Raw genomic sequence first — 144,179 nt, 5'->3', positions numbered from 1 at the left:
AACACATTTAAAAGGGTTTGGTATTGGCTTGACATAAAGTAAGCATTTAATAGCATTCAGTTATCCAACAAATAATTCCTTAATGTGTCATAAGCAAGTATTGCTAAACACTGGAGAATTGGCAACGGAAGCAGACTGGCTTCCTAGCCTTAAGGAACACCAGCAGGAGCGACTAAATATGCAGAGTAAATAACTATAATAGAAATGAATATATGTTAAGATATCCAGATAAATGATTTATTGCAATATATTAAAAATAGTTGGAAATTCTTTGCTATTCCTGCTATTGAGTTTAATTATTCTCACATTCAATCTGGAGCACGTCTTAGTAACCTGCTTCACTAATAGAAAGTGACAGAAGTGATGTTCTAGGACTATCACGTAAGAAGTCAAGTGTCTTGGACCACTATGCTGTAGGGAAGCCCAAGACATCCATCTGGTGAATCTGCATAGACATAGCACTGTTCCAGCCATCCCAACCCAGGCACTAAACATAGGAGAAGAAGCCCAACTGGTAGGATCTTGGGAGCCCCAGCAAATACAAAGAAGAGAAAAACTGAAGAACCCACCTGATAGCCAGAATTGAGTGCCCAGCACTGTGGTCCCAAGTGAACTTGTTCAACCAACTAACTAAATATGATTTTAGACAAACTAGTCACCCCATCCGGTGCTGTAGATTAATCATCTCAAATTAGGTTATAATAGTTGTCATTCTTAAGTCTCTGTGCATGCTGGAATGAAGAAAATAGTGGGTGCAGAAAAGTGTTAAGATAGCAGATCTTTGAAAGTCCTGCTTACAAGATCAGCCCTCGGCTGATATACGGCTCTTGGTTGTAGAAAATTCCCTACACAGATATAAAACTTCTCCTAGATAACAAGAGTGGCTTTCCATGGCTACACTGTTTGTGCAAACAATATGGTTTATGTGGAATACATGCTTTCCTTCTGGGAGCCTGTAATTTTGGTAGGTGGTAGGCAAAGAGTTCCTATTTGACCAGTCTTTTTTTTTTTTTTTCAACGTAGTTTCACTTTGTTGCCCTTGGTAGAGTGCCGTGACATCACAGCTCACAGCAACCTCAAACTCTTAGGCTCAAGTGATTCTCTTGCTTCAGTCTCCCAACTAGCTGGGAGTATAGGCACCAGCCACAATGCCTGGCTATTTTTAGAGATGAGGTCTCACTCTGGCTCAGGCTGGTCTCGAACCTGTGAGGTCAGGCATTTGACCAGCCTTTAATACAAAAAAGGAACCTTGAGCACAAAGTCCCTCATGAGTCCCTAGTAGGTAATACATTGCACGTGTTGTTACAACTCAGCACTGAAGGAATTAAGCCACCACAATATGAGAGGACTCTTGAAAGCTTTGCCTGGTTTTCTCCTGACTTGTCCCAGGCACCTTTTCCCTTGTTTGATTTGCTTTTAAAAAAATCTTTCTATGGTTATAATATTATCCATGAGTACAAATATATGGTAAATTCTATAAATCCTTCTATCAAATCACTGAGGGATGGCTTTGGGAACCTCTGACACAGAGCATTTCAAAATTTCGAGAGAAAAATTTCTAGAAATGAAATTGCTCTTTAACTTTTTTAATATAGAGGTACCTTCATAACTTTCTTATGTTCTTCCTCTTTTCTTCCTCCTTCCCAGACTATGAAGACTGACCTTTCTTATTCATTCCCCAACAAACCCAAAGGGGCACTTGGACATAAATGTACTTGCCAGAGATGACGCTTTGAGCTACTCAGTCCTAGAGAAGTCGTAGAACTGCTACCTTGCATTCAGATGCAGCAGAGTCTAAGCCTGAATTTTACCTTTTATCCCATTGTGTTTGCCTTGTGTGGATATAGTACGAAGGCTTTTGTCATACTGAAGGAAAGGTATCATTGAAATTCCTTTCAAAGTTATTTATCCAAGGACTGAACCGGTGATTATAAAAAAGTATTTTCTTTGAATTAAATAGCAGATTTATTAAATTTATGGCTAGTCTCTAAAAGAACTGACATTACTACATCAGCAGGAATTTATATTCGCCACATAAAATCTCTGTAGTGTATCCTGCATCCTTCTCATAATTATGTAAAGCACATGACATATCTTAGGTGATTTTGATGATAAGCTTTGTGATTATATTTTGACAGATCTGAGTATCATTTCCTTTTTTTTTTTATTAAATCATAGCTGTGTACATTAATGCGATCATGGGGCACCATACACTGGTTTTATAGACCGTTTGACACATTTTCATCACATTGGTTAACATGGCCTTCCTGGCATTTTCTTAGTTACTGTGTTAAGACATTTACATTCTACATTTACTAAGTTTCACATATACCCTTGTAAGATGCACCACAGGTGTAATCCCAGCAATCGTCCTCCCTCCCCCCTCCCTCCCTTTCCCTCTTCCCCATATTCTTCTTAGTAAAGTATCTCAAGAATGGAAGAAAAATCATCCAATGCACTCAGCCCTACTATGAAACTAATTTATGGCTTTCACATGAAAGCTATAACCCAGTTATGAGTATCATTTCCTTAATCTTGGAGTATGATAAGAGTTTAGGCATTATGACAAGCAAAGCTCTTAGATTTGGCTCTAGAACTAAGCATAGCATATTTTAAGAATTAACGTAATGAGCCAGTAAACTACCAAATATTATGTGCAGGGACTCTACTAAGTACTTGAAATCATGTTGTAGACACAGGACTCAGAGTTAAGAAACCAGTCTATGGTCTATGTTTTAAAGATACGGTCTTGGGAAAATCATTTATCCTTACTGGACCTCTATTACACCCCAGCTATAAAATAAAGAGTTTGAGTGAAGCATTCTTTCTATCTCAAACATTCTACAGTTCAAGGGTAACAGGCAGTGTGGCTAAATGAAAAGGTACAAATAACGGGGAGAATTCCCTAGAGGCTGAAATGGGAAACTTTAGTTTGCCATTTAGGTTCTCTTCTTGGGGAAAGGAGTTTGGGTGAAGATACAGAGGCAGAATTCATTCTGAGGGAACTTAAGGAAGTGTCAATATGAAATACTGGGGTCATAGGTATGAAACGTCAATTTCTTTAAGTACTAAGCTCAGAGTTGATATCTCTGACATTTCACTTTGACACTTCTTGTTTTATTTTTCTTGTGAAGGTACATCCTCATTCTTTCCAATGCATGTTTTGGCTTGTGATTATCTTTCAAACTTTTGTAAAGAATTTTTTTTGAAACTATGGATGAGTCAAAATTTCATGTTATTTTCAAATACAATTTCCATTGTGGAACCAATGCAGTGCAGACAGCTGGAAGTATCATTGAAGCACTGGGAAGGATGTGGCTGATGAATGCACAGTACATGGTTGGTTTAAGAAATTCAACTCTAGTGATTTTAATCTTGAAAATAAGCCATGTGGGTGACCTCAGACCAAGGTGGATAATGAGCTAAAAGCTTTAGCAGAAGCAAATCCATTTCAACCTACACATGAATTAGCAGCAAGCTTTGATGTTACTATTCCAACCATATAGGACCTTTTGAAACAAAAATAAAGAACCTGGATTCCTCATTAATTAAATGAGCATCAGAAGGGATATGATCTCGAAGCTTTCCTTTCTTTTTTGTGACAACATGAAGATGAACCATTTCTATACCATATAGATATGTGTAGTGAAAAATAGATTATTTTTGACCAGTGCAAGCATTTGGTACAATGGCTGGATAATGAAAAAATGTGAAAACTCAGTACAAAACTGAATATTTATCAAAAAGAGCTAATGATATCTATTTGGTGCTTCAGTGCTGGTATTACCCACTGAAGCTTCGTGAAAGTTAGCCAATCAATTACAGCGGATGTCTACTTCAGCCAACTGGATATGATGAGGATGCTTGTGATTAAGCAGCCAAAATTGGTCAATAGAGGTAGGCCAATCATCTTGCAAGATACCACTTGACCACCTGTTGCACAAACAATGCCGCTCAAACTACAAATGCAGGACTTGGAAACTCTGACTACCAACTGACTACCATGGTTTCCAGGCTTTGGACAACTTCTTGCAAAGAAAACTATTTAATCCTCAATAAGCAATGGAAAATGACTTTCATGATTTCTTCACCACTCTCCAGGTTTGCTAGCACAAACAAGCTACCATTAAGATGGCAAAACTGTGCTGATAGTTTAGGCATATACTTTGATTAATGGTACTGCTTCTTGTTTCAGACATAATAAACTAAACTTTTGCTTCAAAATCAGACATTTCATATTTGATGACCTAATAATGATCTTTTTTCCCTAATAATTATCTAATAAGAGCTTAAACTTTATTGAACATTAACTATAATAATATGCGTTATCTCATTTAATTACCACAAGCATCCTGGGTGCATGTATTACTGTTATTCCCATTTTACAGAAGAGAAAACCAAGCCACAGAAAGAGTCAGAATCTTTATGAGGTCACACACAAGTGGTAGAACCCAAATGTGAATCTAAACAGTCTGATATTCCAGAGAAAAACTTGTAATTACTCCATGGCAATCACACGTGAAAGTCAGCAATAACGTTCTCCACAGAAGCACAATCGTCTCAATGAATTTAAGTGGAAAACTAGCATAAACAGAAAATTAGTCCTCACCAAGTAGAATAATAGTTACTGTTTATGGATGGGTGTCAATTGTGTGCTTTTCATGCATTAGTTCTAACCTTTGCAGTTGTTTTTGTTTTAAATGACCATTTTATAGTTAAGAAATCTGGGCTTAGCACATTCAACTTGCACAAAGCCAAAGTATATAGGTAGTAAAGCTAGGATTCAGTTCTGAGTTTGTCTGATTTCAAATACACTCAAAGACACACCATGCCATGCTAGATTCTTGGCTAGAGAAAAAAAAAAAAAACTATTTTCAAATATTAAAAACCTGTGTATCTCACATGCCTTTGTTTTCCATAAAATCCTAGAACAAGGAAAACTAGTCTATAGTGTCAGAAATCAGATCAGTGGTTTCTTGGGTTGGGGGGGTGGGGGGTTGCCTACAAAGGGAAACAAAGGAAATGTTGGAAAGATTTTATATCTTGATTATGGTGGTGATTACATTTACATTATATCTATCAAAATTCATTCAACTATATGCTTAAAATAGGTACATTTTATTGTAGCAAATTATACCTCAATAAAGTTGCTATTTGAAAAGCCCAGCTGAATCCAGTATTTGGTCCTTTAGACAGAGACTGGGCCACTGATATTAATGTATGTGTATTTCAAATGCATGAGATCTGAGATCGTCATGGTGGACATGAAACCCCAACTTTTAGCATCCACTCCAAACTACTATCTACAATACTGTCTGTATTGCAGAAGCTGAAAGCTCAAAATTATATTTCTCTGACTCCTTCATAGCTAACTTTCTGATTATGAATTAAGTACCTTCCATTAAATAGCATTGAAAGGCAGGAATGAGACCAGGGCTACTGCCTGCAGTGATATTTGTTGCTATTGGTAAGTAGGGCAATGCAGACATTGAGTTTTTCTGCAACAACATTTCCATGTTCAATTCCCAGCTTCATGAGTGTTACGAGTTAATGGCTACAAAGATGATAATGGCTTCCTGATCCTCAAACTCCAAATATACATTCAAGTATCCAAAAGTTTCTGTGGTAGACTCCTGACTCACACTTTTGTGACTGTGGCAGGGGCTATATAGCTCCCCTGGCAAGTCAGTGTGATGATTATCACCTGTGTGTTATTTCTAGAAGCTAAGTTAGAGTCTGCTCCTTGGCTCTCCAATGATTTTTGCAAGCACCTAATTACCCATTAAATCCTTTCCTACATAAAACTGCTGGAGTGATTTCTGTTTCCCTGAAACTATACACTGACATTGCCATGAAAGTTGGTATAGATTTCATCAGTCAAAATAGTAACTACAATAATTCTTCATCAGCACCAACAGATTAATAGTAACTTTTAAGGAGTACTTATTTCTGCCAGGATGAATGCAAGTAGAGAGCAGCTCTGTTCTTTCTCCCATCCTACTTAAACTCTATGGGTAGATTTGACCCCTACTCCATGAATTAAATGAGGCAGGTCTTATCCCTTTTTCAGTCACTTTCAGATCATAAAAAGTCCTCCAATTCATTATGAGCCCCCTAATGATCTCATTTCAGTCATTAAAATGTGCATTCTATGGTGGTCATAATATAACTCAAAGCTCTCATCCAGTTAAAAGCTTATGTGCATCCCTGCTTGAGATTCCTTTCAAGTGGAAAGCCTGTCATTGGGGAGAACATGGTTGGCTTCTGTTCCCTTTCTCTGTAAGACACTTCTCTGCTTTCCTTGTCTTTTTCATGTCTCCCTCTACTGCTTCTGAGATTGGAACACAACTGGGAAGGTATAGAACTGGAGATGGAGGAGTCTCTAAACTGGCCTGGATATAATTGCCATCAGAACCCTCTGGATATGGCAGATTCCCAAGGCTGAAGCTGTCTCTGCCGGGGTGCTGCCATGGTTTCCTCAGGGAAACCCCCATTGTGCACCATCAGTGACAAATTCCCTTCAGCTTCTGTATCCAGTGATATAGATGGTATACTATATATAAGGTCCAGTTTGGCAGGAACCTCCTGTGGGCAAAGCCTTGTGGAACGATTCCAGGCCAGCTTCATTCCTCCAGTCCATTGGACACATGGGCAATTCTCCACTTCATTATACTGCTGTCAGTGGGAGAGCCCCGGGCCCCTGCAGCCACCAGGCAGGCAATTCCAGCTATAGTCTTCCACATGTAATCCTCCCAGGCACGAGTCCAGCAGCAGGTCTTGCTTCTCCCCAAACTCTCTGAAGGGTCCCTGTCACCTGACTTTAAGTCAGGAAAAAGCTTTGAGAGCAAGAAGAACAATTCTCTCTTAAAAAGCAAACTCCTTCTTCTGGCCTTATTAGCCTTGATTCTTTTATCAGTGGATAAAGTAGATTGTACAACCCAGGCCAAAAGCTTTATACTCTAAGAAAGACACACATATAGACACACAGTCGTCTAGGTACTCTAGCAACTTACTTTGGAATGTGAAGGTACAATGTAATTACTTATTTTGGTTTTCGTCTTTGAGGCCATGGACAAAATTGAGACAGAAGGAGCCCCACTCTATTTTTGTTACATATGTGCTATTTGATTACACAACCTAACCTTATAAGGCAGTAATTTTCAACCCGTATGCTACGGCATACTGATGTGCCATGAGAAGATCTCAGGTGTGCTGCGAAAAATTTTCAAGATAATTAATTAAATTTTATTTTTGAGACAAAGTCTTACTCAGCCTGGGATTGAGTACTATGGCAGCATAGCTCACAGCAACCTCGAACTCTTGGGCTCAAGCAATCTTCTTGTAGTAGCTAAGCCCAAGAGTGAGCTGTAAACTATAAGGAACTACAAGACCTGCCACAATGCCTGGCTAGTTTTTATTACTTTTTTCTTTTTTCTATTTTGTAGAAATGGGGTTTTTCTTTGCTCAGGCTGATCTTGAACTCCTGAGTCCAGGCAACTGACCCACCTCAACCTTCCAGAGTGCTAGAATTATAGGCGTGAGTAATTAAATTATTTTTGAAAGAAGTTCAAAGCACAGTAAATATATTATTTTTTTACTCTTTTTATGAACAACATAATTTAAGTGTGCCACAGAAGTTTAACTATAGGTTCAAGTGTGCCATGAGATAAAAAAAGGTTGAAAAACACTTCTAAAAGGTAATGAGCAATGGCCCTCATTTTAGAAACAAAGAAACTGAAGTTCAAATGGCAGAAATACAATTCTAACACAAATGAGTCTGACTCTAAGGCCTTTGCTGTTAACCCTTGTGTTTATGTGACTGACTCCACAAATATTGATGACAGTTATTGGTTGAATTATGTCCTCCCAAATTCATATATTGAAGTCCTAACCCCTAGTGCCTCAAAACCCGACCTTACTTGGAAATAGGGTTGTTATGGAGTCACATTGAAGTAGGGTAGGCCCCCAATCCATTATGATCAATGTCCTTATGCAAAGAAAAAATCTAAACATAGACACACACAGAGAAAGCCACGTCAAGATGGAGTTATGCTGCCACAAACCAAGAAACTACCAGAAGCCAGCAGAGAAGCCAGGAATAGGTCTTTCCCTAGCACCTTCTGAGGGATAATGGCCCTCACAGATCTTGATCTCAGACTTCAAGCCCACAACTTGTGAGATAACAAATCCCTGCTATATAAGCCACCTAGTTTGTGGTGTTCTGTTAAAGCAGTGCTAGAAAATGAATGAAACTTCCCCATGACAGCCATGGTACTAGGAGGAAATTTCAATAGAAATCTGCACTATGTGAGTCAGTGCCTGAGAGAAGGAAAGGTCTTGGGGAGCCAGTGCGGGGCCTGCCGGGTGACCGAAAATGGGGTTGCTGATTCAGAATTTTGGACATGCTGTTCAGTAGAAAGCTTATAAAATAATCTGAGTACTATGGCAGCTCCCTTACAACAACAACAACAACAAAATTACGAAGTTTACCTTGAAAAACTTTAAGAAAACAAATAGACCAAGATTCTACATAATTGTTTCTGGAAAGTTCTAAAGAAATTTAAAAGTGGGGGGGGGGAGAGACAAGATGGTGGACTGAAGCCAGCTTTCAACAAAGGCTCCCATCCAGAAGGAGAGTTAAGGGACAGGAATTTAGTAAGTATCCTGGTGGATTTGAGCCGCACCAAGAGAGAAGGTTGAAGAACGCACATCAACACCGCTGAGGCAAGCTGTGATCACAAGGACGCAAACAAAAGCAAAACAGCTCACTTCTGGATATTCTGAAGCCACACCCCCTGTCTCCCTGGGCAACCAGAGGAGGCCACGAGTGAGCAAAGGATTTGCCTGACACTGCTTACAAACCCAGGAAGCTTCCAGGGCAGGGCCAACTCAGAGAGGTAATCGGACACAAACCTCCAGCAGCAAAGACGTTTGAACTGAGAACAGCCCGTCTTCTGTAGGCGATTTTAGCAGAAACAGAGACAGAAACCTGCACAGTTGTCTGTTCTGTTCTGTTCTGTTAGCAACATCAATCAGGGACGGGGCTAAGCCTGAGTGAACACCTCCTTCCCATCACTTGCATCAAGCACTCAAAGATGCCAGGCCCCATCTCCTCCTGCTAGATAGCAGCAGACTGCAGGGGCCTGGCAGACTTCCTTGCAATTCAGGCAGGTGCAAACCCCTGGAGTATCTGTTCACTACAGGCAACTGGGTTAGCCATCTGCAGAGATACCAGTGACTGGGTCTGACAGAGGGGCAAAGTGGGGAAGGAGACATCAACCTTCCCAGACTGATCTATTTGCTAGGTGGCTCCTCCTGACTCCACACAGCACTGGAGTAAGCCATATCAGAGGAGTCACCAGACTCCTGTGATCCAGTTCCCAGAGACCTCTTGAACTCTCCCACCCAAGACAGGTGCCGATTGAGACAATCGATTTGGACCTTTTGAACTGAACTAATAGACTGAGGACTTTTCAGGTGGTGCCTTGGGTAAGCGGTTGTAGGAAGGTTTGATTTTCCTTTTCCAACTGGTGCCAGAGGTGGGCGGGCAGGGTGACTTAATTGCTGGTTTTTCCACACAGCTGAGACTTCAAGCCAGAGTAAATGTTACAATAGGATCGAACTGAAAACAAGACAGAACCACTTAGCCCCACCACACAAGACAGGGCCCCAGTTTCTCAGGCCACAACACTGTATGGGCCCTCGATAAAGCCCCAGGGGAAAAATCAAAGGAGTAAAATAACCATGGGGCGGAATCAGCGGAAAAACTCTGGTAACATGAATAACCAGAATAGAACAACCCCCCCCCCAAGAAAAGATATGGCAGATGTGATTGAAGATCCCATTCATAAACAACTGGCTGAGATGTCAGAAATCGAATTCAGAATTTGGATTGCAGACAAGATTAATAAAATGAAATTAGGAATTCGAGGATAAATTCAAAAGTTGTCTCAAGAATTTAACGAATTTAAAGACAAAACCACCAAAGACTTAGACACACTGAAGCAAGAATTTACAGCCCTCAAAGATATGAAAAATACAGTAGACTCCCTCAGCAACAGAATGGAGCAAGCAGAAGAAAGGATTTCTGACATTGAAGATAAAGTCTTCGAACACTCCCAATCTCTCAAAGAGGAAGAGAAATGGAGAGCAAAAACGCATCACTCACTCAGAGAACTCTCAGATAATTCAAAGAAAAGCAATATACAAATAATTGGGATTTCGGAGAATGATGAAGTGGCCTCGAAGGGCACAGAGGCCCTTCTGCAGGAAATTATGAAAGAAAATTTTCCAGACATGCCTAGAGAATCTGAAATTCAGATAGCAGACAGCTTCAGAACCCCAGCATGATTCAACCCCAATAAGTCATCCCCCAGGCATATCATAATTAGCTTCACTAAAGTTAACATGAAAGAGAAGGTTCTCAAAGCAGCCCGGTGAAAGAAATCCATTACGTACAAAGGAAAGAATATTAGAATAACTGCAGATCTCTCTGCTGAAACTTTTCAAGCCAGAAGAGGGTGGTCATTGACTTTTAATCTCCTAAAGCAAAATAACTTTCAACCTAGGATCTTGTATCCAGCTAAACTGAGTTTCATTTATGATGGAGAAATTAAATACTTCAATGAAATGAAGTATTGAATACTTCAAAGTTGAAAAAATTTGCCATAAGTAAACCAGCTCTTCAGGATATTCTCAGACCTATCCTCCACAATGACCAACCCAATCCTATACCACAAAAGTAAACTCACTCAGAAACTTCAGATCAAACTCCAACTTCCACACTGGCAAAAGGATTAAAAATGTTCACTGGACCTTTGAAAAACTCAATACCCAAAACTTCACCACACTTATCAATATTCTCCATTAATGTGAACGGCTTAAACTGTCCTCTAAAGAGGCATAGGTTAGCTGACTGGATACAAAAACTCAAGCCAGATATTTGTTGCATAGAAGAGTCACATCTTAACTTAAAAGACAAATACAGACTCAGGATGAAAGGATGGTCATCCATATTTCAGGCAAATGGTAAAAAAGCAGGTGTTGCAATTTTATTTGCAGATACAGTAGGCTTTAAACCATCAAAAGTAAGGAAGGACAAGAATGGTCACTTCATATTTGTTAAGGGTAATACTCAATATGATGAGATCTCAATTATTAATATCTATGCACCCAACCAGAATGCTCCTCAATTTATAAGAGAAACTCTAACAGACATGAGTAACTTGATTTCCTCCAGCTCCATAATCATCAGAGATTTCAACACTCCTTTGGCAGTGTTGGATCGATCCTCCAGCAAGAAGCTGAGCAAAGAAATCTTAGATTTAAACCTAACCATCCAATATTTAGATTTAGCAGACATCTACAGAACATTTCATCCCAACAAAACTGAATACACATACTTCTCATCAGCCCACGGAACTTACTCCAAAATTGACCACATTTTAGGTCACAAGTCTAACCTCAGTAAATTTAAAGGAATAGAAATTATTCCTTGCATCTTCTCAGACCATCATGGAACAAAACTTGAATTGAGTAACAACAGGAATCTGCATACTCATACAAAAACATGGAAGTTAAATAACCTTATGCTGAATGATAGCTGGGTCAGAGATGAGATTAAGAAAGAAATCACCAATTTTTTGGAACAAAACAACAATGAAGACACGAACTATCAGAACCTCTGGGACACTGCAAAGGCAGTTCTAAGAGGGAAATTTATAGCACTGCAAGCCTTCCTCAAGAGAACGGAAAGAGAGGAAGTTAACAACTTAATGGGACATCTCAAGCAACTGGAAAAGGAAGAACATTCCAACCCCAAATGCAGTAGAAGAAAAGAAATAACCAAAATTAGAGCAGAATTAAATGAAATTGAAAACAAAAGAATAATACAACAGATCAATAAATCAAAAAGCTGGTTTTTCGAAAAGGTCAATAAAATAGATAAACCTCTGGCTAACCTAATCAGAAAAAAAAAGAGTAAAATCTCTAATATCATCAATCAGAAACAACAAAGTCGAAATAACAACAGACTCATCAGAAATCCAAAAAATCCTTAATGAATATTACAAGAAACTTTATTCTCAGAAATATGAAAATCTGAAGGAAATTGACCAATACTTTGAAGCATGCCACCTTCCAAGACTTAGCCAGAATCAAGTGGAAATGCTGAACAGACCCATATCAAGTTCAGAAATAACATCAACTATACAAAACCTCCCTAAAAAGAAAAGCCCGGGACCCGATGGTTTCACGTCTGAATTCTACCAATCCTTTAAAGAGGAATTAGTACCTATATTACTCAACCTGTTCCAAAAGGTAGAAAAAGAAGGAAGACTACCCAAAACGTTCTATGAAGCAAACATCACCCTGATCCCCAAACCAGGGAAAGACCCAACAAGAAAAGAAAATTATAGACCAATATCACTAATGAATATAGATGCAAAAATATTCAACAAGATCCTAACAAACAGAATTCAGCAACACATCAAACAAATTATACATCATGACCAAGTGGGTTTTATCCCAGGGTCTCAAGGCTAGTTCAATATACGTAAATCTATAAATGTAATTCAGCACATAAACAAATTAAAAAACAAAGACCATATGATTCTCTCAATCGATGCAGAAAAAGCTTTTGATAATATCCAGCATCACTTCATGATCAGAACACTCAAGAAAATTGGTCTAGAAGGGACTTTTCTTAAACTGATAGAGGCCATCTACAGCAAACCCACAACCAATATCATATTGAATGGAGTTAAATTGGAATCATTTCCGCTCAGATCAGGAACCAGACAAGGCTGCCCATTGTCTCCATTGCTTTTCAACATTGTAATGGAAGTTTTAGCCACTGCAATTAGGGAAGAAAAGGCGATCAAGGGTATCCATATAGGGTCAGAAGAGATCAAACTTTCGCTCTTCGCAGATGATATGATTGTGTATTTGGAAAACACTAGGGATTCTACTACAAAACTCCTAGAAGTGATCAAGGAATACAGCAGCGTCTCAGGTTACAAAATCAACATCCATAAATTGGTAGCCTTTATATACACCAACAACAGTCAAGTTGAAAAAGCAGTTAAGGACTCTATCCCATTCACAGTAGTGCCAAAGAAGATGAAATATTTGGGAATTTACCTAACAAAAGACGTGAAAGATCTCTATAAAGAGAACTATGAAACTCTAAGAAAAGAAATAGCTGAAAATGTTAACAAATGGAAAAACATACCGTGCTTATGGCTGGGAAGAATCAACATTATTAAAATGTCCATACTACCCAAAGCAATATATAATTTAAATGCACTCCCTATTAAAGCTCCACTGTCATATTTCAAAGATTTTGAAAAAACAATACTTCTTTTTATATGGAATCAGAAAAAAATCTCAAATAGCCAAGACATTACTCAGAAATAAAAACAAAACAGGAGGAATCACACTATCAGACCTCAGGCTATACTACAAATCAATAGTGATCAAAACAGCATGGTATTGGCACAAAAACAGAGAAGTAGATGTCTGGAACAGAATAGAGAACCAAGAGATGAATCCAGCTACTTACCATTATTTAATCTTTGATAAGCCAATTAAAAACATTCCGTGGGGAAAAGATTCCCTATTTAACAAATGGTGCTGGGTGAACTGGCTGGCAACCTGTAGAAGACTGAAAGCGGACCCACACCTTTCACCATTAACTAAGATAGACTCTCACTGGATCAAAGTTTTGAACTTAAGACATGAAACTATAAAAATGCTAGAAGAGAGTGCAGGGAAAACCCTTGAAGAAATTGGTCTGGGTGAGTATTTCATGAGGAGAACCCCCCGGGCAATTGAAGCAGCTTCAAAAATACACTACTGGGACTTGATCAAACTAAAAAGCTTCTGCACAGCTAAGAACACAGTAAGCAAAGCAAGCAAACAGCCCTCAGAATGGGAGAAGATATTTGTAGGGTATATCTCTGACAAAGGTTTAATAACCAGAATCCACAGAGAACTCAAACGCATCAGCAAGAAAAAAACAAGGGATCCCATTCCAGGCTGGGCAAGGGATTTGAAGAGAAACTTCTCTGAAGAAGACAGGCGCACGGCCTTCAGACATATGAAAAAATGCTCATCATCTTTAATCATCAGAGAAATGCAAATCAAAACTACTTTGAGATATCATCTAACTCCAGTGAGCCTAGCCTATATCACAAAATCTCAAGACCAGAGATGTTGGCGTGGATGTGGAGAAAAGGGAACACTTCTGCACTGCTGGTGGGAATGCAAATTAATACATTCCTTTTGGAAAGATATATGGAGAACACTCAGAGATCTAAAAATAGATCTGCCATTCAATCCTGTAATTCCTCTGTTGGGCATATACCCAGAAGACCAAAAATCACAACATAACAAAGATATTTGTACGAGAATGTTTATTGTAGCCCAATTCATAATTGCTAAGTCATGGAAAAAGCCCAGGTGCCCATTGATCCACGAATGGATTAATAAATTGTGGTATATGTACACCATGGAATATTATGCAGCCTTAAAGAAAGATGGAGACTTTACCTCTTTCATGTTTATATGGATGGAGCTGGAACATATTCTTCTTAGTAAAGTATCTCAAGAATGGAAGAAAAAGTATCCAATATACTCAGCCCTACTTTGAAACTAATTTGGGGCTTTCACATGAAAGCTATAACCCAGTTACAACCTAACAATAGGGGGAAGTGGGAGAGGGAGGGGAGGGAGGGGGGTGGTGGGTAGAGGGAGGGGGATCGGTGGGATCATACCTGTGGTGCATCTTACAGGGGTATTTGTGAAACTTGGTAAATGTAGAATGTAAATGTTTTGGCACAGTAACTGAGATAATGCCAGGAAGGCTATGTTAACCATTGTGATGAAAATGTGTCAAATGGTCTATGAAGCGAGTGTATGATGCCCCATGATCATATCAATGTATACAGTTATGACTTAATAAAAAAAAAAGTAATTGTGATAACAACAGCAAAAAAAAAAAAAAAGAAAGAAAGAAATTTAAAAGTGGGTCCAACAGGACACTGTACCAGCATCTGAACACAAAACTAGGAATAAGTGAAAAGACAATACAGTGTGAGCTTATATTTAGTAACTGAAGTTCTTTCTGGCTTTGAGAACAGAAGCGTTAGGATACTCAGATACTTGAAATGGAATTCATTTATACATGCATGGGACCTCCAAACGTGTAAACAATTATAAAGATGTTCAAATTGTAATTCATACAGAATGTGGAGACACATTTGCATGTCTTAAGCTATACACACATATGTTATTGTTTTAGAGATTTTATGCTTAATCAATTTCCAAAAATGTTGGCTTAAGTAGCACAGACATACAATCATGTGTCAATGCAAGAATCTAAAACATCTCAAAAAATAAAAAATAGGACATCTCCATTTCTTATCACAATCAACTATTTTTTTTCTTTTTTTGATCACATCCTGGTGTGATGTGGGTCTGACAGCATTCCTGTAGCTTCTAACTATGCCATCTGGAAAACTTGGCCTCCATTACAAGGGAAGAAAAGGATAGAAGAAGGCACAGTGGCTCTTACTGCTTCAGTGAAGAAGAGACACAACACCACCTCTATTCATAGTTCATTGGCCAGAACAAGTTCCATAGCCCCCAACCTTACTGCAAATGAGGCTTGGTAATGGAGAGAAACAGCTGGACTATTTGGGAAACACTAATTGTCTTTGCCATAGAAACAACATAGGGAATAAGAGTATAAAATACATTAACCCAAAAGGTGAGATGTTTGTTAGATGATAAGTCCAATGAGAATCTGATCTCATTAATCTTAAATAGGGGCATTCTCCCATCTATATGAAAAATATTATAGCATGACTTGACTACTGAAATTAAATGCTGCTCAAGAAACGCCTGTTTCTTCTGGAAATTCCCAAAGGAATGACTCCCACCTACCAAGCTAAATTGTTCCATATATAAAACAAAAAGGAAATAGGAATTTTCGGGGCAGCCTGAGAAGAGGGAGGTAGCAATAAGAGTGTGCCAGCATTTGGAATAGAAACAAAAAGATAAAGGAGGGCTGGGCGCAGTGGCTCACACCTGTAATCCTAGCACTCTGGGAGGCCGAGGTGGGTGAATTGTCTGAGCTCACAGGTTCGAGACTAGCCTGAGCCAGAGTGAGACCTCGTCTCTAAAAATAGCTGGCATTGCGGTGGGAGCCTGTAGTCCCAGCTATTTAGGAGGCTGAGGCAAGAGAATTGCTTGAGCCCAAGACTTGGAGGTTGCAGTGAACTATGACACCAGAGCACTCTACAAAGGGTAACAAAGTAAAACTCTGTCTCTTTAAAAAAAAAAAAAGGATAAAGGAGGAGGTCTCAACAGCGGGCAGGAGGCCCAAGCAGATGGCAGCAGGCAGAAGCCCCTGGAGAAGGGTGGCCAATGACACATTTCCCCTGTCAAGACAGGGAAGTCTAATTTTCAAGTTTAAGTCACTCCCAGTTCTTTCCTGATCTGTAGTCCTGTCTGCCAGTGCAAACAACACACAATAAGTTTGCTACCCCAGAGTAAAGGTCAGGCCTTCAGGGTTAAGGAAGGTTGCAATAGCTGCAGAGATCTTGGTTGCACATTTTCCAGGGCAAGCGCACTATCTGGTTTCATATTTTATAAAACTCATGTTTCAGATCTTGTGTCCCAATTTTTTCTTCAAAAAATATTGTCATGGTGAAATCATCCCTGTGGGAAAATGGAAAAGAAAGGATCTTTCCGGGCAGTTGGGAAGGCCCCATAGAAAGCAGATGACAGCACAGATTTGAAAGTGGGTCCAGGCAGCATATTTTCATAGCTTTTGCCAACAGTGTTCAACAAAAAGAAAAAAAAATCTGTATTTTTATTGCATTACATTTGCAGAAGTAAACCTTAGGGAGGGATATGAAAGAAGTTAATCAAGTGCTTACTTAGGGCGGGAAAAAGAGGCAAATAAGGCAGATGAGGGCAAAGGTGGGAGTGAGAATTTTTACTACATACCCTTTTATATGATTTGATTTTTTAATTATGTGAATATATTCTCTATCTAAAACTTTCAAAGTAATTGAGAAAAAAGTCTTCTAACCCTTGCAGCTGTGTGTTCAAGCTGTTTGGGGAGAACAAAGAATAGGACAGAATCTATCAAGAGGGAAGTAGTGTAGAAACAGGACGGTTGTCACAGGAAGAATAATTCTAGGATAAGAGGGAAATGGGCACAAGAGGACATCAAGGGAAGTGGATCCTGTAACTCAACTCCCCAGTCCTTGAAATTCTAGAGATACTTAGGGGTAGAGGTCAGGGAAGGGAAAGGTGATGTTGGGTGTTCCTGAGAATGTGGAATGGGAGCTGGAGAACTTGAAAAAAATTGGATATTAGAGAACAGGGCAGCCTTGAGGACAGGGAGGTTGGGGGGACTTTAGGACATCCATGTGGCAAACACATGGATTAAAACCACCTGGCATCCACAGGCCTTGAAAATTTGATCTGACCCTCACCGAGTTTCACTTCATTCCTGCAGCATTTCTTTCATTAAGGACCAGCCCAGGCTAAGTGTTGGCTGGATCCTAAGAGTCAGAAAAGAAAATCCTCAAGCTCTCTTAAGGTCTCAGCCTGCAAGACACACCGCACCATTTTCACCACATTCTATTAGCCAACGCACATCACAGGCTAGTCCAGGTTCAAGGCACAGGAAAAAGACACCATCTTTTGATAGATTAGAAAAGTCACATTGAAAATGAGAAATTGGGATAACGGTAAGGCTTATGGAGTCTGCCTGGGGAAATTAACTACCCAAGAGGGAAAGAACTAGTTTGAGAGTTCTACAACTTGTTGTCTCACCACTTGTCAGAGATTTTCTTCCTAATGTAGTGAAGTGAGATTGACCACACCCTACCTGGCCTGCCTTTCCAAGTGTGGGTACACCTCTCATGAACACTATCTCTATGATCCACAATCAGACTTGAATGCCCCAAGGGAAAGACTCTGTCTTAATCATCCTCTACATTCAGGATTTAGTGTGGTGCCTGGCACTTAGTAACAGAATGAATCACTCCCTAACAATGTGTGTTGAACTAATAAATAATAATATTAGCTATGTATAGGGCACTTCCATAAATCAGAGGCTGTTCTAAACACTTTAGATGGTTTGATTTATTTAACTATTACAACTCTGTGAGGTAGGTACTATTATTTCCCACTTTCAGATTAGGAATCTGGCACAAAAGGCTAAATAGTTTGCCCAAGATTACATACCTCATCTATGGCAGCTCTGAACCTGGATCCTTTTTATCTGGCTGCAGAGCCTGTGCCCTGAACTACCAGGCCTTGCTGCCTTAGAAAAAGTATAAACAACTGTAGTGAAGACAGGATAGAAAATTGAAGAAATTAATGGACTTGGAAAGGGATATTGTCCAAGCCACGAATAATATAGAAACATTATAGTACACTGGTTAAGCATGTTCTTAAGTCAAAGAAATAACAGTTAGAATTTTAGCTCTGCCAAACACTACTCCATTACCTTAGGCGGGATGCTCTCATCTGAAAAATAAGTCTAAGAATAAATGCTTACCTCATGGGCCCATGGTGAGGCTCAAATGAGACAGAGCAAGTAAGTGCTTATCTGAGTACTTCATACATAATGAATGCTCAGTGATATTCACCTTTGATCACACAGACAAGGAAATTAAATGGCAAAGCAATGCGTAAAAGAAACAACTGGAATCAGATGTAAGTAGTTTACACATACATGATAAAATTTACCCCCAAAATGTTTACTTTTAAACTTTTTTCTTTAATAATACAAAGGAACCTAAATTAGAACAGAAAAATAATTAAAACTCTTCATTAGAAAGTCAAGGGAAGTTTAAGGTCTAAAAATGTTGCTTTAGCAACTTCCTCTTTAACCAAGAATGCTGTGTTAACATTTTAAAAAGGTAGATTACATCAAAAAATTTTTAAAGGGCTATGACAAGAAGAAAATAACGACTAGGTAAAATAACACATTATAAATCTCCAGAGTCAAGAAGACTACCCAGCGTGTAAAACACAGACAACTACTGACCGCCAGAAGAAAGAAGAAAGAAAACTTCAGCACGTGAAGAGCTAAGGCCAGTATTCAAATGAAGGCTCAAGAACACTATAAAGAAATCAATCTTGGGGTACAATATGCTGGTTTTATATACAATTTGAAATATTTTCATCAAACTGATTGCACTAATGTACACAGCTATGATTTAATAAAAATAAAAAATAACAAATAAAATGAATAAATATAATTTTTAAAAAAGGAAAAGAAATCAATCTGGCGGGGCCTGTGGCTCAACAGAGTAGGGTGCCGGCCCCATATGCCGGAGGTGGCGGGTTCAAACCCAGTCCCGGCCAAAACTGCCAAAAAAAAAAAAGAAAGAAAGAAAGAAATCAATCTGTAAACACCAAATGATGAAAGGTTTGAAACCTATGGACACGAGCTTTATTAAAAGCGGATCATGCTGGATAAGTTGAATAAGCCTGTCATTGATAGCTGAAGAAAGAAAAGTCACAGACATGGTCACTAGGGTTGTCTAAAGAATTAGCATTTTATTGGCACATCTATGAAGTCTTTATTAGAAATAAAGAAAGGATGCATCTTAAATTAAATTTCAGTAATCTCGACTCAACCTACTGTGGCTCACTCTTCTCCTCGGTCCCTCCCATCCTCCCTCTGTCAGGAGAGGGAGACAAGTTGGAAGAAGTGGCAGCCGGGGGGGTGCTGAGTCTACAGCTTCCCTGTGCCTGTCACACACAATCACCACCAAAAGAGTCTGTTTTCCATATAGAAACTGGACACTGTCTTTGGTTTGCAAGTTATAAATACAAATTGAAGTAGAAGGTTATAAAACTACATAAATCTTTCAAAAGAGGACTTTCATAAAATAACTGGCTCTTTAGCTCTACAAGGCTGTATGAGACTGGAGACTTTACAAGGTTTGCAGAGCTCCTTTTTCACTTCACGTGTTCCTTATGCAGCTCTGTAGACTGTAAATGATCAGCACTAAAACTACTTTATGAAAAAGAGACAGAAAAGGCAATATTTATTTTAGGTATGAGAAGCAAAAGAGCATTTTTAAAGGACAGATGAGATAAAATACAAGGCTACTTGACTTTCATTGAATGAAGTGATAGGATTCATTTAATCATTCACTCAGAAAATATTCGTGAAATACATAATATATTCCAGGACTCTACTACACACTGGGGAGACAGCAATGAACAAGACGAGGGTCCCACTCCCTAGGGACTTGAATTCTAGTGGAGGGAATTAGACAATAAACAAAAAGACTTATAAAAAGAGATTGAGTCCTATGAAGAAACGTAATTCTGGGTAAAGAAAAGAGGGGACAAGTTATGAATCTCTATAGGTAAGACGTTCAAGGAAGGCCTCCTGAAGAACAGAGACTTGAACAAAATGAGGGAGACTTGTAGATCTCTGAAGAGAGAGAGTCCAGTTAGAAGACATGCAAAGTACAGACCCCATGTGACAGGGTATACGATCTGTGCAGTCACATGGGCCCCACTCTTAGAAATGCTGGCTTGGCTCCTGTAGCACAGTGGTTACAGCGCCAGCCACATACACTGAAGTTGGCGGGTTCAAACCCAGCCTGGTCCTGCTAAACAACAATGACAACTGCAACAAAAAAATATCCAGATGTTGTGACAGGTGCCTATAGTCCCAGCTACTTGGGAGGCTGAGGCAAAAGACTTGCTTAAGCCCAAGAGTTTGAGGTTGCTGTGAGCTGTGATACCATAGCACTCTACAGAGGGTGACACAGTGAGACTCTGTCTCAAAAAAAAAAAGAAAATCTCTGTGCTTTCTTTAATTTTCTGCAGTTACCATCTTAAAGTTCTTAGGAATTTTAGAGCAAAAGGCCATATATTTTCATTTTGCACTAAGCTCCAAAAATTATGTAACCAATGCTACCATGAGGCAAGAGTGGGCATAGCACCCTTGGAGAATAGCCAAGAGGCAGCAGGGATGGAGATGAACGATTATGTAAGGAGGGGGCACAGGACATGCAATGATTGAGGTAGAGGGGGAGGGGAAGACATGCCCCTGCAGTAATACTGATAACTAATGACTATATCACAATTTCAGATGGTCATTTTGGTGTGATAAGATACTCAAACTCATGATGTGTGTTTCCAGATAGATCATTTATTTCAGATCCATAAATTCCTTGGCTTCCATCACAAATTGCAGTGCTATTGGTACAACATTATACAGAAAGGCATAGCATAATGATGTTTCCCTCACCAACAAACTGCACATATGATGGTGGTCCCATAGATTGTAATGGACCCAAAAAATTCCTACCACCTAGTGATGTCATTAATGTCATAATCTGTAGTAAATGTAGTGCGATGTGTTACCTTTTCTAAGTTTAGTACACAAATATTTACCATTGTGTTACAGTTGCCTACAGTATCCAGCAGGTTTATAGCCTGGGAGAAATAGGCTATACCATATAGCCTCGGTGTGTAGGAGACTAAACATCTAGGGTGACTTATATAAGTACTCACTGTGATGAAATTACCCAAGCTCCAGTGGATATAGGATTTGTTGGGAAAAAAAGAAAGAAATTACCTAAGTATGCATTTTTCAGAATGTATCCTCATCAATAAGCTATACGTGACCATTTTGGATCACCTACTTGAAGCCCAAGCTCACAATACTCTTTCATATCTAGGAACACAACTAATTTGGTAGCTATGACTATAGAACCTGCTCAGTCAGCTTACGGTCAGCAGTAAGCAAAGGATGTCCAAGGTGCTGACCCAGTGCCTAGTGTCTCTTTTAATATTCACCACAGATGTTAAATAAAGATTATATGAAGTCATTGTTTTGGTATAAGCTCCTACACTAGGGCCCAACGAACCAGAGTAAAAATCAAACTGGAGTCACCCATAGTAAAGTTCCACATCACCAAAATGAAACTAAGTTGTTAGGTGACTTTTGTAGAAGTCAGCAGAGAGAGGTAACAGCCAATTTTCCAACCACCACTTCCCCTCTTCTTTGACCTAGACATTGGTTATGGCAGTGGGTGTTTTGAGAACTACTCCTCATGGGTCCCATGTCCTGGACAATGGCTATTCTAGGCAGCAGTTTATACCCTCATACTGGTTCACATGGGGTTCACAGAAACTTCTAGATTCTCTACCACCTCTGCCCAGGGATTCCACACAAGCTGCTAAGTTATAATTGGAGAGAGTTTCTCTCCTGTCCTCTGATCATACTAAGTATTGTGCTTGTTTAGCTCTTCTGGACATTTGGATCATCCCTGATGAAAACTGAGATTCTAATATGTGGTATTATTATCACTGAGAATTTATTTTAGAAAGTATTTGAATTTCATTTTAGTGTACGGATTAAAGGTAGCATTGATGCCATATGAGTGGTGCCCTTACCCTCCTATCCTTGTTCTGATATGTGCCGACCTGCTCTACTCTGGCCCAAAGTCCCACTAGAACATCAGGACCACAAGAGAAAGAACTTTGTCCATTCGTGTGACTATAAATGCCCTCTATTCATTGATGACTCCCTAATTGGTGTTTCTAACACAAGCTTCTCCCTTGAAACCCATACTTAAAAATTCCACTACCTACTTGAGATCTTCAATTACATATCTAGCACACACCTCAACTTAACATGCCCTAAAACAAACTGGTAATGTTCCCCCAAATACATTACTTCATCAGTTCCCCAACTCAGCAAAAAAATATTAATGAAATTTCATCTTTCCAGTTGTTCAGGTCACAAGCCTTGGAATCATCTTTGATGCCTCCTGCTCTCATATACATATCCCACATACAATCTATCAGCAAAGGATGATGGCTCTGCCTTCAAAACATATCCAGAACCCAATGACTTACCACCTCCTTTTGAGGCAACCTGGTGCAAGTGATGTTACCTTTTGCAATAGCCCTATCTACCCCCAGCCTACTGATATCACTGCTTCTATTCTTACTTTGCTATAAACAGAACCAGATCATGTTGCTCCTTAGCCCAAAACCCTCCCATGGCTCCTCATCTTACTCAGTGCAAAGTGAAAGTCCTTTCGTAGGCCCACAAAACTCTACACGATCTTCAGGTACCTCATCTATTTCTAGCAATCAGCTTCAGCCTCACTTTTCTTGCTGTCCCTCAAAATAAAGAATATGCACATGTCTCAGGCCCTTTACACTTGTTACTCCCTGCGCCATGAATCCCCTTCCCTAAAATAGTCACAGGTTTTTCTCTGTAACTTCTTGTAAGTCTTTCCTCAAATGTTCATTTCTCAGTGATAACCCTATTGAATGGTATAGCTCCCACTCCCAGCACTCCCTGTCCCCGTCTGTGCCTTATTTTCTGTACACTTATCACTATCTCACATCCTGAAAATTGTATTTGTTTGCTTAGGATATTACTCTCTCCATCAACTAAAATTTAAGCTTTATAAAGGAAGGGATTTTGGTCCTTCCCTCTTCAAAAGTCTAAATCTAGATCATAAGCCTGACAAATATAGCCAGCCATCTGTAGCCATGGGCTCCAAATTCAACCAAATGCAGATTGAAAATATTTGGAAAAAATAAAAATAATAACACAACAATAAAAATTAATACAAATTAAAAAACACAGTATCATAATGATTTACACTGTCTTAGATACTATAAACAATCTAGATGTAATTTAAACAGGGGTGTCTACATGCTGACTCTGTGGGGACATTTTTTCCCTATCTGTGGTGTCAGACATAATGAAAAGGATGCACGGACCTTGTTTTAGCCAATCAGCTATTGTGTATTTAATGTGCGGCCCAAGACAACTCTTATCCTTCCAACATGCATAAGAGAAAAAAAGGGTGGATTTTAAAAGTATAGAAGAGGATGTGCATAGAATGTGCATAGATTATACAAACACTACATCACTTTATATAAGGGTCTTGGTCATCTATAAATTGTGGTATTCTATTCAGGGGGTGGTCCTGGAACCAACCCCCCTGGATACTGAGGGAAGACTATAGTAAGTATCTGTGTTGCACGTTACCAACGCTGCCAGTGGTCCCGGGTTTTACGGTGAGGAGGTTAGGGTGTGACAGACCCTGGGGACAGTGGAATCAAAGAAGAACCTGGAGAAGAAACAGATGACTTCTCAGGGATTTCCTCACGTGGTGCCTGAGGGATGGGGGATGTCAAAATGGTAGACATCCCTTTGATGGAGACATCCCTTCACTCCCCCAAAGAGCCTCAGGAACACAGGCCAGCTAGCCCTCCTCCTCTGGCTACACGTGGGGTAAGGAGGGATATTCACTCACAGGAGGCTTTTTAATTGCACATCTGAAAATGCTGACACTTCCTGGGCCTCATGCTAATCCCCGGACCCAGTTCCTCATCTTTAGACCCTTGGGCACAAAAGTTCTCCTGTTTCTCCAAAAGCAGAATTCCACTACCTTTGAGAAAGGTCCCAGAACTTTAAAAAGCCAGTTTTTCCTGTTTGGAAAGTAAAAGGGCTCAGAATTTAGAAATTCTGAAGGATAAAGAATTTATCCTTATCCTAAAAGAAGATAAAAATTCTTTTATCTTCTCTCAATCCCTATACTGAGTGCATGGGTGTGTGTGGGGTGTGTGTGTGTGTGTGTGTGCAGATACCTACCATTCCTCTCCTCGGGCCGCCTGCCCCTCCCTTCTCCAGTAGGCCACCACTTTGCTACACTTTTAAACATTGCGGAAAATTAAAATGAGGCTGGAAGTCAAGGTGATATAATTGAATCCAGTTTTTCCATACAAACTATAATGAAAGAAGTTTGGGTTTTTTTGACAAAAGCCTAAGGGATGATAAGGAAGCCTATGTGTAATCAATCATACATCACATAGCTTTGTCATAGGAATGTCTACACTTAAGTGAAGGCTTACAGTGACACGTGCAGAATGTTTCTTTCTCAAGCACAAAAGTTAGTTGAAAGCAACAAGATAAATGATGTTTTTACTAACTAAAGAATCAGTGGATGTTTCTTCTGCTGGGTTTAGGCTTAGATTGCTCTTCTTTTTCCAATTCCATCAGATGGCTTGTGAGTTTGTTGATGTGCTTTCTTTCTGTTTTTCAAAACATTAAATATTAATGTTTAAATAATGTACTTTGGTCAAAATTAAATCCAATTTCTGTGAGAAATATCCAAATTTAAATCAAATTTATGTTAGAAATATCCAAAATTAAATCAGAGATTAATGAAATTTAAAACAAAAGAATCATTTAGAAAATTAATGAAACAAGGAGTTGGTTTTTTGAAAAAAATAGATAAACTTTGGCTAGACTAACTAGAAATAAAAAAGTAAAATCTCTAGTAACTTCAATCAGAAATGACTGAGGGATTGATCCCTGTGAATTGAATAGTGACTAATTCTCACATAAATTGGATTTAATTTTGACCAAAGTACATTATTTAAACATTAATTTTTAATTCAACTTGTTAAAATGTTGTTTAGGATATTGCATCCTCATTTATAAGTGACATATGTTTGTAATTTCCCCTTATAATAATATATTTTCTTCAATTTTAATATCAAGTGTACCCAGATCAGCAAAATGATTTTGAAGCATTTCTTCTTTTTCTATTGTCTATAAGACTTGGCATAGAACACAGCCACTGGGGGCGGAGATAAGATGGCTGACTGAAGCCAGTTTTCCACAGAGGCTCCTGTCCAGAAGGAGAGTTAAAGGACAGAAATTTAGCAAGTAACCTGGTGGATTAGAACTGCAACAAGAGAGAAAGGTGAAGAACGTATATCAACCCCGCTGAGGTGAGCTACGACCCCAAGGATACAAAAAAAAAGGTACAAAATCCATCACCAAGCGAATGGGAGTCCCCTGCCCCATGAGAATTGCTTGGAGTGCCCCACAAACAAATGGGCAGAGTTCAAAGGTCCTCCCACTACACTCCACTGGAGAGACCCTCTAAAAACTGGACCTACCTCCCTTACTAGGGAGCCACAGAGTTCTCCTGCCAGGGATAAAACTGTATAAAACTGTTATATATTCTCTACCTGCAACTCTGGGCTCCCAGCACTCCCCTCCACTCTCACTCTGAGGTCTAGAGGCCTGTCCCCCAGGAGTCCAGATTCTTGGGTGATTTCTCAAGGGGTGTGGACAGGGCCTAAACTGCAGCTGGTCAGTGCTGACTCTGCAGCATAGGAGTGAGGAGAGGACAATTGGCTGAGAGGGAACCACACCGGAACGGCGGTACCCAGAGGCATAGAGCAGCAGCCGTATTTTGGCAACAATAGGGCTCACTCCTGGATATTCTGAAGCCACACTCCCTGTCTCCTGGGCAACCAGAGGAGGCCAGGCATATATTCGGGTGGCAACCACCATGGAACAGATCTGGGACAGAAATGCAGGACCCGTGGAGTAAAGGATTTGCCTGAGGCGGTACCGGCCTGGGTGGAGTGCAGGGACTAGAAATGCACGCGCAGAGCCAGGAAGTTCCCTGGGCAGGGCTGACCCAGAGGACCACTTTACTGAGCCTAAGATGCACCCGGCCCTCAGGGGAACATCAGCCTATAGACAAAGAAAGACAGGTGGCTAGAACTGACAGGTAACTGAATACAAACCTGCAGGAGCAAAGACAGGGCCTAAGGTGAAGGCTCTGGGAACTCAAAACATCTTCTCTTCTGCAGGGAAATTTAGCAGGGACAGAAACATATTCCCACAAAGTTGTTCTGTTCTGTTCTGTCAGTAACATCAATTAGGGGTGGGGCTGGAACTGAATGAACACCCCCAAGCCTCCATCAAGTGCCCGAGGTTGTCAGGCCTCACCTTCCCTGCTAGATAGAGGCAGAGTGCAGTGGCCTGGCTAAGCAGAAATAGATTTCCTTATGATTCAGGCAGGTGCAAACCCCTGGAGTATCTGTTCACTACAGGCAACTGGGTCACAGCCCTGCAGGGCTATCAGTGACTGGGTGTGACAGAGGTGCAAGGTGGGGAAGGAGGCATCAAACTTCCCAGACTGATCTATTTGCTGGGTGGGTCCTCCTGACACCATGGAGCACCAGAGCTAGCCATATCTGAGTACTCACCAGACCCCTGCGATCCAGTTGCCATAGACCTTTTAAACTCTCCCGCCTGAGACAGGTACTCACTGAGACAATTGATTTGGACTTTTTGAACACAGCCAATTGCCCGAGGACTATTCAGGTGGTGCCCTGGGTGTGTGGTTGTAGGAAGGTTTGATTATTCCTTTTCCAATTGTTGCCTGTGGGGGGTGGGGTGACTTAAGTGCTGGTATTTCTCCAAAGCTGAGACTTCAACCCAGAGTAACTGTTTCACTAGGGTCAGACAGAGACCAGCTGAAAACAAGACAGAACCACTTAGCCCCATCACACCAAACAGTTCCCCAGTTTCTCAGGCCATAGCACTATATGGGTCCTCGACAAAGCTCCAGGGGCAAAATCAAATGGTGTAAAACTATCATGGGGCAGAATCAGCGGAAAAACTCTGGTAACATGAATAACCAGAATAGATCAACCCCTCCAAGGAAAGATATAACAGATGTAACTGAAGATCCCATTCATAAACAGCTGGCTGAGATGTCAGAAATTGAATTCAGAATTTGGATTGCAAACAAGATTAACAGAATGGAGGAAAATTTGGAATTAGAAATTCGAGGAGCAATTCAAAAGTCGAAATTAGAAATTCGAGGAGAAATTCAAAAGTTATCTCAAGAATTTAACACATTTAAAAACAAAACCACCAAAGATTTTGATGCACTGAAGCAAGAATTTGCAGCCCTCAAAGATTTGAAAAATACAGTAGAAGCCCTCAGTAACAGAGTGGAGCAAGCAGAAAAAAGGATTTGTGACATTGAAAACAAAGCCTTTGAACGCTCCCAAACTCCCAAAGAGGAAGAGAAATGGAGAGCAAAAGTGGATCATTCTCTCAGAGAGCTCTAGAATAATTCAAAGAAGGCTAATATCCACCTCATTGGAATCCCTGAAAGTGATGAAGTGGCCTCGCAAGGCACAGAGGCCCTTCTCCATGAAATTATAAAAGAGAATTTTCCAGACATGCCAAGAGATTCTGAAATTCAGATAGCAGACAGTTTCAGAACCCCAGCATGACTCAATCCCAATAAGACACCCCCCAGGCATATCCTAATTAACTTCACTAAAGTTAATATGAAGGAGAAAATTCTGCAAGCAGTCAGACATAGAAATCCATTACCTACAAAGGGAAGAATATTAGAATGACTGCAGATCTCTCTGCTGAAATTTTTCAAGCCAGAAGAGGGTGGTCATCGACTTTTAATCTCCTAAAGCAAAATAACTTTCAACCCCAGATCATGTATCCATCTAAACTGAGTTTCCTTTATGATGGAGAAATTAAATACTTTAATGACATTCATATGTTGCAGAAATTTGCCACAACCAAACCAGCTCTTCAGGATATTCTCAGACCTATCCCCCATAATGACCAGCCCAATCCTCTAACACAAACGTAAACTCACTCAGAAACTTTTGATCAAACTCCAACTTCCATAGTTGCGAAAGGATTAAAAATGTCCACTGGACTTTTGAAAAACTCAATACCCAAAATTTTACCAGACTTATCAATATTCTCCATTAATGTGAACAGTTTAAACTGTCCTCTAAAGAGGCATAGGTTAGCTGACTGGATACAAAAACTCAGGCCAGATTTGCTGTATACAAGAGTCACATCTTACCTTAAATGATAAATATAGACTCAGGGTGGAAGGATGGTCGTCCATATTTCAGGCAAATGGTAATCAGAATAAAGCAGGTGTTGCAATTCTATTGGCAGATACAATAGGCTTTAAACCAACAAAAGTAAGGAAGGATAAGAACGGTCACTTCATATTTGTTAAGGGTAATGCTCAATATGATGAGATTTCAATTATTAATATCCATGCACCCAACAAGAATGCATCTCAATTTATAAGAGAAACTCTAACAGACATGAGCAACTTGATTTCCTCCAGCTCCATAATAGTTGGAGATTTCAACACTCCTTTGGCAGTGTTGGATTGATCCTCCAATAAGAAGCTGAGCAAAGAAATTTTAGATGTAAACCTAAAAATCCAATATTGGGATTTAGCAGACATCTATAGAACATTTCATCCCAACAAAACTGAATACACGTACTTCTCATCAGCCCACGGGACATACTCCAAAATGAATTACATCTTAGGTCACAAGTCTAACCTCAGTAAATTTAAAGGAATAGAAATTATTCCTTGCATCTTCTCGGACCCCCAGGGAATAAAAGTTAAATTCAGTAACAACAGGAATCTGCATACTCATACAAAAACATGGAAGTTAAATAACCTTATGCTGATACATAATGCTGAATGATAGCTGGGACAGAGATGAGATTAAGAAGGAAATTGCTAAATTTTTGGAACAAAACGACAATGAAGACACAAATTATCAGAACCTCTGGGATACCGCAAAGGCAGTCCTAAAAGGGAAATTTGTAGCACTGCAAGCCTTCCTCAAGAGAACGTAAAGAGAGGAAGTTAACAACTTAATGGGACATCTCAAGTAACTGAAAAAGGAAGAACATTCCAACACCAAACGCAGTAGAAGAAAAGAAATAACCAAAATTAGAGCAGAATTAAATGAAATTGAAAACAAAAGAATTATACAACAGTTCAATAAATCAAAAACTTGGTTTTTTGAAAAAGTCAATAAAATAGATAAACCTTTCACTAACCTAACCAGGAAAAAAATAATAAAATCTCTAATCTCATCAATCAGAAATGACAAAGACAAAATAACAACAGACTGCTCAGCAATTCAAAAAATCCTTAATGAATATTACAAGAAACTTTATTCTCAGAAATACGAAAATCTGAAGGAAATTGACCAATACTTGAAGCATGTCACCTTCCAAGACTTAGCCAGAATCAAGTGGAAATGTTGAACAGGCCAATATCAAGGTCTGAAATAGCATCAACCATACAAAATCTCCCAAAAAAGAAAAGCCCGGGACCAGATGGCTTCACGTCAGAATTCTACCAAACCTTTAAAGAGGAATTAATACCTATATTAGTGAACCTGTTTCAAAATGTAGAAAAAGAAGGAAAACTACCCAACACATTCTATGAAGCAAACATCACCCTGATCCCCAAACCAGGAAAAGACCCAACAAGAAAAGAAAAGTATAGACCAATATCACTAATGAATATAGATGCAAAAATATTCAACAAGATCTTAACAAACCAGAATCCAGCAACACATCAAACAAATTATACATCATGACCAAGTCAGTTTTATCCCAGGGTCTCAAGGCTGGTCCAATATACATAAATGTATAATTCAGCACATAAACAAATTAAAAAACAAAGACCATACGATTCTCTCAATTGATGCAGAAAAAGCTTTTGATAATATCCAGCATAACTTCATGATCAGAACACTTAAGAAAATTGGTATAGAAGGGAAATTCCCTAAACTGATAGAGGCCATCTACAGCAAACCCACAGCCAATATCGTATTGAGTGAAGTTAAATTGAAATCATTTCCACTTAGATCAGGAACCAGACAAGGCTGCCAATTGTCTCCACTTCTCTTTAACATTGTAATGGAAGTTTCAGCCACTGCAATTAGGGAAGAAAAGGTGATCAAGGGTATCCATATATGGTCAGAAGAGGGATCAAACTTTTGCTCTTCACAGATGATATGATTGTATATCCGGAAAACACTAGGGATTCTACTACAAAACTCTTAGAAGTGATCAAGGAATACTGCAGCATCTCAGGTTACAAAATCAACATTCTTAAATTGGTAGCCTTTATATATACCAACAATAGTCAAGCTGGAAAAAAAGTTAAGGACTCTATTCTATTCACAGTAGTGCCAAAGAAGATGAAATATTTGGGAGTTTATCTAACAAAGGACGTGAAAGATCTCTATAAAGAGAATGATGAAACTCTAAGAAAAGAAATAGCTGAAAATGTTACAAATGGAAAAACATACCATGCACATGGCTTAGAGAATCAACATTGTTAAAATGTCCATACTACCCAAAGCAATATACAATTTTAATGCAATCCCTATTAAAGCTCCACTGTCATACTTTAAAGATCTTGAAAAAATAATACTTCGTTTTATATGGAATCAGAAAAAACCTCGAATAGCCAAGACATTACTCAGAAATAAAAACAAAGCAGGAGGAATCACACTACCAGACCTCAGACTATACTATAAATTGATAGTGATCAAAACAGCATGGTACTGGCACAAAAACAGAGAAGTAGATGTCTGGAACAGAATAGAGAACCAAGAGATGAATCCAGCTACGTACCATTATGTGATCTTTGACAAGCCAATTAAAAACATTCAGTGGGGAAAAGATTCCCTATTTAACAAATGGTGCTGGATGAACTGGCTGGCAACCTGTAGAAGACTGAAACTGTACCCACACCTTTCACCATTAACTAAGATAGACTCTCACTGGATTAAAGATTTAAACTTAAGACATGAAACCATAAAAATACTGGAAGAGAGTGCAGGGAAAACCCTTGAAGAAATCAGTCTGGGCGAGTATTTTATAAGAAGGATCCCCACGGCCAATTGAAGCAGCTTCAAAAATACACTACTGGGGCCTGATCAAACTAAAAAGCTTCTGCACAGCCAAGAACACAGTACATAAAGCAAGCAAAAAGCCCTCAGAATGAGAGAAAATATTTACAGGTTATGTTTCCGACAAAGGTTTAATAACCAGAATCCACAGAGAACTCAAACATATAAGCAAGAAAAGAACAAGGGATCCCATCTCAGGCTGTGCAAGGGACTTGAAGAGAAACTTCTCTGAAGAAGACGGGCGCACAGCCTACAGACATATGAAAAAATGCTCATTATCTTTAATCATCAGAGAAATGCAAATCAAAACTACTTTGAGATATCATCTAACTCCAGTAAGATTAGCCCATATCACAAAATCCCAAGACCAGAGATGTTGGCGTGGATGTGGAGAAAAGGTAACACTTCTACACTGCTGGTGGGAATGCAAATTAATACATTCCTTTTGGAAAGATGTTTGGAGAACACTTAGAGATCTAAAAATAGATCTGCCATTCAATCCTATAATTCCTCTACTACGTATATACCCAGAAGACCAAAAATCACATTATAACAAAGATATTTGTACCAGAATGTTCATTGCAGCCCAATTCATAATTGCTAATTCATGGGAAAAGCCCAAGTGCCCATTAATCCACGAATGGATTAAGAAATTTTGGTATATGTACACCATGGAATATTATGCAGCCTTAAAGAAAGATGGAGACTTTACCTCTTTCTCGTTTACATGGATGGAGCTTGAACATATTCTTCTTAGTAAAGTATCTCAAGAATGGAAGTAAAAGTATCCAATGTACTCAGCCTTACTATGAAACTAATTTATGGCTTTCACATGAAAGCTATAACCCAGTTATAACCTAAGAATAGGGGGAAGGGGGTGAGGGAGGGGAGGGAGGGCAGAGGATGGGCGGAGGGAGGGTGATTGGTGGGATTACACCTGCGGTGCATCTTACAAGGGTATATGTGAAACTTAGTAAATGTAGAATATAAATGTCTTAACACAATAACTAAGAGAAAGCCAGGAAGGCTATGTTAACCAGTGTGATGAAAATGTGTCAAACGGTCTATAAAACCAGTGTATGGTGCTCCATGATTGCATTAATGTACACAGCTATAATTTAATAATTAAAAAATAACGACTTGGCATGATCTGTTTTTCGAAATTATCTGTTACTTTTATTTATAAATATTAGTTGTCTATTTTTTGAGACTTAAAAAAATTAATAAGAAGTTAACTAATGACTCCATACTGAACCTCAGAGTCAAAGCATTCTATAATAGATATTCTCTTATTTGCCAATGTGAATGTTACTTTCTTTGCATTATTATTATTATTATTGCTTAATATTTCGATGTAGCAATTGTCTGATTCCTTTTCTGAATGTATTTATGTTCGTTCGTTCTTTATGAGGTTTTTAAACATTGTTATTGTTATTAAATTTAAGCCTTTTTAATTTTGTGAAGGCAAAAAATGGAAACCTAATAAACACATGTATATGTAAAAATGAAAAAAGAAGAATATTAAAAATTAGGGATGGGAAAAAAAGAATCAGTGATTTCTATTTTAAAAAATATATACTGCTATTAAAATGTTCATTTTACTAAAAATATTTTTAAGTGACATTTCCTCTGAGAGAAATATGGAGATGAAGTATCACATTTATTTACAAAGGGTTAAATGGGTTGACTGAATTGTCACAAACAGCAAAAGTGAAATTTAATCCGACAAGAAACAAGGGCATCTTTATGTGCAGTGTCAGTATGACTTAATTAAAGACAATGAAACAAACTAATGGTTCTGTTAAGTAATAAAATCATAGAGTAAATCCAAGGTCACGTACATGGAAACAAATGGTTCCAAGAAAAGCAACTGCCTAAGGAGTAGTAATAAATGAAATAACAGAGGCTAACAAATATTAACAGTGATATGTTACTAGCTATAAATTTATAATCCTGCTATTCAAATAAGGCAGGAAGAAAATCTGAAATCACTGTTATGCGTATCTCTGGTCCTTTGAGCTGCAACTGTAAAAGAGGAAGAAGGAAAGAAAGGTGTATTTCTAAATGCATGGGAATGTAAATATACAAAATACAGGTTGAAATTATCATTTGGGGTATGTACCTCATAACAAGCATACCCCTTATGCTACTTCATTTTCCCCAAACCCTTCTGAGACAGGCATTGTCTTATTCATTTTATTACTAATAAAATTGCTTTAAAGAGGTTTTGTAACAAAATCAGCAAGTACTGATGTTGGGATTTCAACCCAGGTCTGCTTGACTCCAAAACCCTTGTTTACTCCATTCCATGACCCTAGCCTGTTTTCTCATCCCAATTAAGCAAGCCCTGATAAGGAAACTGCGGGGAACAATTCTGGGAACCTGGGTACCAGATGCAACAGGACTGAACTTTAGGCTGCACAGCCAAAAGCCAAAGATATCAAATGAGAATAACAACAGTGGTAACAATGTATCAGCCACTTAACCAGAATAAGGAACCAAGAGGACAATCCAAAAATCTACCAAAAACATGTGAACCAGTGTTCCAAGAAGAGCTGGACCCTCACAGGACACTTTGCCTTACAAAAAAAACCCTGGAAAAAAAGATGTCAAGCTGAGTGTAGTGGTATAGAAGGAAAAGCCACCATCACCTATAACTTGACAGTGATGAAAACCACTATACAAACACCCGGGGAAGTCAAGGTGGGGGATAAACAAAGCCTTTACATCTCTCCCATGAGATAATAGTAATAATATTAATGCCAGCAAAACTAGGAGCAGAAGCAGCCAGCAGCTATTGAGGCCTTACAGCTATGTTAAGCACTTTATAAGCTTTATATAATCAGATCACAATATTTCTCCATGGTAGATGCTCTTAAGGTGACTTGGGGAGAGATTTGGCCCCAGACCTCTTAACCACTACATTATAGATCCTAATTTCCTAAGGAAATACCCTATCCTCAACAGTAAAATTTCTACCTTTAACATAACTTTTACTCTAGTTCTTAATAAATTATACCCTATTTTTGGTGTTGCTTTAATTGCCCAGGGGGTGGTGGTGGTGGTGGTAGTGGTGGTATTATGTACACCAGGAATACTATGCAGCCATAAAAAAGATGAAGACTTCACATCTTTTATGTTTACCTGAATAGAGTTGTACCATATTCTTCTTAGTAAAGTATCTCAAGCATGGAAAAAAAAGTATCCAATGTACTCAACACTACTATGAAATCAATATATAATCACCTACACACTCATATGAATGGCAAAACATAACTATAGTCCAGAAAGTAGATGGGAGAAGGAGAGGGAGGAGAGGAGAGGGGAGAGATGGGAAGATGGAGGGTATTTGGGGGGACCTCACCTAATGTGCATGATGCAATGCTACATTTCAAAACTATTAAGAAATGAGTATAATTGTGATGGATGTGTTACTTAGTTCAATGTAAGCATTTCACATTGTATATCAAAGCAGTACCCTGAACCCCATAAATGCATCAATGTACAAAGTTATGATTTAATAAAAAATAAAAATAAGTAAATTATACCCTAGTCTTATACAAAGATTTATTATCTCAAAAACTCTTTTTATTTTTTCCCAGCTATTTAAAAATATAAGAGCCATTTTTAACCAGTGGGCCATACAAAACAGGTGGTAGCCTAGAGTTGGCCAACCTCTGGTTTGGAGTAAAGATCATAGTATTATCAAAAGTAATTCATACCATATTTAGAGTGTGTGTGACTCCCCAATATTATTGTAAGACACTCTTTTGGGCGTGACTACATTAAAAACTGGTCAGATATTTTGTAGTGGCACTCACCACTTTAGGGGCCCTTGAAGAGATACGAATAGTGGTAATAGCTAACATTTACAAAGAGATCAATATATGACAAGCTCTGTAAAGTAGTTTTTATGCAATATTTCATTATGTCCCACAACAATCGTATGAGGTAGGTACTATTAGTATTATTATTCTCATATTTCTGATGAGAAAACGTTTACAGGAAATGAAAGACTTAGAAAAGTGAAATCAATTTCTCAAATAACTCAGTTGCTGGTGGAGAGCTGAGTATTGAATCCAAGGAATCTAGCTCCAGAACCTTACTGCTCTTGATAAAATTTTAAGATAATTTTATAATATATCTAAGACTAATCCATTTACACCACTTCAAGAACTAGATATGCATACACATTAATATTCAAACTAAATCACTCTGGCCCCTACCTCTCTACCACAAAAACAAGAAAATTTTTGTTTCCTCCCTAAGGGCTTTAGGATTAGAAAGCCCTCTGACATAAGAAACCCTGGGAATCTGCTGTATCAGCAGAAGCCCTTCCATCTATCATTTTATATGTTTTTGTGCCACATATGGTATTGCCATGGTCCAACAAAGCCAGAGTTGCTGGCCGCAGTAATGCTTAAGAGACTTGGGGACAGGAGACATGATGTAGTAGAGAGGGGACCAAGAGTTAGCTTCAGAACTTTCCTGTCCATTACTGTGGACAATATGAGAGCAGTGCCCAGGCCTACAAGCATTTCAAACCTGAAAAATGGTTTGATACCTGAAAAAGAAACAATTTATTGGGCTCACAATGCAAGAAAAGAAAATTGAAATGAACAAATGTTGAGTCAAATGTCTATCAAGATAACATTTAAGTCAAGTGGCCAACTGGCAACTAAACCTTCATTTGGTTATATGTAAAGGATATTTTCTGTAAGAAATGAAGCCTTTTAATATGTTTAGTATGATGTGAGGTTAAGCCAACAAAGATAGGGGATCTGAATGGTGCTTTCCTAACCCACTGGCTTGATTGGAAGGCTTTTCTGCTGCCACCACCCAATTCTGACATCTCCATAACAGGGTCTGGCCTATAAGGCCAGATTTACTTCTCGTTTACTTACTCATAGCAACTTTTCCCTATGAACACATTTATTCTCTCTCTCTTTCTCTCCCACTTCTTCTCCACCCAAAGGAAAGCTCCATCTGATGACACTGCCTCTGGTTTTTAGGAAGTATCTGAGAGCTGTAATTAATCAGCTTGGCAAGTTTTAAAAATGTATGTCAACCACATATAAAGGGAGAACATAAATTAAAAACGCATGAAAGTTCAACTATTTACAAATGACATTGAATGAATTAAAATCACAAAATACTCTCTAGCCACCAAAACTACAAAATAAGAAAAAAGTCATGAAACGCTCAGGAAAATAAAGTATAAGGTAACATGAAAACTTACATTTTTATTGATATAAAATTCACTCTAAAGATTTTTGTTTGACTTAGTTATATATTTACTGGAAATTAAAGGTGATTACGAAATATTTAGTGAAAAATTTACCATCTCAAAAGTTTAATATCATCCAGTATAGGTGGATACCAAGCCTCAGATGTTTCCCGGGAGCTTTACCATCATCTTTTGTTTTCCTGTTTCCATTTGCACACTGGCTTCTGTCCACATAATGGGCCACTGTCAGCCACAGGCAACGTCCTTAAAAAAAATCTCTGATCCAAAAAGAGAGAACTTTCTTTTTCAGGGTCCACAAATCAAATTCTACAAAGGGACTCTGGTCTTGCCTGGATCAACGGCCTTTGCACAGGACCAGTCCCTGTGGAAAAAAGATGGGGCTTCTGATCTTGGCCAGGCCTGGGATAGATCAGATGCATTATCAATGATAACTCTCGTCAGAATCACAATGGATTAGTGGGGGGCCTTATGCTAAATGGAGAGGGATGTGGAACAAACTGAAATAGGCGTTCACTAGAGAAAGCAAGAGTGAAAAACAAGAAGTGGTTGAAAAAGCTTAGCATTACAGTAATTTTATTTTGGTAGTTAATATAGTAGAAAGCCAAATAGGAATCCAAGTTTTCTGTTTTATTTTGTTATTGAAGAATAATGAACCAGAGCTGCTTTATACTTCCATAGCTCATTGGATTTAAAGGAGTTGAGACATTTATATAGCTCACTTGCATTTTTAAAGGTTCTAAAAGGCTGTAAGAGTTACGCACCAGCAAGGGTCATTGTTGTAGAATATCCCTGAGGTCTGTTATGTGTACTGCTATTCACCAGAAAAGGGAAAATGATGGATTTTTTTCAATAACTGTTATATATCTAATTAAGTGCTGCAAATTTTACTAAAAGTGACTTTGGTAGGAAAAAAAAGACTGCAGAACAATATGACTGTATGATTCTCTTTGTTTTAAACATATGAGTAGGTATCTGTTCAAAGACTAAAAAAAGTCTAAAAAGATGAAGACGAAAAGGTGTTTATAGCTGATATTTTCTCTGGAATTATAAGTGAAGTTTTTTTCTGATTTTTCTATAATAAACATGAATTATACGTTTTAAATATTAATGGAAAAATGGACTATTCCTCAAGAAACATTTTACTATAAGATCCAGGGAGCAGGATTTGTTTATTTGGGGGCAAAATGAGTAATGATACTTAAGGGTCACACTTTGTCAGTGAGCAAGTTTTTAAAGAGATCCTCACTAAGCATCAGAAAACTGTGGATCTATTTTTTGGCTCAGCCATGGACCATCTCTGTGTATCTTGAACAACTTACTCTGAGACACAGTTTACTTAACCTAAAAAATAAGAGTATAAGATGTATTTAACCTACATTTTTTTTTTCCCCAGAACTAGCATTATCTGACAATCACTTCCCTAACTCTGTTGTAACCAGTAACATGGACAGACCTTTCCTTTTCTTTCTCAGGTATTAACTAATTAACTAAGTAGTTAATTAATTCCTTCATGCATGTATCCATACATATATACCTTACCAATAACTAACATTTATTGGTTATCTATGTGTCTGAAACTTAGCCAAAGCACTTTCTATGATTTTTTTGGTTGAAGCTTGTTTTCTAGGTAGTTATCTCAAGGAATAGCATTTCATCAGTTCTTGCAAGCTCATGACTGCTTTTTCTGTAGCTTTTATACTTAACAGTTCAAGTGTGCACGAAATCATTGTTTGTATTTTCTTTCCTTTAGTATATTAAATGTTGCTCCATATTTTAGAAATGATTTTATAAATACGATTTTATAAACACGTATTTATACGATTTTATAAATACGTATTTATACAATTTTATTTTTCCTTTATGAGTGACTTAGTCTTTATGCCTACATGTCTTAAGAGATTTCTATTTTCCTGTTTTATGGAAATATGTCTTGTATATTGACCATTCTGGCTTCCCTTTTCCAAGGTTAATGGTGTGCTTTTTCAGTATAGGTGCTCACTTCTTTTTAATTTCAAGAAAATTACAGATTTCTATATTTGCTTTGTTCCATTCTTTTCATTTTCCTTTCAACATAAAGTATGCTGATATTGAATCTTCTTTTCCTGTCTTCTATGTCCATCAATTTTCTCTTGAATTCTTTTATTTCTTTCTTTCTGTTTTCTTTTCCCCCTTTGTAAACTATTTCCCTAGTTTTATTGTTGAAAATAGTGAGCTAGGTTGTTTCAGAACAATTTGGAGGTATTGAAAAGCCACTCAGGTAGTGATGATTTTGGGGACTAGGATGGAGAAGAAAAAATGTGCTATTGCTTTAGCCTCGAAGCATTTGCCCATCTGAGAACATGGGCTGAAAAGATGGAAATTTGAGCAAAACTTTTTTTTTTTTTTTAAACAGTCTCTCTCTTTGTCACCCTTGGTAGGGTGCCATGGTGTCATTAGCTCACAGCAACCTCAAACTCCTGGTCTTAAGCGATTCTCTTGCCTCAGCCTCCCAAGTAGCTGGAACTACAGGTACCCACCGCAATGTATGGCTATTTTTAGAGATGAGGTCTTGCTCTTTCTCAGGTTGGTCTTAAACCTGTGAGCTCAGGCAATCCACCCGCCTCAACGTTCCAGAGTGCTGGCATTACAGGTATGAGCCACCATGCCCAGCCTAAAATTTTGATAGATTCAAGAAGTAAGGAGAAGATTGGAGTTCTTAGTTATAAAGGGAGAAGTCCCTGGGCTTTCAACTGGGACCAAAAAAGACCACACTTTATGAATAAGGATAAACTGGAACTGGACCAGTCCTCAGAGTACAGTGACTCAACCCCAGTTCTGAATCCTATCAGTCCCTGATTGATGTTCACCCACCTTATTTCTGAATTGTCTGTTTCTAATATATGCTGTTTTTATCATTTATGTTGTTTTCTTAATTTATTTTCCTAATTAAACTATAATTTAGTTTTCTTTTTCTATTCTATGTATTCCAGTATACTTTATTATCCATTGTTTCATCACCTAGTTCATTTTTTGTAATAGTATACTTGCTTGTGTTCAACCATATTTTCTTTGCTTATGGATAGGCCAAATCGTATGGGTATTCTGTGCTTTTAAGAAGTGGTTCCTTGTAGGGGAATTGGGATATGCAATGGCAGTCTTTATAGTTTCATTGTTTAAGGCTCCCTCCTCTATAACTGTCACAGAATAGAGAGATCAAGTAGATAAAGAGACCCACGTAGTAAGTGCAGCTAGCCTCCTGGTATGGTCACATCCACGTTCAGAGATCTTCCTCTCCTGGAATCCTACCTCATCTCCCAGTATTTGATCCTTTTCTCTCCTTCACTCTCAGAGGTCCTATCCTGCTTAATTTGAATTCTTTTCACAGTAGTATTTTTCTCGGGAAAGAAGTTTTATGGATAATTTTAAGTTCTTTCAGTATGTAAGCCACCCCAGTACTTTCTGATCTCTCATGGTCCTTTAGCATACAGCTAAGATCTTTTTATTTTACTCATAAATTAGAGCCTAGAGCATTCTCCTTTTTCATGGTTATTCTTAAAATACCCTGTTTCCCCAAAAAATAAGACAGTGTCTTATTTTGCTCCCAAAGATGCGCTAGGTCTTATTTTCAGGGGACGTCTTATCTTTCCTGTAAGTAGGTCTTATTTTCAGAGGATGTCTTATTTTCGGGGAAACAGGGTACTTACTTGCTAAGAATTTCACCCAAGGTGAGACCCTCCCTTTTTGAGTGTCTGTTGGCAATTTCCATATGTGGTATTCTTAGAGCCTTCAGAACTCTTGCTTTCTCCCTCCACTGCCTCTGCACAGTTGCTAAACCTGGGATATCCTGTATGGGTCTTTGTTGTCTGTGGTTTGGGTGGGGCAAAACTCATTGGTGTTCTGAGACTCATGGGGATGTTTTTTCAGTTGGTTTTCTAAAGGGTGTGGTGAGTAGAACTTTTCTTTTGCTGTTCTAGTTGTTCAGTTTGTTCTTAGGGAAGGATTTGGGGACATTCAAAAACTCCATAATGACTTTATCATGACTTGAAGACAAGATGGGCTTATGTTAAAATCATGAACCTATCAATCAAGGCAACACAATCACTGATTCTGCATCATTCTGTTGTCTTGACTGGCTTCTAGGATTCTACTTACTTCCAATTTTGTTCAACTTAGTTTTAGGTTTAGTTCAACTTTAGGTTTATTGTTCCACATAGTTAAGTGTGTATGAGATTCCCTAATGATATTCTTTTGAAGTATAGTCAGCCTCTATCTCAGAGTTGCCCACATTCTGATCTTGCTTTTGCTTTCTTCACCAACCCATTTCAAATTTCATTTTCTTCATCAGCAGGCTTCAGTGAAAGTATGTGCATGTACATTCTGAACAATTTCTTCCATCAATAACATTCTTTTTCCTTTAAAATCAGACTGCATTTGAGAACTGTTGTAATACTAAAATTGCTATATTTTCTTCCTAGACATGTTTCAAAATGTTCTTTATATTTCAGGAGTTTCAGTAAAAATGCTTCCTTTCATGTTCAGAAGACTTGTTAATCAAAATTAGTTTCCTCAAGTCATACTATTGCATGAACTTCTCAGTACATTCCTTTCAAATGAAAATTGGTATATTCAAGCTTATTACCCTCACACTGCTAGAGCTGACATAATTCTCTGATGAATAACACAAAATTACTACATTTCTCTGAAATTTTGTAGAGTCTTCTATACTCTTTAAAACCTGTTAGAATGTCCTTCTCTTTTTGCTAAAGAAATGATATGGAAAGTGGGGCACAGGCAGGAAGAGTATTCTCTAGTTCCCAGTGATCATTGAAGGGCTCGCCACCTGAACTGTTCAGTTTAATTCCATCAACATTCCAGTATTCCATGATACCTTTTATGTGCTAAGTTGTGTTGAATAGAAAAGATAAATAAGAAATCATCAGCCAGGCACAGTGGCTCATGCCTGTAATCCCAGCACTTGGGAGGCTAAGGTAGGTGGATTGCCTGAGCTCACAGGTTCAAGACCAGCCTGAGCCAGAGCAAGACCTCATCTCCAAAAAATAGCTGGGTGTTTTGGTAGGTGACTGTAGTCCCAGCTGCTCAGAAAGCTGAGGCAAGAGAATCACCTGAGCCCAAGAGTTTGAGGTTGCTGTGAGCTGTGATGCCTCTGCACTCTACCGAAGGTGATAAAGTAAAACTCTGTCTCAAAAAAAAAAAAAAAAATCTTCCAAGGGGGCATGGAGTTAGATGTACTTTGGAATTCTGATCCTACTATTCACTAGCAGGTGGCCTGAGTTGGCTATTTGATCTCTCCGAATTTTCACTTCCCTATCTGAGTATAATAATTTTTTACAACAGCCATATCATTTTCAAATAAAATGCATATACATGTATACACATATGTAATAGGTGGTCGATAATGTTTTATCTTCAGATAATATTATGACCTACTTTTAATTTAGTAACATCGCTTCCCTTTTTTCCTCTCCAGACACACAAATGGCAGTTGTATGGCCTATTGATTTTTCTTAAGAAAATGAATTAACATTTATTCCATTTTAAGAATGTCTTAAGGCATTCTTCCCATCTCAAATTGTGTGACATTGTGAAATGTATTGAGACAATCAGCAAGGTTCTTGGTATGAAATCATAAACTCCCAAGAGTGTCAGGGAATTTTTAAATCTTATGAAATTGTATACAAATATGGCATGTTTTTATCTTATGCCTTTTTAGAGGGAGACAATTCATGGCTGTCACCAGATTTTTAATGGGACCAAAAGATGGAAAAAAAAGGTCAAGAATCATGAAAGTGTAATAAAGTCACATCTGGAACTCAACAGATTGTATATTTTTGGAGGCCAGAAATGTCATATGTAATTTTCTTTTTACAATGCTTGGCACAGAGCCAGAAAAAGTCAATGACTTAATTTTTATTTGTTGATAATAGTACTACTGACATTCTTTTCTCTACTAAGAAGGACAGGTATAAAAACTAGAATTGAAAAGTAAAAAGGAGGGCATTGGAAGGAGGCAGGTCAAACACTGAGAGCAGTAAAAGACCAGGAGCAAAGAAAAAGGAGTAGAAGACACAACAACAACAAAAAAAAAAGAGAGAGAGAGAAAGAGGAGGAGGAGGAGGAAAGAAATAGAAATGCAAAGCAGAAGAGACAGAAAGGAAAAGTGTATCTGCCTGCGGGCGTTTGCTCCCTCCCCTGCTGTACCCCCTCTGTAATAATCTCTTCAAGGGAAAGGCTCTCTAGAGGCCTAATAGAAATGCAAGTTTTACAGACTGAATGAAGGTATATGAAAATCGAATTTTAGCTTAATTTGACTGTAATGCCTTTGGCAAGTCACTGTCTTCCCCCCCCTAATCTGCAACATTATAGTTACAAGTTTTCCTCTGAGCACTGTTTTCATTTCATCCTATAAATATATGTGTTTTTGTTTTCACTAGTCCTAAATATTTTCTTATTTTCCTTATATTTAATAATTTCTTCTTTGATCAGTACTGTGATGTTTAATTTCTATAAATGTGTGCATTTTCTAATTTTCCCGCTACTTTTATTTGTAGCTTCATTCCACTTGGTCAAAAAGGATATTTAGTATGGTTTTTACCTTTTAAAATTTATTGAGACTTGTTTTGTGGTCTAACATATGATCTACATTGGAGAACAGAATATGCCCTTTAGAAGAATGTATATTCTGCTATAGTTGGGTAGAATATTCTGTTTTAAGTTAGGTTTAGTTGGTTTATTGTGTTATTCCATTTGTTTATTTCCTCACTTACCTTCTGTTTAGATAATGGAACCATGTCAAAAGTAGTATATTAAAGTCTACAGTTATTATGATAGAACATTTGCTTCAAATAGTTTGGGTCTCTATTATTTGGTGCATGTATGTTTATAATTGTAAACATTTTTTGATGAATTAATCCTTTTATCAATATATAATGTCCTTTTTTCTCATTATAATAGTTTTTGACTTAAGGCCTTTTTTTACTGTAAGCCTAAAATGGTGTCTTTTCCTCTTGTTATAAGTGCACTAGGTTTATCAGATTGAGCCCTACCTTGAAGACCTAATTTTGCCTTCATTATCTCCATAAAACCCCAAGAGGACAGGGTTGAGGGGACTTACAGATAGCTGAATGCATGGAAGATCCTGGAAGGTAGTACAGCTGCAGAAGGCATGAAAACTCCATGCCCCTTCTCCTATTCCTCACTCTACATAACTCTTCCATTTGCCTAGTTATCTATATGCTTTAAAATATCCTTTATGATAAACCAGTAAACATAAGTATTTCCCTGAGTTCTGAGAATCATCCTAGAAAATTAATCAAATCCAAGGAGGAAGTAGTGAGAACCCCAATTTATAACCAATCAGTTGGAAGTATAAATGATGTTGTTAGAGTCTTGCTCTATCAGTGTAACCAGTGTAGAGTGCCATGGCTTCAGTCTAACTCACAGCAAACTTAAACTCCTTGCCTCGAGTGATCTTCCTTCCTCAGCCTCCTGAGTAGCTGGGACCACAGGAGCATGCCACCATGCCTGGCTAATTTTTCTATTTTTAATAGAGATAGGATCTCACTTTCCTCAGCCTAGTCTCAAAGTCCTGAGCTGGAGCAATCCTCCTGCCTTGGCCTCCCAAAGTGCTAGGATTACAGGCATGAGCCACAACTTATTACTTGTGATTGGTAACTTAAGTGATGTCAGACAATAGGATCTATATGATCTAATACTACCTCCAGGTAGATAGTATCAGAATTGAATTAGAGGATGCCCAGCTGGTGTGTGCTGAAGAATCTGCTGCCGAGTTGGTAGGAAATAGGGAGAAATCCCCATACACATTTTGGTGAACAGAAGGGAAACATTCTGTGTGGCTTGCTGAGTAAGAGAATAGGAGAAACGACACATTTGGTTTTCTATATATCTTCCAATGCCATCCAATCAGCTATGCCCAGATGGAGAGAAAGGTCCCCTTATACTAACTGTAGCTATAGGGACCCAACCTATAGACGGGAATTGGAGAAAAGGGATAAGGAAGGGTGTGCTTCTCAGTGGAAGATGGACAGAAAACTGAAAAAAGAATCTACCACAGTCCAGATTTATAAATACAACATAAAATAAAGAAAAATAGTCACATTATACAGCTAAAACCTGTTAGTTCTCTACAATAACAGAGGCAGCATATACATTTATGAATAATTTACTCCTTTGGGGTTTCAAACTAAAAAAAGCTTCAAGTATTCCATTTACAACAAGTACTTTCAACTTTTGTTGAGAAAGAGGATAAAACAATTAGGAAATATTCTGATTCTCATTCCAGGGAACCAGAGGAGCATAGAGTTACCCCAGAGATCCTAACCTCATAAATTGAGAATATTTCTCTAGATGACGTAAGTTCCTCAGTACCGACATGGCAGCCTCTGCTTTCAAGCTAACGTGTTGTGAGTCATGCTGAATCCTCCTCCCTTGAGGCTAAAAGTATTTCCAGGACTTTCTTTTTGTCTTTATCTCCTTCTCTGCTTCATTCTCTATCTTTGCCCCATTCCTGTGTCAGTCAACTCAGAAAACAACACCAGCCTTTCCAGTTGTTTCAAAATCTCAGTATAGTTTGTAAAGATTACGCTGTATGGAATAAAACTGTTTGGAAAATGCCTCCAAGCATCAGTTTCTACAGGGCAGAACTGACAGGTATTTTCAATAAGAGATGAGAAACTCTGCCGAAAAAGTACACGCTTGCCAGAAGAATTCCCTCATCTTAGTTTCCTGGTGTCTATTTTTCATTTACTTCCTAATTTTATATTAGAAATGGGGCATATGAGGCTCTGTCCTTCCCCCCCCCCCATTCAGGGATCTTCTATAACCACAAATAATCTGATGGGTAGTTAAGCCAGTAGTTATGACTAATTTGGGGTCACTGGTGAATAGCAGAATGCAAGAACAACAATATAACAGAACCAGAGAGCCTGAGTAATTCATCCAATACATAATTAGGACTTGAATTTTGTACAATGGTGGTATCTTACTCATTCTAATGTTACCTCTCAGGTTACCCATGCCACTAAATTGTGCATTGCCAAGAATAATATAATCTCTACCTCTAACATTGCATTATATAAAGCCTTTTCCTGTGTGCCCCACATTCTGATCTTTGAAAAAGAAAGACATATATTCACCACATATTTTTGCCATTGGGCACAATTTTGCTCTAGGATGAATTCGTAGGCCAAATTATTGGTTAGTTATACATTTATTACTAAGTATGCTTAAATACTACTCTAAAATGGGTAGATGTATCCAACCACAATTATGAATTAATTCATGAAAAGAAAAAGGAGCTAGTCATAATTACGTACTCTTTTTAAAGTGCAATAAATTTTCAGCAGGCTAATATAAAGTGAGATCTGACATACAATAAACAACCATTCTGCCACACTCTCAAACCAAAGTGCTTGCTATGAATGATGCTACTATATTACAAAGGTACGCAGTAAAATCAGTAAATAAGTTGCCACTTATTGAAAAAAGGATCTTCATAGTGTTCACACCTAAAACACTTAATTGCTTAAAAATAAAATAACGCATACTTAATCAGTCTAATTTAACATTAACATTGAAAGAATGTTAATCTTTTATAATTATACTGTCCATATAAAATCTCATTCCTTGCCTTTTGAGGCAGACTGGAATTATTGTCCACAATTAATGGACAGGGAAATTGAGAGTTAGAAGGGTGAGGTGACTTACCATAGGTCATCCATCTAATCAGTGAAAAATTAGGAACAGAATTCAAGTATCGAGGTTTTTTTTTTTTTTTAATTGAGACAGAGTCTCACTTTGTCACCCTTGGTAGAGTGCCATGACATCATAGCTCATAGCAACCTCAAACTCTTGGGCTCAAACCATTCTCTAGTCTCAGCCTCCCAAATAGCTGGGACTACAGGACCTGCCACAAAGCCTGGCTATTTGTTGTTGTTGTTGTTTGCTTGCTTAGCAGACCCAGGCTGGGTTCAAACCCACCAGCCCTGGTGCATGTGGCTGGCTGCCTAAGCACTAAGCTATGGACATTGAGCCCTTTTTTTTTTTTTTTTTTTGAGACAGAGCCTCAAGCTGTCACCCAGGGTAGAGTGCCTTGGCGTCACAGTTCACAGCAACTTCCAACTCTTGGGCTCAAGTGATCTCTTGCCTCAGTTTCTCTATTTTTTCGTAGAGATGGTGTCTTGCTTTTGCTCAGGCTGGTCTCAAATGCTTGAGCTCAAACCATCCACCCATCTTGGCTTCCCAGAGGGCTAGGATTATAGGAGTGAGCTACCACACCCAGCCAAATATCAAGGATTCTGTTACCCTGTTTACTGCATGTTAGTTCCATGACTATCAATGGTCAAATTTCAGTGAGATTCACCGCTGATCTCTAAATAATATTTTTAAGAATAAAATATGAGCTACTGAAAAAAAAAAAAAAACCCTTATACAATACAGGTGTAAAGGATCAAAGATAGTACCAGCATTGTATGGTACCTATTGAAACAAAGAAGTTATACTCTACTTCATTCAATTATTTATTCATTTAAACAAAAATTGAACACCTGCATATGTGGCAGGCATTGTATCTATTGCTCTATTATATCCAGCTATATTAGTTATTGATGGTTGCATAAAAAATTACCCCCAAATGTAGTGGATTAAAACAATAAGCATTTAAACATTAATTACTTCACAGTTTCTGTGGGCTTGGAATTGGAGAGCAGCATAGCTGAGTGTTGCTGGCTCAAGATCTCTGTTGAGGTTATAGTAAAGATGTTGGCCAGGGACACATGGCAGTCATCTGCCATGAAGGCTCCATTTGGGCTGGAGAATCTGCTCCCAAGCTTCACTTGCATGGCTATTGTTAGGAGGCCTCGTTTCTCAGTGGTTATTGGCTGGTAGCCTTAATTATCATGTGGGCCTCTCTATAAGTTGCCTGGGTGGCATAATTTTGATGCAACAGCTATTGTCCCCCTGCAAGTAATCCCAGAGAGAGATTAACAAGAAAGCTGGTACTTAATTCTCCCCTCAGAAGCCACACTACATCATTTCTGCCATGTTCTCTTTATGAGAACAAGTAACAATACAGCCCCAAGTCAAGGTGAGAGGAATTAAACTTTATCCTTTGAAGGAAGAAGTATCAAAGAATTTCTGGACATATGTTTAAATTGCTATTGAGTGAATATAATTTGCCAAATTTTACCTAATTATTATAAAATGGCTTGTTAATCTATTTGTAATATATGAGCATTTCAAAGGAAACTAAGTCTATTAGGGAAGAGAATGTTTTGCTGTTGTTGCTTTTTTGTTTACATTTCTGTCCCCATTGTCATCTCACCCCATTAAAAAATTCTATATGTAGTGCTGAATAAATAAAGACTTGACCTACCTTGTTATATTTACTAGGAATTGCATTCAATGCTTATGACAGAAATTTGTTTTTCCTCAGGTAACAACAAGTTCAGAAGTAGGCAGTCCAGATCTAGTAAGCTGGCCCTCCAAAATAATCATGAAATTCAAGCACCGCTGGCTTCCTACACTATTAAAAGTGTATATGTGAGTTTTGTTATTATGGTTGAAATATACCTGTCCTAAGTCTAGCATGATGTCCTTGTTCTAAGTTTTTAAAAAAATGGGTGTAAGTCCATGGCTAAAGAAATATTTCTTCCATAAAGCTTTCCTTGAGCCCCTCCTAAAGAATTCTACTTTCTTTTTTTTTTTTTTTGAAACAGAGTCTTACTATGTTACCCTGGGTAGAATGCTGTGGCATCATAGCTCACAGCAACCTCAAACTCTTGGGCTTAAGTGATTTCCTTGCCTCAGCTTCCCAAGTAGCAGGGACTGCAGATGCCCACCACTACAACACCTAGCTATTTTTTTGTTGTAGTTGTCATTGTTTAGCAGGACTGGGCTGGGTTTGATCCCGCTAGCCGCGGTGTATGTGGCCGACACCCTAACCACTGAGCTACAGGCTCCTAGCCGAGAAATCTGCTTTTATTTCATTGACAGGTCACATTACCTGCCATAATTTATATGAGAATGTGGAAAGGTAAATACTTTTTTTTTTTTTTTTGAGAGATAAATACTTTTAACTGGATATGTTATCACCCTGAAAAAAATCAGCCTTCTTCTAGCAAGGAAGAAAGAATATTGGTTTAAACAACTAACATCTTCCTTCCTGATCTAAGGAGCTTTGACACATATTATTAAACAATAGACACCAGATGACAGTACTCTCCAAGGTTTATATGTTGCTAATGGGAGAATCTGGTCAATTTTGAGTCTAAAGGGGCTCAGAAAACAGTACCCCAAAATGAAGGGTATTTATGCTCAGAAGTGTAAGTTCTTCTCTGACCTTCCTGTCCTCCTACCTCTCAGTCCCATTTTTCCCTGAGACTAGCCATAGAAACTAGAATCCCTCTTCCCCAAGGTAGGTCATAAGAATCAGAACTCTTCATCCTGAAACACAGCCATGAAACCTAAAATTCTATGTAAAAAGTGTCCATAAAGAATTGACCTACCTTGTGAGCTATAAGTTTTATGATTCCCCCTATTCCAGAAAAGGCCATGCCCCTATGAGGAATGCATCCTTAGAAAGGAAAGAAATGTTAATCAAAAATGTCAATCAATAGCCTATTGGCTAGAATAATTATGGTACATCCACCTAATAAAAACTATGCAACTTAAAACATGTTATTTATGACATATTGTTCAGTGAGAAAAGAACTGCGCATGTAATAAGATCCAATTTATGTAATAAAGTATTGTCTGTGTTTTTTAGATACCTGGGAATGTAACATGAATTTTAAAAATGGCTACTGTATGGGATTTGGGCAAAATGTAACTATTTTCTTTGCATTTTAGTCTGAGTATTTTAAAATTCATTTGAATAAACATGTATTCTTTTCATAAAAACGTAAGTTATTAATAGCCTCCCCAGCTACTCAGGAGGCGGAAGCTGGACGATTGCTGGAACCTAGGTGTTCCAGGCTATAGTGCATTATAAATGCACCTACGAATAAACATCTCAGTCTAATCTGGGTGAAATAATATAATAGCAAGACCCCATCTCCAAATAAATAAATTAATTAAAACCACCAAAAAGGGAAAGGGGCTGATTTGGTCCAGTGTTGTTTCTATCAACATAGCTTCTTGCCAGTAATTTTCCTAGATATGGCTGTGGTTGAATGTACTTCAGAAGTTTCTTATCCTTGTTCAACGGAAAAATGTTGTTCCTTTATTCATTAGAACTTTCAATAAACTTATAATGAGATAAAGGAATTCTATATTTTATTTTGTACCGAGAATACTGTGACTTCAGGAAGGGTCTCCTTTGACTGTTTTACAATGGGTGGAAGGATATTGTGGAAAGCTGTGGAAGGTAGATGAGGCTAGGCAATAATTGTAAGGAGTTGGGGAAAAGATGATGAAGGTAAGGATGTATGGGAGGAAGTCTGGATGCATGACAGGGAAAGAGCACTAACCTAGATATTCTAGCATGGGCCTATCAGTCAGTTTCTCTTTCTGGCTTCAATTTTCTAATCTGCAAAATGAAATGTTTGGATCAGAATCACTAGAAGTGCTTTAAGATTTAAAATTCTTTTAGTTCTATTGATATGTCCTGCAAAACGTGAGCTGAACCTCAACAAATTAAAAGAAAAACAATAACATAGGTTGTTTTACTCTTTGTCTCAGACATGCTGTTAAGTATCTTGTCAAGGTTACATAGCTAGTAGGTGGAAAGATTCCAGCTCAGGCGTTAGGATTTCAGAGCCCATACTCTTTAACAGCTATAGTAGAGTACCAAAGAACTGCCTGAGTAGAATATTTAAAGGGCTGCTTTTCCATCCTGGAACTTGGCCTTAAAGATGATGGCTAATGCCACTAGGGTCTAGACCTGACTATGGTCAAGTTGCCTCGACAGGTAGCTCCTTTTCTCTGTTCTAAAGAGAGATTCTTCATTTATAGCCCTTTTTCTAACAAAAAAGAACCTGAGTTTTGCAGAGCCCTTAAGAAGCTTTCCCACCAGATCTGAAACACTGACAGAACCAAAGACCCCACATGCCTACAAGAGGCTTTCTGGTGTCACCATCTGGGTTCTCAACCCTTTCTGGTTCACACATGTTACCGAGCACCCGTTTGCATATTTAATTAACATCTTGCCATATTTTCTTTCATTCAGGTCAGTGAGATACTGAGGAAAGAGAGAAAAAAAAAAGAATGGGTTAAAAGCAAGCTACAGATCAAGAGACTCCTGCAGGGTTAGAGCATGTCCTTCAGGCAAAAGTCTCTCGACACCCCCTGTCTGACACTTTAGTGCTTCTCTCTTTTCATCCCTTCGAGGTCCGGAAGTAAGGCCACTACCCTACCGTAAGACTAGGTAAGTAGAGAAGAACGAAGACAGGGCCGCAAGGGGGCTGCGGCTAAACCTTTGGCTCCTACAAGCCCGGACTTCCTAGACCCCTTCGCAGAAGGGCGGAGCGTACGCTCAGCGGCCAATCCCCGCGTCCGCACGTCGCCGTAGCTCCGCCTCGTCGTGGTCCCTCCGTTCCGCCCTTACCCGAAGGGGGTGGTGCGGCGGCGGCGACGTCAGTGCTAGGAGACCCCAGGGTGGCGGCTGCGCCGTAGGCGTGCCGCGGCCTGGACGCGCTGCGGGGAGGGGCGGAGCCGGCGGGCGGGAGCGCGCGCAGGGCCCGCCTTGGCCGCCGCCGCCGCCGCCGCCGCCGCCGCCGCCGCTGGGGTATGGTCTGGGCGGCAGCGGGCGGCCTCGGCTAGGCTAGCGGCTGCAAGCCACTTCTGCGGCTGCCCAGAGGAGCAAAGGTCGCCAGTCCCGTGTCGTCCCCCTCTCCGCCCCCCAGGAGGGGCGAGAGGGCGCCGCGGCTGATGTCAGGTACGGCCGGCAGAGGCGCTCTCGGGCTGCGGGTCCAAGGTCTCGGCTCCGCTCTCCCTCCCGAGTCTCGGGGGTTGTGGGGGGTGGAACCAAACCCCAGGCGGGGCTGAACAGGTGTCTCGGAGTCGGAGCGGGCACGAGGGGCGTCCGTGCTCCCGAGGAAGGAGCGGGGCACTTCCTGCTGCTGGCGCTTCAGCAGGCTGCTATAGGGACCGGCTGCCCACCGGGCAGCTATTTGCCGGCATGTAGCCTCCTCTTCGTCGCGGGTCCTTCCGTTTCGCCCTTTCGCACCCCTGTAGTCCTACTCGAGCGCTGCCTGGCGTCCGGAGGCAGTGGTGAGACGCGCGCTGCGCCGGGGCGTCCGGGCCGGATCACTTAGCGGTCCTGCCTCGCCAGGCTGCCCGCCCCGCCCCCGGCCCCTCCCGCCGCTCGGCCGACCTGTGAGTCCCGCAGGACTCGGCGCTCAGGTGTACGGCAAGTTCCACCAGAGCCTCTGGGCTGCCGCGCCACCTGAGTGCCGGGCGAGCGGGCGCCTTCCAGAAGAGCCTGGAGCTGGCTTGGATCATCAGGTTTGTAGCCGATTTATTTCTGTAAGTTTCCCTGCCACTGGCAGACTGAACAAGCCAAGTGTGTGTTGGGGCGCTTGCTACTAGAGGGAGAAAAGGAATTTTTTTTTTTTTTTGCTTCTACACTCTCCCTTCCCCTAACAAAGTGTGATTGGATTAGAAGGTGCTGACAAATTCTACATATTGCTTTGAATTTGGGCAAACTGTATACTCTTAAAAGATAAGCATAGTTTGGGGATGGGGATTTATTCTTTCCTAGTCCGTACCCTCCCAGTCACCCTTATTTAAAACGAACATTATATGATCAGTACCACAAAGAAAAAAATTTTTAAAGAAAAACAAAAATCCACTAGATGTGAAGTCGCCTAGATGTCTAATATAGATATCTAAAAGTTATTGTAGATAGGGCGAAGTTTCCTGAGATAGAAAACTTATGCTAACTTCATTTATAAAGTTAGAATATTAATGTGTTAGAGTGAGTAATTAGGCCAATGTGTAAGAGATAAAAATATGTTAATTTTCTATAAATTGGGCATAAAACATAGATAGCTCTTCCTGGATGCCGGGAAAAAGTGTTGTGCATAATTTCAAGTTGTTTAATTCTGATGTAAATTTAGCAAGTGGGAATCTGAATTTTTAGAAGGTATTTAAATAACAGCTTTCCCCTTCCTTGTCAGATAAATGTCAAATGAGCCTTGGGGACATGATACTGTGTGTTCTAAGTATTGTCTGTAGTAAACTGTATTTTACACCAGCCTTAGTATATATTGATGTACAGTTTAAGTGGATTTAAAATTTTAAGTTACCAAACAGTTAACTCTTTTCACCATATGTTAAGTAAAACAGTGCTTTAAGTAAGGAAAGTATGACTCATTTAAAATTCTTCATAGGAAAAGGGAATGGTTTTCCAGTATTAGTAAAGAACTATTGAACGTCTTTCTTAAATTTGCCTGGAATTTATGTTTTTTCTGTATCTTTTTACTTGAGATTCAGCATTTTAAAAAAATTTGTGGTTACTACCCATTTAAAGTTTTTAACTTTTTTTTTTTAAAAAAAACAATTACACTAATCTACATTTCTGAGTAAATTCAATATCCAGAAATTCTTAGAATTTTGTCAAAAATTTATTTAGGAGGATGTATAATGAATTAATGTTTACCTAATCATAGAACTACAAAATTGTGTCCCTAGGAGTGTGCTTTCTACTATTTTTATATTGGTTTATGCTAAAATAAAAGTCGCATTATACAGCTTAACTTTATAAACCATGGTAATTGTTTTTATGTGGTAAAATCATTAATTGGATTTTGTGATAGTGGAAGTGTAATAATTCTTAAATAGAAAATGGACAGCTTAATGCTGAAATTCAATTCTGATAGGCAGTAGAAGTGTATATTGTGAGGAAGAATGCATGAATACATTCTTGAAAACATGAATGTTTTCTCATAGCTAAATCAATAGTAGCTGTTAATAAATTTAAAATTTTTTGCCAGTATAAGTTAAAATATCTCTTCATTTGATTTACCTTTCTTTAATTATAAGTGAAATTTGATTATTTTTGACCATTTTTTTCTGCGAATCTTTTATTTTCTTCATCGTTTTTTATATTAGGGTTTTTTTTCTTTATTTGTGATACTTTTGGTATTTTTTTTTTGCTGTACATTCTTTTTTAAAATGTAAGAAACATACTTTTGAACCAGCAACATCACTGCCAGAAATTTAGCCAGTGAATAAACTCATAGTTTTACTGTAGTCATAGCTTCTGAGTTTCTGTCTCAACTGATGATAGAAAAAAATGCAAAATTTTTCTAGTTTTGTTTTAATTCCATTTTTAAAAAATATTAAAATATTAGAAGCATTTGGAATTGTTATTAGCAGAAAGGTAGGGATCCACTTGGTTGCTTATTATGTTTCCCAAAAGATAAATTAGTTCCGTATCATTTCAGGAATAAGCCATCTATTCCTTGATTTGAAATGTGTGTATTGTGTATTAAATTTCTACATGAACTTTTGTTTTACATAGACAATTTTGATCTGATAAAGCATGTCTGATGAAGACCATCAGGGAAACATCTGTAGGCTGACACAGGGTAACTAACTTGTTGCTGTGAGGGAGATTTGCACAGCAGAGAAACTGTCACCATTTCACTGAAGAAAGAACCAAGATTACCATAGTATTTAGGGGAACAGTCCAGATTAGCCAAAAATTATTTATTTATTTTAATTAAACTTTTCATTTCAAGATCATTGTGTAGTCACATGCGATAGTAAGAAATAGTAGAGAGATCCTATGTTCCTTTACCCAATTTCCCCCAATGGTAACATCTTACAAAACTGCAGGGTAGTATTGCAACCCAGATACGATATTTATATGGTTATGAAATAAGGAGTTTCCATCACCACAGGGATCTCTCCTGTTGCCCTTTATATCTGTATTCACACCCCTTCCCCATCCAGGAGACCCTGACCCTTGGCAACTACTAATCTATTCTTTTCTCCATAGTTTTGTCAAGGATGTTACGTATATCAATGGTCCCTAAACTTTTTGGCACCAGGGACTGATTTCATGGAAGACAATTAATTTTCCTATGGAATGGAGAGGAGGTGGGATGATTCAGCTGCACTACATTTATTGGGCACTTTATTTCTATTCTTACATAATTTTTATAATGAAATAATTATTCAACTCACTATAATGCAGAATTATTGGCAGCCCTAAGCTTGTTTTCCTTCAACCATATGTTCCCATCTTGGGGTTTTGGGAGACAGTGATACCAAAAAGGTGTGTGCTTAAGTCTAGCCTACTCCATAATCTCGGTTGCTGTGGCTGCAGAAAACCGTGCTTCACAAAGATAGGATATTGGAAATGGACACAGGGTTTTCAGTGCTTTTGTGGCAATCTCAAGATATCCCGCCTGACTTTAATCCAAAATGTATGGATATTTGAAGTTGTCTTAAGACTACTTTTAAGGCCATTGTCATTTACATTGTCAGGCGGTTGACTCTTCTAGCAGGGACAAAGTTGATTTACCTGGCTTATTCTCAAAGGGGTCACAGATCCACTCCTTCCCACTTCTTTGGTTGTTGGGAAGTAACGTTCAAACTCTTGAAAGCTGAGATACGTGATCATGCATCATCTGGGAGAAAGAAGGCCTTCATTCTCAAAATCTCTGCTAATATTTGAAACATGTCACATGAACATGTTTCAAAAGTTCACTCATTCCATTTTAGGTTTGAATGCAGCGACTTAATCTGCTGACTTCAACGCAGTTATTTTCCCCTAAAGTGATAGATTGAGTTCATTGAGCAGGTTGAATATGTCACATGAGTAAGCAAGTTTTGCAACCCATTCTGTGTTACTGAAATGTGCTGCCGGTGGTGCCTCTTTTTCCAAAAGAAATCTCTAAAACAGCTCTCATAACTCAAAAATTTTGGCCAGTGATGTACTTGTGGAAAGCCATCTCACTTCTGTGTGTAAGAGAAGACGTGTGTGCTCTGAGTCGATCTCTTCAGAGAGCTGGGCAAATGGACTTGAGTTAAGGGCATGTACTTTATGTGATTACTAATTTTAATCACATCCTGCAAAACATTGTTTAGTTCAGGTGACATGTTTTTCTCTAGCCAGCATTTCTTATAGATGACACAATGCATTGACTCACATTCAGAAGCGACCTCCTTCACCGGAGTTGTGACAACCAGAAAGCTGACCTGTCATGGCAGCCACTCTATCCATACATATAACCATCACAAAATAACCAGTTCAGTTTTTCTGATGTGTATTCATTCAAAGACTTGAATAGTTCTGCAGCTGTGGTGTTGATTGGCAGCAAGAACAAAAGTGCACAAAAACAAGCCTTGTTGCTTGTTGTCAGCATCGGTAGACTTGTCAACCTGGATAGCATACCAGGGTGGCTCATTCATCTTCTCTAACAGTCGTGCCTTAATACGCTCTTCTGTTTCATCAGTTTATCTAGTTATGGTGCTAGCTGAAAGAGGAACATGTGCCACCTTTTGAATGGCAGCCTCCCCAATAAGTTCCCTGTAGACATCCTTAGCAGCAGACAGGATCAAGACTTTACCATTAGTTAAGGGCTTAGTTTTAGCAACATGGTTAGCCTGTAAGGGAGATGCTCTTTGTGCAGACACATTTGTTCACATTTAATGAAAGATGGCCTTCAATTATTGCTTCTGTTTGTCATGTTTATGTGTATTTTTTTTTATTACTTTTGAAAAATTCCAAAGGCTTGTCTTCTAATGCAGAGGGCTTGGTCTCCATGTATCCAAGAAGTTCTAAAGGTGTCATGGCTTCATGGATAAGCTGGTTGCCACATACTAAATTCAAAGTGGGCTTGGAGAATTGCAGATCACCTGTTGCAATGAATTTGTAATTTAATTAGGATTCTTGCTATTTTTTTTTTTTAATGCAGCTTTCACATTGTTGGCAGTCCTTGAGTCTTCTGCTGCCTCATCGTTGACTGGGTCTTCCCTCCCACCCCCTTTCAAGGAAGCTCTCCAACAGTGTTTGCTTTGTCTCATTTTTGCTAGAGTTAGCTTGTGGGCTTACCAAAACTGTGACTGAGATAAGTGTCCAGTGCAAGAAAGAGGCATGGATACAAGTGGTTAATAAAATAATGGGCAGGCCACACACAGATTGAAATAAGTGTCAGGTTCTGACTTAAAGTCTGAATAGTACAACCAGATGCAACTGTACTATTGAAATACATCAACTCACATGCCACTGTAACGCCTGCCACCAGATACAGCTTAATTGTCACTTACCACTCACTGATAGGGTTTTTATATGAGTCTGCAAGCAATTATTGAGTTACTCTGGTCCCTGTACAGTCAGACCTCTCTGATAATGATAATCTGAATTTGCAGCAACTCCCCAGCATCCGTGTCACTGCTTCAGCTCCACCTCAGATCATCAGGCATTAGATTCTCATAAGGAGCACCTGACTAGATGCTTCACATGTGCAGTTTACAGTAGGGTCTGCACTGCTGTAAGAATCCAATACTGCCCCTGATCTGACAGGAGGTGGAGCTTAGGCAGTGATGTGAACAATAGGAGCAGCTGTCAATACAGATGAAGCTTGTTCATTTGATGGCCACTCCCCTTCTGTTTTGTGCCTGGTTGCTAACAGGCCATGGACCCCAGGGGTTGCGGACAACAGATGTATATAGTACGTGACTTTTTAGGATTGGCATTTTTCATTAAAAACAATTCCCCAGAAAGTCATCTAACTTGTTGCTAGCTTCATTGGCTCCTTTCTTTTTATTGCTTAGTAATATTTCAGGGTATAAATGTTCTACTATTAGCTATTCACCTGTTGAAGGACATCTGGGCTATTTCCAGTTTGGGGCCATTACAAATAAAGCTGCTACAAATACTTGTGTACAGGTTTTTATGTGAATCTAAATTATCATTTCTCTGGATTAAATGCCAGGGAGTACATTGCTGGGTTATATGGTAATTGCATGCTTAGTTTTTAAAGAAATTGCCAAAAGGTTTTTCAGAGTTGCTGTACCATTTTTCATTCTTAACAGCAACATACGAGTGATCATGTTTCCCTGTATCCTCATCAGCCTTTTGGTGTTTTCACTGCTTTTTGAATCTATGCAAATTTATGGCATACATGAGAAACTTCATTATGCGTATGTAATGCATAGTGATCAAGTCAGGGGTATTAGAATGTCCTTCAGCTGAGTTCAATATGTTTTTGTTAAGGACAGTCATCTTTATCAAACCTGGAATTTATTCCTTTTACTTACCATATGTTTGTACCCTTGTACCCACTTCTCTTTATTGTTCCCTCACTCCACTCACCTTTGACTGTTTCTTTGTCTGTTTCACTACTCTTTACCATGTGTTCATGTTTTTTAGCTGCTACATATACATGGGAACGTGTTACATTTATCCATTTGTGCCTGGCTAATTTCACATATGATAATGACCTCTAGTTCCATCCATGTTGCTGCAAATGGCATGATTTTAATCTTTTTAAATTTATGAATGGTGTTCCATTGTGCATATATACAACATTTTCTTTATCCTTTCATTTCTTGATGGACACTTAGATTGAATCTGTATCTTGGTTATTGTGAACAATGCTTTAATATCCCTTTGATATATTGATGTCTATTCATTTGGGTAGATAAGCAATGTGGGATTGTTGGATGGAATGGTAATTCTGTTTTTAGTTCTCTGAGAAATCATCATCATGCTTTCCATAATGGTGTACTAGTCTGTGTTCCCACCAAGAATGTGTAAGGATTCCCTTTTCTCTGCCTCCTTTCCAAATATGCTATTTATCTTTTTCTTAGTAGCCATGATGATAAGATGATATCTCATTGTGATTTTTATTTGTGTTTCTCTGATCATTAGAGATACTGAGCATTTTGTCATAAACCTGTTGGCTGTTTGTATGTTTTTGTTGCCTGTGCTTTTGAGGTCTTAGAAATTCTTTTCTTGGAACACTGTTCAGGAGAGTCTTCCCTCTAATTTCTTCTAGTTATTTTTATAGCTTTGGGTCTCAGATTTAAGTCTTTAATCTATTTTGGTTGATTTTTGCTTATGGTGAGAGATAGGGGTCTAATTTCATTCTTCTGCATGATGCTATCCAATTTTCCCATACCATTTATTGAAAAGACTGTTCTTTCCCCAGTATCAGTTTTTGTCTTTGTCTGGTTTTGGTGGTTGGTTGGTTGGTTTTGAGGCATTCTGACTCTGATGCCCTGGGTAGAGTGCCATGCTATCATAGCTCACAGCAACATCAAACTCTTGAGCTCAGGCAATCTTCTTGCCTCAGCCTCCTGAGTACTTGTGACTATAGGCATCCACCACAACGTCCAGCTAATTTTTCTGTTTTTAGTAGAGATGGGGTCTCACTCTTGCTCAGGCTGATCTCAAACTCTGGAGCTCAGGCAGTTCACTCTCCTTGGCCCTCCAGAGTGCTAAGATTACTGGTGTGAGCCACCAGCCACTGCACCTCCAATGTAAATCCTTGTTGGCTTTCTTGAAGATGAATTGGCTGCAAATTTGTGGGTTTATTGCTGGGTTCTGCATTCTCTTTTGATACGTCTATACCAATACCATGCATGCTCTTTGGGACACTAGGCCTTATAATATATTATGAAATCAGGTAATATAATACTTAAAGATTTGTTCTTTGCTCAAGATTGCATTGGCTATTTAGGTTTGGTTTATTTAGTTAGTTTCTTTGGATTTTAGGATTTTCTTTTAATTCTGTAAAGAATGCCATAGGTATTTTAATAATGATAGCATGGAATCTGTACATTACTTTGGGCAATATGTTTATTTTAGTGATATTAATTCTTCTGATCCATGAGTATGGAATGTTTTTCTGTGTCATCTTCAATTTTTTTTAAAGTGTTTTGTAGTTTTCCATATAGAAATATTTTATCTCCTTGGTTAATTTGTTCTTGGGTATTTTCTTTTATTTTCTATCTTTTGAAAATGAGATTGCCTTTTTGATTTCTCTCTTAGCCTACATCATTATTGGTGTATAGAAGGGCTACTGAGTTTTGCATGTTAATTATCTTGTGGCACATTTGAACCTATAGTTAAACTTCCATGGTACACTTAAATTATGTTGATCAAAAAAAAAAAAAAGAATTAAAAAAATGCTTACTGTGCTTTGAACTTCATGAAAATAATTTAATTAATGATCTTTAAAAATTTTCGCAGCACACCTACGACCCTCTCATGCCACACTGCTCACTGTCTTAGAGGAAAGGCTTTCCAAGTTTTCCTCATTCAGTATGGTGTTAGCTGTGAGTTTATCACATATGGCTTTTATTATTTTGAGGTATGTTTTTTTCTCTGGATTATGGAGTGATTTTATCATGAAGGGACAGTGGGTTTTATCAGATGCTTTTCCTGCATATATTGAGAATCATCAGATGGTTTTTGTCATTCATTTTGTTGATATGCTATATCATGTTCGTTGATTTGCTGTGTCAAACCATCCTGCATCCCTGGTATAAATCCCATTTGATCATGAGGTGTTATCCTTTTGATGTTCCGTTGGATTTGCTTTGCTGGTGTTTTGTTGAGGATTTTGTGTTGATGTTTATCAGAGTAGTTTTCTTTTTTTGGTGTATCCTTGTCTGGTTTTGATATAAAGGTGACTCTGGCCTCATAAAATGACTTAGGGAGAATTCCCTTCTCTAAGGATTGATGTTCTTCTTAGCACAGTTGGTAGAATTTAGCTCTGAATTCATCCAGTCCTGGGTTTTCCATTGTTCTTGTTGGGGGACTTTTTCTATTTCTTCCTTATTTAGTTTTTGTAGCTTGTATTTTCCAGTAATTTATCCAGTTTCTCTAGGTTTTCTCATTTGACAGCATATGTACAGGGTGGACATAAAATTCATGTGCAATTTTACCATGTTAAACTATTTTAAATTGCACACGAACTTTATGTCCGCCCTATATATAGTTCGTGATAGTCTCTAAAGACTTTTTTTTTATTTCTGTGATGTTAGCTATTATAAATGTCTCTTTTTTCATTTCTGATTTTGTTAATTTGGATCTTCCTTCTTATTCTAGCTAGCAGTTTATTAATTTGGTTTATTACTTTTTGGCTATTTCTTTATAGTCTCTATTTCACTTAGTTCTGCTGTAGTCTTTGTTACCTCTTCTGATAATTTTAGGTTTGTTTTCTAGTTCTTTGAGAAGCATTGTTAGATTGTTAATATTTCTACCTTTTTATATAGGCATTTATTGCTATAAATTTCCTTCTTAGCACTGCTTTCACTATATTCCACAGATTTTCACTATATTTCACTATATTCCATATATTTTATGTTTCCATTTTCATTTGTTTCAAGAAATATTTTTATTTTCATCTTAATTTCTTTGTTGACCCAATCTTCATTCTGGTGTGTATTAATTTTTATGTATTTATATGGTTTCCAGAGTTGCTCTTGGTGTTAATTTTTCACTTTTATTCCATGGTGGTCTGAGAGGATATTTGGTATGATTTCAGTATTTTTGAAAAAATTTGTAAAGATTTGTTTTCTGGCCTAACATGGTCTATTCTGGAGTGTGTTCATGTGCTGATGAAAATAATGTATACTCTGTTGTTGTCCGATAGGATATTCTGTATATGTCTGTTAGGTCCATTTTTTTCTGATACCCAGTTAAATCTAATATTTCTTTGTTAATTTTTTTTGGGGGGAGTGGATGATCTGTCTAATGCTAAGAGTGGGGTATGAAGTTCCCCTATTAATATATTGCAGTCTGTCTTTGTTTAAATCTAGTAATATTTGCTTTATAAATCTGAGTACTCAGAGGATGGCTGGAGAAAGGGTGATTGGTGGGACCACACCTACCGTGCATCTTACAAGGGTACATGTGAAATTTACTAAATGTAGAATATAAATGTCTTAACACAATAAGAAAATACTGTGAAGGCTATGTTAACCAGTTAGATGAAAATATTTCAAATTGTATATAAAACCATCACATTGTACCCCACGATTGCATTAATGTACACAGCTATGATTTAATAATAAAAAAAAGAAAAGAAAAAAATCTGAGTACTCCAGTGTTGGGCACTTTTATATAATGAATATATAGTTCTTGATAGATCCATCCTTTTGTCTTTAGATAGTGAACTTCTTTGTCTTTTTTTACTGTTCTTGACTTCGTCTGTTTAACCTAACATGAATTAGTTATTCTTGCTCACTTTTAGTTTTTGTTTGAATGGAATGTAGTTTTTCTTCAGTCTTTATATGTCTTACTGGTAAGGAGAATTTATTTCATAAACAGCATATAGTTGAATCTTGTTTTTTAATCCATTCAGCCATTCTATATCATTTAAGTGGAGAATATAGTTCATTTACATTTCTGGTTATTATTGCTGTGTGAGATCTTTTTCCTGCCATATTGTTAATTGTTTTCTGTTGTTTTATATGTTCTTTGTTGTGTTCTTTTTCTTTCATAGTTTGTTGTGGTTTAGTGGATTTAAATTGTACCATTTGAATCCTTGCTTGTGTGGGAAAGATTTTATTTCTCCTTCAGGCATGAAGGCTAATTTGGGGAAATATACTAACCTTGGCTGGCAATTATTTTTCTTTTAGCACTTTAAATCTGTCATCTCATTCTCATCTGGCATGTAATGTTTCTGTTGAAAAGCCTACTGATTTGTTTGTCTGATGTGTTTTCCTTTTCAGGTGACTAGGTGCTATACTCTTTCTATTCTTAGGATTTGCCCTTTGACGTTAGATAGTGCGATTATGATGTGTCATGGAATAGGCTCTTTTTCATTGTATTTGTCTGGGGATAGTTGAGCCTCTTGTCTCTGAATGTCTAAATATTTTCCTAGATTTGAGAAGTTTTTATCTATTATTTAATTGAATAGATGTTGTAATCCTTTCTTGTCTCATCCTTTTGTCAATCCTCTTTTCTTTGCTTTTGGAGATACCAGTAATTTACATATTCAGTTGCTTTATGTTGTCCCAAATGTCACCACAAGGTCTTTTGCTTATTTTTAAAATTCTTTCTTAAGGCCTGGCGAGATAGTTCACACCTGTAATCCTAACACTTTGGGAGGCTGAGGCAGGTGGATTGCTTGACCTCAGAAGTTTGACAACAGCCTGAGTAAGAGCCAGATTTCATCTCTAAAAAGTAGCCAGGCGTTATGGTGGGCACCTGTAGTCCCAGCTACTTGGGAGGCTGAGGCAAGAGAATCGCTGAAGCCCAAAGGTTGGAAGTTGCTGTGAGGTATGACACCATGGCTTTCTACCAAGGGCAACAAAAGACTGTCTCAAAAATAAATAAAATAAAAACAAAATTTAAAAAATAGAAAATTCTGGGTGGCGCCTGTGGCTCAAAGGAGTAGGGCACCGGTCCCATATACCAGAGGTGGTGGGTTCAAACCTGGCCCTGGGGAAAAAAAATAGAAAATTCTTCTTTATTTTTGTTTCACTGGGTTATTTCAGAAGCCCTGTCTTTAAGCTCTGTGATTCTTTCTTTTGCTTCATCTGGTCTGTTGTTGAAGCTTTTAAATTATTTTGTATTTCCTTCAGTGAATTCTTCAGTTTCAGAATTTATTTTTTAAAATATGTGTATTTCAGGTAAATCATTTTTATACTGAGGTTTCTTTTATTTCTTTGTGTTGTTTTTCAGAGTTCTCTTTTATCTCATTCAACTTATTTAAAATCAGTATTTTTAATTTTTTTGAGACAGAGTCTTGCTTTGTCACCCTTGGTAGAGTGCCGTGGCGTAATAGCTCCGAGTAACTTCCAACTCTTAGGCTTAAGCGATTTTATTGCCTCAGTCTCCCAAATAGCTGAGTCTACAGGTGCCCGCTACAACACCTGGCTATTTTTAGAGACGGATTCTTGCTCTTCTCAGGCTTGTCTCAAACCTATGAGCTCAGGGCAATCCACCCACCTTGGCTTCCCAGAGAGTATTTTGAATTCTTGATCCAGGATTTTGTGCATTCTTTTTTTTTTTTTTTTTTTGTAGAGACAGAGTCTCACTTTATCGCTCTCGGTAGAGTGCCATGGTATCACACAGCTCACAGCAACCTCCAACTCCTGGGCTGAAGCGATTCTCTTGCCTCAGCCTCCCGAGTAGCTGGGACTACAGGCGCCTGCCACAACGCCCAGCTATTTTTTGGTTTGCAGTTCAGCCGGGGCCGGGTTTGAACCCGCCACCCTCGGTATATGGGGCCGGTGCCTTACCGACTGAGCCACAGGCGCCGCCCTGTGCATTCTTTTTGATTGAAATCTATTACAGGAAAATTTTTGTATTCATTTGGTTTTGTCATGTTTTCTTGTGCCTTTATTTTTCCTGTGCTCTTATGTTGTTATTTGCACATCTGATGTACTAGCTGCCTCTTCCAATTTTTAGAAATTGCTTTCCTCAGGTAGATTTTTTTCCCAGAAGATTTATATATATTGTTAATTTGAGTAAGGTGGTTTGGCTTTGAATTTGGGTGCATGCAGTACAATGATCTGTGTATGACTTTTTCAGCAGTATGTAGTATTGGTGATATTTGGAATTTTCTTGGTAGTTTAGGGTACAATTATTAGTGGCGGCTTTAAGGAAGTTTTGCTGGGGACTAAAATGCTAGGTGGCCCAGTGGTGTCAGCAGTGGGCTGAATTGTGCCTGGTGTTAGGCCTCAGTGTGAGTTATGCTGGCAGGAGTGTTGGTGAAGGACGATTCATGGGTCTCCTGGTGGCTTGCTTAGATCCAGGCTTGTGAGCAGATTCTCAGGCCCTTGGGAAGCTGGTATAATGTGGGTGATGGCACTAGTGGTTGTGGAGCACTCATTGGAACTCTGGCATTGCTGGTGTTGGTGGACAGGCCAGTTGCATCATTGTTACCTGTGGTGGTATCTGAGATTCAGTTGGCCCAACCTCAGACCCCAGCAGCAGTTAGCAGGTTCCTATGGTGGTGGACTGAGCTGGGCGGTTTCCAGGCCCTTGAATAGTGTCCTTGAGTACTAGATGAATGGGACCTGTCTAGGCTCTGGCTCTGACTGACAGGCAGAGGAGGGGTAGTCCCTAGGCCATCAGTGGAATGCATAGGTGTGGGCTGTGGTGGCTGCACTTTTGACCTGCTACTAGGGGAGGCAGAGCCCCTCTCAGCTGGAGCAGCGTGAGTAGGTAACTTGTCGAGAGTGTATCTTCCCTAACTTTGCAACCTACAGCTGTTCAAAGAAAGGCAGCAGTGGGATTTGTCTAGGGGTGCATGAGAGTGCCAGGTCTCTCCTTTTTCCTTCTTGTCCAATAGGCAAAAGCTAAATGCAACAATATTTGCTAAATTAAAACACAAGACCATATGTCATGAGGTTGCTATCAGGCCTAGGCTGAAAAGCAGACTCAAGGTTCGGTTTCTTGGAGACCGAAGTTAAGATAAATGTGGAATGTTGTGTCTGGAAACCCCTTATCTGAAGTTCCAAGTTGTAAATTAAGGCTGCTTCTGCTTCTTAATGATCCATCATGCATGTACGAGTGGGATGTTCCATTCTCATTGATAAAGTTTCAAACAATATAGTTTCTGACAGTCTGATTGTAGAGGAAAATGTTCGTCAGTACCATGTCTTCAGTATTTACAAATGCATTTTTATTTTATTTATTTATTTTTTTTTTTGAGACAGAGTCTCAAGCTGTCACCCTTGGTAGAATGCAATGGTGTCATAGCTCCTAGCAACCTCAAACTTGAGTTCAAGTGATCCTGCTGCTTCAGTTTTTCATTTTTTAATAGAGATGGGAGGTCTTACTTTTGCTCAGGTTGGTCTTGAACTCATGAGCTCAAGCAATCCATCGTCTCAGCCTCCCAGATTGCTAAGTATTATAGGCATGAGCCACGGCGCCCAGCCGCAAATGCATTTTTTAACAGACTCACAGTCTTTTTGATCTGAATATCAAATTGTTTTAATTAATGTAGCTCTTTTTTGTAGGTAATATATTTTAAATAATACGTAGTAAGCTGGGTTTATTGCCTTACCCTTCCCAGTTCTCTTTTCGAGAACTTCCCATTACATACACCTTATTTTTCCAAATAGAATTTAGGATAATTTTTGCCACATTATTTAATTTTTAAAAATCTTCTTATATTTTAAAATGGGTATGATAAGCTTAGTCTACTTCTGTTCCTTTACCAGTTATGTTTACATATTTTTTCAAATTTTTAGGATACTTTTTACTAATTTTTTAAAATCGTCCTATGTTTTAGCTGGGATCACATTACACATACAGGTTAATTTGGAGGAAATCAACATCTTTATCACTTTTTTTTTTTTAATGGTAAAATATACATAAAGTTTACCATCTTAATCATTTGGGGGGACAAAGTTCCATGGTATTAAATACTTGTATATTGTGGAACCATTACCACCATCTGTCTTCAGAGGACTTCATCTTCTAAAACTGAAATTTTATGCTTGTTTAAATAGTAGTTCTCTATTCTTTTCCTAGACCCTGGAGGCAGAAATTCTCTTTTTCTGTCTCTGATTTTGGCTAAGTACCTCACATAAATGGAATCAAACCTTATTTTTCCTTTTATGATTGACTTATTTCATGTAGCAAAATGTCTTCAACATTTGTGTATTTTGTAGCATGTCAATTTTCTTCTTTTTAAGATTGAATGGTGTTCCATTGTATGTAATACTACATTTTGCTTGTCCATTTATCTGTCAGTTGACACTTGGTTTAATTACAGATTTTAGCTATTGCAATTACTGCTACTATGGATGTAGGTGTACAAATGTCTCCTTGAGACCTGATTTCAAGTCTTTGGGATATATGCTCAAAAGTGTAACTGTTGAATCATATGGCAGTTCTACTTATTTTTTGAGGAATTGCCACACTGTTTTCTATAGCAGCTGTACCATTTTGCATTCTCACCAACGATGTACAAGAGTTCCTATTTTTCCACATTTCTTTCCAACACTTTCTGATTTTTGATGGTGTCCATCTTAATGAGAGTGAGATGTAGTTTTGATTTGTATTTCACTAATAATTAGTGCTGTTGAGCATCTTTGCATGTTTTTATTGACCATCTGTACATCTTTGGAAAATGTCTATTCCAGTCTTTCAGTTTTGAATTTGTTTTTTTGGGGGGTTTTTTTTTTTTTTGGTTTTTTGGTTTTTTTGGTTGAGTGTTAGGAATTATCTGTATATTTTGGATACTAATCCTTATTGTATATGATTTACAAATATTTTTACTCATTCTGTGGTTTGCCTTTTTTACTTTTTAGAAGTATCTTTTGATGAACAAATTTTTTAAATTTTCATGAAATCCTATTTTCCTATTTTTTTCTTTTGTTGACTTTGTCTTTGATATCATATCCAAGAAATCATTGCCAAATCTAATGTCACGAGGCTTTTTTGCTCCGTTTTTTCTCTTCAGTATTTTATACTTTTAGCAGTTGGAGTTAATTTTTGTATTTTGTATTATATAAGGGCCCAACTTCCTTTTTTCATATGTGGATGTCCTATTTTACCAGCACCATTGTTAAAAAGACTGTCCTTTGCCCACTGAGTAGTTTTGGCTCCCTTGCCAAAAATCATTTGACCAAGGATAATAAACCATAAAGGTTTATTTGTAAACTATTTATTTGGTCTTATGTCTGTCTTTATGCCAATACCATATTTTTTTTGCATACTTTAGCTTTGTAATGAGTTTTGAATTCAGGAGTTGTGAGTCATCCAGTTTTGTTCCTCTTTTTAGATTGTTTTAGCTATTCAGGGCCCCTGAAGATTCCATTTCAATTTAAGGATGGGTTTTTGTATTTCTGCAGAAGACATTGTAGGGATTTTAATAGGAATTGCATTGACTTTGTAGACCACTTTGTGTAGTATTGACATCTTAATGATATTTAGTCTTCCATTCTATGAGCTTGTAATGTTTTTCCATTTATGTCTTTAATTTTTTCTTAGCACTGTTTCGTAGTTTTTATTGTACAAGCCTTTTACCATCTGGTTATCATCTTTTTGATGCTATTATAAATGGACTTTCTTTTTCAAATTATTTATTAACATACAAATTATTTATTAACATACAGAAGTACAAAAGTTCTGCTGATGTTTTGTGTGTTGACAGCAAATTCAGCCAAGAAACAGGATACATTTATTTCAACAATTTTATGTATGTGTATGTGTAATCTTTAGGGTTTCCAACATATAAGATCATATCATCTGCAAGTGGGTACTTTCATTTCTTTCCAATTTGGATGTCTTTTCTCTCTTTTTCTTGCTAAATTGCTCTGGCTATGAGCATAGCTAAATTGCCAGTGCTATGTCAAAGAGAAGTAATGATATTGGGCTGATCTTAGAGGGAAAGCTTTCATTGCCGGGTAGGACATTCACTGTGAGTTTTCTCACATACTGCTTTTATTGTGTTGAGGTAGTTTCCTTCTGTTCCTAGTTTGTGGAGTGTTTGTATCTTCAAGGAGTGGTGGATTTTGTCAAATACTTTTTCTGCATTAATTGAGATGACTGTGTGTGTATGTATGTAGATATGTTTTTCTTCATTCTGGTAATGGTGTATTACCTTGACTGATTTTCATATGTTGAACTATTTTTGAACTTAATTACACTTAGACCTGGTGTACAATTTTTTAATATGCTGCCAAATTCATTTGGGGAAGTATTTTGTTGAAAATTGTTACACCATAATGGATGTTGGTTTGCAGTTTTCTTATAGTTTACTTAGCTTTGGTATTGCCGACGTCACAGAATGAATGAGGAAGTGTTCTCTTCTTTTTTTGGAGAAGTTTGAGAAGGCTTAGTTTTCTATTTTCAGTTTTGTTTATCTCTTTTCTACTCTCTATTTTCTTTTTTCTGGTAGCTTTGGGTTTGTTTGTTTTTTCTAGTTCTTTAAGTTATAAAGATAAGTTCTTGATTTGAGGTTTTTCTTTTTGTTTATTACAGCGGTTCTCAACCTGTGGGTTGCAACACACAGGAACTATATTAAAGGATCGCAGCATTAGGAAGGTTGAGAACCACTGTTTTAATGTAAGAGTAAGTAGCAGCCATAAATTTTCCCCTTAGCACTGCTTTCATTGTGTCCCGTAAGTTTTGATATATTGTGTTTTTGTTGCCATTTGTCTCAGAATTTTCTCATTGCATTTTTTTTGTCATTTGGCTCAGTATTTTCTAATTAACTTTTATGCTTTATCTTTGGTCCATTGGTTGTTTCATTTCCACAGATGTGTGAATTTTTCAGTTTTCATTCTGTAATTGATTTCTAACTTCATTGTGTTATGGTTAGAGAAAATACTTCATATACTATCTATCTTTTTTAATTCATTGAGACTTTATTTGTGGCCTCACATATGGGCTGTCCTGGTTAGTGTCCCATGTGTACTTGAGAGAGATACGTATTCTGTTATTTTTGGATAGAGCATTCTATATATTTCTGTTAGATCTAGTTTGTTTATTGTGTTGATTTAAGTCCTCTATCTTCTTTTGTGTGGTTCTGTTCATTATTAAGAGTGATGTATTATGGCAACTATTATTGTAGAACTGGTTTTCTTTTCATTTTTGTCAGTATTTGGTGTGCGTTCATTCCCAGCATCTGGTCCATGGAGTTTGTTGTTGTTGGGCCACCCTCAAAGCAGAGCCTGCTTTGCCAGTGTACATCCTGTGAAGTATTTGGGAAATTTGTTTCCTAAGAACAGCCTTAACCCAGCGACTGAGGTGTGACTACATTGTCTCTGGAGCTACTCTGAGAAATGACCTAGAATTATCTTCCATGGGATCTTCCTTGGTATCTTACCCTTGCTTATCTTCCTTGCCTTTATTGTCCTATTTACCTCTAAGTATTTTCCCAAAGAATAGTTTCTAATTACTTTCACACAAGTATCTAATCTTAGATAGATAGCGCTTGCTCCCAGGGGACTCTGCTTTAGATAGGTACTAACTAATGTTTGTGCTGCATTCTCTTTGACAGTGATTATTTTGGAGTGACATTGGACTGAGGTTTTCTATGCTGTCTGTTTTGCAGTTCATTTTGTGAGATAATTACATCAAACTTTTATATAAAAGAAGAATTGGTTAAGTTTTTTTTGTTTGTTTGAGACAGAGTCTCACTGTGTCACCCTCTGTAGAGTGCTGTGATGTCACAGCTCACAGCAACCTCAAACTCTTGGGCTTAAGCAATTCTCTTGCCTCAGCCTCACAAGTAGCTGGGACGACAGGTGCCCACCACAGTGCCCAGCTATTTTTTTGTTGCAGTTGTCATTGTTTAGCTGGCCCAGGAGGGATTCAAACCCACCACCCTTGGTGATTGTGGCCAGTGCTGTACCACTGTGCTACAGGCGCTGAGCCAGAATTGTTAAGTTCTGTTTGGTTTTCTAGAATGATTTGTGTAGCATAAAAAATTAGTTTTTCAAAGATTAAAATAGTTCGTCCAGGAAAAGGCTTGATGTTTTTGAAGTCTGGCCTTTTGACATCTTTTATTTCTTCTGTGGTTATTTGTCAATTTAGGTTATATATCTTTCAGTCAGCTTAGATAAAATTAGCTTTATTGTTGTTTTTTAACCCTAAGTTTTCTAATGCCACACATTAGCTTTTTTAGAGAAATCTGTGCTTCACTTGGATTTCATGTTTAATAGCTATTTGTTATATGAAGTATTGTCTTATTTTTTTCATTTTGTCTGTGAGTGTGTATACAGTTTGAATTCTAATTTGAACAAACCAACTGTGAAAATACATTTGTAAGCTAATTGAGGCAGTTTGATTACAGAAGATAGTTGGGGAAATTCGATTATAGACTTTGGATTAGATGGGTCCAAAGAATTATTGTTAATTTTGTTAGGTACTATGGCTTGTGAGTAAATGTCTTTATTTTCAGAGAGGTATATAGAAGAGTGTAGGGATGAGATGACTTTGTTTTCTAGATTTGCATTAAAATACTATAATCAATTGAGAAAAGAATAACTGAAGTAGATATGCCACTTTTTTATTTTAATTTAATCTGTGTGATGGGGTATGGAGGTTTTTTGTTACATTTTTTGTGTGTTTGAAGATTTTTATAATCAAAGTTTTATAATCTGAGTTACTCATGTTATGAAATTGGAACACATATTTATTAGAAATACATTCTCACCCATCCCACTCCCACTATTTCAGTTCAGTTGGCAAGATAAGCTGCTTTTGCGTAGGACTTTCATCATTTTATGCTATGTAGGTTTTCTTTCCAGGCTAATATTTCTGCTTTGTTTCATAATTACCGTACAGTTGTTTTTACATTAAAAGGATTACATGTCTCTTACCAACCCTTTCATTGTATGATTTCTCCGTTTGTGAGTGTGTTGAGTTTTAAAAATTTAGATTCATGTCTGACTGAATTATATCTTTAAGTAGATAGTGTGTACCAAAAGTATATGGGTACTGAGCCCTTGCATGTTTTAAAATGTTTTCTGGTTATCCTGATTCTTGAATGGTAACTTGCTGGATATATAAGCCTGTAAATATATGTTTTCTCCCTCAGAAACATCGGTTTTTTTATTTTGTTTGCTTTGGAATATAAGCTATTCCTTTGTTGTGTCTCCATTGCCTGTCTTTCATATCTACTCTTATCTCTGTAATTGCTTTAATCTCTTCAGTTTCTAAGAGTGCAAAGCAGTGCTCTATATATAGAGTATGATTTTTTCTTTTTTTTATGTAGTAAGTATAAAGAACTATGTTTTTCACCCCTCTTATGTGTCATATCCTACATTCATTTTTTTCCACTATAAGATATTAAGGTTTCATGAATTTTTATTCATTTTTAAATGAATCAATTCTTGCTGGTCTGGCTTAAGAAATGTGTGTGGGTGGGTGGGGGACAGAGGCAAGATGGCTGAATGAAGCCAGCTTTCCACAGAGGCTCTAGTCCAGAAGGAGAGTTAAAGGACAGAAATTTAGCAAGTAACCTGGTGGATTAGAGCTGCACCAAGAGAGAAAGTTGAAGAATGCACAGCAAACCTGCTGAGGCGAGCTGCGACCCCAAGGATACAAACAAAAGGTACAAAATCTATCATCAAGCAGACGGGAGTCCGCTCCCCCATGAGAACGGCTCGGAGTACCCCATAAACAAACAGAACTCAAAACTCTTCCCATTATATCCAACGGGAGAGACCCTCTAAAAACTGGACCTTCTTCCCCTACTAGGGTGCCATGGCACTCTCCTGCCAGGCATAAAACTGCACAAAACTGTGTATATTCTGTACCTGCAATTCTGAGCTCCCAGTACTCCCCTCCACTCTCACTCTGAGGTCTGTAAGCCTGTCCCCCAGGAGTCCAGATTCTTGGATATTTTCTCAAGAGGTGTGGGCAGGGCATAGACTGCTACTCATCAGTGCTGATTCTGCGGCACGGGAGTGAGGAGAGGACGGTTGGCTGAGAGGGAACCACACAGCGGCGGTGCCCCGAGGCACAAATCAGCAGCCATTTTTGGCAACAATAGGGCTCACCCCTGGATATTCTGGAGTCACAGCTCCTATCTCTCTGGGCAACCAGAGGAGGCCGGGCATCTTCTTCAGTGGCAGCCACTGGCAGAAAAGATCTGGGACAGAAACGCAGGCCCCGTGAGGAAAGGGTATGCCTGAGGCGGTACCAGCCTTGGTGGAGCGCAGGGACTACAAAACGCACACACAGAGCCGGCAGATTCCCAGGGCAAGGCTGACCCAGAGAACCGCTTTACTGAGCCTAAGACCCACCCAGCCCTCAGGATCATTAGCCCAGACAAAGGAGGGCGGGAGGCCAGAACTGATAGCTACCCGTGCTGCGAATATAAACTACAGCCAAGATGGGGCAGCAGCAGAGACAGAACCTGAGGCGCAGGTTCTGTGAACTGAAAACAGCTTCTCTTCTGCAGGAGAATTTAGCCAGGACAGAAACAAATTCCACAAAGTTGTTCTGTTCTGTCAGTAACATCAATCAGGGGTGGGGCTAGAACTGAGTGAACAGCCCCAGCCTCCATTAAGCACCCGAGGATGTCAGGCCTCATCTTCCCCTGCGGGATAGTGGCAGAGAGCAGCAGCCTGGCTGAGGACACATAGCTCTCCCTGTGATTCAGGCAGGTGCAAACCCCTGGAGTATCTGCTTATTGGAGGCAACTGGGTCACAGCCCTGCGTGGTTATCAGTGACGGGATGTGACAGAGGTGCAAGGTGGGGATGGAGGCATCAACCTTCTCGGACTAATCTATTTTCTGGGTGGGCCCTCCTGACCTCACGGAGCACCACAGCAAGTCATATTTGAGCTGTCAGCAGACCCCTGTGATCTAGTTGCCAAAGACGTTTTAAACTCTTCCCACCTTAGACAGGTGCTAATTGAGACAATTGATTTTGACCTCTTGAACTGGGCCAATCGCCCGAGGAGTATCCAAGTGGTACCCAGGGTATGTGGTTGTAGTAAGGTTCAATTTAACTTTTCCAATTGTTGCCTGTCGGGGGCAGGGTGACTTAATAGCTGGTATTTCTCCACAGCTGAGACTTCAACCCAGAGTAACTGATTCACTAGGGTCGGACAGAGACCAGCTGAAAACAAGACAAAACCACTTAGCCTCACCATACCAAGCAGGTCCCCAGTTTCTCAGACCGTAGCACTGTACGGGTCCTTGGCAGAGCTCCAGGGAAAAAGGCACAGACACCAGTCCCAGCTTTTGGGCAAAGGGCTGGTTAATCACTACTCCTAGAGCCCCAGACCCAACAGTGTAAAATAATCATGGGGAGGAATCAGCGGCAAAACTCTGGTAACATGAATAACCAGAGTAGATCAACCCCCGGAAGGAAAGATACGGCAGACGTAACTGAAGATCCCATTCATAAAGAGGTAGCCGAGATGTCAGAAATCGAATTCAGAATTTGGATTGCAGCTAGAGTAATAGAAAGGAGGAAAAGTTGGAATTAGAAATTCGAGGAACAATTCAAAAGTTGTCTCAAGAATTCAACGAATTTAAAGACAAAATCACCAAAGATTTTGACATATTGAAGCAAGAATTTGCAGCCCTCAAAGATCTGAAAAATAAAGTAGAATCCCTCAGTAACAGAGTGGGGCAAACAAAAGAAAGGATTTCTGACATTGAAGACAAAGCTTTAGAACGCTCCCAAACTCTCAAAGAGGAAGAGAAATGGAGAGCAAAAATGGATCATTCTCTTAGAGAGCTCTGGGATAATTCAAAGAAGGCTAATATTCACCTCACAGGAATCCCTGAACGTGATGAAGTGGCTCAGAGGCTCTTTTCAATGAAATTATGAAAGAGAATTTTCCAGACATGCCAAGAGATTCTGAAATTCGTTTAGCAGACAGTTTCAGAACCCCAGCACAACTCAACCCGACTAAGACATCCCCTCGGCATATCATAATTAACTTTACCAAAGTTAATATGAAGGAGAAAATTCATATTAACGCGCAGAGTTAACTTGCCTGGAGTTAAAATTTTACAAGCCAATTCTTTGAAGTTGTGCACCCCGTTAAGCCTGAGGCCAAAGGGCATGTCGCCCTTCCTCAGAGATACGGACCAGAGGGTTGACATTTGTTAAAAACATATTGTCAGAGGTCTGTAGGTACTCTTCCCTGAGGAGAGACACAGTCGTTACTTCATGCTGAATAAACTGAGTGAATGCTTGAACATTCTCTTCCATTAACTCTGTTCCCCTGTGGCTGCTTTCTTCTTTGTGATCTTTATTTAGATACCTGCCCAAGAGATTTGTCAGTGTCTAGAAAAGGATGTTTACTGCAGAAGTGATTGTATTGATGTGTAACAGGATATTTCCTTACAAGTTAATTTTGGATAGGTAAAATGAGATAATGGTGAAACTAACAGTTGATAGATTAAGATGTACATGACTAGAAGTGTATAAAATCAGACCCCTGAATGAAGAACTTTGCTACACGCCATCCCATGCTGTATAGTCTATTTCTTGCCCTCATTTCTTAACGTTGCAGGAATGAGCTTACCCTGAAGGCTGCAAGGCTGTCCTTCTGCAGCATTGGTATTCACACCAACAAAATGTCCACTGGTCTTTCGAAAAACTCGATACCCAAAATTTTACCAGGCTTATCAAATTCTTCATTAATGTGAATGGCTTAAACTATCCTCTATAGAGGCACAGGTTGGCTGACTGGATACAAAAACTCAAGCCAGATATTTGCTGCATACAAGAATCTCATCTTACCTTAAAAGATAAATATAGACGCAGGGTGAAAGGATGGTTGTCCAATTTCTGGCAAATGGAAATCAGGAAAACGCAGGTGTTGCAATTCTATTTCCAGATACAATAGGCTTTCAACAAACACAAGTAAGGAAGGATAAGAATGGTCACTTCATATTTGTTAAGGCTAATACTCAATATGATGAGATTTCAATTATTGATATTTACGCACCCAACCAAAATGCACCTTAATTTATAAGAGAAACCCTAACAGACATGAGCAACTTGATTTCCTCCAGCTCCGTAATAGTCAGAGATTTTAAGTCTTCTTTGGCAATGTTGGATAGATCCTCCAAAAGAAGCTGAGCAAAGAAATTTTACATTTAAACCTAACCATCCAACATTTGGATTTAAAAGACATTTAGAGAACATTTCATCCCAACAAAACTAAGTACATGTTCTTCTCATCAGCCCATGGAACATACTCCAAAATCAATCACATCTTTGGTCACAAGTCTAACCTCAGTAAATTTAAAGTAATAGAAATTATTCCTTGCATCTTCTCGGACCACCATGGAATAAATGTTGAACTCAGTAACAACAGGAATCTGCATACCCATACAAATATATGGAAGTTAAATAACCTTATGCTGAATGAAAGCTGGGTCATAGATGAGATTAAAAAGGAAATTGCAAAATTTTTGGAACAAAGGGATAATGAAGACACGAATTATCAACCTCTGGGATACCTCAAAGGTAGTCCTAAGAGGGAAATTTATTGCACTGCAAGCCTTCCTCTAGAAAACGGAAAGAGAAAGTTAACAACTTAATGGGACATCTCAAGCAACTGGAAAAGGAAGAACATTCCAACTCCAAACCCAGTAGAAGAAAAGAAATAACCAAAATTAGAGCAGAATTAAGTTGAATACAAAAGGAAATGAAATTGAATAAAAAAGGGGGTTATACAACATATCAATAAATCAAAAAGTTAGGTTTTCAAAAGGTCAATAAAATAGATAAAACTTTGGCTAACCTAACAAGGAAAAAAAGAGTAGAATCTCTAATTTCATCAATCAGAAATGACAAAGATGAAATAAAAACGGACTCCTCAGAAATTCAAAAAATCCTTAATGAATATTTCAAGAAATTTTATTCTCAGAAATATGACAATCTAAAGGAAATTGACGAATACTTGGAAGCATGTCCCCCCTCCCCCAAGACTTAGTCAGAATCAAGTGGAAATGTTGAACAGCCCTATATCAAGTTCCAAAATAGCATCAACCATACAAAATCTCCCTAAGAAGAAAAGCCCCGGGACCAGATGGCTTCACGTCAGAATTCTACCAAAGCTTTAAAGAGGAACTAGTACCTATATAACTCAGCCTTTTCCAAAATAAAGAAAAAGAAGCAATACTACCAAACACATTCTATGAAGCTAACATCACCCTGATCCCCAAACCAGGAAAAGACCCAACAAGAAAAGAAAATTATAGCCCAATATCACTAATGAATATAGATGCAAAAATATTCAACAGGATCCTAACAAACAGAATTCAGCCCCACATCAAACAAATTATACATCATGACCAAGTTGTTTTTAACCTAGGGTCTCAAGGCTGGTTCAATATATGTAAATCTATAAATATAATTCAGCACATAAACAAATTAAAAAACAAAGACCATATGATTCTCTCAGTTGATGCAGAAAAAGCTTTTGATACTATCCAGCATCCCTTCATGATCAGAACACTTAAGAAAATTGGTATAGAAGGGACATTTCTTAAACTGATAGAGGCCATCCACAGCAAACCCACAGAAAATATCGTATTGAATGGAGTTAAATTGAAATCATTTCCACGCCAATCAGGAAACAGGCAAGGTTGCCCATTGTCTCCACTGCTCTTTAACATTGTAATGGTAGTTTTAGCCATCACAATTAGGGAGGAAAAGGTGATCAAGGGTATCCATATAGGGTCAGAAGAGATCGAACTTTGACTCTTCACAGATGATATGATTGTATATCTGGAAAACCCAGGGATTCTACTACAAAACTCTTGGAAGTGATCAAGAATACATCAGCGTCTCAGATTACAAAATCAACATTCATAAATCGGTAGCATTTATATATACGAACAATAGTCAAGCTGAAAAAACAGTCAAGGACTCTATTCCGTTCACAGTAGTGCCAAAGAAGATGAAATATTTGGGAAGTTTATCTAACAAAGGGCATGAAAGATCTCTATAAGGAGAATGATGAAACTCTAAGAAAAGAAATAGCTGAAAATGTTAACAAATGGAAAAACATACCATGCTCATGGCTGCGAAGAATCAACACTGTTAAAATGTCCATACTACCCAAAGGAATATACAATTTTAATGCAATCCCTATTAAAGCTCCACTGTCATACTTTAAAGATCTTGAAAAAATAATACTTCGTTTTATATGGAATCAGAAAAAAATCTCGAATAGCCAAGATATTACTCAGAAATTAAAACAAAGCAGGAGGAATCACTCTACCAGACCTCAGACTATACTATAAATCGATAGTGATCAAAACAGCGTAGTACTTGCACAAAAACAGAGGTAGATGTATGGAACAGAATTGAGAACCAAGAGATGCCAGCTACTTACCGTTTTTTTGACCTTTGACAAGCCAATCGAAAACATTCAGTGGGGAAAAGATTCCCTATTTAACAAATGGTGCTTGGTGAACTGGCTGGTGTCCTGTAGAAGACTGAAACTGGACCCACACCTTTCACCATTAACTAAGATAGATTCTCACTGGATTAAAGATTTAAACTTAAGACATGAAACTACAAAAATACTAGAAGAATGTACAGGGAAAACACTTGAAGTAATCGGCCTGGGCGAATATTTTATGAGGAGGATCCCCCAGGCAATTGAAGCAGCATCAAAAATACACTACTGGGACCCGATGAAACTAAAAAGTCTTCTCCACAGCCAAAAACACAGTAAGTAAAGCAAGCAGACAGCCCTCAGAATGGGAGAAGATATTTGCAGGTTATGTCTCTGACAAAGGTTTAATAACCAGAATCCACAGAGAACTCAAACGTATTAGCAAGAAAAGAACAAGTGATCCCATCTGAGGGTGGGCAAGGGACTTGAAGAGAAACCTCTCTGAATAAGATAGGCACATGGCCTACAGACATATGAAAAAATGCTCATAATCCTTAGTCATCAGAGAAATGCAGATCAAAACTACTTAGAGATATTGTCTAACTCCAGTAAGATTAGCCTATATCACAAAATCCCAGGACCAGAGATGTTGGTGTGGATATGGAGAAAATGGAACACTTCTACACTGCTGGTGGGAATGCAAATTCCTAAGTTCCTTTTGGAAAGATGTTTGGAGAACACTTAGAGATTTAAAAATAGACCTGCCATTTAATCCTACAATTCCTCTATCAGAAGACCAAAAGTCACATTATAACAAAGATATTTGTACCAGAATGTTTATTGCAGCCCAATTCATAATTGCTAAGTCATGGAGGAAGCCCAAGTGCCCATTGATCCACGAATGAATTAATAGATTGTGGTATATGTACACCATGGAGTATTATGCCACCTTAAAGAAAGATGGAGACTTTACCTCTTTCATGTTTACATGGATGGAGTTGGAACATATTCTTCTTAGTAAAGTATCTCAAGAATGGAAGAAAAAGTATTCAATGTACTAAGCCCTACTGTGAACCTATTTATGGCTTTCATATGAAAGCTGTAACGCAGTTATAACTTAAGAATATGGGGAAGGGGGAGGAGAAGGAGAGAAGAGGAGGGAGGATGGGCGGAGGGGGTGATTGGTGGGATCAGACCTACGTTGCATCTTTCAAGGGTACATGTGAAACTTACTAAATGTAGAATATAAATGTCTTAACACAATAAGAAAATGCCAGGAAGGCTATTTTAACCAGTGTGATAAAAATATGTCAAGTGGCAGCGGCACCTGTGGCTCAGTGAGTAGGGTGACAGCCCCATATACTGAGGGTGGCAGGTTCAAACCCAGCCCTGGCCAAAACTGCAACAACAAAATAGCCAGGTGTTGTGGCAGGCACCTGTAGTCCCAGCTACTTGGGAGGCTGAGGCAAGAGAACTGCCTAAGCCTTGGAATTGGAGGTTGCAGTGAGCTGTGATGTCACAGCACTCTACCCATGGCAATAAAGTGAGACTCTGTCTCTACAAAAAAAAAAAAAGAAAAGAAAAGAAAATATGTCAAATGGTATATAAAATCAGTGTATGGTACCCCATGATTGCAGTAATGTACACAGCTATGATTTAATAAAAAAAAAAAAAAAGGAAGAAAATGTTAACTTTGAAAACAAGATTTTTATCTAAAAGGAAAAAAAAATGAAATGTGTGGGTGGTATCTTTTAACCACTTCCCACACATAGGTTTTTTTAACCATTGGATCTTTCCTTTAAGTTTCAAACTAAGGTATTTTGCTTCTGGTTGATAGTTTCTGTCTAACCATTTAGCTTCCCAACAGGTAACCAACTGGAACCTTGGGTAGCTGCATGTAGGGATTTGTCTTGACCTTTTCTGTGATTTTCTAAAGATATAGAAAGGCAGGTGTCTATGGGAGTGGGGGAGCTTCACCAGATGGGGAGCGTATCATTCAAATTTGTTTGATATTGTGTCAGCACCCATAGCACAGTGGTTACAGCACCAGCCACATACACCAAAGGTGGTGGGTTCGAATCTGGCCCAGGCCAGCTAAACAACAATGACAACTGCAACAAAAAATAGTCAAGCATTGTAGCAAGTGCCTGTAGTCCCAGGTACTTGGGAGGCGGAGACAAGAGAATCACTTAAGCCCAAGAGTTTGAGGTTGCTGTGAGCTGTGACGCCATGGCACTCTACCAAAGGGCAAAATAGTGACACTCTGTCTCAAAAAATATATATACATATATTTTTTGTTTGTTTGTTTGATGTTTTCCACGTTGTCGGGTTGAATAGTTTGTTCACTTTGATAATAAGTTGAATTTGTTTAATGAGTTAGAACATATTTTTCTCATGGTTACCTTTGATCCATAGTAATTAAATACCATTTTACATTTTCTCTGGGAACATATAGTAATTTATTTTCTCCACATCCTCACCATCATTTGGTAGTGTCACTATTTTTTGTTTTTGTCCATCTTTCATATATCATTTATAGGTCTTTGGTCAAATGTCTTTTGCCCATTTTGGTGTTGGTTAGTTAAGTTTTGTTTTGATTTTTGCTTTTGAATTTTGAGAGTTCTTCATATATTCCAATGCGAATTCTTTTTCAGATATATGATTTTGTGGTTTGACTGTATCCTCCAAAACTCATGCTGAAATTTAATTGTCATTATAACAGTATGAAGAAATAGGGCACTTAACAGGGCTTTAAATTAAATCATGAGGGCTTTGCCTTTGTGAATGGATTAATGCTGCTACTACATATAAGAGTGGACTCTCGATAAAAAGATAAGTTTGGCCTCTATTTTCTCTCTGTCTCATGCATACTTTCTTGCCATGTGGTATCTTCCACCATGGGATGACCCTCACTAGAGGCCAGTGCCATGTTCATGGATGTCCCAGTCTTCAAAACTGTGATCCAAATAAACTTCTACTCTTCCTAAATTACCAGTCTTTAGTATCCTGTGATAGCAGCAGAAAAAAAAGACTAAGACATGTAATTTGCAAACATTTTCTTCCAATCTATAGTTTTTTCAACCTTTTTAATAGCATTTTTCACACAGCAAAAGTTTTTAATTTGACTAACGTCTAATTTACCAGTTTTCCCCTTTTATGAATTGCGCTTTTAGTATTAAGTCTAAGAACTATATTCCTAGTTCTAGATAGCAAAGAGTTTTATTTTTTTTCTTAAAGTTTTGTACTTGCATGTTTTAACATTTAAGTCTATGATGCATTTTGAGTTAGTTTTTGTCCAAGGCATATAACTGTTTTTGCCCAAGAATGTTCAGCTTCATTTACTGAAAAGGCTCTCTCTTCCTTTCATTTGCTTTTATATCTTTGTTAAAAATCAGGTTAGAGTATTTATGTGGTTCCATTTATAAGTTTTCTATTCTGTTCCATTGACCCATGCGTCTAGCCCTCCACCAATACTATACTATCTTGATTACTGTAGCTGATAACATCTTGAATGAGTAGACTGATTCTTCGTACCTTTTTCTTATTTTTCAGAGTTATTGTAGCTATTCTAGTTCTTCTGCCTTTACACATAAATTTTAGAATAATCTTGTCTATCTCCATGAAAAGTCATTCTAGGAATTTTTTCATAGACTGAGATTATCTTCATAGACATTCATATCATCTCCAAATCTACAATTAGAGATAATTTTATTTTTCCCTTGTAGTCTGTTTTCCTTTTTATTTCTTTCATCTTTTTTTATTTTTCTTTTATTATGTTATTCAGAACTTAACAGTACTACATCAATTAAGAGTGGTGAGAGCGGACATCTTTCCCTTATTCCTAAGGAGGAAAGCATTCCGTCTTTCATCATTGTGTTTGTTGTTAGATTTTGGTAAATGTTCTTTATTAGGTTTCTCTTTATCCATGGTTGAAGTTCGTTCTATTTTTGTTTTTATGAGAGTTTTTTTGTCATGTTTGAGTATTGGATTTTGTCAAGTGCCTTCTATGCATCTTTCATAGAATCTTGTGATTTTTCCTTTGGCTGTTAATATGATGACTAATATTTATTGATTTTTGTATATCGAATCAGCCTTGCATCCTTAGAATAAACCCCAGTTGCTCTTAATTCTTTTTGTATATTGCCGAATTCTATGTGGTAATACTTTGTGTATTAGTACTTCACATGCTAATTGGTACTTTTAAGTATTTTTGTTTTTGTATTCATGAAAAGGGGTAGTGGTTTATTGTTTTCTTTTTGTACTGTCTCTCTGATTTTGTTATCAGGGTACTATAAACATGATAAAATGAGTTGGGAATTGTTCTCTTCCACTTTTAGAAGAGATTATATATAACTGATGTTAAAACTTTTTTTAAAAATTATTTTTTAAACATATGTTAGAATTCTTCAGTAAAACTTTCTTGGCTTAGAGATTTTTGGGGAGTTTGGAGTTTTTTTTGTTTTGTTTTGTTTTTCAGACAGAGTCTTTCTCTGTCACTCTGGGTAGAGTGCCATGGCATCATCCTAGCTCATAGCAACCTCAAACTCCTGGGTGACAGTGATCCTCTTGCCTGAGCCTCCCAAGTAACTAGGACTACAGGCACCTACCACAACACCCACTGCCTGGTGTCAGAATCCTCAGCTCAGGCATTCCACCTGCCTCAGCCTCCCAAAGTTGTAGGTTGTAGTTATGAGCCACTGCACTGGCCAAGGAGTTTTTAAATTATGGTTTCAGTTTCCTTAATAATTGTAGGACTATTCAAATTATTCTATATTGGGTGAATTGTGATAGTTTGTGCTTTATAAGGAATTGGTACATTTCATCTAATCTGTCAAATTTCTTTTTTTTTTTTTTCTTTTTTTTATTGTTGGGGATTCATTGAGAGTACAATAAGCCAGGTTACACTGATTGCAATTGTTAGGTAAAGTCCCTCTTGCAATCATGTCTTCCCCCATAAAGTGTGACACACACCAAGGCCCCACCCACCTCCCTCCTTCCCTCTATCTGTTTCCCCCCCATAACCATAATTGTCATTAATTGTCCTCATATCAAAATTGAGTACATAGGATTCATGCTTCTCCATTCTTGTGATGCTTTACTAAGAATAATGTATTCCATATCCATCCAGGTTAATACGAAGGATGTAAAGTCTCCATTTTTTTTTAATGGCTGAATAGTATTCCATGGTATACATATACCACAGCTTGTTAATCCATTCCTGGATTGGTGGGCACTTAGTCTGTTTCCACATTTTGGCGATTGTAAATTGAGCTGCAATAAACAGTCTAGTACAAGTGTCCTTATGATAAAAGGATTTCTTTCCTTCTGGGTAGATGCCCAGTAATGGGATTGCAGAATCAAATGGGATGTCTAGCTTGAGTGCTTTGAGGTTTCTCCATACTTCCTTCCAGAAAGGTTGTACTAGTTTGCAGTCCCACCAGCAGTGTAAAAGTGTTCCCTTCTCTCCACATCCACGTCAGCATCTGCAGTTTTGAGATTTTGTGATGTGGGCCATTCTCACTGGGGTTAGATGATATCTCAGGGTGGTTTTGATTTGCATTTCATTAATATATAGAGATGATGAACATTTTTTCATGTGTTTGTTAGCCATTCGTCTGTCGTCTTTAGAGAAAGTTCTATTCCTGTCTCTTGCCCATTGATATAAGGGATTGTTGGCTTTTTTCATGTGGATTAATTTGAGTTCTCTATAGATCCTAGTTATCAAGCTTTTGTCTGATTGAAAATATGCAAATATCCTTTCCCATTGTGTAGGTTGTCTCTTCGTTTTGGTTATTGTCTCCTTAGCTGTACAGAAGCTTTTCAGTTTAATGAAGTCCCATTTGTTTATTTTTGTTGTTGTTGCAATTGCCATGGCAGTCTTCTTCATGCAGTCTTTCCCCAGGCCAATATCTTCCAGTCTTTTTCCTATGCTTTCTTAGAGGATTTTTATTGTTTCATGCCTTAAATTTAAGTCGTTTATCCATCTTGAATCAATTTTTGTGAGTGGGGAAAGGTGTGGGTCCAGTTTCAGTCTTTTACATGTAGACATCCAGTTCTCCCAACACCATTTATTGAATAGGGAGTCTTTCCCCCAAGGTATGTTCTTGTTTGGTTTATCAAAGATTAGGTGGTTGTAAAATGTTAGTTTCATTTCTTGGTTTTCAATTCGATTCCAAGTGTCTATGTCTCTGTTTTTGTGCCAGTACCATGCTGTCTTGAGCACTATGGCTTTGTAGTACAGACTAAAATCTGGTGTGCTGATGCCCCCAGCTTTATTTTTGTTACAGAGAACTGCCTTAGCTATACAGGGTTTTTTCCGGTTCCATACAAAATGCAGAATCATTTTTTCCAAATTTTGAAAGTACGATGTTGGTATTTTGATAGGAATGGCATTGAATAGGTAGATTGCTTTGGGACGTATAGACATTTTAACAATGTTGATTCTTCCCATCCATGAGCATGGTATGTCTTCCATTTGTTAATATCCTCTGCTATTTCCTTTCTGAGGATTTCATAGTTTTCTTTATAGAGGTCCTTGACCTCCTTCGTTAGGTATACTCCTAGTTATTTCATTTTCTTTGAAACTATGGTGAAGGGACTTGTGTCCTTAATTACCATCTCATCTTGACTGTTATTGGTGTATACAAAGGCTACTGACTTGTGGACATTGATTTTATATCCTGAAACATTACTGTATTTTTTGATGACTTCTGGGAGTCTTGTGGTTGAGTCTTTGGGGTTCTCTAAGTATAAGATCATGTCGTCAGCAAAGAGGGAGAGTTTGACCTCTGCTCCCATTTGGATTCCCTTGATTTCCTTGTCTTGCGTAATTGTATTAGCTAGAACTTCCAGCACTACGTTGAATAGTAAAGGTGACAGAGGACAACCTTGTCTGGTTCCAGTTCTAAGAGGAAAAGCTTTCAGTTTTACTCCATTCAGTAAAATATTGGCTGTGGATTTGTCATAGATAGCTTCAATCAGTTTTAGAAATGTGCCACCTATGCCTATACTCTTCAGTGTTCTAATTAGAAAAGGATGCTGGATTTTATCAAATGCTTTTTCTGCATCTATTGAGAGGATCATGTGATCTTTATTTTTGCCTCTGTTAATATGGTGGATAACGTTTATGGACTTGCGTATGTTAAACCAGCCTTGCATCCCTGGGATGAAGCCTACTTGATCGTGATGAATGACTTTTTTGATGATAAGCTGTAATCTATTGGCTAGGATTTTGTTGAGAATTTTTGCATCTATATTCATGAGTGAGATTGGTCTGAAATTCTCCTTTTTGTTTGGGTCTTTTCCTGGTTTTGGTATCAGGGTGATGTTTGCTTCATACAATGTGTTGGGGAAGATTCCTTCTTCCTCAGTTTTTTGGAATAATTTCTGCAGTACAGGAATAAGCTCTTCCTTGAAGGTTTGGTAGAATTCTGGAGTGAAGCCATCTGGACCAGGGCATTTTTTGGTTGGAAGATTTTTTATTGTTTCTTTGATCTCAGTGCTTGAAATTGGTCTGTTCAGGAGCTCTATTTCTTCCTGGCTGAGTCTAGGGAGAGGGTGTGATTCCAAATATTGATCCATTTCTTTCACATTGTCAAATTTCTGGGCATAGAGTTTCTGGTAGTATTCAGAGATGATCTCTTGAATCTCTGTGGGATCAGTTGTTATTTCCCCTTTATCATTTCTGATTGAGGTTACTAGAGATTTTACTTTTCTATTCCTCGTTAGTCTGGCCAATGGTTTATCTATTTTATTTATTTTTTCAAAAAACCAACTCCTTGTTTCATTAATTTTCTGAATGATTCTTTTGTTTTCAATTTCATTGATCTCTGATTTGATTTTGGATATTTCTTTTCTTCTACTGAGTTTAGGCTTAGATTGTTCTTCTTTTTCCAATTCCATAAGATCTCTTGTGAGACTGTTGATGTGCTCTCTTTCTGTTTTTCGAATGTAGGCATCTAAAGCGATGAATTTTCCTCTCAAAACTGCTTTTGCAGTATCCCACAGGTTTTGGTAGCTTGTGTCTTCATTGTTGTTATGCTCAAGGAAGTTAATGATTTCCTGTTTTATTTCTTCCTGCACCCATCTGTTATTCAACAGAAGATTGTTTAATTTCCATGCCTTTGGGTGGGGTCGAGCATTTTTGTTAAGAGTTGAGTTCCACCTTTAGTGCCTTATGGTCTGAGAAGATACAAGGTAAAATTTCAATTCTTTTGATTCTGTTGATATTTGTTTTGTGTCCCAGGATATGATCAATTTTGGAGAATGTTCCATGGGGTGATGAGAAGAATGTATATTCTTTATTTTTGGGATGGAGTGTTCTATATGCGTCTATCAAGCATAGTTGTTCTGGGGTCTCATTTAAATCTCTTATATCCTTGTTTAATTTCTATTTAGAGGATCTCTCCAGCTCTGTAAGAGGAGTGGTAAGGTCCCCTGTTATTATGGTATTATCAGATATCATATTGCTCAGACTGAGTAAGGTCTGCTTCAAGAATCTGGGAGCATTTAAATTGGGTGCATAGATATTTAGAATTAAAATATCTTCTTGTTGTATTTTTCCCTTAACCAATATAAAGTGACCATCTTTGTCTTTTTTGACTTTAGTTGCTTTAAATCCACATGTATCTGAAAATAAGATTGCAACTCCTCTTTTCCTCTGAATTCCATTTGCCTGAAAAATTGTCTTCCAACCCTTGACTCGGAGCTTTAATTTGTCTTTTGAAGCCAGGTGTGTTTCTTGCAGACAGCAGATGGATGTCTTGTGTTTTTTAATCCAGTCAACCAATCTATGTCTCTTCAGTGGGGAATTCAAGCCATTAACATTTATTGAAATAATTGATAAGTGTGGTAGTATTCTATTAGTCTTATTTTGTGAGAGTCCGTTGCTTAGTTTTATCTTTTGCATCAGTGTGGAGGTTAGGTTCTGTCCTTTAATTTCTGAGTTCTTACTTTGCTGCTGATCCAGTGTGGTGGTCAGTGTGCAGAACAGTTTGAAGTATTTCCTGTAGAGCTGGTGTTGTTGTGGCAAATTTCCTCAATGTTTGTATATCCGTAAATGATTTGATTTCTCCGTCAATTTTGAAGCTTAGCTTAGCAGGGTACAGAATTCTGGGCTGGAAATTGTTCTGTTTAAGTAGATTAAAGGTAGATGACCATTGTCTTCTTGCTTGGAAAGTTTCATTAGAGAAGTCTGCGGTCACTCTGATGGATTTGCCCCTATAGGTCAACTGGCGCTTACTCCTGGCAGCTTGCAGAATCTTTTCTTTTGTCTTGACTTTGGACAGGTTCATCACAATGTGTCTTGGAGAAGCTCGGTTAGAGTTGAGGCGACCTGGGGTCCGATAGCCCTCTGAAAGCAGTGTGTCAGAATCTTTGGTGATATTTGGGAAATTTTCTTTTATAATATTCTCTAGTATGGCTTCCATTCCTCTGGGGTATTCTTCTTCCCCTTCTGGAAGTCCTATAACTCGTATGTTGGAACGCTTCATAAAGTCCCATAATTCTGACAGTGAACGTTCTGCTTTCTCTCTCTTCTTTTCTGCCTCTTTTACTATCTGAGTTATCTCAAAAACTTTGTCTTCTACCTCTGAAATTCTTTCTTCTGCATGGTCTAACCTGTTGCTGATACTTTCCATTGCATCTTTAAGTTCCCTGATTGACTGTTTCATTTCCTTCAGCTCTGCTATATCGTTTTTATATTCTTCATATCGTTCATCTCTCATTTGATTCTGTTTTTGAATTTCCTTTTGGTTATTTTCCACTTTATTAGCAGTTTCCTTCACTGTTTCCATCATTTCTTTCATTGTTTTCAACATGTGTATTCTAAATTCCCTTTCTGTCATTCCTAACATTTCTGTATAGGTGGAATCCTCTGCAGTAGCTACCTCATGGTCCCTTGGCAGGGTTGTTCTAGACTGGTTCTTCATGTTGCCTGGAGTTTTCTGCTGATTCTTCCTCATGAGTGATTTCTTTTATCTGTTTCCTTGCCCTACTTTTCCTTTCACCTCCTCTTGCTCTTTAAGATCTCATGCCTGTGGACTAAGGGTTACAGGACCAGCAGGGTGAGAAGGTTTAAGAGCAAAAAAGGGATGAAAGAAAGGAGGAGCGAGTGATAAGAAAAAAAAAAGAAAAATAGAGAAAGGAGAGGGGGTGGGTAAAAGGAATATTGACAAAAAGAAGGGAGGCACAGAAAGAGGGAGACAGAGCAATATAGGTGTACAGTAGGGTACTTTGATACAACCTTAAAAAAAAAAAACCACCTTCTGGGGGTGCCCAGTTGGGTGGTTCCCTTGAGTTCTGCAGCTCTTTGCTAACCTGATCAGACACAGTACCCCACCTCCACCAAGTAGAGAGGAAAGACAAAAATGCTATAAATCCAAAACAAGCAAACAGAAAATTTTACGGGATAAAATTGGCTGGAAAAAACAAATAATAGCGGTAGAAACACTAACAAAAATGAAGTTCTAATTATTGAAATAGGCAGCAATGGGAAATTATAATTAAACTAGAAAAATTGAGAAAGAAAAAGGATCTGTATGGAAAAGGTTGAACTTAAAAAACAAAACAACAATCAACAACATCAAAATAAACAAAAAAAACAACCAAACCAAAAAAAAAAAAAAAAAAAAACACACACACAACCCAAAACAAAGCAGTATGTATAAGTTATTGAATATTGTCTGGGCAACACGTGGTCTTCTGGGGTATGAGATGTTAATCACAGTTCTGATACAACTGGAGGCTGCTAGTTTCTCAAACCCCAGCAGGTAGACACCCTAAATCTCTCTTCAACCCACTTAAAAGGCACTTTGAACTGTTTCACTTGCTGAGCAGAAGCTTTCCCAGGGAAGTGCTTGTTGCTGGAATCACTGCTGAAGTGGCTATCCACTTACCCTGTGTGCCAAAATTGGTCTCCCTCTGCCCCCGAGGGTTAGGGCTGCAGGGCGGCTCAGACCCTGCCCTTAGGCTACTTGGTCGCTGGGTTACCAGCTCCCACCCAATTCCAGTTCTGCGACCCTGAGGGCGGAGCTTGCCGGGGCAGATCTCTCACAATGGCTGCCTGTCACCCATAGCCAAACACTATTAGCTCCGTCTGGCTCAGCGGCTCAGACTGGGGCCCTAGACAAAGGCCAAAGTTCTCCGCACTCCCACTCAGGCTCTCCCCAAGGCAGTTCAGCTGAGTGCCAAGTCCAAAGACACCAAAACAGTTCACAGGTAATGCCTTTCTCGTTTGCAGTCTCGCTGCTACTGAACTTACAGTTGCGGGCGGGTTTAGACGGATTGAACACACGCAACCACTTGCCGGTTTTCCACTGTTTTAGTCCTCCTCTTGGGGTCCAGAAGTCTCTCGCTGACTCCCTGTATCCTCTCAGGGGTGATGATAGGCAGATCCCACCAGCCAGAGATGCCTGGAGTCCTATCTCCCCAGACTCATGGTGCCCAGATGCAAGGAAGCTGTTACTCTGCTGCCATCTTGCTCTGCCTCCTTAATCTGTCAAATTTCTATGTGTCGAGTTGTTTGTAGTATTCCCTCGTCCTTTTGAAGTCTGCAGGGTCAGTGGCAATACCTCCTGAATTTATTTTATTAGGAATTTGTGCCTTTATTCTTTTTGTCTTTGTCAGTCTTTCTAGAGGCTCTTTCGTCTTACTGATCTTATATAGAACCATCTTTTTGTTTCATTATTTCTCTCTATTGTTCTTCTGTTTTAAATTTTATTGATTTCTGCTCTTTGTTTTTTTTTATTAAATCATAGCTGTGTACATTAATGTGATCACGGGGCACCATACACTAGTTTCATAGACCGTTTGACACATTTTCATCACATTGGTTAACATAGCCTTCCTGGCATTTTCTTAGTTATTGTGCTAAGACATTTACATTCCACATTTACTAAGTTTCACATGTACCCTTGTAAGATGCAGCACAGGTGTGATCCCACCAATCACTCTCCCTCTGCCCATCTCCCCCCTCCCTCCACTCCCTTTCCCCCTTCCCCCTATTCTTAGGTTATAACTGGGTTATAGCTTTCATGTGAAAGCCATAAATTAGTTTCATAGTAGGGCTGAGTACATTGGATACTTTTTCTTCCATTCTTGGGATACTTTACTAAGAAGCATATGCTCCAGAATATGATTTCTGCTCTTATTTTATCCCTTCTTGCTTTGAGTTTATTTTGCTCTCTTTGAGTTTATTTTGCTCTCTTTCTTGATTCTTGAGGTGGGAGCTTAAATACTTGATTTGAGATTTTTACTTTTTTTAATGTCAAGCAATTAGTGCTATAAGTTTTCTTAGTATTACTTTAGCTGTGTACCCGTGTACCCGTGTTGTTTTTAAGCTCCTCGTTTGCTATTTTTACTTGCTTGTATAATTAATAAGACTGTAAATTCTATGACAGCAGGAAAAGGTTTTTTGGTTTTGGGGTGGGGGAGGTGGCAGCTTTTCCTGGTATATAGCATAGTGCCAAGTAGTTGTAAATGGCTTTTGACTCTAAAACTTACACATATATCTCAGCCTGGCAGCTTAACCTTCTTTAACCCTTGGAACTGGAAAGAAACACAAATTAATACAAATATTCCCTAAAATTAGAGGAAAACTGTAATTGAGGATTTATTGCAAGTAAAATTTTATTCTATTTAATAGTTTTTGTGTTTAGTTAAAAATTGTGTTGATAACAGTATAAATTAAATCTTTAGCAGTGTTTACCCTGTTTAAGGATTTATATAAATGAATATTTGAATTTTTAATAATAACAAGATTGCTATAATGAGAAGAGGCATGAACATTTAGTTTGAAATCAGTTCTAATCTTTCAGCAAATATTAGCATTTTTATAATTCATAGAGTGTAGACTTTTCAGTATTGTTTTTTCACTTCAAGATTTATAAATAGAGCAAAAATGGATTCTTGCTGAATCTACTACCATTTTTAAAATGTTCCATCTAAAGATAATTTTAGAAAGGAACAGGGTATGGAAAATTAATAGATCGATATAGATGAAAGAGTGGTATAGTAAGAAACTTTGTGATAAATGAAATATGGGTTAGAATCCCAGTTGACCATGTTGGCTATGTGATTTGGGTCAACTTAATATTGATATTTAGTCTCTTCTGTAACATGAGACTACTGCTGTCAAGTTTTCAGGTTGCTGTGAGGATCAGAGAAAACACATAAAAGTTTCTAACATGGTACTTCATAGGTACTGTATTTACAAACATTTATAAGATATATCACTGTATCAGATTTGTGCCAATTTTAAAAGGGAAGTATTTTCAGAAAAAATAAGGGTATATCAAAAGTTATTTTAATGTGGTTTGAACAGGGAAATATATTTTGGAATAAGTAAATATAGCAAATTAATATAATTCAGAACAAAATTATAAGTACTAAATTCTAATCTTGGGAAAATGTAATACAAAGTAATAAAATTGGTACTTTATACCGCAATAAATGTAAATTCCAGTGGTTTTCTGAAATCCAGAAAAACTGGATGAAAACACACTCTCCTAGCATTAAAATTTTGGTGATGAGAGTATTATTGAACAAGTGTAAGAGAAGAGGAGCATCCATCTACAAGGATAAAAGATTCATCCTCAGACTTCTCTGGCACCCATGTGAGAAGACTAAGAATATTTAAAAAGTTCTAAAGAGAAGAAAGTTTGTACCTGGTCAAGTTGGTGCTTCATATACAAAGACAATAGCAGACATTCTCAAGCCTGCTGAAATTTTAGATACAGCATCAATTACTACTATTACTAAAACTACATACTGAAATCCAGCCAATAAAAATGACATTAATGAAGAATTCAAATTTCGAGGAACTGTGGACAAAAGAGCAATTGGTGAGCATAGAATCCAGTTTAATGGGTAACGTATCCAAGATTAAGAAGTCTTGGAATTATAGTTTATAATTTATATAATGTAAATAAACTAGGTTAACTTGTTCCAAACAAAAATAGATCATAATAATTGTTAATCTGTTATGGGGTTAGAGTTTAAAAAATCCAGTTATTTAGCAGGAGTGTGTGTTTATATACATAAGAGTATGTGGTGGGTGTATATATAAAAACGTGTGTGTGCATAAGTACTGATTTCCACATTTCTCACAGCAACATATCAATAGGTACTACCTAAATTTTAAATATATATTTAAAGGACGGACCTCCAACTGCTTTATGTTTTTCATAGTCTTCTTAATCTTTAGCGGCATCATTTAGAGGAGAAGTGGTCATGTAAGTGTCTAGGTGATGTTGAACAGATCCTTTAGATTCATTTTATTCTTTTTTTCTGCAAATTCAAATGAATGTAATTTATATGTTAAATCCTTAAAATAGCATGACTGATATAATCCCAGTTCTGTAAAACTGTAGTGCTATGGTTTGAATATTTATCTCCTCCAAAAGTCACGTTGAAATTTAATGCCCAATCTGACAATAGTGAGAGATGACACCTTTAAGAGATAATTGGGTTGTGAGGGTGCTGCTGTGATTAATCCCTTGGTGAATTAGTAGGTTAATGGATTAACTCACTAATGAGTTATCATGGGAGGGGAACTGGTTCCTTTATCATGAGAGAGAAAAACCTGTACCTAGCACATTAGCGTGCTTAGCCCCCTCACCATGTAATACTCTGTGCTGCTTGGGACTTTTTAAAGAGTCTTCACCAACAAGATGGTTCTCACCAGATGTGTCCCCCTCGACCTTGGACTTTCCAAACTTCATTAGCTCTGAGAAGTAAATGTATTTTCTCTTTTAATTACCCAGTTTCAGGTATTCTATTATAAACAACAGAAAATGGAGGAGGACATATAACAAAGTGGTTAAGAGTCTAAATTCTTGATTCAGACTGCTAGTGTGACTCTGGGAAGGTTGCTAATCCTTCAGAGTTCATCTGTAAAGTGGGAATAATAGTCCCTAGTTAGTGGGAATAGATAGGCTGAGACCCCATGGGCCCTTCAAAAGCCAGGGTAAAGCCCAAAGACGGGCCACCCCTGTACTCCTAATTGAGAAGAAAGGAGTCTGAAGATACCCAGTCAGAGGAATGTCTACATGATATCCCTGCATGGGGAAATCAGCAGTGCTGCTGAGCTGAAACCATCAGCTAGTAGCTCAGGCTAGAGAAGATGAGATGTCTGAAGAAATGAGACTTGTTCTCCCCTGTTCTGTTCTCTTCTCATCGCACCATTATCTGGCCTCTTCAGATGTTCCATCACCCTATGTCCTTGCCTACACTTTACCCAACCTTCTGAGGGCTGTAATCTCCCCTCCCTCATTTTAACCTTCACTGGTAACTACTGATTATAATGCATTCTTGCTCCTATACTGCCTTATATTCCCCATAAAAAGACTCTGGTAAACAAGACTGGGGCTACATTGTTTTCATGCTGCCACCAGGCACTGAAACAGTGTATGCCATTACAGGTTTCTGGCTTCTGCACTAAATTTGGTGTAAGTTTCATCCTTTCCTCAGCGCAATCTCCCTTGCTGGCCATTGTCCCAGGTTGTCCCAGGTTAGGGTTCACTAGACGCCCAACACTGGTTTATGGTTTACAGATAATTTACATAAAGCTCTTAGTATGGGGCTCAAATGTTAGTTACAATCACTTCTCCTACTTGTGTTTTTCATAGAGCTAGATCTGTAATGATACACCAGATGTTAATGATGTTTGTTTCTGGGCAGAGGGATTTGGGGTGATTCCTTCTTCCTTCATACATTTCTCTTTCGCTTTAGATTTTTTAAATCATAAACAACACAAAACTGTCCTTTTAAAAATAAATAACAATTTTAATTATCCTAGCAGTTTTTTTACATCTGAGATCTTAATTGTTGAGCCTAGAAATCTGTATTTTTAAGATTCTCTTCAAGTGATTCTGATTGTGCATCTGATTTTGAAGTACTTGGCATAAATAACTTCTCCCACCCAATCTAAATGAACCTATAGAGGGTGCCAAAAAAATTGCACATTTTAAGAAAGGCAAAATTGTATTAAAATTGTAATACTGAATATATACTGACAGCATTTGTTATCTTACATATGGGTCACTGTGAAAGTTTTGAGACAAACTGTTATGGTCCATGATTTCACTTCCAAGAAACATAGTTGACATAGTCCTTTCTTATTCATCTGTGCAAGTTTCAATTTGCTCAGCTTATTGGTGTTGCTGGGAGGGCTTCAGTTGTTTCTGTCTATGTGGATTTTATTTTATTTTTTATTTTTTTGAGACTGTTTCACTTTGTCATCCTGGGTACAGTTGCTGTGACATCATAGTTCACAGCAACCTCACACTCTTGGGCTCATACAATCCTCTTGCTTCAGCCTTCCATGTACTTGAGACTACAGATGCCTACTACAACACCCAGCTGTTTTTTAGATGGGGTCTCCCTCTTGCTCAGGCTGCTCTTGAACTAATGAGCTCAGGCAATCTACCTGCCTCGGCCTCCCAGAGTGCTAGGTTTACAGGCATGAGCCACCACACCTGGCCTTGTATGCATTTTTTTTTTTTTTTTTTTGGCATCCTCTGTATATTTAGGCCTCTATAACGTGCACCGTGGCTCTATGGTTAAACTATATCTTATTCCAGTCAGTTCTGCCTCAACACACTTGTTAAGAATCTGAAAAGGTAAATATGGGTTTTGCTAAAATTCTGAGTTGGCTTTGGGGTGCATTCTACTCCCGCAGATGGCTGTTTTATCCTAGGAGATGGAAAAAAATGGGCAGGATTCCTTGAAATTGGAAGGGGATGTATTACAAGCAACAAAGAGGAACTAGTTCATGCTGACAGATAATACTCTAGAAATAGCAGAATATGACAGACATCAAACAGCTTCACAAAATAGTTTTAAATTAAAAAAGTCTTATGTAATACCAAGAAGTCAATTTCCCTTCCAATTGCTCTAAGATGGATGCCTTGCTAAAAAACATGTCTTCTCAGGTAGGAAAAGCCTTTCTATAAATACATCACTAGCTTTCTAAAACAATAGCTCCTGTGTGATATAGAATAAAATAGGCTTGTTTAGAAGCTCAGTATCTCCTTGGAAAATGATTGGAATTCATGGTTACTGGAGGTGGATTGGCACTTTTTCTACTTCATATCCACTGTGATGATGGAAATAGAAATTTTCTCTGGCCCTGCAGTCCTTCTTTTCTCAGTTACAGTGCTTTCTGCCTTTCACGTATCAAAAGCCATGTGACTTACCTTGTCTTTCGATACTGGGAGTGGGTAGACTCTGCAGCAATAGAAAATTGTATTAGTACCTTTTTGCAACAGTGAAGTGGTTATATCTAGCATTAATGTGATAAAAATCACAACTAGGACAAAAAGGAATGGAAAATTAAGACTATTGTGCTGTAAAGTGTAGTGTCAGTGGATAACTAGACATGTGGTGAGTTGCTCGCGGTATGCCTACTAGATGACGGGTCAGAAATCTTAGATTTCTGCTAATGTTACCTTAAAAGCCTTCCTTCAGGTTCATTGCTACAGTCTTATTCTTCAAGTATAACTTTATCATAAGATATTAGGAGTTATGACATCTTTCATTTACTTCTCTTGGCTTCATGTTGTTAATTCATGATGCTTTCACATCACACACCTCTTCTGTCAGTCTCAATCACGTATAGTGTTTAAAGGGAGGACTTAATATCAAACAGATATTCAAATAGTCGATTCCCTTTGGCTGTTTGAATAAAATCTCAGATCACAAATTTTGGTTAGAATCAGGTCTAGTGAACTGAGCGTCAAATAGTTGAGATTTTTAGAATTTGAAAACATTCACTTAAGACAGGAGGGATACTTTTGATTGCATCTTTTGACGATTTCACTGAAGGCCAATATGAATGGCAGAAGAGGGATGGGGGTTGTTGAGACCCCCCCCTACCAGGGAAAACAGCAGAAAGATGTACTAAGCTTGTTTCTGCTTTTCCTTGGATTATAGAGGGGTTGTTAACTGGAACCTAGGTTACTACTTTATCCATGAAGACTTACTTTTTTGAACTAAAAGGTACAGGTAAGATACAGGAATAGGCATGAACAATTGTCTGATAGTTTTGGATGGGTAATTTACATTTCAGGTATTGAGCAGTTTTCTTCACCCTATGCCTTTCCTTTACCTCTCTACCTCCTCTTACAATCATCCAAACTACTGCCTGAAATTAGTATTCAGGATAAGACTCAAAATACAAGATATGTAATGTAGCATAAGCATGTATGTTTTCATGGTATGCAAATTTGACTTGTAGATTTTGGAATAAATATTTTTATATTAAATATGAATATGTTAAGTATGTATTAAAGGGGACAGAGAGGTTACATGAGGAGGTTTCTGATACATACTTTTTATTGCAATGTTAATACAGCAGTGTGTAAATCACAAATTTAGAGCTTAATGAGTATCACAAAGAAAATAAACCATGTAACCAGTAATTTTACTCTTAACATGTTAACATACTAGCTTCCCCCACCCACTCCACCCACCCTATTTTACATCTTATACAAGGTATCTTTCTTTATTCTTTTGTTTTCATCTTTATAAGTATATTTTATGTGTGTCTTGTAAGCAACATCTTGTTTCTTTTCCCCCTCTAATCAGGCTGGTAATGTTTAATTTTAATTGGTGTTTTTTAGCCTATTTACATTTAATGTAATTTTTGATCTATTTGGTTTTAAATTAATCACCTTACTATTATTTTTTTCTTTTTATCCCATCTATATTCCTTTCTCTCTTTTTTTAACCTTGCCTTGTTTTTGGTTAAGTATCTCATCATTTCACCTTTTTCTATTAGTTTTAATTATACATTTTTTTACTATATTTTTGTTTTGTTTTTAATGATTAAACTGGAGCTTACATATTTTGTTTTAAAGTCTAATGTTAATTAGTATTTTTGCCACTCTGGACAGTGAAATAATTTTAGAACACTTAAACTCCATGCACCTCCCCCATACCCTTTATGCTAGTAATTAGTCATTTGTTTTAATGATAATAGTAATACCAGTTATCTTGTGAGACTTTTAAAACTTTTTATTTGGCCCATATTTATTTGGATTTATTTGCACATTTGCCCTTTCTATGACTCTTTCTTGTTTTCTGTATTTCTGAATTTTTATCTGAAATTCTTCTCCTTCCCCCTGAAGAACTCCTTTTAGTATTTATTTTACAGCAGGCCCAGTAGTGATTGATTTGCTTTGATTTTTGTTTTCCTGAAAATCTTTTCCCGATTTTCATGTATAGAATGCTAGGTTGGCTGTTCTTTTCTTGCAGCAGTTTAAAAATATTGTTGTACTACAGTCTTTATTCTGTTATTTCCAGGAAGAAGTCAGCTTTCAGTCTTACTACTTCCTTTAAGTTTTTTTTTTTTTTCCCTGTCCTTGGTTTTCAGCAGTTTGACTGTAGCAGACAAATATCTTTTCTTTTTTTAATTTTTCTTGGGGTTTGTAGAACCTCTTGAATCTGTGGATTGGTAATCATTCGGTTTGGGAAAATATTCAGTCATTTCCTCAAATACTGCTTCTCCTCAATTATGTGTCTATTCCTTCAAAGGTTCCAATTAATGCTTATATTAGACCCCATCACTCTATTTCTTAACATTTATGTTGCTTAATTTTTTTTTTTAGACAGAGTTTCACTCTGTCACCCAGAGTAGAGTGCTATGGCATCATAGCTCACAGCAACCTCAAACTCTTGGGCTCAAATGATTCTCTTGCCTCAGGCTCCCAGGTAGCAGGGACTACAGGTGCCTGCCATAAACATGCAGCTATTTTTTAGAGACAGGGTCTTGCTCTTACTCAGGCTGGTCTGGAACTCCTGAGCTCAGGCAGTCTACCCACATTGACCTCCCAGAGTGCTGAGATTATAGGTGTTAGCCACCACTCCTGCCTTTTTGCTCAATTCTTTATTTTCCTTTATTTTTGCTTTCTATACTTGATTCTGCATATTTTCTTTTGACCTAGCTTTTAGTTTATTTCTTCAGCTATTTCTGTTTTGTGCCTATGTTTAAAAAGCTTGTCATTTCATTGCTCAACCATCTCAGGAGTAGTTATTTCAAAGGTAGTGAAGGAAAATCTGTTACCTCCATCTCCTACAGCTATGTTTCTAGTGTCTACTTTTTTCTCTGTCATCACATTTTTGTTTTGATGCTTGGTTGTTGTTTATTGTGTTGGACATTGTGTAATATTATACAGAAATTCTAGTAATAATTTGAGGTTCTTTGTGATTTTATGTTTCTCTAGAACAGGGGTCCTCAAACTTTTTAAACAGGGGACCAGTTCACTGTCCCTCAGACTGTTGGAGGGCTGGACTATAGTTTAAAAGAAACAACTATGAACAAATTCCTGTGCACACTGCACATACCTTATTTTAAAGGAAAAAAAAAACAAAACGGGAACAAATACAATATTTAAAATGAAGAATAAGTAAAGTTAAATCAACAAACTTACCAGTATTTCAATGGGAACTATGGGCCTGCTTTTGGCTAATGAGATGGTCAATGTTGAGTTCCATATTTGTCACTGCTAGTCATAACAAGTGATGCAAGTGTGCATCAGTTAGTCTAGATCTGGTTGGAGATTTCAGATGTTTCATTCTGGAAAAAGTCTGTTCACAGACATAAGTAGTGCCAAAGATGGTTGCCATTTTGAGTGCATGGTTCCTAAGTTAGGATATGTCTCAGAGGGGAGAGATGCATAGAAATTAGGAAGGCTGCTTGACTTGAATGTACCTTTCAGAGAGTCACAATTCTGCAGTTTAGCCAGTTCCATTTGGTAAATCATATCCACATTTTCAATGTCAATAGAAAAAGCTGTATGTCCTGTTCACAGAGATGAAGCTCTTTAAGTCTAATTTGGAACTCCTTTTGCAACTTTTCCAGTGAATCCACACATGTTTTGTTTTGGAATGAACCAGTGGTTTTTCTGCTAACAGATTTTGAGTTGTGGGGAGATGGCAGAAATTTTCCTCCTTCACTTGTTTGATGAGGAGGCCTAATTTTACTTCAAGTGCTTTCACATGTGATTGCATATCACAGATGCACCTCCCCTTTCCTTGAAGTTGCACATTGAAACCTTTGAGTAGCTCTGTTACATCTGTCAGAAAGGCAAGGTGCCATTTCCATTCTGCATCATTGAGCTCTGGTACTTCTTTGCTTTTTGAAAGCAGAAAAGCTGTAATCTGTGGAAGTAAGTCATAGAAATGTTTCAAAACTCTCCCTCAACTCAGCCAATGGACTTCTGTGTGGTACAGAACATTTTCATAGGCAACGTTTAGCTCAGACAGAAATTCCTGAAATTGTCTGTGGTTTAGTGCATTAGCTCTAATGAAGTTAACACAAGACACCACAATTTTCATAACAGAGTCCCACTTCAGTTATTTACTACACAGCCCTTGTTGGTGGATGAGGCAGTGTATGGCTATTAGATTAGAATGGTTATGTTTGTCCATCTCTTGGTTAATGTGAGCAATTACTTCTTTCTTAGACCCCACCATGCTAGGAACACCATCAGTTGTCACACTGGCTAGTTTAGCCCCGTCTAGCTCCAAATCATTCACAATTTGGCAAACCTTTTCATAGATACCCTCTCCTGGAGTTGTTCCTTTTATGCTTTGCAGTGCAGCAAGCTCTTCTGTGACTTCGAAATAGTCATTCATCCCATGAATAAAAATTAGAAGTTGTGCCGAATCACGAACATCATTACTTTCGTCGAGTGCCAAGGAAAAATAGGAAAGTTTTTTTGAGGAGTTTTGCAAATAGTGATGCAAATTGTCTCCCATTTCTTCAATCCTTCGTGTAATTATAGGTCCTCAAAGACTCACTGTACTAAATAAATCGGCCTTCTCTGGACACATCTCTTTGGCAACAGTAAGAAGGCATTCTTTAACAAATTCTACCTCCACGAATGGTCTGCCCGTGCACGCTATTATAAGCTTGGCAGCTTGGAAACTTGCTCGCAGTGATGAAATATTTAGCTTCTTCTGCTTCACAAAAGTATTTTGCTGAGTTGTCAATGTATTTTTCAGTTTTAATATTTTATCTTTTCTCACTTCTCCAACCAAACGATCATATTCATTTTTATGTTGAGTTTGATAATATTGACGCAAATTGTATTCTTTGAACACAGACACTATATTCTGGCATATTAAACACACAGCTCTTTCCTTGTACTACACGAAAAAGTAATCATAAGTCCACTGTTCTTTGAATATCCTACACTCCCACTCAGTTTTTCTCTTTCTTGATATCATTGTTTCCTAGGGATTCCAAATTGCTATTCGTAAGATAGATAGATAGATAGATAGATAGATAGATAGATAGATAGATAGATAGATTAGATAGATTAGATAGATAGATAGATAGATAGATAGATAGATAGATAGATAGATAGATAGATAGATAGATTAGATAGATAGATAGATAGATAGATAGATAGATAGATAGATAGATAGATAGATAGATAGATAGATAGATAGATAGATTAGATAGATAGATATCACTACAAAAACAATATACCAGCAATAACTTTGCCCACACAGAGACATATAGACTGCACTGCCCATCAATGCAATCTGATCAGTGCCCATCAATGCAGCCTCACCAGTGCTCATATTGGTGTAGGTCCACTTTTACCTCAGGCTCACACTGGTGCAGTGAGAGAACTGGCACGATTACAGAGCTGGTTCCTCCACCACCTTTCCAGTTCACACTACCCTGTGCAAACCGCACAGCGATCTGTGAACTCGCACAGGAATCTGATCGCATGGGTCTTCTCACCCATGCGATCAGATTCCACTGCAGGAAAAAAGAAGGCACATATGCCTTTTTTCTTCCAAATCTAATGCAAGTTCAGCCATTCAAGCATATGGCTGAACTCGCACTGCTCAGAGATTGCAACAGTGTGAACTGGGGCTTACACAGCACATAACATACGACATCATACACAGCTGAACAGCAATCAGGATATAAATGCACTTGCTGTCAATTAAATTGGGTTTCCTACTCCTCGGCTATCTGGGGCCCCCATGTGAAAACACTGAGCACTGACTGTTTGCATTAACACTGACTGCTGGCGATTTGCAAAAACACTGACCGCTGACCATTTGCATTAACACTGAGCACTTAAAATTATCATTACCACTGAGCACTGACTATTTGCATTACCTCTGAGCACTGATCATTTGCATTACCTCTGAGCACTGACAGTTTCCATTAGCACCGAGCAGTGACTATTTGCATTATCACTGTGATGCAACTCCCCCTTGAAACCACTCCCAACCAAATAACCAACTTTAAAAAAAAGGCTCTCCTAACTTCAGAAAAAAGAGGCCCCCCCTTAACTGCAAAAAAAAAAGGCCCTACTAACTGCAAAAAAAAAAAAAAAAAAAAAAAAATAGACCTCCTAACTTCAAAAACATAAATCCTAACTTGTTCTTACCTCAGTCCTCAGGCAGCAGCAGGCTCTGCACAGGCAAGCTCGTGTCTCCTCTAATCACACCCGAGAGACTGAGAAAAGTAGTCAAGAGACAGAGAAGGAGGGGGGTCAGAGTGTGTGGCACACATTCCACACATGCACGCTGCAGCCCGGAATGAGTCAGCTGCTAAGCAGGACAGGCAGCAGCAGCAGAAACACCCAGCGGGCCACATGTGGCCCACAGGCCATAGTTTGAGGACCCCTGCTCTAGAAGAATATTTTTTTCTATTATGCTAAGGCAGATCATCTTAAGTATCCAGTCAGTGGCTAAGATGATTTCAGCCTAGACTTCAGCCCTGGTAAAGGTTGATCTATTTTTGTTTCACCTGTATTCCTAAATTGTAGTAACCTGTCAGGGTCCTTGATAAAAAGCCTGGTATATTCCAGGACCTTTTTTCCTAGGCAGACTTTGTTTTTGTTTGTTTGTTTGTTTGTTTCTAGACATTGACAGACTTTATGGTGGGAGGTTCCCACCTGGAACCCCAACTAGGCAGACTTTGAATTTTGATTTTTGCTTACCTCTCTCCTTTTCTCTTCACAATCAGTAATTATCTTGGTTAGAAGAATAGAGCTGTGCCAGATATCAGGTCCTTCTCTCTTATTCCTTCTTCCAGACTTGACCCTACTAATTCTCACTGTCTTGATACCTTACCAATTCATTTAGTTTTTCTGATGGTATTCAGGTGGTTGGTTTAAAAGAACATAGCCAGGCTCAGCGCCTATAGCACATGGTTATGGTGTCAGCCACATATACACCGAGGCTAGCAGGTTCAAACCAGCCCCAGCCAGCTAAAACAACAATGACAACTGCAACAAAAAAAGAAAGAAAGAACATAGCCAATCAGGAAACATAATCATGTGAAGTTGTTTTATTTTTGTTATTGTTGCAGTGGTGATTGTTGCTTTGTGCATTTGTTTTTACAAAATATTTCAAAACTGTTTTGATTTGGGAGCGTAATCTCTCAGACTTCTTTCACTCTGCATGCCCTTGTTCTGTGCCATTAGTGATAACTGGGTGAAGAGTGTGAGAAATGTAATAGAGAGCAGGGACTTTGAGCAGGAATACCTGTGTTCAAATTGTGGCACATCTTCACTGTGTTATGTCAACCTGTATGAGTTACCTTTATCTGTTAACTCAATTTTTTTTTTTTTTTTTTTTTTTTGCAGTTTTTGGCTGGGGCCGGTTTGAACCCACCACCTCCAGTATATGGTGCTGGCGCCCTACTCCTTTGAGCCATAGGTGCTACCCACTTTTTTTTTTTTTTTTTTTTTTAGTAGTGTTACCCAGACTGAACTTAAACACCTGGCCTCAAGCAGGCCTCCCACCTTAGCCTCCCAAAGTACTGGGATACAGGCTTGAGCTACCATGCCCAGCCTCTGTTAACTTTTAAAACTTTCTCTTGCCTCACCCAGGAGTTGGAGGTTGCTGTGAGCTGTGTGATTCCACGGCACTCTACCGAGGGCTATAAAGTGAGACTCTGTCTCTATCAAAAAAAAAAAAAAAAAAAACTTTCTCTTGCCTCATCTGCCAAATGAACATAGTGGAATTCAAAAAATGAAATAATGTGTGGATAGCACCTGGCAAATGGTAGGTGCTTAGCAAACTCATTTTTAAAATTATCTCGAGAAATAGAAAACTGTAAACTTAAAAGCACTCTCATAAGAATTTATAACTTTACTATCTAGTAATTACCAGCAAACCCTTCAAAAGGGCATGTATGTTTATTTATAGGACAATTCAACAGGCATCTGTTGAGCAGCCACTGTGTTCTAGACATCTTGTTTAATCCTGTTGAAAAATAGAATCTATCCAATATCTTGCCATTTAGTGGGATAACAGTGAAATGTGAAGGAGGGAAAGGGGGGTGCCTAAATCCAGCATTATGATGAAGTGGGAATGTTAGAGCAGGGATTAGCAAACTTTTTTTATAAAGGGCCAGGCAGGGCTTTGTAGTACATATTGCCTCATTGTAACTACTCAGCTCTGCTATTACAGTGCAAAGGCAGCCGTATTCAATACATACATAAAACTTACAAAAACAGGTGGCAGGCCAGTTTCAGTTCATGAGCCCCAAAACTATGCTAATCCTAGCCTTCTCCAAGCTAAGAATGACATTTACATTTTTTTAAGGTTATTTCAAAAGTTGTTGGTGATGCAGCGGAGTCCACATGTGGCCCACAAAGCCTGAAATATTTTATTTCTACTTCTTTATAGAAAAGTTTTCTAACCTCTGGATTGGAGAATAGGGTGGCCATTGCTACCAAAAGAGAAAAAAAGATAGACTCCAGGACTCAGAGTTGAGAGCAAAGAAAAAGAACATGGCAAACAGGGTTGGATCCACAAAGGCTCTTGATGAGAACAGGATTTTTGTGTGCAAATATTGATGTATTTACCCAGGTCCTGTTTCAACAATAATTATCCCACTAATTCCTCATCTGTTTTATTGAACTGTCCATGTTGTACTGTTTTTAGCAGCAAATAGAGGGGCAACCCACAGGTAATCAAAAGTTAAATGCTAGATTCTCCTATACTGAAGAAATTAACTGGATTAAAACTAGATATTGTCAGACTTTTTAACTCTGTGTGTGTATATCACGTTATAATTTTATAACATCCTGCTAATTTTTTTCTTACAGAAATACACTTTCGGGAAATGGCCTCTAAATCTTGGCTGAATTTTTTAACCTTCCTCTGTGGATCAGCAATAGGATTTTTTTTATGTTCTCAGCTATTCAGTATTTTGTTGGGAGAGCAGAGCAACAACCAGCCTAATATTCTTCATAATGATCCTCATGCTAGGCATTCAGATGATAATGGAGGGAATCATCTAGAAGGACAAATGAACTTCAATGTAGATGCTAGCCAACATAAAGGTATGGATTACTTTATTAAGGAGTAAACATGAGCACTATTTTACTCTAAGTGTTGAGAGAATTGGAAAAGTTATTTGTATGAATTTTGTTACATCACCATCTATATTTATTAAAACGAGCGTTACATTCCAGATATTAAATGATAATTCTTGTTTTGCCTGAGGAAAAAAGGAATCGCTAAAACTATGATTTATCTAGGGAATAGATTAATATCCAACTTATTTTAGTAGAAATTGTTTGGAAACCATGATTTGGGAATAAGCATAATTTTTCAGATTGCCTCTGAAAATTTTTCTTTAGGTTCAATTTTGTTATCCATGTGTTTATATTGATGTCTTTTGTTTTTATCTTTTGGTTATCTTATTTTTGTCAGTTTTTGTTTATGTCTTGTTTTTATAGGGAAATTCACACTATAAATCTCAAATTTATTTTTATCATTATGTCTCCTTTTATCTTTATTTTTATCTTTATGTCTCTCAAAGGGAGAGAAAGAAGTGAAAAACTGCAGAAGTGAAAAACTAAGAATATGTTATTAATGACTTATTTTCTCACAGATTTTCTCATTTGAGTCCTGCATGTGCTGCTTAAATGTTGGTTTTCTGCAAGTTTGTCCTTTAGTCCTCATAATTTCCATCTACCCCTTACTGTCTTTGTCTGCAGCACCAGTTCCAGGTGCTGTGAAAAGACAAGCACAGTGCAGAGATCTCTGCCAATTGTGATTTATTTGACAGAAAAGAATACATGCAGCTTGGAAACAAATTGGAATTCAGAGATGCAGAGGGTCCCAATTTGGAGTTGTTTTTTTTTTTTAATCTTTCCAGTAGTAAATTACTTCTTCCTTGCTTCTCAAGCACAGGTTGAATGGCAAGGTATCAAAGCCTGGTTAAGTTTTATCAACTAGCAAGCACATATTATGTCATATTATGTTAATATTTATATAACAGTAATTCAGCTCTGAGCAGGTGATCTGTGTTCTTATCACAGAACAGTCTGGTCACTATCCAGTTCCTCTGTAGCATAGCTACATGTCTTCAGAGCACCGTTGAAGTCAGCCAGTAGTATGCTGGGCTAGGCTGCACTCCAGGCACATATATTACAGACACACTCGTGCTGCTCATTGACCCACAAAATGTGGGATGTGCTAAAAGTGAGTCTACTTCTCTCAGATTCAACATGTGTTAAGATGAATCTCCTTTTCTTTTCCTTCCTACCTCTGAAAGTTTCTCTTTCCCCTATATTCTTTATGCCAGAAACTATGAAATCACAGTAGATACTTGCCTTCACATACCAGTCAATCCCATTTGTCACTAAATTCTAATAATTCTACTTTATCATTTTTTAGATCTCCACATTTAGATCCACATTTATTTCCCTTAATTCATTTATTTCCCTTCAGCTATACCCATGTACTTGCACTCAACCAAACTTTACCATGCCTTTTGTCCTTTGTTTTGGTGAGCTCTTACTGACTTATTTTTTTCTTTCTATGCAAGCAAATGAATCTTTTTCCTCTTATTTATTTTATTTCAGAATATTACAGGGATACAAATGTTTTGGTTACATGAATTACTTTTGTACAGTTTGAGTAAAAGTTATGTGTGCCTCTCACCTAGACGGTGTACATTATACCTATTAGGTGTGAATTTAATTTACAACTTCCCTCTTGCCTCCTCCAGCCTGCTTACTTTCTGTTGAGTTTTGCTAACAAATGTACACATGGATGTTAATCAATTAGTTCCAGTTTAATAGTGAGTACATGTGCTCTTTGTTTTTCCATTCTTGCATAACTTCACTTAACAGAATGCTCTCCACTTCCATTTAGTTAGTTACAAAAGGTATCGGTTCACCATTTTTTTCTAAGTGGCCTAGTAGTACTCTGTGGTCTATATAATACCACGATTTATTAATCCACTCATGAATTGATGGACACTTGGGTTGGTTCCACATCTTTGCAGTTGTGAATTGTACTGCAATAAACATTTGAGTGCAAATGTCTTTTTGATAAAATGACTCTTTCCTTTGGATTAATATCCAGTAGTGATATTGCTGAATCAAATGGTAGGTCTACTTTTAGTTCTTAGCGGTGTCTCCATATGACTTTCCATAGAGGTTGTAGATTGCAGTCCCACTAACAGTATGTTAGCGTTTCTTTCTCTCCTCATCCATACCAGCATCTATTGTTTGGGGATTTTTTTTAATAAAAGCCATTCTCACTGGATAGGTGATATCTCATTGTGGTTTTGATTAGAGACATTGAACAATTTTCATATGTTTTTTGGTCATTAATCTATCTTCTTTTGAAAATCTTCTATTCATGTCTTTTGCCCACTTTATGGGGTTGATTTTTTTTCTTACTTATTTGCTTGAATTTTTTATAGATTCTGGTTATCAGTTTTTACTCACTTAAAAGACCTATTTTCTGCATCATCTCTTATTTTTTTTAGTATCATTTCTCTCTTCTCCTCCTCTGTTCTATCTACTGCCCTATATCACTGCTTTATAGAATTTATAAAACTACTTCCTTTTCTTTCAGCAAGTTGAACCCTTAGTACATTGCTCTGTTATAACATCTTTTAATATGTAGCAATTATTGGTATGCTTGTCTGACTCCCTTATTGGACTATAAATTTCTTGGTTGCAGAAATGTGCCTCATTTGTTTTTTCATCTTTTGTACCAGCATGGCTGGTCATTGATGAATGCATAATGAAAGTAATTAATGAATGAATAATTAAAAGAATGGGAGTATCTACCAGATAGCAGCAGTGAAGACAAAGTTGTCTTGTCCTAGGTGAAACAAATTGGGGATTCCTGTATATACTGTTTTCTCTATTCATTCGGGATCTGGTATATCTGTATAGCTGAGATTGAGCTCCTCAAGTATAGGAGATGCGAATGCTTTCTGACTAACAACAGGGTGACTTAGTCTGCTTTTTTCCTTTTGGATTGTGAATTGACACTCAGAAGAGCATGAAAATATTTTCATATTCCACCCAGCCTTTGCTTCTATTCCCTCTCAGTTAGCTAGGATATTATGTCTCTGTTTTTCACAGGACTAAGCTTTTGTAATTCATCAGAATACCACATTGCTACTCAAAGTGTGGTTTGTAGACTTGTGCTGTCTACATCTACTTGGGAGTAACCAGAAACTTTTATGATAATTAGACATTAAACTTTTATGACCATTAATTTTGTCTGAATCTAAAAATAAAAACTTAGAGCTGTGTTTTGTATTTTTCTATTTTTCTGGTAATTCATTTTTATCATATTTCTACAAATGTAGGTCTCTTAACTATTTGGGAATAAATAATTGGTCTTTTACCACAAATAATTTGAGAAGCACAGGTCTAGGATCTCATGTTTGGGCATTTACTCCAGGTTGGTGCCACTCAATGTGTGGTGCTGACCTGACAGTCTATGAATTGTTTTTCGGCACTCAGATAAGGCACTTGTACCAGGTTGTAAATCAGTCAAAGCCTCTAAGCTTATTGATTGGTTAAATGGATTTTGTGTTTGTCTGGTGGCAAGCCAGCATGGATGAAAGTAGTAGTATATTGCTTTATATTCTAGCATAAGCTCCTTATTTCTTTGCACACTGGTACTTTGAAAAATGCTGCCCTAGACAATCTTGGAAATTCATCTCTACCCATTCTGTTCTGTTTCTGACTGGTGGATTGCATTTTGGAATGAGATATATTACTATTAGGAAGTAATCTCAAACCTGCATTAATTAACTCTGGTTTGAACTGGAGTATGAAATCCTTGAAGGCCACCTTGGAGAAATTCACAGCAGCAGATACTTGTGAACTTCAAAAATGAACTACTACTTCAGCAACTTGTCTTTCCTGCCCTTCAGAAGCTCTTTGAGAGCAGTGAGAAATTCTTGTCAGTACTCTGTTGAAAACCAACTGAAGCTTTCTTTGTATTATGAAATGCCAAGCAGAGACTTTTTAAGGCAGCATTAATGTGCTTATGAATCACAGAGAACTTACTAAAATAACCAGGAATGGATTAACAAGTCGTGGTATATGCATACCATGGAATACTATTCAGCCATTAAAAAAGATGGAAACTTTATATCCTTTGTATTAACCTGGGTGGAAGTGGAACACATTATTCTTGGTAAAGCATCAGAAGAATGGAGAAGCATGAATCCTATGTACTCAATTTTGATATGAGGACAGTTCATGACCTAGTACTCAGTAGGAGGTGGGGGAGTACTACTGGGTGGGGGGGAGGAGGAAGAGCAGAGGGAGTGGAGGGTCTCCGTGTGTGACACACCTTTCGGGGGCAAGACACAAGTATAAGAGGGACCTTATCTAACAAATGCAATCAGTGTAACCTGGTTTCTTGTACCCTCAATGAATCCCCAACAATTAAAAAAAATTTAAAAAAAATACTGATTGTGATTCAGGGGATTGGGGCCTGAGGGTCTGTATTTCTAACAAGCTCCCAGGTGATGCTGATGCTTTTGATCAGTAAACCATAGTTCAAGAAGAAAGAATTTAGCTCGTTGTCAACCTTTGTTAGTCCTGGATAAGATTGACACGAAACCAGTAAATCAAAACATCAATTGACATTAGATTGAATTTGGCTTTCTTTCAGTTAAATCACTAAATGATGGGTGAATAGGAGGTGAGTCTTTGATATTGTTTTAGAAAATGCTTTCTTCAGTACCATTTGTTTAGATTATATATATGTATATATACGTGTGTGTGTATGTGAAATACAACTTTTAAAAATATATCTTTAATAGATGAGAATACGGACATCGCTGAACATCTCTATCAGAAAGTTAAAATTCTTTGCTGGATTATGACAGGCCCTCAAAATCTAGAGAAAAAGGCCAAACATGTCAAAGCTACATGGGCGCAGCGTTGTAATAAAGTGTTGTTTATGAGTTCAGAAGAAAATAAAGACTTCCCTACTGTGGGATTAAAAACCAAAGAAGGCAGAGATCAACTATACTGGAAAACAATTAAAGCTTTTCACTATGTTCATGACCATTATTTAGAAGATGCTGATTGGTTTATGAAAGCAGATGATGATACATATGTCATCGTGGACAACTTAAGGTGGCTTCTTTCAAAATATGACCCTAAAGAACCCATTTATTTTGGGAGAAGATTTAAGCCCTATGTAAAGCAGGGCTACATGAGTGGAGGAGCAGGGTATGTACTAAGCAAAGAAGCCTTGAAGAGATTTGTTGATGCGTTTAAAACAGACAAATGTACACATAGTTCCTCCATCGAAGACTTAGCAATGGGGAGATGCATGGAAATTATGAATGTAGAAGCGGGGGATTCGAGAGATACCACTGGAAAAGAAACGTTTCATCCGTTTGTACCAGAACACCATTTAATCAAAGGTTATCTACCCAGAACCTTTTGGTATTGGAATTATAACTATTATCCTCCTGTAGAGGTAAGTTTAGAAATTTCATTATTGTGTAAAAACTTGAACTGACTGTAGTTGATTAAAAACTAATATATGGGGTGGCGCCTGTGGCTCAAAGGAGTAGGGCGCCGGCCCCATATGCTGGAGGTGGAGGGTTCAAACCCAGCCCCGGCCAAAAACTGCAAAAAAAAAAAAAAACTAATATATGTATGTTTCTATAGTACTAGGCATCTTCCTTTGTCTTTTTGTACAGAGTGACAATATAACAAAGTAAATGAGAACTTGGACATGAGCTATAATCATTCAGCAAATGTATATTAGTGGTGCTACATACGCCAGGCATTGAGAATACAGAAGTAAATGCAGCCAAGTTCCCGTTCTCATGCACTTTACATCCTGGATGAGGAGAGATACATGTACGATAATAAGCAGACTAGTACTTTATTAACTGTTTCAGATTTACGAATATTTGAGAATAATATACCTTGGACTACCACTAAGCTTTACCAAATATTAATCTTTTGTTACATTTACTTCAGATTTTTTTGAAAGAAAAAAACGTTATACAGTTGAGATTTACATACCCTCCCCAATCCAGTTTTGTTACCTCCTTCCCCAAAGTTAACCACTGTCATGAATTTAATATTACCATGCCTGTTTTTCCTACATGTTTATCTGTCTATAAATAATATGTAGTAATGTTTTTCAGGTTTTGAAATAAATGGAATCAAACCATATGCATCTTTTCTGTAATTTGCCCTTTTCACACATTGAGATTTATCAATATTAATTTATGTATCTGTTCTATTAACTTAACGTGCTGTGTAATGATTTGAAATAAGAATATATTATAGTTTATCCATTCTCCTGCTAATGTATTTAGCAGGTAGGTTTTTTTCCAGTTTTTCACTATTATAAGCATTGCTGTAGTGAATAAATGAATGAGATTGGGAATCATGAAACTTAGCTTTTAGACTCAGTTTTATTACTGATTAATAATGCCTTTAGGCTAGTCCCTAGTTCTCTCTGCCTTCTGTTCTCTAGCCCTAATTATATAAATAATATATTTGATGCTACTACTCTCTTCTTCACAAGCCAGTGCTTTCAAATTATCTTCTAGACCAGTGGTTCACTTAGAGTTCTAAAGATTTAAAACCAGACATGAAATTCTCAAAGTATTTCTAACTGAAACAATGTTAGACTTCTTCAAGTGAAGGGTTCAGTTCTGTCTATGATTCTGTTTGCTTTTAGCCCAGCATGATGTTGTTTTGAAGCTTCAAGATTTACAGTATTTTTAAGTTATTAATCTGAGGATGAATTATTTTTCTTTTTCTCTATCCTTGCATATGAAATCATTAATTTAGGATGATGATATCTTTGCCTGGTTTTTATATTTTTACTTCTTTTTTTTTAAAGGTCTCTTAGTATTGTTTCATAGTTTTTCTCAAATATATCTTTATATCCCTAGGTATGCAACTTTTTATTACTATTCTACTTAGACTTTTTATTTTTTTTGAGAAAGGGTCTCACTTTGTCACCCTTGGTAGAGTGCCATGGTGTGATAGCTCATAGCAATCTCAAACTTCACTGCTCAAGTGATCCTCTTGCCTCAGCTTCCCAAGTGGCTGGGTCTACAGGCTCCTGCCACAATGCCTGACTATTTTTTAGAGACTGAGTTTTGCTCTTGTTCATGCTGGTCTCAAACTCCTGAACTTAGGCAGTCCACCAACATTAGCCTCACAGAGTGCTAGGATTATAGGCCTGAGCCATCGCACCTAGCCCATATTTTTCTATTTTTAGTAGAGATGGAGTCTCACTCTTGGCTCATGCTGCTCTTGAACTCTTGAGCTCAAGCAATCCTCTTGCCTCAGTTTTTCTATTTTTGGCAGAAGTGGGGGTCTCACTTTCACTCAGGCTGGTCTTCAACTTGGAGCTCAAGCAGTCCATCCTCCATGGCCCCCCAGAGTGCTAGGATTATAGGCATGAACCACCATGCCCAGCCCTACTTAGATTTTTTTTTTTAACTTATTAGCATATGTGAACACTTTTTTTCTTTTTAAAATCTGGCTCTGAAACGGAATTCTTTATTTCTGGTGATTTTTCACCTGAGGTTCTTGAGGTTTTGAGGTAACCATAATCATCTGCAAAGAACTCTTTTATTTTCATGTAATTATAGCTGTTTTATTATTTATAATGCTGAACAATAGTATCCTGGCCATCCAGTAAAAAAAAAAAATTAAATAAAATAGTTATAATCTGTAGTAAATCTTATTAAAAACATTATTACAATATTTTAGAGCATATAAAAATTGTTTCCAGAGAAGATCAGCAATTTAAAAATAACTGAGAATGTGGGGAACCTGCAGCCTGCGCATGTGACCTGCTAGACCTTTGAGAGCAGCCTTTTAACTGAATCTTTTTATTGGAGACAAAGTCTCAGTCTGTCACCCTGTGTAGATGCCATGGCATTATAGCCCACCACAACCTCAAACTCTTGGGCTCAAGTGCTTCTCTTGCCACAGCTTAACGCCCAGCTATTTTTAGAGATGGGGTCTTGCTCTAGCTCAGGCTGGTCTCAAACCCATGAGTTCAGGCACTCCACCTGCCTCTGCCTCCTATACTGCTAGGATTACATGCATGAGCCACCATGCTTGGCCTTCTGAATCCTTTTAAGAAAGGGATTTATTCTGTGAAGTTTGGATTCAGCCGAGGGGCCACACTTGGTATCTGGAGCAGTGGTTCTCAACCTTCCTAATGCCGCAACCCTTTAACAGTTCTTCATGTTGTGGTGACCCCCAACCATAAAATTATTTTCGTTGCTACTTCATAACTGTAATTTTGCTACTGTTATGAATTGTAATATAAATATCTGATATGCACGATGTATTTTCATTGGTCGCAACCCACTAAGGTTGAGAACCGCTGATCTGGAGGCTTTAGTTTAATATGAACTGGCCTTTGCAGTAGCCGCTAAGCACACGTGGCCATTGAGCACTTGAAACGTGGCTAGTCCATATGGAGATGTGCTGTAAGCATAAAAGACACACCTGATTTCAAGAATTAAGCAAAAGAAAAACAATGATTTCATTAATAATTTTTTAAATATTTATTGCATGTTAAAACATATGCAAATTTCACCTAGTTTCATATTTTTAGTATGATGACTAGAAAACTTTAAATTGTTTTATGTAGCTCACATATCTGTTGGACATAGCTGTTTTAGATAATCACAAGTTGACCTACTGTTTACTTTCCATATTTGTATCTATTCTAATGTTGTATAATGGTGTAAAGAATAGGGTACCAGATAATGTTCTGTTGTCTATGTGGTTTCTAAGAATCCCACATATCCGGTGTTTGTTTCAAAGAGAAAATTCAGAGAAAATGCAATGGATAGTTTCTTGGTAATTTTTATTATGCTCCAAACTACAGACTCCCAATTTATAAGTCAACATGATTTTTTTTCTGGGAACTTGCCAGATTTGTCTCCTCGAGTCCTTGCAAAGATAGAGTGTGAAGTTTTGTTGGAATAACCTGAATGATATATTCTCCAGAAACCAATTCTTTTTTTTTTTTTTTAATTAAATCATAGCTGTGTACATTAATGCAATTATGGGGTACAATGTGCTGGTTTTATACACCATTTGAAATATTTTTATCAAACTGGTTAACATAGCCTTCACCACATTTTCTCAGAAACGAATTCTGATCCTAGATTGACCTTGTAATGGCTTAATTCTGGAATCAGCCTGACTCTTTCTATTTTCTTTGTTTTTTTGCTTTCTAATACCTTTTTGTTTATTGGACTATTGTTAACTTGTTCTCAAATCAACCCTATTCGATAACCATACAAATATTTAAATCTGACCTACTTACCTGAAGGCCTAGGGGATTATTCGATCATGATAGCCAGCATTTATTATAAGCAAAGCATAGTCCCAAGCATTTTACACACCTGTCTCCCTCCTTTAAGTAACCACCTTTTACACATGAGAAAATTGAAGCTTACAGACATTAAGCAATTTGCCCAACGTTGTACACTAGTAGGCAAAATTTGGTTGAAACCTTCCTTGGTTTGGCCTGGGAACTATGTCTCAAATACTGTGCTTTCTGGGTTCACTTACAGATGAAGTATTATATTGTAGACACCAACTAACAAACCTTTGTAGTCATTAAATGATAAAGAGGTATCTTTCTGAGACTGAAGCAAACAAAAGCAAAAAATTACAGTGAGAAAATTAGGAAGAAAAAGCAAAAGTTAAAGAAATAGAGTACTCATCCTTTTTATAGCTGCCCCATTCTCTTGAAGAAGTCTCAAGAATTTTATCTGCTAAAACACTGAAGGGTATAAGAAAACCTTGTTTCAGTTAGAAGTACTTTGGCAATTTCATATCTGGTTTTAAATCATTAGGAACTCTAAGTGAATTATTGACTACTTCCACAGATCTAATAAATTAAGTTTGAATGTTGAATTCTTTTAAAATTAATGTGTCCTTTTTAACTATGTGAATATCATGTGTTAGCAATGTGCTCCTTAATAACAATGCCTGTTTGCACTACTTTTTAGGGTCCTGGTTGCTGTTCTGATCTTGCAATTTCTTTTCACTATGTTGATTCTACAACTATGTATGAGTTAGAATACCTCGTTTATCATCTTCGTCCATATGGTTATTTATACAGATATCAGCCTGCCTTAACTGAAAATATACTAAAGGAAATAAGTCAAGCAAACAAAAATGAAGATCCGAAAGTAAACTTAGGAAACCCTTGAAAGAAAAACATGAATGAACAGAGGTAAAATGGCTAGCACTGCACTGAAGAACTTCTGCATTTCTGACACAGAACACTGGACTCCAGTGAGGAGTTCTAAGTGAACATTCCATGAAGAAAACTTCCATATGAATGACTGTAAACAGAAGCTTTAAATGAGCTGTGAAGTCTGTTAAAACGTGTTTTGATACAGTAATATATAAATATATATATATATATATATATATGAAGAACTTGTGTTTTTAAAAAGGTGGCCAGGTAGAGAGACAGAAAAGAGATTTTGTTGCCTATTTTTGACCATATATATTATTGTCACTGGGAAACTAAGACAAATTTTCTAAAACTACACAGCACCGTGTTAGTTAACACACATGATGCTAAACAGATCTGCCTTAAAGAAAATGTTAGAAAGAAGTATTGTTGCTCAGTGTTAATAAACTTAAATGAGTTTGTTTTTGCAGTATGATATAAATGAACCAACCCCACACACACAAATAGTTTTTGTCTAATGAAAATTTTGCTGTGATTATTTATAATTGGCAGTATTTCTTCCAGAAGAAGGTAGAATAAGAATGGCACTTATCCTAAAGTGCATTAATAAAACCACATTTTAAAATTATCATGGGCCTTGACTATATTATGTACTTGGTTGTAATTAGTAATCTTTTACTGAGTCCCTGTTGTCTCTTTTCTAAATATGATTAACCACTGTTGAATACCATTCTCTACTATCACTGTTTACTCAAAGCATTAATATTATTCTGTAAACGTGCATTTTATAATTTGTTTCCAAATTTACTCGTTATTAATTATGGGTGACTAAACTATTAAGTAGTACATTTAATGCCATTTGGGATGCTTTTCTGATATCAGTGCCACTCTCAGGAATTACTGACATTTTTAATTATGTAAAACTCCAACTGCATAATTATAATTTCTTTCATTCTCATCCTGTTGAGAGATAAGAACTTGTTTTGAGTTTTAAAATTCATTTTAGGATCTGAGGTGGCTATTAGTTACACTGGCAAGATTATTTTGAGTGCAGGATTTTGACCAGAGTTAAGTAAAAGCATTAGAAAATGCAGAGGGCTTAAACTAAAATGCCATATATTAAAAGGTGAAATAATTTATGAATAACAACCTGGAGTTTGATGCTGACTGGCTTTTAGGATAATTGTTTTGTCCATGGATAATTCTAACACAGCAGAATACCAATTCAAAACTCTTGTCAAAACATACCAGAGATGTCTCATAGTAATTTGTTTAAAGAGTTTCTGGGAAGGAAAGAACATTTTTAATTTTTATTGTCTTTAGCAATACCATCTGTATCATAACAGAATATTTTATAGACTTTCTATAAGATTATATTTAGTGTTACAAATGATTTGGATTTCCCTTATGTTTATCTTTATTTTAATTTTATGTGGCTGTCACTCCACTAACTCTGCTGCTTAGCTAAATAATTTCTACTTTTTGTGCCAAAACATGTCAAAACCTTGACTTTTAGGATAGCATATTTAAGCAGATATTTGTTTCTTTGGTTAACTCTGTCCACATAATGAAAACATGAAGCAGTTTTTACCTTTTAAATTGGTTTTTGCTGTTTTCACCGTAACTTTGCCAAAATTTCAATGCATTCATTCTGTTCTTTGAACAACTCTTCACTGAGGTGAAGACCTGAATTTCCAAGTATACTACTTTTCTTTACTAGAAATGATTTACTATACACATCAAAAAACATTTAAGATTTACTCATAGGAAATAGATGTGACAAATCCTGAGCTTTAGAGTCAAACTGCCTGGGTTTAAATTCTTGCTCCATCACTTACTATTTTTGTAACCTTGAGAAGATTACTTAATCTCTTTGTGCTTCAATTTCCTCATCTATAAATTAGGGGTAATAATACTACCTACCTCACAGGATTTTTTTCTGAGGATTATATAAGTGAATACCTGTAAGACTCTTAGAACACTGTCACAGAATAGGGAGCAATATGTATGAGGTTATATTATTATGTTACCTTGGAGTGTAAATATTTCATTTAAATTAATGAAAATCTGCTTTGATCAAATCAGATACTGAAGGAAATATACATTTCTTAGAATGATAAGTAATAGTATTTATGTAGTGCCTACTGTATGCCAGGTACTGTGTTTAGATATTCTGTGTACATTGACATTAATCCTCATAAATTTAGTGTTATTTCCACATTATTATGGATGAGGAAGTGAGACTCGGAGAATTAAAGTAACTTCCATTGTCACAAAGCTGGTAAGTTACAGAGTTTGGATTTATACCCAAAGTCTGTGTGTTTATTTGAATCACAACAGGCTTGGCATTAGTCAGTTAGTATGATTTCCGTTTTCACTTACATGATATGTGACATCTGATACATTGTCCAGTTAATAGATTAACAGACCACATTGTCAGTGATTTTTAAACTGTGGTTCTCACACTTGCTGACAGCTTGTTAACATGCACCTCTAAAGACCCCAATCCCAAAGATTCTGATTTAGCATGGGTTCCATGAATATGCATTCTTACCAAATACCCGAGGGCAGTGATTGTCAAAGTGTGTTTCCAACAAGCAACATCAAATCACCTGGGAACTTGTCAGAAATGGACCCTCTCTCAGGCCCCACCCCAGAAATTCTAGGAACAAGGGCAAGGCTAGAAGTTGTGTTTAAGCAGGCCCTACAAATGAGTCTTGTTCATCCTTCTTTGAGAACAACTGCCCAACTACATACATGATTCTGGAGCAAATAGTCTATGGAACACAATGAAGATTACTACCCAGTGATTAAGGTATTTTTCTAAAACTTAGGTAAAACTAATGTTTTAAATCAGTGTGATCCAGGATCATACTATACTAAATGTAAAATGCTTTAAAGATAATTTAAAGGGTTAATGGATCATTCATTTTGGCAGAATTTTTCCAACTTCTCCAAGTGACTAACATCAGAGCCCACAATAAAATCTGCAATTTTCTAAGTTTAGTACTTTTACATTGGGACATGAAGGGTTCATTAAATACCAGTAAGTACATACTAATTCAGTAAAAGCATACATAAATGTCATCAAAAATGCCCACAATTGTTAATTAAAACAATTTAAGAAATAGCAAAATGCTGTTTTATAACATGCAGAACATTTTTCTGCTAATTCTATCAATTAAAATTTTTACCACTTTCAAGGATCATTTGACTGTTCTTTATGACCTAAAAAGGCAAAAATAATTTTTTCCAAGTATTTAATAGAGTACATAAAACCAGGTAGCATGATGATGATTTATTTACCATCTTTGTTATGGGCAAAGATTTTAGGGTGGTCTCAAAATATAAATGGGCTTTTGATATCTTTATATTCTCTAATAGAATACTTGCCTTTTCTAGTGGGATGTTCATAGACAACAAAGGTTTTTGTTCCATAGTTTGTTTTCAAATACCATGAATTTCAGAGTAGTTTTTGTTACTGAATTAATATATGAAAATAAATCACTGACCAGTTTTTTTAAATTTTTTGGATTTGAGCATTAAATTTTCTAACTGGTTATTTTCATAAATGTTTGAGTATTAATTTTCACTTCTTTGAGCCTATCAAACTATATTACCAGATGAAGGTACTTTTGTAATTGAAAGAATCCCTCAATTGATTAGATTGTATAGCATCTTATTAATCATTTAAATTTTCAGTTCATTAGACTATTACTCTTTGTCAGTTTCTGCTTCTTTGTATTTATTTTATTTCTTTTATGACTAAAACTTCCATGTCTAGCTACTTTTAATGCTGCTTTCATAAGGTTAATTTGGTTGTTAGTACTACATAATGATTAGAATTTCTATCATTTACTGATAATTTTATACCTACTAATAAGGTTTCCCTATGAAATTGAAAGTAAAAGTCTATTGAATAATACCTTCTGGCTCTCAGGATATTTGTGCTGCTTAAAAATCTACAATTTTAAGTTAATCCTACATCTACAATGATCAAAGGAAGTAAAGTTATATACATCACCCACTCACCCTTTTCTCAAAAGGCAAAACTGCTTTGCTTCATTTCTATACTTTACAGCAGGTCCAATAACATACTTAAGGAATCTGAGAACAACCTGTGTATATTTTGTGCTAAATGTTACCTCTGTTTAAAAAAAAAAAAATGAGTTATGTTTATACATCAGAGTCAAAATAGAAATTTTAACACAAATTGGAATGAAAAAATTTACAAATTCTCTTTAGAGAAACAACTCTAAAACTAGTTTTAGGTTTGAATTGTACTGTATTTCAACTCCTTTACATCTCTAATTTTTAGTTATATTAGTTGTTTGAATAACTCTGCAGGGTCCTGCAAATTAATAGTCTACATGAAGTATATTATTAGAGGGAAACTAATCTTACTGCTAAGCTGTGTGCTGTACTACTTAGTGAATGTGTTTTGGAATTTAAAAATTATTTAAGGTAATAGTGTCTTGAATGGTTTAAAAATGTCTGGTGACTTGCTTATTTTAAGTGATCACCATAAGTCAGAAAAATGTATTTTTTAATATTTTTTAAAGTGCCTTTTGAACATTTTTAAACAATGGATTTAAATAACTGGTAAATAAATTGCCATGTTCAAAGTTGTTTCATTTGATTATCTTTGTTTGTACCACAAGTATAATTATTGATGGATGATGATAGAATTTTAATGGAATAGTAAGGCACAACTGTAGATTAAAAATATACAGCCAAAGGGGGAAAAGTCAGTATCTTAGGAACTTTAAATATGTAAACAAAGGAGCCTCTGAAGTACCTCTCTAACAGATGAGTGTCAGACATACCTTTTTTTTATACAGTTCCCATATTACATCACTTGGTCACAAAGTCGGATTGGTACTTCATAAAGAATTCCTCATTTGTTTATCCTTGAATAATCTAGTCTGTCCACTCCCCTATTTTTTACCATTTCTCATCATTTGGCAGTGATTTTTTCACAATCCTCTTCCTAAAGAACCAACTACACATCGTAGCATACCAAAGCAAGGAAACAAGCAATGAGTAATAGGTACATGGATGCACAGACTCAGACAGACGTACAGTAGGATGGCAACAGCCGGATTCATCGAAGCTTAAACTAAGCAGACTTTGGCAGAGAAGTTGCTGTAACTTGCTCAAAGACCTGTAATGCCACCTTAGGTTGTGCCACCAGGGCAAGACCTCTTGTTTCCAAGGGATTAAGAGTGGTCTACATGAAGGTCTAGGAGGCCAATATAACTAGGCAGTTAAGGATATGACACATTTAATGCTTTGGGCTTACATTAGGAATTGACTGTGGCTTCCAGCATTAACATTTTGCCAAGTGTAAAATTCATAAAAGAATTTGGTGTAGACCATCAAGATACTGAGGACAATCTGTAAATCTTTTGGACTAGGTTAAATTGAGCACTTCTGTAATGCTGATCTTTCTACTTGGAAATGTGAAATGGAAAACCTTCAGTGCACATAACGCTGAGGCATAAACCATGCTGCACAGGTGTGGATTCAGGAGGCTGTAGAGGGGGTCCAGCTTCCTTGTTCAAGAAGCCCTGAGAAAGTCCCCAAGTATATTGTCAGAGCAGCCATTTTAATAGTAATGATGTCTCCAAAAGGAGCAAACTTGCAGACACAGGCTATTTTCTGAGTAATCAATACTGCACTAACACGAGCAGCCACATGGGTATGTAAGTTGAGAATCAGAGCCTTTTAAGAAGTATACCTCCACACTGCAGCCCTTGGATGATAGAACAGGTGCAAGGGACAAAGAGATGGTCTCATTCTGCAGAAAAAAAAAGTTTCTTACCAAAAAACTGGAGCATCAACAGCCTGGAGACCCACTGACGTGTGCTGAGAACTGCCAGACCACCCAACTATCCTGCCAAGTCAGACATACGTTTAACAGGCATAGCTTGGGGTGCCAAGTACAAGAGAGATCTTGAGACTCAATAAAAAGGAGGGGAACTGTAAGACTAAGTGAATGGTTTATCAGGTGACAGAGAAGTAGGAACTAAAGGACATAAAAAAGGATGAAAAGTACACCAAAGCCTCACTGGAGAGGAGGAGCATGGCTACAGTCAGTCTACGTCTGGTGAAAGCTGTGCTGCTTTATTCTGGGCATGATTCCCCCTCACTTTCTTGGACTGCATGGATGTGCAGCATTCATTAGCAGAAGATATTTATAAACGGAGAATTGGTGAATGGAAAGTGAATAGAAATAGACTTGTGTACCATTCTGTAATGCCGTGTTTATACACTGAAGGCCAGTTTGTGTTGACAGAACATATTTGGGGTTGTCATGCAACAGCAGTTCTTTGGGATAAGGGGAGTGATGAGGTAGAGGTGGAGCTGGTAGACAGGAGGACCGTCAAGTTCCAGTTCTTAAATATTACAAAACAATGAACACTTTGGGTTCATCCCTTAGTGAAAAACTCAAGTGCTCGTTTTCTGCTCCATGCCCACCTTCTCCAAACCCTTAACAAATTCTGCGAGAGCTCTGGCACCCCATCCTGATCAGCCTCCTGAATGGCCCTGTCTGCGACTCTGCCCAGCTGCTCATCTGAGGTCTTCACTCCAACCATCATGAGTAGTAGCACCTGGAACAGCTCATCACTGGAGATCTTGTCACCTTTATCCAAGTCATAGTTAAAAAGCAAAGTGCACTTTGTTGCTTCGGCTGTTGAGTGGTTCTGGCCTATTCACATCTTTGCTCTTTTCATTATCCTCAATGGGTCAGAAATGAGCCAAAGTTCTCATGGTTCTCAGGAATCCACAGAAGTATACCTGTTACTCTACCTCTGGAAAGAAGGCATTGATAATCTGGTCCCCTAATGGGTTGATAGCAAGTTCTGGAATCATCTGGAAATCTTGGCTGAGAGTCCCGTTCTCTCCTTTATCCAAGCCAGTGAACTGGCTATTGAGGCGACTGCTCACTCTGACTATGAAAAGCCAGTCTCCTTGATTTCCTCAGCTCTTTGTCTCCCAGTAATGTGGAGGCCTGAGACCCTGTCACTGAGTCTGGAGCTGCTTCCTCTGGGAGTACCATCACCTGAAGCCACCCTGCTGGATGGAGGGAAGGAAAGGAGGAAAGGCTCATCTGATGTTTTAACTGATATTAAAGCAGAATAAATGTTGTCTCTAATGGGTAATTTGGGGGGGTATTTTCCCAAAAATATTAAATTGTTTTCCCGTAAAAGCTTTTCAGTCGGCTTACAATTTTTACTGTAATATAAATTATCTATATATATTTATTTTAAAGCAACAAAATATTACACCTCTGACTTGGAATAATGTACCTTAAAAAATTGGAACCTACTCAATAGTCCAGGTAAGTGTATATAGATATATCTGTATCTGTGTGAGTGTTGTGTGTATACACACAAAGAGAGTTCCATTTCTTATTTTAAGAATAATCTTATCATGTACACTGAGAAATTTATTCAACAAATAATTGTGCTAACCACCTGCTAGAAATACAGTGGTGAAAAAGACATAAGATCTCTGTTCTCATCGACGCTTAGTTCTTGTATTAGAAAAACAAACAATTGTATGACCAAGACATTTCAGAGAGGTGTAAGGAAAAATTCCAGAGCAATTTTCTGCGTGGATTATTAAGAAAGGCTTCTGAGGAAGTAACATTTGAGCTGAGACTTGAATGGCAAACATTTTGTATACTTCAGAAGTTATTTGTATCTATGAAATTATTTGCTCCTAGTATGTTAAAAAAAAATGTTTCCATTTTTACTTAATCCTACCTTGATTGGGAAATACAACTTTTGATAGCTCACTGAAATGGGATATCAAGGTGAAGAAGCTTGGTGTTTTAGGTATATTTCATCCAACGTGTGGGTCTATTGGTATTAGATCTGTCTAGAACAGTGGTTCTCAACCTTCCTAATGCCACGACCCTTTAATACAGCTCCTCATGTTGTTGCTACTAGCAACAAAAATAATTTTATGGTTGGGGTCACCACAACATGAGGAACTATATTAAAGGGTCGCAGCATTAGAAAGGTTGAGAACTACTGGTCTAGAAGTTTTAGGATATGAATAAAAATTCACCTGGTATTCTACCTCTTCCTAGGCAAATGATTACAAATGTTTGTAATTTCTTTGAGTCTTGCTTATCTGCCTCAATTTTCAGTAATCTGCTATCCAGTATGTTCCTCATTAGGGTGTGTGTGTATATAGTTATTTGGATTAGGCAGCCCGTAAAAACCTGAGGATATGAATGCCACCTTATATTGCTTTACTACCAGACTCGTATAATTTAACATATTCATGTAGCTAAATGTTTTCCATTTAGCTATGTTTAGTTGTACTGTTAACTGATAAGTCATTAGAAAGTAGATTTTTTACTTAAATACATACAGATTTACTGCCTGTTTTAAGTTTTCTAAAGGTATAACTTCATAATACTGGAAAGAATACGATAAGATTACTGCTGAATTTATCTCCTTGTTAAAGGAAAGTGTTGTACAAAGCGCAAACATATTTTTCATCTAATGATATTGATCATTTGGATTGTCCAAGAGAAATTCTTTTAGTGGTTAAGGCAAAATGAACATTTAACGAAGTTAATTAAATTTAGCAACTTTGGCATTTTCCAGATTAATCTATAAGTATTAGTAGAAGGTGGAAGTGAACATTGTTTTCCCCTAAGTTTGATTTGTTACTAATGAATGAATTTAGTATTGCCTAGAACTTTACTATAGTTCTTAAAATTAGCCCTGTGTTACATCATTTCTTCTGCCAAAAGAACCAGCAGTTGTTTGTGACTAGTGGTTCTTGTACTCTGTTATCGATACTTCTTTTTCCAGAAATGAAAATTTGTCCAGGCTATTTATACACTTTCCCATTGCCGCTATAGTGCAGTTGAATACAGTTGCTTGCTTTTTGATAACAAAACACTCATTGTCGTTTTTAATATTCATTCCATTGCTATTTGGGTTTTCTAATGAAGGCCTACTGAGAGATAAACAGCACTTCTTCTTTGTAGAACTGCTGGATGATGTGCCATCATAAAACTAATTTGGGTACAACCTCTGAATCCTAACAATTAATCAGGTTTTGACTTTTGTAAGCTTTAAATTTTTTTCATAGAAACTCACTCTAAACTGTTTTATCTTCTCTCCTCCTCTTCCTGTAACAGTAGAATCTTAGATTTGATAACATTTAGGTTTAATTTTCACTATTAATTTTTTTGTCATTGTTAAGATTGTGGTGATAAAAATACAGAAAGTAGTTTGGGAGAGGAGTAATGATTCAGCTTTTTCTTTAGTTCTATAAAAGGTTATCTTTTTTGTTTTTTGGGGGGGGGTTTTTTGTTTGTTTTTTACTGTTTCATAGTGTGTGTGTGTCACAGATAGGAACAGAAAGGTATAGTTATGCTTGCATTTTAATATTGGGATTTTTTTTCCTTAATTGAAATATTAAAACTATTGCTTTTTCATGTTGAGTTAGGTTTATACCACTTCTGGTATATGGGGCCAGCACCCTACTCCTTTGAGCCACAGGCACCACCCGCATCGTGATGCTTTGCAAATCCATTTTATTTCTCACCAAGGTTAAAGTTGTTTGGAGCTATGTCTAATTCAGGGAGAAAGAGACTTGGGAGTTCCCCAGAACTAAATGGGCTCCAGCAGTGGCTGGGGCAGGTGGTCCTTTACTCTCTCACCCCAAAAAATGGGTAAGATCTACTGCTTGATCTAGGGCTGTTCCCGCATCTTCCAGCCATGGTGGGAACTGCAGAGTGCTGTCCCACATGGTCACAGATGGGCATACTCAGGAACACCAAATTCTGTTACCAAAAGTTCAGTACTTGTCTCCATGGCCAAAGGAAGAATGAAAAAAAGTGGCTTGAGGAAAAGGAAAGAGAAGTTTACAATTTGGGGGCAAATGAGGAGGATGGCAGACTTCTGTCTTAGAAAAACCATTATCCTTGCTATAAGCAAAAATACAGAGTTCTTAAGTAGGGGGTGGGTTCAGCTTCAGGCTACTGCTATTTAACTATAATCAATGATCCTCATCAACCCCATCTCCAGCAAACATGATCTCCTGTGACCTCTGCCCAGATTTTCCCATAAGCCATCTCTCATGGAACAAAAAACTCAAAGAATACTCCCCTACCCTTGCCTTGGGTAGGGATGCAGGTTTTAATTCCCAAAAGGAGTGAGAGGGTTTTAAAGACAGAGCTTATAAAGCAGTTTTGCTCTTTTTCAGGCCTTTGGCTCTGTTACAATCAAAGCAACAATAAAATCAAGTCACATCTCTAGGAGGGGAAACAGAGGGTGAAGAATAGACTGGCCTTAGGCTTCTCCATAGCATTCAGTGCTAAACAGAGTGGATCAAAGTTTATCAAATTCTCAGAAAGAAAAATCCAAAATGGATTTCAAATATAAAATGAAAGAGTTGATGAGCAGACATTAGTGGACACTTCTTGAAAAATCAGGAGGATGAAGCCCATCTAAAACAAGAGATGAATGGACAAACATTGAGAAGAGGATCTGTAAATATGGATTTAAATATTTCATAAAGAATGAATAATACAATATGTTTATAGAAATATTTAAATATAAGTCTTGAGAAAAGAATATGAACAAGTTAGAAAATGGAAGATGGAAGGGAAGAGGTAATATACACCTCCAAATAGTTTTTACTTTTCCAAAGTTAATAAAAATTTTGTTAAATTGACATTAAGATATAGAAACATAACATTTTAAATAGTTATAAAGGTAATCACCAAGATAAAACTATAAGCCTGTTAATTCTTTTTTTTTTTTTTTTTTTGGAGACAGAGTCTCACTATGTCACCCTCAGTAGAGTGCTGTGGCATCACAATTCATAGCAACCTCAAACTCTTATCCTTAAGCAATTCTCTTGCCTCAGCCTCCCAAGTAGCTGAGACACAGCACCCCGCTATTTTTTTGTTGCAGTTGGGCTGGGTGCAGTGGCTTATGCCTATAATCCTAGACTCTGAGAGGCTGAGGCAGGTGGATTGCTTGAACTCACATGTTCGAGACCAGCCTGAACCCAAGCAAGACCCCATCTCTACTAAAAATAGATAAACTGAGGTAAGAGGATGGCTTGAGCCCAGAATTGGAGGCTGCTGTGAGCTATGATGCCATGGCACTCTACCCAGGGCAATAGCTTGAGACTCTGTCTCAGAAAATAAATAAATAAATATGACACAGGCCATATAAGAAAAAGGAAGAAGTTAAAATAGAAACTATATCATGACAGCATTAATACCAAACATGGGGTGGGGGGGACAAACATAGGTCTATCAATAAGTATAAATATGATTAACTTATAAGTATATGGATATATGAAAACTTGGCATTGATTACCTCTGGGGTATAGTACTAGAATTAGAAGGATATTCACTATTTATTATATTCTTTTTTTTAACTTTTAAAAGAAGTTCATGTTTTCATAGTTAAGAGAATTAAAGGGGGAAAAAAGCTATTGACCCTAGATCACTAGGATTTTTACAACCAGTAGTGAAGAATATCCATAGACATTCCTAAGCAGCACTTGAGGTAAGCAAGTCTATACACATGACCAGCAAGGATCACAATGTGACTTTGGTTTTTGTCTTCCTATGAGGAATTGACTTCCTTTAAAAGAGACTGCTGAACTAATTTATGATGAAGGTAGATGACCAAAGCATTCACCATGGGGTCTCTAGAGATAGGGTCTCACTTTTGTTCAGGCTAGTCCTGAACGTGTGAGTTCAAGCAATCCACCTGCCATGTAAAGGGCTAACAACCTCATCTGTACCCATCTGGGCATGCTTCCTCTGTCTATTCCAAGAGTGAAGCATACTCAGAAATTACTGTTTATTCTTCAAGGCTTGGAGTTAAATAATTTCATATCTTTCATAAATCACATCTGTTCTGGCTTAAGTCTTACTCTTTTATCATTTATAGAGATAGAAAACAGTGAAACAAAGGACTACTGAGTTTTAGAGCTTAAGGATGTTTAAAACCCCTTGTTTTAAAGATCCAGAAACAAGTCTAAAGATGTTAAGGTTTTAAAAGATGACAAAATTAATGCCAGATCGGACAACAGAATTCAGTTTTCCTGACTCAGGTCAGTGGTCTTTGTATTAAATTCAACTTATTGCCTTTCCTGAACAACTTGAGCTAAATACTTCTTACTGCTAGGTAAAACACTTATATTTCGTATGTCCATTTTCCAACCATTTGCAAATGTTAATAGATTCTAGGCAAAATGACAGTGATTAGTCTGTATACCTAGGTTTTCTATAATCATTATGAAAGCTCTGCAACAGGAAATGGGAGCTCAAAAGGGTGGGTTTCATGCCTGTAGTGGGCTAATTGGTGTCCACCCAGAATCTCAAAATGTGGTCTTATTTGGAAATAGGGTCTTTGCTAATGTGATTAATTAATGATCTCAAAATGAAATCATTCTAGATTTAAGGTGGGCCTTAAATCCAATGACAGGTATCTTCATAAAAGAAGAGAGAGGGAGATTTGACACACAAGGGACACAGAGAAGTCGACATAGACACAGACAGTTTGGAGTTCAGCTATCACAAACCAAGGAGTGCCCTGAGCCATCAGAAGCTAAAAGAGGCAAAGGATTTCTAGAACCTTCAGAGGAGTGTGGACTTGCCAACACCTTGATTTCATATTTCTGGACTCTAAAGCTAGAAAAAAATAAGCTTCTGCTGTTTAAGCCACCAAGTTAGTGGTAATTTTTTATAGCAACCCAAAGAAAGTAGTAGTATTTACTGCCACAGAGGTGGAAATGTCCATTAAAGGTTTCACCTTTGGGCACCTGACTCCAAAGCTATTGGGAACAATAAATAAAACACGCAATTTGTAATAAAGAGAATAGGGTTAAAAGTGCTAGGCACTAGGGACAGAGTAATCTGGACGAAAGTCAAGAATCACTGCGCAGACCATGAGTACTGAAAACAATACTCACTAAACACAGCCCTAAGTCATATATTAGCAGTGATAAGATTAAGGCAAGACAGACATGCAATAAACAGAATGTGTTAGGAGTTCAATCAGCAGCTAAAGATAAACTACTTGCTTTTTTAACCTTTACTCTCTCTTTGAAGCTTTCCACTGTGCTGTATTTCTCATGCTTGAGACTTCAATAAAAGCCATTCAAGAACATTGGAGGGGGCTGCACCCTTGTATCTCCATGAGGAGTGTTTGCTGGTGTTGGCCTCCCCAGGTTCCTCAGTTCAATGCAAATTAACTAAGTAGGTGTTATTTATTTGCATTGAGATGAATAGCATTGTAATGGTCTTGCAGACTGCTTCCTGGGTTATTCTATTATGTCTAGATATCCTATTTTACCATACTAACTCCTATGTATGTGTCCCTTAAATCACAGATTAAATGCACTTTGCTTTTAGATGCATTTCTTAAGTTACATTCTCCTACTCTGGACTTAATTCAGCATTTACCACAATTTTAATGATATTTTAAAAATTATCTAGGTTTTTTTTTAAACACATTGTGAGAACAGGGATTATGTCTACCTTGTTTCCTATTATGCCTATATCCCAAAGGTTTCCGTAAATAAGAAAAATTAAACTCATAGTTTTTATAAAATCATATTTTACATACACAGACCAAACATGCACCACATGTATGTATCAGTATAGTAGGCCCATTTCCCTATGTTGACCACCTCTGTATATTGACATATTTGTGACAGACCCTTGAGTAGTCAATTTACAGAGCTTCTACTGTATTTTCTATTTTTTTATATAATCAACACTTAGAAAAATATTTTGTAAAACTTTGTAATGAACATTTTGTAAATAAAGATATATTTAGCCACAATTTTCTATTTTCCCATTTATGTATGTATGGTAACTTTTGGGACACCCTATACATATGTAAAATTTCAAAATCACTACACAGTATACATATGAAAACATCACTGTGTACTCCATAGATATGTATAATAAGTAAAGGGTGAGCTCCTGTTCTGACAAAGAAAAGTTCTCAGGCTACTCCCTGTTTCCCCAAAAATAAGACATCCTCCGAAAATAAGACCTACTTACAGGAAAGATAAGACGTCCCCTGAAAATAAGAACTAGCGCATCTTTGGGAGCAACCTTAAAATAAGACACTGTCTTATTTTTGGGGAAACAGGGTATATGTCTCCCACCTTTTTTTGTTCCATATTTATGGAGACCTTCTAAACAAAACACTTTTCTTATGAATACAGAAGCAGAAAACCCGTTTAGGGGTCCCTAAGAAAATCTGACATTTCAAAGTACTGTCATCTGCTACATTTCAGTGTTCCTAAAGCAACGAGCAGAAGGAGGAGGAGAAAACAGTGTGTGGAGATAATCTTTACATTTACATTTCAAATCACAAATATTTTATTATAAGATGTTTCTAAAATCCAAAAGATCAACAGCTCTTTCATTTCCTTCAGTCATGAATTCACCCATTCAACAAACTTTTACTGGACATACATGGTCTGCCAAGTACGTAAAGAACAAAAGGAGGACTCAGCCTGTGGCTAAAGCTTGACTGGAGGAACTCACACTCCGCTTGGTGGTTGACATGGCAGTGAAAAATAGCCTCAGTATAGAATGATACGTGACTGATAGATACGTTACAGAAAACTAGGGGAGGACTGTGCATGAAGTGTTCAGTGGTCTAGGATGTTTCAAAGAAATGGCAGCATTTGAATTAGATATTAAAGAATAAGATGCAGTTACAATTTTATAATTATAACTTTATATACTATATTCTTATAGAAGAGTTCCCAGTTTTTCCCCAGGTGCAAACGCTGTGCCATTTTTCCCTAGACCCAGAACCATTCTCTTTCAAGGGCATGTTTTTAGGTTTATTTCTTTACACCAGCATTCCTGAAGTTGCCTATCCTGGGTCCTAAACAAATACAAATAGGATATTATTGCACCAGTTGCAAATAATCTTTGCCCTTTTTCAAAAAAAAAGTAATTTTTTTAAGATAGGGTTTCTTCTTTGTCACCTGAGGCTACAGTACAGTGGCATCATCATAGCTCACCACAACCTCAAACTCTTAGGCTCAAGCAATTCCCCTCCTGGTAGCTGGGACTGTAAGCATGTGCCACCGTACTGGCTCATTTTCTCTATTTTTTGTAGAGACAGGGTCTTTTGCTCAGGCTAGTCTTGAATTCCTAGCCACTAGCAATCCTCCTGCCTCAGCCTCCCAAAGTGCTAGAATAATAGGTATAAGCCACAGGCTGGCAAAAATTTTTTCAGTTTTGATACAAAGGTAATACATATATTTGGCAAGACAGAATGAATGGTATAAAATGAAAAGTCTCTTCCCAGTGCCCCTACCCAACAGTCCCTTTGTGTAAACATAACAGAACTCTATCCTCCAGCGGAAAAAAGGTTTTGTTTTTTAATTTTCAAACTATATATATATCATTCTGCTCCATGTTTTTATCTCTTTAACAATTTGGAGGTTTTCCTTTTTAAGAGTTAAATGGATCTCTGTATATATGTGCCATCTTTTTAGTCATTCCTCCATTGATAATTGCGTTGGATTATAGGCTTTTTCTGGTATTAATATTGCTGCACTAAATGTCTTAAAATGATTGCCTGGTTGTAACCATGAGTTAAGTTCCTGGCAAGGAATTGCTGGGTCAAAAAACATGAGTTAAACATTCACGGATATTGCCAAGGTTTTTTCTAAAAAATGTGTCCTATCTTATACTTAATATTTGAGTATATTTCCCTGCCCCTTTTACCAAAATGTTTGATTAGCAAACTTATCAGTTTTGATCAATTGTTATACTATTGTTTAATATCTGATATTAATAATTATGCTGACTTATACTTTTAAAATTTGATTAATTTTTTGCACATTGGTAATTTGCCTTTCATGTTTAGCTAGTTCTTCTATTGGATTATTACATTTTTAAACTTTTCATAAATTCTGAATATTAGTCCATTTTTTATGTTTATTATTGTTTTTATACGTAATGTTTTTGTTTTTTTTCCATTTTTAGATAAGTCAATCTGTCAGTCTGTTCTTATGGCTATTGAATTTTGTGTCTTGCTCCCACCAAGGTTCTAAATAAATACTCTTATATTTCCCTCTATTACTTTCATAGCTTCATTTTTTTATGTTTGTATTTTTTATCTCTCTAGATTTTCTTAAATAGTATAAACTATGAAAATATATTTAACGTTGCTACCCAGTTGTTCAGTACACTTCATATGATTATCCATGTTTTCAACATTTACTTTAAATGTTCCTTCACTGAACTCAATTTTAGTGCCAGTTTGTGTTTGTGTATAAATGTTTTATTTTGGTCGGATCATCTGCCTACTTCTTTTGAAGTATCACATTGTTTTTGTAATTTTAGATTCATATTACTTAATAACTAGCAGAATAAATGACCTAAACATTTTATATGGATAGTATGACTGATTCTACTATGTATCATGACATTATACCATGAACCCTTTCTAGAATAATTGCCAGAAATAACACCACCTCCCCCCATTTCTGCTGGAGAACTGACCTCTCCCTGGGAAACTGACATTGAAAAATACTCTTTTCAGAGGCAATCCCATCTTCACCCAGAGCAAAATGATCTGGATTTGGATTTGTGGCCCCCCCATAAGAAAATTGCCCAATGATCTCATGTCAGTAAGTACACTTGGGCCCTCTGGATTCCACCAAGCGTGGATCAAAAATATCCAACAACAACAAAAAAATGACAATACAACAATAAAAAGTACAAATAAAACACGCAGTATAACAATTATTTACATAGCATTTACATTGTATTAGGTATTGCAAGTAGAAATGATTTAAAGCATACAGGAGGATGTACACAAGTTATGAAAATACTTTGCCATTTTATATAAGGGACTTTGGTATCCTCAAGGTTCCAGAAACAATCCCCTGAGGGCAGTACTGAGGGGTGACTGTATTTCACAGTCTGTACTGTTTGTACGCGTGGCGCAGCCCCAGCCAAATCCAAATGGGGCTGCACCAGGCCCAATCCTGTTCCTGTTTCCTCTCACCGCATTACGGGTGTCAAGCACATTGCAGCATCCGTCTGATTTGGTCACCTCATTTTACTGATCAGCCTGGAAACATAACAGAATGTTACTTGGTAATCGCCACATATTATGTTCCTTTGTAAATTTGACTTCTTCCCAGTCAATGTTCACCCTCTTCAAAAATCACAGTTTGGGAACTGGAAGCAGGTAAAGAGTTGGGGAGATAAGTGAATTCACCTAATTTTCTTCACAATCCTAAGTTACACATATGTCCAGCTATTTCTGAGACTCATAAGTAAATTTTTTTTTTTCCTTTTTTTCCTATCTGAAAGCCTCACAGTCTTTACCAGGTTAGCCCCTTATTCCATATCTTGTTATACTTAGACCCACTCAGTCTACTCGGCCAAATGCTCAACAATTTACCAAATAGAAAACTGGCATTCAGAGGCTGAGTGACTTAGTAAGAACATGTGAAGCAGAACTGAGTGGTGAAACTTAACCTGAGTCTAAACTTTTTCTTTTTTTTTTTTTTTTTTTTTTGCCGTTTTTGGCCAGGACTGGGTTTGAACCCGCCACCTCCAGTATATGGGGCTGACACCCTACTCCTTTGAGCCACAGACGCTGCCCCTGAGTCTGAACTTTCAAATACATAAAGATCTAGTCTTCTTTGTATTTAAATAATGTACAGACTGAGAGAGTAGTAAGAGACAAAAAACTACTGTGTGCGCATAAAGCCTAATTTAGGATCATAAATGGCCTCATTATAGAGCTAATCACCTCATAGTAATAGAAACTTGTGATTTATTATATAACCTTTGTTATATATTAAGCAGTAGAAATTTATTTGTAGACTCTACAAACCCTACATAGAGAATATTTTCTCAATTTGCTCTTCAATTACTTAAAGTCACTGCAGAGAATTGTTTGAAACTCACTCATCAGAATGTCTTTATGAAGGGTTTTCTTTTTTTCCTCTTTTCATCTAAAACATTTGATGAAGGATTATCCAAATTTTATGTTGCTACTGAAACTGAAATAAGTGAAGCAAGGGGAATAGAAGCTGGGCAATGTGAACCAGGGACTTTTCCCAGCCACACAGTTGTTAGCGTCAGTTGAGACTAATCTTTTTTTAAATGAAGTTAAAGTAGCGCTTTCCTTTGAACTGATACTGTTTTTCTTCAGACCTATATATTATGTGGTAGGATGGCAGTTGTTTCCTCTCTAAGGAATTAAAAATTAACTTCATTCCATGGCATGGTGTGTTAAAATCAGGACTTCTTATGTTTAGTTCCTCTTTCACTTCTCCAACAGGTAATTCTACACAAGATTTAACCCAAGATATTCTATACACATAAGGTCAGCAAACATTTGATTGATTGTGTTAGCTTTACTGTAAGTCAAAATCACACCTTAGGAGGCTTGGGTGTGGTCAAACAGTCATAAAATCTCCTGACTCTAATCACCATAGTCAGTCAACACCCTCTTTCATATGGGAAAGAGCTCCAGGAACAATTTGACCAGTAATAATCAGGTTTCTAGACCCAAGGATGATCATTGTTAACTCTTGACTGTTCCTGACAACATTTTTGAGCTGTCTTTTAGGAATACTAGCCTCCTCCATTAACAAAACAGGACAAACATACCCCAGGGACCTCACTCTTCATTTAGTTCAACAGTCTGAATGGAGAAGAAAGATGTATCTTGAAGGAATACAAATGCAATAACCCCATTTTCCATCCATAGCTGGATGTCTTTCAGGAGAAAGAGTTTTCATTAAAACATGCAGCCACATTTTCTAACTTGCTGCATTGCACACAGGAATAGTCAGCAACTTGGTTCAATCTTTCTGCCTTAGTGTCTTACTCTTGAGTCAAGGTAACTACTGAGTAACTTATATCCACTGCATATTGTAATCTTCAAAAGTCCTTCCCACTGGATAAAATTTATCTGCTATACACTTGAACTTCCTCTAAACATGTGAGTGAGATGGGAGAAAATGTTACCATTAAAGAAGGAGAAAGGCTTGGCACCTGTGGCTCAAGCGGCTAACGCGCCAGCCACATACACCTGAGCTGGCGGGTTCGAGTCCAGCCCAGGCCCTCCAATAATGATGGCTGTAATCAAGGGATAGCCAGGTGTTGTGGTGGGCGCCTGTAGTCCCAGCTACTTGGGAGACAGAGGCGGGAGAATTGCTTGAGCCCAGGAGTTGGAGGTTGCTGTGAGCTGTGATGTCACAGCACTCTACCCAGGGTGACAACTTGAGGCTCTGTCTCAAAAAAAAAAGGACGGGGGGGCAGCCCCCTGCACCACCACCATCAGCAGTCCAGTCTCTAGTGAAATCTCCCACTCGCTATGACTTAATATTCCTCTCACAGAGAAGAAACATGATACCCTTCAGTGAGGAGAGAACTCATCATTGTGAAGGGAGGACTGACCAGATGGAGGGTGGTGACAAGGAGCTGGGGGAACCTGGGGCAGGAGAAACTGCCGTGAGGCCCCAGTTCAGACCTTCAGCTAGGGTTGGTTTCTCTAAAGCAGTGGTTCTCAACCTGTAGCTCACAACCCACAGGAACTGTATTGAAGGGTTGTAGCATTAGGAAGTTTGAGAACCACTGCAGTATAAAGTGTCTCCTTAATCCTCCCATCACTTCCCCTCTGCTCTTCAAATCCAGTTCTTGTATTCAGATGAATGAGTATTCTTGTCCCCAGGTACTTTGCTGGTCCTAGAATTACAGAGAGCAAATGACAGTCTTGGCCCCAGGAACGTAATGTCTAGAGGTGGCTCCTCCAGCTTGACTGCTGCAGGGCTGATGACACTCTTCACATGTGTCACACCAAAATAAGCATTGACAACTAAGGACTCACAAGTAAAGAGCAAAGCTCAAAGAGGACAAATGTCCACTCACCCAAGATAAAGCTGTGCCAGGTAAACTGTCCAGGCAAGTGAGGCAGGGTTTTATGGGATTAGAGTTTGGGGCACGTTACCCACTAACTTCTATAATGAAAATGTTGTGGATAGTATTTGTTCATTATTAAGTCTATTGAGTTCTTGGTTTATCATATTTTTCAATTCTAAAATTTCCATTTTTTAATAATTTCTAGTGCTCTGCCAATGTTCTCAATCTTATCTTTTTTCCCCTTAAACATATTAAATACAATCCTTGTAGAATCCATGTTGGATAACGCCATTATCTGAATCCTCTGTTGGTCTAAGTCAATTGTCTATTGTTTCATGTGGCATTCAGTTATATTTTCTTGTCTTGTTATTTTTGGTTAAATACAATCTTTGGCAGGAATATCATACTTCTCAGTAGCCTTCTGAGTAAAATTAATGAATCTTTGTCTCATCTTATGGAAGCTATAGCATCTCTGCTGCCCAAAGAACTCCAGTGGCAATGATGTAGGTGGAACCCTGCTGGCCTTCTCCTGATTGACTTCCTAGTGAAGTAAAGAAGCTGTACAGAGGTCAGCAAAGGATGTCCTCAGAAAATAAAATGAGAGAAGGCCCAAGCCTGAATACTGCATTGTGTAGAATACTCCCATTGTATCGATCAATGTTCAGCTTAACACATCCTTTCACCTTAGACAGTCAAGGATGGATAGACCTATGAGGTCTTAGGAGGGAGGAGAGGCCCACGTTTAATCCCTTGGTGGTCATACTGCAATGGGGCTCCAAACTCAAATTTAGAGATAAAATGTTAAGAAAATACACATATCTTGCATTTCTTCAGCGTTGTATGTTAGAAGCAAGCTATTCACTGCATGCTTAGCTGACTTAAATATTAAGGCACATTTGAGAGAAAGCTTCAAGTCTTCACTTAGATAGTAAACCCTGAGGGCTGGCCCCTGTGCACCTTTGGTCAGGTGCTGCCTCAGTCTCTAGAGGAGTTGCTGATGTGAAACATATTCTGAGGGGCCTGCAGGTTCTCAGTTTTCAAAGTCAAGTATTAAAATATAGCACAGACATTAATTCTGGGCTTTTCATGCTTGAAACTTTAACCTTAAGGTTGTACCCCTAAGAACTCTCTGGAACAGTCAATGGACTGGGACATCCTCATATCAATAAATCAATAGGAGCACAGCATTCTACATCCAGAGCATAAGCACAAACGTTGTGAATGTACTTATTTTGATTTTTTGTGTCCTAAAGTCATATTCCTGATGGGATTTCAGGTAGACCATAATGTTAACAGAGCTGACTGTAATAGTACTATTCACCAACTCACCCATCCAACACCCTGATATTAATCTTCAATTGGGGAGATAAGTTCCCCCCAAAAAATAAAAATTCTAGTTAGAATTTTATGAGCAGTATATAAATGAACTTCCAGGAGACAATCTTTCATGAAGAACTGTAAGAATAAAAACACAGAGAATCAGGGAATGTTTGAATTACATATTTAGTTAAAAATATGATATTTTAGATTCACAAGAGGAAAGGAATTATGTCACATTCTTTTTTTTAAATATTTTTCCCTCTGAGATTTTCAGAAAATCATCCATAAATATTTGTTCAATTAAAAGGACCTTAGACCATGACTTCATTGCTTTATTACTTAAACCTTATGTTCTATCTGTGTGCTTTGGACCCAATCCAAGGGGTCTAGATTAATCTTTGAAGAGTTCTCTAGTGCTAAAGCTAATCAGCCTATTATGCCAGTTTTTCTTGCATTTTAGTGGACACAGGGATTGCCTGGTGTGCTAATCCTGGGTCAAGTAGGTCTGAAGTGGAGCCTGGGAATCAGAATTTTTTAATTATTTCAGATGATGTTTGTTGAAAATGTAGCAATTCAATAGTGTTTATCATTCTAAAAAATATAATTTTTAACCTATCATGGTCTTTATCTCTATATTTTACATATTTAAAACACTGAAGCCAGACTTTTACCCAAGATGTATATCACAGGAAGCCAGAACCTTCTGCTCACTGTGTCACCCACAGCTAGGCTTATTCCCACCATGTTTAACAGCACCTTACTACTTCACTATTTAAGGTTAGGTTAAGCAGCACTCTCTTCAAACTGTACCAATTTTCTTGAAAACTAGGGACCTTAGAAGGCCTAGAAAATACCCATAGAACTGCATACTTTGGGACATGAAGCAAACATATTTAGACGTGTGACTCGCACGTGTCTTATTATCTAGACTGATTCTACGTTGGCCTATTTTTATATACTGTTTTTCTTTTGGAAATTTTTCAGTTACTAATTTAGTATCAGTGTGTCAGTTCCAGTCAAATTAACACTTTAGAAGATCCCAGCTAGAGGTCAGTGAGTCAGGGCAGGTGTCATTCTGCACAAGTGCTCCCAGGTCTAAGGAGCAGCATTTCCTGGGCCACATGCCCACCTACCGCCCAACCACTACACTAAAGAGTGGAGAACTGAGGTGAATTGAGGAAAATAATTTCCTTAAGTCATTTTTTTTAAATGGTGGAGCACTCTTAAATGTTATTAATTTGACCTTTGAAATGGGCCCTTATTTTGTAAATGCCATATCCTAGGTAGCTAACTGGGGCTGACAATCTACCCCTCTTCTCAACTGCCCAAGTGCAGATAGCTCCCATGCATCACTGAAGGAAATGAATTTAACACACCTTGGCCTCTCTGAAATGTTCCCCTTTCCACTGTTTACTATCAAAATTTTTGAGGGGATGAAATTAAGACTTTAAGAAGGGAAAATTAAACCTCATTATAGGATATTAAAATTATAAAACATACTTTCCAATCATATTTTAAATTGTTAGACCATTTGCCCATTTCTTCTCAGATTAAACACAAAAATACACACATGTGCTCCTGGACACACCACACACACAGAGGCACATGCAGTTTGGAGGCCTCTGGCAAACAATCTATCCTGGAGGTTGATGAGACTTGTTAGAACCTATTGCCCAGAGATGAGCCTGCAGGATGGTGGTGGGAAATATCCTTGGAATTGCCCTTCACCTGTGGGGAAGTGGAGGGAGCAGGACCAGGCAGAGGGAGCTGTTGAATCATGAAGCCATCCTCACAAAGGCCAGAGCCAATCCCTGGGGAAACTCTGGAGCAGGACAGTCCCTCAGGCTTGTCCAACTTGAGGCAAGGCTGCCTGGCCCTTCTTCTCTACTATTTACCAGTTGTCATTGGATCAGGGCTGCCCAGGGAGGGGCCATGAGCTTGGACATGAAACCCTTCTTCAACTGCAGGTAATTTCCCTGAAAGGAACACAGCTGAGAGCCACCATCCGCCAACACTCCCAGCAGCTAAAGAAAAAGAGCCTCAAACTCTTTGGGGGCACTGGGCCATACACCATAGTATGCACTATAAAATCATCATAAAAGAAGTGGTCACAAGGCCAGACACAGTGGCTCAGACTTACAATCCTAGCACTCTGGGAGGCAGAGGCACATGGATTGCTGCCTGAGCAAGAATGGACCCTGTCTATAAAAAAAAAAAAAAAAAAAGCCAGGCAGGGCAGCACCTGTGGCTCAGTGAGTAGGGCGCCAGCCTCATATACCAAGGGCGGCGGGTTCGAACCCGGCCCCAGCCAAACTGCAATGACAACAAAAAAATAGCCAGGCATTGTAGTGGGTGCCTATAGTCCCAGCTACTTGGGAGGCTGAGGCAAGAGAATCACCTAAGCCCAAGAGCTGGAGGTTGCTGTGAGCTGTGACGCCACAGCACTCTACCAAAGGTGACAAAGTGAGACTGTCTCAAAAAAAAAAAAAAAAAAAAGTGGCCCCAAACCTCACCTTTAGCTCTTGTCTTCAGACCTTCAGGGTTTGCTTTTTTTTTCATTTTAGCGTTTCAATATTATCCCAGACTCTCCCACTCTCAGTAGAATTCTTTATGCTTTGATTTTCAATATTTTAAAATTTTTCCAGTTTGAAGATTGAAAATCAAATGAAAACAATACTGGCCTATGAACTCCTGAAAAGTGCTCTGAACAACTATAAGGTATTCTTTGCTTCAAAAGAGTAATTTCACATCTGCCAGAACCAATTTGGGCTTCTGAGAAAAGCAGGATTACATGCAGATACAGGGAAGGGGTGGCCGCCAGTGCAGTGTGATTGCAAGTTCATGGGAAGATTCCCTAGGCCCATCTGTTCTGAAACCATCTTTATTCATGACAGCATCTGAACCCAGTGGTGCTGTCAGTGTCACTCAACAGTCCTTTGGATAGAACTGTCTCCTCTTGCTGTTTGTCCTTTTGTGTCTAACCAAAATGCTGAGGCTTGAATACCTGATGCCTCCAATCCCTCCAGGCCATGCCAGCCAGCCATGTCCATGGCCAGGACACATGAGTGAAATTCCTGCTTTGGTTTTTGCCTAGTATGGGAAATAAATTATACCTACATGGAGCTTCAATCAAAGACATGACAGGTGCTAATACGTCATCCAGAGAGATTGCTAAATACCAGCTGTTAACAAGATTGAAGGAAAGGCGATAGTCATTCTTGTTTGTTTGTTCTTAGAGATAGTCTCACTTTGTCGCCCTAGGTACAGTGCGCTGGTGTCACAGCTCACAGCAACCTCCAGCTCTTGTGCTTAGGTGATTCTCTTGCCTCAGCCTCCCGAGCAGCTGGGACTACAACACCCAGCTATTTTTTGTTGCAGTTTGTCCAGGGCCAGGTTCGAACCCGCCACCCTCGGTATATGGGGACGGCCTCACTGAGTTACAGTTGCAGCCCAACAATAGTCATTCTTCAATGCTAATGGTTAATGATGCTCCAGGAAAGCTAAAAGTTGCCCCTTCCTAATCTCCCAGGACTTGTCTATGATGAGATAATCACCTCTGTGATTTGTTATAAGACACAGTTAATCTTAAAATAAGGAGATTATCCACAAGGACCCAGTGTAATCACTTGGGCCTTTAAAAACAAATTTTCTAACCAGGAACAGAAGAAGTTAGAGGGAGTTGGAGCTTGAGGGGGACTTGACACACTGTTGCTGCTCAGAAGATGGAGACACATGAGAAGAAGCAGAAAACCAGGGACCTCGACCTTACAGCCACAAGGGACTGAATTCTGCAAAGAAGTACATTCTTTACTCAGACTTCTAGAGAAGAGCCCAGCCCAGCCAATACCTTGATTTTTGATTCCCACTTTGGCCTGCGGGACCCTGAAGATAGCCACACACACACACACCCCACATCCCCGCCACCACCACCTATCCTGCCTGGATCGCTAACCTGCAGAAGTGATAGATGATCAACTGGTGTTTTAAGCAGCTAAATTTGTATTTGTTGCTGCAGCAGGAGAGAACTAGTATAGCAGCCAAGACAAACAAGTCTACTTCTCACTGTTTTGGATAAATACTTTCTTTGGAAGAAGCTGGGATCTGCCTCTGAAATCATCTGGCATAAGAGGAGGGTGGGCTGAGATCCAAACTTATTCACCTATCACATATGTGCTGCTGACTTGAGCTCTAAGTGCACGTATACTAACTAAAATCTAACACCTACCCTATGTGACAAGCACTAATACCATCCTAATATTTTCTCCATGGGCCTCTAACTCGTGTTCAGAGAAAGTGAATGATGGATCCAATGAGTCCTCATTCCTAGCTGTACACCTAAATCAGCTTTAAAAAGGTCTTGATGCTCAGGCATCAATCCTGACCCACCAAATCACTGCAGTCCAGACCTCTGGCACTTAATTATGCTGTGTGGATGATTCTGATATAACCCAGATGATGTCTGACAACCAGCAGCTTTAATGTGGTCTGTGGACACCTACATCAGAAACCCCTCCAGCAGGGGCAGACAGGATGTCTGTCTCTCTCCCTGACAGCCATCCTCTACTTCCTCATTTCTCCTGGGTCCCAGGTATGCTCCCAGGCCAGTGTGCTTGGCTTGAGGGCATAAGGCATGGTTGCTTCACTTTTAAACTCCAACCATTCTATCCCATTTCTCTCTCCCAAATACTACCCTGTAACGGTTAATTTCATGCGTCAGCTTGACTGGTCACAGGGTTCTCAGATTAAGGATTATTTCTGAGGGTATCTGTGAGGGTGTTTCCAGATGGGATTAGCATTTGAATCAGCAGCCTCAGTAGAGTAGATCACCCTTCTCAATGTGGGTGGGCACCATCCATTCTATCCAGAGCCTGAATAGAAAACAAAAGGTGGAGAAAGGAGGAATTTGCCCCTTTTTTGCTGCTTCACTTCTCAACCTGGGTCAGCTCATCTTCTCTGGGCCTTGGACTGGGATTTGCACATCAGTTCCCCCTGGTTCTCAAGGGGTCAGACTTGGACTACTGTCTCCAGCTTGCAAGACAGTGCATTATGGGACTTCTCACCTCCGTGACTGCATGACCAATTCCTCATACTAACTCTAATTTATATACATAAAAATATTTCCTACTGGTTCCTGAGTTTCTCTGGAGAACCCAAACATGGTTCCCATTTCCCTACACAGTTCTGGCCAAAACCATACAACTCCTGCCAGGAATGGGGAGTTTCTGGAAAAGGTTTTGCTCGCTTCTGAAAAAAGATGAAGGTACACAAGGAGAGTTGCCTGGTGCTACCCCTGAGCATGGTGGTGAGAGGATGTGCTACTGGCAGCAGCTGTCGTCCATGGTCATGAGGCGAGATGGCTCTGGATGAAACACTTGAGAAGGTACCACAAGAAGTCCAAAGGGCCTGGGACCCTGGCAACTTCGTTAAGCTGCCCCAACCCTGGAATAATTCTAGGAGACTTATGAGAGAGACTAAGTGGCTATTTGCTCCTTACAGCTGAAAGCATTTCTATCTGTATACAAGGCTAATTTAAAATACAAGTTAGAATTTCTGGTAGCGAAGACTGGGTTATTTGCATTTTTGGCAACCACGTAATTCCTTGTGCTCTGAAGTCTAAGTACCAATGTTCTAAGGTCACCTATCCAAGAAATGCTGCTGCTGCTGCTGCTGCTTCTGACTGGCCCATGTTTGTCCACTTTATGGTGCTATAAACAAATGGAAAGACATCTGCATTCCTCCTTTTTACATACCACCCCATGGGGATCAAGATGTTGGTATTAGATACATTAGAAGATAATAACTAAGAAAACTGGACAAAACATGTCTATTCTGTTGGGGGAAACTCTAGTCTGTAAAACTTGTATTTGTGACTCAATCAGGAAGTAATGGGTATATGGAGAAGGACCGTCGAAGACAGGGAGACCAGATAGCAGCTTCTTTTCATGTTAACATCAAAGGACCACTCCCAGACCTCTGAGAAGAGTTATAATAGTCAGTTCAACAACTTTACATAAATATGTTAACCCCACATATCACAAGCACTTCAATAACCTACACGTATGTAGAGACAAAACCGCTTCACCTAAAAAGCTTCCAGATTTCCCATTTGGGGTGTCTTTTAATCTTCACCCTAATCCCTAGAGACATCTCTGGTGTTTCCCATGTTGGACGTGACTTCAAGCATAAAAAATTGTGTGTAAGCTCCCTAGAAGGAGAAGCCAAGTTCCTTTTGTTCACTGTCCTATCCAGAGTCTGCAGCACAATGCTTTGAACATAGAAGGAGTATTCAGCCATTACTGACTTCAAGATTCCAGAAGACCAAGAAGGTCCCTTACACTTTGGGAACTGATGGTCACTTATTCCCCCAAAACTCTTGCGGTGTTTCCAGAACACGCTTCCCTTTTTTGTCTGTTCTGTCTGTGCATCCTCCATGCTTTCCTTCTCCAACTACCCAAGCCCTTGCCAGTTCAAACCCCTCCAGGCAACTCTTACCACTCTTCTCTGTACCTCTCAATATAAGCCTTGTTACAACCACAGAGTAGATATCTTATACCTTTTAATAAATAAGCATTTCTTGGAAGGCAGAGACTAAGCGTGACTTATTTATGCACGTCCTTTGACATACATTTGAACCTAAGATACTGGGCAATAAATGTTGGTTGTCTGAATGATTATCTGATCTGATGTAGTCAGACAGCCTTCTCCCTTGGGAAAGGGCTCCTTCCCACATGGCCCCAGGAGAAACAAAATGAACCAGAGCTGAGGTGGTATAGGCAAAACTGTCTTCAGGAACTTACTGTGCCTGGTCCTGAGCAACTGGCTGACATTTCAACTGCCTTGTTGCTACTTCATAGGGTCCCTTTCCAAAAGGTCAACATGGTAGAAGATGGTTGAAGTTGGATTTCATTCCCTATTTGAGCTTTAGACTTTATTTACAATGAGTGAGGCCCTCGGCATCTGGGGGTATGGGAGCAAGCCATCTGCTGATGAATGAATATACTGGTTGTTGGCATAAACAGAGAGCATACCAATAGGGAGTCCTTGTGAAAAAGAGGTATCTGAGCTGAGGTTCGGAGGAAGAAAGGGCATAAACACAGACATGTGCTATGAAGTCTGATGCAGAATCGGTTAATCTTTAAATCCTAACTCTCAACAGGCCTGGACCCACACTGTTGGCCCAGCCAGGAGGAAGGGCTTAAGCCACACATAGAATGAGCCTACATGGACAGCTGGAAGCCTCAGTAGCCCAGGCACGGGAAATGCCATGAATCTAGAAAGAGCCACTTGTAGTTTTCCAAATAAGAGTTCCCAAAGTGACAGTGTTGGCTTTGACGTACAAGTATGAAAGTTTTGTTTAAGCGTTAAGTCAAGTAGGTCTTGATTAAGGAAAGGAGAAGTTTACCTGTATCCCAAATAGAAAGTTATCTTGTCAGATCAGGGTGTTGGCTGTTTGGGATTTTTAGGTGTCAGGTGGTATTTCCAGAGATATTCATGTGTTGGCAGTATTCTATTGTACAAATATTTTCTGGATAAGAACATTTCTCCTCAGTACTATGTACGGTAAAAAACATAAGCCTTCCTCCTAAGGAATCTACTATCCCTAAAATACTTATATTTCAATTCTAGGATGGCATTTTGGCAATAAACATGACAGGAAAATGATTTAATTGATGAGGTATGATAGGCAGGCGTGCTCCCACATGCCTTCTTAAATGAGCATTATAAATGTGTTTATTTCTTAAACAGCTAACACACATGGATTTGCACGTAAGGAAAAGAGAATATGGTAAGAAATGCATGCCTTTTATCTCTTGCTTTGATTTTAAAACATGATGCAATGGGAAAGATAGTGGCCCTCACACACCACAGTAACTTACCAGGAGATGAAACCAGAACAAAGAGAATATTAAATGAGTTTTAATTCACAGCCGGAAAAACAAATGAAAAATTGACAGAAGCCATAACTCAATGTGTGGAGAAGACATTTCGGGGAAGTGAAAATTAATAATAGAGACTGGATACAGCTCAGGTACTAGATGACAGGTACCTGCTGTATGTTACAGTGAATCCTCACCATCACTGCACAAGGTGTGCTTGATTATCCCAATTTACTAGTGAAGCTGACTATGAATCCCAGCTCCCCCTGTTACTAGCTGGGGAATCTTAAGTATGTTTATTAGACGTTTTGAGCATCCCTTTCCTCCTCTATAAAATAGTTGTAAGCAATGTCAAGAACAGATAAGTTACTTAGCATAGTGTCAGGAGTATGTAAGAGCTTAATTCTTTTACTATTACTAAGTTGGGTATGTGAACCAATCAGACCTATGCTGGAAAATAGCAAAGTAGAAGGAGCACTCCTTTAGTTTCTTACATTCTCAGTCTTAAGATCCAACTAAGCTAAGCCATCTCAGCCTTCATCCTACATAATGGAAACTTTACATGTGTATTTCTTAGGAAGGAAGATGGGGCCCAAGAATCTCATTTGCCCACAGAAGTGATTATGTCAATTGACCTTTTGCTTATTCTCCATGAATTGTGGTCAAGGTACAAAGACATCTACTTCTATCACAGAGGGAGAGAAAGAGAGAGAGAGAATGCCAGTGTGAGTACCTTTATTTCCGTTTCTTGTCTATGATCCCTAATTCTATGATTTGTAAGCCTCACATCCTCCCCACTCACTCCATAGTCCCATGAATTACAGCCTTCTATAGGGTGGTTCACTATATTCGTTCCTCCTCAATAAACACTATTAACATATGGCTACACGATAGAGGAAGAAACTCTTCTAGAGTCTACATGCTCTGAAAGCCAGTTTAAGGAGGTGGTCAACTGGCATCTGGCAGGGGCTCCAATCTATAAGGGGTA

General features: G+C 38.0%; 1 protein-coding gene and 1 pseudogene across 5 annotated transcripts; one reads left to right on the top strand and one right to left on the bottom strand.

Annotated features, from left to right (window-relative positions):
* Nucleotides 1-50,166: 50,166 nt before the first annotated feature.
* Nucleotides 50,167-118,696, top strand: C1GALT1 (core 1 synthase, glycoprotein-N-acetylgalactosamine 3-beta-galactosyltransferase 1). 5 transcript variants are annotated; one of them, XM_053553646.1, is made up of 5 exons: nucleotides 50,167-51,758; nucleotides 102,451-102,625; nucleotides 103,675-103,911; nucleotides 108,666-109,333; nucleotides 113,874-118,696. In XM_053553646.1, exons 3-5 carry the CDS (start codon nucleotides 103,692-103,694, stop codon nucleotides 114,075-114,077), a joined length of 1,092 nt encoding a protein of 363 aa, XP_053409621.1. In that variant the 5' UTR covers nucleotides 50,167-51,758; nucleotides 102,451-102,625; nucleotides 103,675-103,691; the 3' UTR covers nucleotides 114,078-118,696. The 5 variants fall into 5 exon arrangements, with proteins under 5 accessions (XP_053409621.1, XP_053409618.1, XP_053409623.1 ...); XM_053553643.1 differs by lacking the exon at nucleotides 102,451-102,625; XM_053553648.1 differs by lacking the exon at nucleotides 102,451-102,625 and having other exon boundaries at nucleotides 113,987-114,112.
* Nucleotides 118,697-119,654: 958 nt separating this feature from the next.
* LOC128598313 (calcineurin B homologous protein 1-like) lies at nucleotides 119,655-121,130 on the bottom strand (annotated as a pseudogene).
* Nucleotides 121,131-144,179: the final 23,049 nt, after the last annotated feature.

Source organism: Nycticebus coucang, chromosome 11 (genome assembly GCF_027406575.1).
Source record: "Nycticebus coucang isolate mNycCou1 chromosome 11, mNycCou1.pri, whole genome shotgun sequence".
Lineage (NCBI taxonomy): Eukaryota > Metazoa > Chordata > Mammalia > Primates > Lorisidae > Nycticebus > Nycticebus coucang.
The sequence above is the reverse complement of the archived record's forward strand: the minus strand, read 5'-3'. Positions and strand labels throughout refer to the sequence as shown.

Bases quoted from the DNA above. Each gene is read 5' to 3' on its own strand.
- C1GALT1 (XM_053553643.1), top strand. The intron at 103,912-108,665 runs GTATGGATTACT...TATCTTTAATAG, and splicing joins AGATGCTAGCCAACATAAAG to ATGAGAATACGGACATCGCT. The intron at 109,334-113,873 runs GTAAGTTTAGAA...ACTACTTTTTAG, and splicing joins ACTATTATCCTCCTGTAGAG to GGTCCTGGTTGCTGTTCTGA.